Consider the following 110,492-nt stretch of genomic DNA (forward strand, 5'->3'; position numbering starts at 1 on the left):
TTTGGTGGCTGATAGACAGTAATTAGGCTGGCACAGACAGTGGCACAGTGGTTAGCACTGCTGCCCCACAGCAAGAAGGTCCTGGGTTCGAACCCCAGGCCATTCCGGGTCCTTTCTGCGTGGAGTTTGCATGTTCTCCCCGTGTCTGTGTGGGTTTCCTCCGGGTGCTCTGGTTTCCTCCCACCATCAAAAAGACATGCATGTTAGGGTTAATACTCCTGCCTGTGCCCCTGAGCAAGGCAATGGAAAGAAGAACTGGAGTTGGTCCCCGGGCGCTGCAGCTACCCACTGCTCCTATACAGTAGGATGATGGGTTAAACGCAGAGAACACATTTCATTGTAACCTACAATGGCAAAACAAAGCGGCCTTTTTCTTCCCTCCTATTAAAATCGTAGCATTACAACGTATAGAAACAGCAAGGCATTCAAAAGACGTGGATTCCCTGAGGGGGGGGGGGGGTTCCTCGCAGCTAGAGGTATCAGGGAAGACAAGACAGCAGCTGTTCCGTGGCCTCTAATAAGATCTGGTGGTATGGATGAATTTGAAGCCAGGAGGTGCCGTCTCAACGAGCGCGCCTGCGTCATTTCTGCCCAGTCGTGTCTCGGTCAAGTAGGGTGGAGTCCAGGTTATGGGTACTTATATGATCGTTAACTAAAAATGAGGTTTTCGTTAGCGACCTGACGTTTGCTAACGTCATTTTTTATTGTCCGAGGTGCACGGCTTTGCCTTTGTGGGGGCCTGATAATTGAAGTCGGAACTGGTAATAATTTAATTCCTGTATGTTACGGGGAGATTACGCGGTCTGTGTCTATGGTTCATCATTACAGTAATTAGTGTGGCAGAGTGACAGTCGTTAGTAGGATGGCTCGGACTCACCAAAGGACTTGGAATAGGTGTAGTTTACTGCGGAACCAAAACTGAAAGCACTCGGCCCCTGTGGACGTCAATTAGTGACGGAACTGTCCGCGCCTGTGTGCGCGTACCGGATGTTGTCAATAGCACAGACGCCAGAACTGGAGACCGTGGAATACCACATGTCTGCAGTCAGCGCTCGATCCGGACGGAGTCCACCATGCTCATGAAGAGAAGAGCGTTCCCACAACACACTGAAACTGTCGATAAAACCAAATTGTAAACGACAGCTCTGCGACTGAAGCCAGGTGTGAAGCTGCAAAGTCCGCTAAAACGACCAACACCACGGCCGGAAGTGGGGAGTGGGCCAGAGATGATAAAAAAACAACAACAAAAAACATCATTTTTACTAAGCTTTGACAGGTTAAAAGACGAATAAAACCAGATTTTAAAAGCCCTGGCTGCTGCCACAACTTTCTTAGCGGAGGAATAGAGATGGCAAACTAGGGCGTTTTACCAGAATGTCATTTACCTTGGCACCTGGAAAGCAGTGGGCATAGCAGCCCTGTTGGGCCTGACGTCCCTGATGACAGAATCACAACACGACAGAAGGTGGCTGTGGAATGGGTGCAGTAGAAGAGCGCACCTGACCACCATACACCGGTGGATGGGGTTTCCCAGCCAGTGCAGAGATCACAGCAACCGGGGGGGATGCCACCGGTGGCCAGTTCAGGAGCACTGCCACCTTCAACCACCTACATCAAACAGATGAGGTTTCCTCTCGGGATCCGGGGCAGTGAGCAGTAGCTCCTTGAAAGGGACCAACTGTGAAAACACCCTGAGACAACATGCATTTAACTTAATAATAGATTTTAATTTGATTTCATATCCGAGCCACTCTCATTCAAAAGGGATGAACATAGAAAAGGAGAGAGAAAATGGGCCATGGATAGAAATATACAAAGATAGGCAGAATCTTTACAATCAGTAACATTACATAAAGGCTTAGACTAACTGTATGGACATGGGATACCGCAAGTTTGGTTTATTACAGTAATTTCCCCACAAAAAGCAGAACTGCACAAAGCTTACGTAGTCTGAACATTTTGGTTAAACATTACATCCGTGTCCAGACCTCAAGCCAAGCCTTGCCTAATCATACCCCATACAAAACGTTAAGTCATGTGCATTAATCCCTACACCTGGGCAACACTGGACATGAGAGACCCTCAAACCCAAAGTGTGGAACCAAGAATCTGTGTGCATAATTTCTCCATTAGTGAATGTGGAAACTGGCAGAACAAAAAAAGATGGTGTAGCCCATGTCTATACAGTGAGTTGTCACGGTTAAATACAAGCTATCAACAAGTACCATGCCACAGATCGGGGAAGTCCGCTTGGTCCATTAAAAAGAGAAGCACAGTAGTACAGTCAAGTACAAGATTACAGAATAGGCCACATTGGTCAAAACTGAACCCAGTCTAGATGAGCTACATCAGGTATCCAATTAAAATCTCAAAACATACAATATGTGATGTCAACCCCTTCAAAAATGAATAAAACTGAGAATCCACATTCACAAACATTACAAATTTTTTAAAAATTGGCACAAACTTTAAGTATTAATTTACTGTACATGCAGTTTATCAAGAGTAAAGCGTTTCTTCACTCTAGGTGCACAGAAAGTCAAGATGCCAGTACAACAGCAGAATAATATTAACAATAATAATAATAACATTGATTGGAACATAAGATAAATAGCAAGAGAACAGATGACTGATATCAAATTAAATATGATTTGGGAGGAAAACAAGGTAAAAACCAACACAACCGTCAAGATTCAGCAATCAACAATACCCATAACAAAGAACTACAAACATTCTTCACTGTTGCATATTTACAACATACACATACACGCACACACCATGTACTCACAGACAAATATACTGAGGCACAGATGTTAGTATGGGATCTGGTTTTGGTAGTACTGGATCATGTCGTAGGTTTTACTCCTGTAAAACAAAGAATAAGCAATGATGATGAAGAAGACATAAGAAGACATACATAATATACTACGTATTTTCAAATACAAAGTAAAAAGAATATATTTAAGATAGTAGTTGAAGGGAGCCAAGTGACAGTTGACAACTGGGTGTGGTTCAACGGGTGAATTTACAGCCTGGCGGGTTCGCTGCCCTGTGTGTTGTACTGACCTGCTGCTGAGGAAGCAGTTCTGGATGACTTTGATGATGAAGGCAGCTGCCTCCTTCTCACTCACACTTGGGTTGAACCGCTGCCTGTGGCGGAAAGGAGACAATAAATGACAACAATGCGTTTCTTAAAAAAAAAAATTTTTTTTTAATCTTGGACAGCTGTTTTTTTTTTTCGCCCTTTTTTTCCCCAGTTGTACCTGGCCAATCATCCCACTCTTCTGAACCGTCCCGGTCGCTGCTCCACCCCCTCTGCCGATCTGGGGCAGACTACCACATGCCTCCTTTGATACATGTGGAGTCGCCAGCCACTTCTTTTCACCTGACAGTGAAGAGTTTCGCCAGGGGGACGTAGCACGTGGGAGGATCACGCTATTCCCCCCAGTCCCCGCCCCCCTGAACAGACACCCCGACTGACCAGAGGAGGCGCTAGTGCAGCAACCAGGACACATACCCACATCCGGCTTCCCACCCGCAGACACGGCCAATTGTGTCTGTAGGGACTCCCAACCAAGCTGGAGGTAACACAGGGATTTGAACCAGTGATCCCCATGTTGGTAGGCAACAGAATAGACTGCTATGCTATCTGGACGCCCATCTTGGACGTTTACACTGTACATATATGTACTCACATTTGTACAAAAACTTATAACGGCTCCACTCACTTGAGTAGTTTTATAGTCTGTCCTCTGAAGCAGGGAAGACCAGTATCCAACATCAGGGTGACCAATGAGACCACTGCATCCATGTAGGGCCTGAGTAAAGAAAGGAACTTTTCAAGTATATGTACTTCATGTACATGCTAGCTAGTTTTACTGTGCAATGGAAATAACTGAACTCTCACTGGAACAGTGCGTGGTTGCACGCTCACCTGACAGCGAGGTATCCTCTGACACACATCTCCATGAACCATTTGAACGGCGTGGCTTCCATCTTGCCACCCATGATCATCACCATCTCATCTGTCAGCTTGACGTCTGGCTCCCAGCCGAGGTTTCCACCAGGGGAACTTTCAAACATGAACCCAAAATCTGGTCTCATGCACATGCACACACACACACGCACGCACACGCACGCACGCACGCACGCACACACACACACACACACACTCAAGTTTCATAACTGAAAACGTATAGCCAACACAAACATACAAGCGTCCACACACTTAACTGAAAAGTCATCTATCACGACAACCAAAATAACACAATGTTGAGTTGCTAGGGTAACTTCAACGTCTATTCAGTTGTATATATTACAGAAATGAACCAAAATATTTTTGTTCCTATGTCTTACTAGACTGTGTATTACTAAAACTTTTCAGGAACTGGAGATTTTCGGATTCCTATCCCATACACCTCCTGACTTTCTACGTCCTGTATGGGAACCTTACACATTCACGCACCGATATGGATAAGGTGCCCTTGGCTGTCCAGCATGATGTTGCCGTTGTGTCTGTCCTTGATCTGCAGCAGAAACAGCAGCAGGCTGTAGGCGGCCATACTGCGGATGAAGTTGTATCGTGCCTAGGAGGAATGGAGGGAAATGGGCAGAGAGAGAAACAGTGTTGGAAGGGATGAGTTACTGAGTGAACTATAAGGAAGGTGAGTAAGGGCAAGCTTTGAGAAAACACAGTTTGCGACAATAGTGTGGATGACTGATGAAGAAGAAAGAAAGAAGAAAGCCACTTTATTTTGTCACTAGCAGAGGTACCCGGCGTTGCCCGGGGAAAATGTTCTCACCAAAACAACCAACATGATGTAATCTTTACGATATAATCGATGATGAAATATAGGATACTTTATGATATGATACATGTGATAAACGAATGTCGAATGAACGAATATTATTAATGAAAATTATCAAATGTCATGATTTTCAATCCATTCATCAAGCTTCTTTGCCAATGTGTGTATTAATCGCTCAGTGCTCAAGCACCTCAGGGTAAACCACGTTGCGTGACTTCAGGCTAGCACTGACAATGTTAGGTGTAGTGCCTCCCTTCACCACTGGAAGGATTTGCCAGAAGTCTCCACAAAGTATTGTTGGAATGCCTCTTTCGCAAATAAATCAAATTCTTTACTTGGTTTTTGAAGTATTTTTCGAACTGTGCAATCCTTGGAAAGTGCTGTTTCTGAAGATACCTTTCTTTTTGTTCTACAATGAGTGTTTCTGGAGTTTTAAGCGAACATACAAACATACACTCTTGCTTTATATATATAAGATTGTACAGTTACAATGAATTTGTTCTCTACATTTAACCCATTCTGTTTTATAGGAGCGGTGGGCAGCTGCAGCGCCCGAGGACCAACTCCAGTTCTTCTTTCCATTGCCTAATGACAGTTGAGTAAACACAAAGGAAGGTGGTGGGATGCTGTTTAATGGCTGTTTACCTTCTGAAATGCCAGTGTGGACTCATCTCCATACTGGTTGCGGAAGTAGTCATACATGCCAAAGTCTGTTTGTCGCCCCAGCTGGTCACGGGACTTGCAGTCTGGGATGCACTCAATCACACCGCACTGCAGCCAAATATGATCAGATAAGAAGAGGAAAAGGGTGCGTGAATATTGGGGAGGGAAGTGAGACGACACGTCATTTAAAAGGGCTCTTTGCAAAATAAGCTCTATTCTCTGTTTGGTTACCAGTTCTGTTAGTTTTCTTATACCCAGGGCACTCTACTGTGCAACAAGACCCAACATGACCAACTTTCAAAACCCTCTCAAAGAAGCCATGCTCTCCCTCTTTTCTAAAATGTCAGGTACAACACAAGCGGCAGTGGCACTTTGGTTCCCCCTGCAGGTGGTTTAGGTTAGAGATGAGGATTTACAGAGTTGATGGTTTGTTTTGGGTGCTGTGGTTTTGTGTGGACTCACTCCAGGGGCGGTGGCCACCACTCTGTAGGGGAACACGTAGAGGTCCAGGCCCACCAGCTGGAAGATGTTCTTAAATAGGCCAATGATCTGAAGAGCCAGCATGTCCTGGATACAAAGGTGGAGTAAAGGACAGAGGGAGAGAAAACAAGTTAATAAAAAAGGAGAAGCTAGGGGGAGATCTTTTAATGTTTTTGTGGGATGTGGGGAAGCCGAGAGCAAAGGAGTGAGAAAAAACAAGAGAAGTGAGAGAGACCTGTCTGCAGTCATCTCCAACTTTAAAGATGGCTGCCTGCCAGCAGATCCTCTTGGCCTCTTCTTCACTTTTGGCCTCATCCAGAGAATCTGAGCGACACTGCAGGCCTGACAATAAGACATCACAGCAAAATGTTTGTCTGCATATACATCTATGAAAAACAACATTACCATGCCCTCCTCAGAATAAGCAGTACCTTCCTTTTCCAGCTCGCTGACTCCACACCACCGAACTTTGAATTTGGCCAGGTAAGGAGCTTTAGCGGCACTGGATGGGTGTAAAAAGTGACAAGATATGGATTTTGAAATTTTTTTTCAGAGATGGTCGAAACGACGTCCAAGCTATTGGAATTGTATGCATTGTGGAGAGCCCTACCTCTGCATGGGGGTCCCAGACTTGTAGTCTATATCCAGGACAATGGCCTCTGGGTTACTGGGCAGATAACAGCCAGGCTGGACCTTGATCTCTGACATGGCTTTCAGGCAGGCCCTCTTCCTCTCGTCCCCTTTGGGAAAAGGCCTGACAAGGATAAACAAACACAGCCACACCATAATTTCCATGCCTCTCCTTGTCCCTTGTCTTTTGACTAGCATGCATTGGTATCTCATCTGACAGGAGGCCTCTGCTGTTGCACTCAGGAGGAGTCACTGGGGTAGAAAATCCTACAGAGGGGGAGACTCCAGGGGAGCGAGGAGACATTAGGCTTGCCGAAAAGACATTTCCCACCTGTACAGTTGCGGTTAGTCTCTCATTAGCACCCTAATGAGGTGAGGGGGGATATTTCCCTCTGAGGAGTGGGATGACTAAACACTCCCCATAGCACCCAGCACTAAGGGGCACTGTCACGGCAGTATTCATCAGCCTCAGAGCACACACGCACGCACACACACAAATGCGCAAACAGGTACTTGAGGGGTGGAGGATGACATGACACAGCATGCAAGGTCTTCTGGACCAAGAGATAATCGGAGAGACACTGAAAAAAACCCCACTGAACAACAAAAGGGATTTAGGGGTTGGGGGCATCGACAGAGGTGGAAGGCAGGGAAAGGCTGAAAATACCTAAACTCAGGGGTAATTGGTTATCATCCTCATCACCACTTGAACCTGTAGGGGTTATTCATGTGTTATTCATTATGTACAATACCAAATTACAAGGAATGTTTTGCTAAAATGCTACTTTGAGGACTTTGACAAGGGAACGGTGAGGTTCACAAAGATGGGGGGGGGGCACAGTGAAGATGTACATAAATAATTAGGAAAGAAAAAGGAAGGAAGAGACTGAGGGAGAAAAGTTGAGAAAACAAAGGCTTTCTTGACATTAAAAAAGGACCAGGCCACGTGAACTCATACTTGATGATTGCAGATACGTTGGTGATCTTGTTGAAGAAGTCAAACTCTCTCTGGTAGAAGTCCTTGGCCGGGCCGGACAGGGAGCCGGTGATCTCCTCTACCATCTGCTCCAACAGCTCGCCTATGTCCGCTACAGAGAGATGGACATTTGAGAGGAGAGATGGGACCGCTGTGTTGTCCGTGTGCATGCATTTGTAATTACTATAACAGCAGTAACTGGACATGCATTTTGAAAAACTAAGTTTGCCAAGTGCTTCATAAGCACAATTAATCGGGGCTCAAACTGAACTCTCGAGTTAAGGCCTTTGCACACCAGGTCTGAATTTTGAATGTTTTTTTTTTCTTTTCAAATCCGTCATCGTGGTCCAACAACTAGAAATCTCTGAGAGCTTGTTGACGGATGTGAAAAAACTCAGAAAATGGAAACGGCTCCAAAAAAATCTATGAAGGATGACTTTTTCGTTTTGTATATAAACTTGATGGACACGGGCATCCGGGTAGCGTAGCGGTCTCGTCCGTTTGCCTACCAACACGGGGCTCCCTGGTTCGAATCCCTGTTACCTCCGGCTTGGTCGGGCATCCCCTACAGACACAACTGGCCGTGTTTGTGGTGGGCACCTGTTCGGGGGGGCTGGAGGGAATAGCGTGATCGTCCCACACGCTACGTCCCCCTGGTGAGACTCCTCACTGTCAGGTGAAAAGAAGCGGCTGGTGACTCCACATGTATCAGAGGAGGCATGTGGTAGTCTGCAGCCCTCCCCGGATCGGCAGAGGGGGTGGAGAAGCGACCGGGATGGCTCAGAAGAGTGGAATAATTGGCTGGATACAACTGGGGAGAAAAACGGGGAATAATCCCAAAAAAAAAAACAACAAAAAAAACAACAACAAAAAAAAACAAAAAAAAAAAACTTGACAGACACAACATGAGGTCGTATTTATTTGGATAAAAAATTCAGACATGGTGTGCAAAGGCACGCCTCAGGAAGGGGAAGGAGACTGCAAAGAACAGCAGTTCTCATGGTGAAGGCTAAATCTCCAAACAACAACAGGAGAGGCCTCGAAAGTATTCAACAAGTTGTGTTTAGACTCGTAAGCAGCTAAAAGTTCAGATACAAAGTCAAATTTTGTGTTTGTGAGAGTGAGATAGGTGAGCGAGAGAGACAGACAAGTAGAGTGTGAGAAAGAGAGAGATTGACATCTCACGGTCTTTCTGGTGTCCCTCCTCATCCAGGTAAATGTTGGTCTTCATGTTCCAGATGAACTGATGGGCCAGCAACTGAGACTTCTGAGCTGCCCACAGGATGTACTCTCTCACATAGCCCATCTACAATAGTCCAGAGAGAGAGAGAGAGAGAGGAAAAGAAAAAAAGAAAGGAGACTCATCATAACTTCATAATTTGAGGGTATTTGTGCTCCTGGCAGAGTAAACTTAATCAGAGAACAAGAATATAACCATACCTTGTCATAACGGAGGGCCTGGACAATCTGCGGGATGTAGAACAAAATGGCGTCCTACAAACAGCGGAAGACATTACTTTGATTGGACAGAAAGAAACAAAAAAAAAGGTACCACCAGGAATCATCTGTCTGACAGAGGACTATGTCCCAACTTTACCCTTTACCCTGATCCTCAGACTACCAGCAAAAATATGGGCGAGGAAAGAGAATGAGAAATGCTCCCCCTTTCCTCGGCAAATTACTCAAAAGGTGCAAGGCAGACTGTGCTAGGCTGCGCTGAGAAACAATCGTTTTTCCATCATCGTGTGGAAAAACAGGTTGATTTTGTGTGTGTGGGGGGGCGGGGCGCCTTGTATATGTCTATACATACTGGTGGAAAGGAGCGCAGCACTTTGACCCCGTACTGGGCAGTGAGAGGATGAGGAGGGTACATGGAAGAGAAGTAGGAGAGTCCAGTCGGAGGATCAGCTGGGGCCCAACACAGGATATGACTAAGTTCTGGAGAGTCCGCATCAATGGTGTGCCATGTCACTAAGAACTGAAGAGAAAGCATAAAGAGAGGACGGACAATGAGAGATGTGTGTGTGTGTGTGTGTTTGGGGGGGGGGGGGTTAGATGATAGTTTATTTGTCCTCAAGCCTCAAGGAGGAAATTCTTTTCCACAGTATACATAGCACAAACAAGTAGGATATACAGAATTATATAAAATACAGGATTTACACTTAGTTACAGGGGTCACACAACAGAGACACAGACATGGACTGACTCTCTACACACAACAGACTGGGTTTCTTGTAACTGCAGAGGAGGTCACTTATTTAAAGGTCGTACAGCTGCAGGAACCAAGTTCTCGCTAAAACGGGCCTCCCTGCACATGGGTCGTCTATAGTTATGTCCAGAAGGAAGGGGGATAAAGTGCCAGTGGGGTGGGTGGTCTGGGTCATGTGTGATTATGAGTGCCTTGCGGATCAGGGATGAGGTGACACAATCTGATAAGTTTGGGGTGGGAATACCAATGAGTTGGCTGGCTAAATGAGCTGTCTTCAAGAGTTTATTCTTACTGGTGACTGTAAGCATATGGGAAAACAGATGGCGCCATACAGAAGAACTGGCTCAACACCCAATTAATTAATCAATTAATCCAACATTTGATTTGCATAGCACACAACAGAGATCCATACCGCCGCATCAAGTATGACACCAACCTGATGAAATAACACAAGGTTGTGACCCAAAGTTTTGCTCCGTGCTAACTAGTCCCTGGAGGACAGCCTTGTTCATTAGTTCCTAACGCGAGTGGAACAAACAACTATCAGATGTCAAGGTGGATCAGCATGAAAATCATGCTCCAGGGGGAGCACTGCACTTCCTCCCTCCCTCCCTTCACACAAAGGTGAACAGATATGAGGCTCATTAGGAGTCCAGCCACGCAGAACGAAATCAAAATGACTAAAGGAAGCCTGACGCGGAGAGAGATCCCTTCAAAAACAACATTGTCTGTCTCTCTCAAGAGACTGACAAAGTACAGCCACTAAATTACTTTTTTAAAGTTGGATATGATGGAGACTTTTTTTTCTTTCTCTAACTTTTGCTGCATCTTACAACCATTAGCTTAGAAACAGATTTCGGGCCAGTTCCAGGAAGTGCAGAAATGGGAACTTTAAACACCAGGTGCCAAACCAAACAACTTTGTCAGTTAATTCTCAGTTAATTCTGATGCTGAAATATTGAAAGTAAACATTGGCAACTGATGACATTTCTTTTAATGCTTATCTTGGTAAAAGAGAGAAGTCTGGGATATAATGTTACATATACGAGTTGTTAATATAAATCCAGATACAAACTGGAATCTACAACAAGCACTGGTATCATCCATCCATCCATTATCCAAGCCGCTTATCTGAATTCGGGTTGCAGGGATGCTGGAGCCTAACCCAGCAGTCACTGGGCGGCAGACGGGGAGGCACCCTGGACAGGCTGCCAGGCCATCACAGGGCCGACACATTCACACCTAGGGACAATTTAGCACGGCCGATTCACCTGACCTACATGTCTTTGGACTGTGGGAGGAAACTGGAGCACCAGGAGGAAACCCATGCAGACACGGGGAGAACATACAAACTCTACACAGAGGACGACCTGGGATGATCCCCAAGGTTGGACAACCCCAGGGTTCGAACCCAGGATCTTCTTGCTGTGAGGCGACCACGCTAACTACTGCGCCACCGAGTCTCCAAGCACAGGTATCAAAGTAATACAGTTTGAGGTGTCTCAGTATCAGTCTCTTATTTACACGATTTTATTGCATGCAAAATCCAAACCTGTGCAAACCCTTCACTAATAACTTGGTGATAATATATATCTTTAAATTAAATGTATGCCAGTGAAAGAAGTGTAAGTATGATGCATAGTCAGGGTCGGTGTATACTAAATCTGATGCAGGGGGATGAATGAGAGCAGGCCGGGGTTAAAGAGATTAACAGAACCAAGTAAGAAATGAGAGTCATGAGTAAGGTAAGAAGGCAGGCATATGTTATCTTATTCTGTGTGTATTACTCACAGTAGCAGTTGGTTAAAGATCTAAATTTAAAGATGTTTTGTCCAGCTTCAAGTGATTTCATATGGACGGCCACACAAGTACTTAGTGTTGTCCAAATAACAGCCCCCTCAACAAGGTGCAGACAAAAGGGCCCCTGCGCCTCAGTCATAATAGTTGTCCACCCCTTGTAAATCACACTGAAACCAGTTGAGTCGGTCAAGTTGGTTGTTCACAACAGTTATGAAATGTGGCTACCTTGAGGGACGAGTGGAGACCATAAAGGTGGAGGAGCTCACCTTGACTGCCTCAGGAACATCACACACAGCAGCTGGGTCCATACGAACCAGACGAGTCACTTCTGACACAATGGCCTCTGTGTTTTTAAACCTGAAAGACAAATCACAGCATCCATTCTGAATGAGTGACTGAGTGAAAGATGAGAAATCAACCAGTCTGAGTGCCAAACTACCCCACTGACAGACTGCGGGGGTACCTGGCAGGAAGCTGCAAGGCGAGATAAGGCGCTATGCTCCAGGCCAGGTTGACATTGTCCTTCCACTGCTTCTCAGTCAGGCTGATGTATTTGGACCTCCAGTTGGCGATACTGGTCTCCACTGACTGCTCAGTAGAGATGGCCAGCTCCTGGGTGGACAAGGGGTTGTACCAGGTGGTCAGCCGCTCAATCTCACTGGCCTGCGGAGGGAAAGTGTTGTTACCAGCAGTGACACAAAAATCCCAATCTTATCAGGTAATTTAATCTACTTTTGTGCCCTACTTTTTTTTAAAACTAATTAAAAACATAAAATGGTGTGAGATGATTTCACTTGGCTCCAGCGTGGTCTGAAATGTTTTCATGAATAGTGTGAAATCAAGAGGCGATGGCCCTCATGCAACTGCTGCACAGATTTGTTTTTCAGAATCGGAATCATGTTTATTGGCCATGTAGGTTTGCACTACATGGAATTTGACTCAGGTTTCATGGCTTTCTCAGTGCACTTAACACAGAATAACAACACTACAACACAACAATCTTCAGATATATACACAAGCAATAAGAGGTGATAAAGTGCAATGATGCAGAGAACATATCAGAGATGCTGAAATAGATGTTAGCAGGTTACTTACATACATGCCTGAGGTAGATGGACATGATAGAGCATACCAGTACAGTACAATGTACAGTACAGTATATACAAAATGGTTGGATTTATTTGACGTTTTAAGTGTTCATTTGAATGACAGCCCATGTAAAGAAACTGTTTTTATATCTGGTTGTTTTGGGGTACAGTGCTCCGTAGTGCCGTCCAGAGGGGAGGAGTTGGAACAGGTTGTGACCAGGGTGTGATGCGTGATTTTTTTCGTACTAGTACTTGTTGCCTCTGTTGATTAGGTAGGTTAAGGTTAGGGTGGGGTTAGGGATAGGGATAGGGTTAGCCAATCAGAGATAGAGTAGGGGCGGGTCTTCCCGGAATCCAGGTGAACGCTCTCTCAATGAGTACTAGCCAATCAGGGGCAGAGTTCCCGGAAAACGGGTACGAAAAAAAAAATCACGCGGGTGTGATGGGTCTGCAGTGATGTTGCCTGCCCATTTCCTGACTCTGGAAATTTATAATTTCTGAATGGAAGGCAGGCTGGCACCAATGATTTTTCTCTACAGACTTAACTGCCCATTGCAGTCTGTCCCTGTCCTGTTTGGTGGCCAATCCAAACCAGACAGTGATGGATGTGCAGAGGACAGACTGGATTATTGCAGTGTAGAACTGAATCAGCAGTTCCTGAGGCAGGTTGAACTTCTTGAGCTGGTGGAGAAAGCACATCCTCTACTGGGCCTTTTTGATGATTTTGTCTATTTTGGATGCCCACCTTAGGTTCTGGGAGATTGTGGAACCCAAAAATCTGTAGGTTTTCACTGCAGACACCGTGCTGTTGAGTATGGTGAGGGGGGGGGCAGTGTTGGGGGCTCCTCCTGAAGTCCACTGTCATCACCACAGTTTTGAGCATGCTCAGCTCCAGGTTGTTATGGCCACAGCAGAGGGCCACAGAGCAACATCCCATCTATATGCAGACTCGTCACCATCCTGGATAAGGCCAATGATGATTGTGTCATCCGCAAACTTCTGACAGGTCACCTGAGGTGCAGTCATTTGTGTAGAGGGAGAAGAGTAGAGGGAAGACCACACATCCCTGGGGGGCGCCAGTGCTGATTGTCCGGGTGCTGGATGTGATTTTCCCCAGCCTCACCAGCTGCCTCCGGTCTATCAGGAAGTTTTTAATCCACTGGCAGATGGGGGCTGGTACAGTGAGCTGGGTGAGTTTGGAGTGGAGGATATCTGGGACAATGGTGTTGAACGCTAAGCTGAAGTCCAGAAACAGGACCCTTGTGTATGTTCCTGGGGAGTCGAGGCATTGGAAGGTGTAGTGCAATCCCATGTTGACTGCATCCTCCACTGACCAGTTTTTTCAGTAGGCAAACTGCAGGGGGTTGAGCAGGGGGCCTGAGATTTCCTTCAGCTGGGCCAACACCAGTCTCTCGAAGGATTTCATGACCACAGACATTAGGGAGATGGGCCTGTAGTCATTTAATCCTGTGTTACGGGGTTTCTTGGGGACCAGGATGATAGTGGAGCTCTTGAAGCAGGAGGAGGGGACTTCACACAGCTCCACTCAACTGTTGAAGATCAATGTGAAAACTGGAGCCAGCTGGTCAGCACAGACTTTAAGACAGGAGGATGATAAGTCATCCGGGCCCGGTGCCTTCCTGGTCTTCTGTCTCTGGAAGAGCTGGCACACGTCCTCAACACAGATCCTGAATGCGGGTGGGGGTTCGGTGGGGAAGGGAGAGTGGCTGACAGGGGGTGGAGTTGGTTGTGTGTTGTGGCTGGAGAGGGTGAGGGGTGTGAAAGTTTGCTTTTCAAACCTGAGGTAAAAACCCATTTAGGTCGTCAGCCAGTTGATGGTTCCCTGCAGTGTGGGGGGATGGTCTCCTGTCGCTGGTAATGTCTTTCAAACCTCTCCTGACTGATGATGACTCGTTGGCAGAAAACCTTTTTTTTCAACTTTTCAGAGTTGCACCTTTTTGTCACTCTGATCTCCTTTGTGAGTGTATTTCTGGCTTTGCTGTATTGGAGCCCATCTCCACCCTTGTAGGGTTCCTCTTTGGCCTGATGAAGCTGCCTGAGTTTAGCTGAGAACCAGGACTTATTATTGTTAAAAGTACAAAAAGTTTTGATGGGCACACGTGTCCTCACAGAAGCTGATGTAAGATGTCACAGTGTCAGTAAGTTCATCCAGGTCTGTAGATGCAGCCTCAAAAACATTCCAGTCAGTGTAGTCGAGGCAGGCCTGGAGCTCCAGTTTTGACTCATTGGTCCATTTCCTCACAGTTTTAACCACAGGCCTTGCAGATTTTAGTTTCTGCCTGTAGGTTGGGATAAGATGAATCAGACAGTGATCAGAGAGGCCCAGGGCTGCACGGGGGACAGAACGATAGGCGTCCTTCAATACTGTGTAGCAATGATCCAGAGTGTATTTGAACATGTGTCCAACCAAGGCAGAAATCCCCCACCCCTTTTTCTCCCCAATTGTACTTGGCCAATTACTCCTCTCTTCCAAGCCGTCCTGGTCACTGCTCCACCACCTCTGCCGATCCGGGGAGGGCTGCAGACTACCACATGCCTCCTCCAATACATGTGGAGTCACCAGCCACTTCTTTTCACCTGACAGGGAGGAGTTTCACCAGGGGGGACATAGCGCGTGGGAGAATCATGCCATTCCCCCTAGTTCCCCCTCCCCCCCAAACAGGCATCCCAACCGACCAGAGGAGGCGCTAGTGCAGTGACCAGGACACATACCCACATTTGGCTTCCCACCCGTAGACACGACCAATTGTGTCTGTGGGGACGCCTGACCAAGCCGGAGTTAACACGGGGATTCGAACCGCTGATCCTCATGTTGGTAGGCAACGGAATAGACCGCCACACTACCTGGACACCCTATGGCAGAAAATACAATTTTCTTCTATTTTGGATTAATTCATTAGTACAACCAAAGCGGAACTGTGGTAGGAACATGTCATGCGCAACAATCCTGTTGGTCAACCACATCTATTGAAAATGGGATTAGTCCATAAACGATTAGTCTACCTAACGGAAAGACTAGGTTTAAAACTGGATAAAATAAAACCCTACATTTCGGACTAAATGAATATAAATATAATAGGCCTATAGATAAATAATCTAAATATATTTGGATTATTTTAGGATATACTGTATTTCGGGAAACATTTTGAAGAAAGAAAATTGGAGGAATAACTGAATTCTGCACTGTGCACTTGTACAACTGGATGTGGGGAGACTTAACATAAGACCTGACAGCAGCACTGATATCTGACTCATAACATTCTTCTCCGTTGTTAAGCGTCATATCTTGACATAAAGTTAACACCTGAGCAGCTCTTCAGATTCCTCAGAATTGTTTTCTTCCCCCTTTTTTTTAAAAAAAGAAGAAAAAAAACCCAACCCGAAACCAGCTGTCCTGACATGGTCTTTGAGGTGTTAATGAAGGTGCAAATATGTGGCCTTCAACACTCAAGGCGCTTGTGTACGAACAAATGTTTTATGAATCCGAAGTGGATTTCTTTTACACGCTCGTAGTAAGTACGAATTTAAGAGAGAGTTAAAAGTATTTTCTTGCATGAGGCCCGATGTCTTGAAATCAGACAAGAGCTCTCGTACCAAGATAACGTCCCTTGAGACAAGCCGATTTGTGCTGGAAACAAGTAGTCATCGCAAGCCATTAGTAGATTTGTTTTTCGTTTCAAGAAAAACAAGGTTTTTTTGACTTGACTCTACCTGTATCAATCAACCTTCATGAACTTGTTCAAAAAGAGGCGATACGCTAAGCAGTTTTTGGCCAGTGTAGACAGGCAACATTCATACACAATGAAGTGAGACAAAAAGCCCAGATCTGTCCAACCTGAATCTGACAACAGATGTCCCCACGTGAGAGACATCATCATGTATAAAGGGCTGTTGAGTGATGGGAGTTACCAGGAGGGCAAGCAGCAGAGTCCTGCGTTTCATGTAGTACTTGTGCAGTTGGGAGCCTCTGTTGCTTTTCTTTGACAGCCCTGAAACAGCAACAACACGTCATTAACCCACCGTGGCAGAGGAAACTACAGTCATATCATTACTCATTAATGTACACATGCCAAACAGGTAGCGCTTTGTTTCAGTGACAGTGGACTAATCTGAATCAGCGCTCTGTACTTCAATAATGATTTGTTTGTGTGGATTTTGTAGGAGTGTAAGAAGATATTGATAGAAGAGTATCTTTCCCAATATTGTACAAATTTTCAAAAAATATTACTTCAACTCTTAAAATGACACATGGAGATGTGGCAGCGGCATTATTTAATTGTGCTTTTTATATCTCTGACCACTAGGTGGCAGAGGTGGTATCGTAACAGGGCTTCATAGAGACCAGAGCATAAGTGTTGCTGTTGCAACACTAGCTATAGCTGTGATTACTCTTTAATCCATACTGAAGTGCTTTCTTTGACATTTTCCAAAAAGTTTGACAAAATATTGCAATTAGGGCTGTCGATCAATAAAAAAATATTAAACAATTAATCGCAAAATTAGCTGTAATTCTTCTTCTTCTCTCAGCTTGTTCCGTTTCCCAGGGGTCGCCACAGCGGATTTGACCATTTCCCCATGAGGGCACAGCACCAATGGCTGTCTTGTCAATCCACATAATGATTTGGCAAAATTTAGCACAATTATTTGTAATTACTTGCGACTAATTATTTTTTTTCTTCTTAAGACTGAAGTTTGTAATAATGAATAATTAAATGTAAAATCACAGAATTAATGTAGAATCAACACAAAGGAAATATATCTAAATTCAAATACTGTTATTTCATAGCATCATTTTAACTATGAACACAGATTCGCTCCAGTGAAGTACAGATTTGCAATAAAACCATCAAGGCCACCAACACTGACTGTCAGCTTGAAGGGCATATTTGTTATATGCACTAACAGAAATAATACCAAAACGAAGGCCTATGTGTTAAAGTGCCGGTTGAATATCAAAACCATCAAGGCCAATACAATCAGATATCAGCTTAGAAGGCGATCATTTCTTGTACGCACTAATATAAATGATAATTAACAACAAAAAAAGTGTTCCACATTCAAGTGCCAGTTGAATTTTAAGTGTCTTGGATTCAGGACATTCATTACGTGTTCATCACAGAACGCCATATGCGTCCCAATGGCACAACGTAGTATCTTGAATATCTAATATTCTCTATGAGGGGACGAGGGCTGGGAGAGCCTGCTGCTGCTCCAGCGAGGAGCAGAGTAGGAGGAAAAACACAACTCTCCATGCACCGACAAGCAGGAGGAGAGTACACAACCCCCGATATGCCTGTGAAACAGCCACCACAGGACGCAAACAAAACACAACTGCGTTAATTTTTTTAACACGTAAAATATTTCAAATTAATCGCAAAAACTAACGCCTTAATTTTGACAGCCCTAATCGCGATATATTACAGTATTTGTAGTAAAATAATATATCACAACCATGACACTTGTATTGCACTAAAAATCGTAGCAGCAAATTCTTTTCCGAACACACAGTGCTAGCTAGTATTTCGTATGTTTTTTTTACCTGATTTCTTGGATATAGTGGACATCCCAGAGGATAAAGGGTAGGTGTTGATCCACCCCTGAGCTGCCTGCTGCCTTTGGCCCACTGCTGCGTCCAGACTGCTGCGGCTGTCTGTTACTGTAACTACGGACAGGCTGTTCACAGACATGTCCTGGGGATCTGGACAGAGGCAATAGTTATTTACTCACCCAACCCACCAGTCCATCGCTGCATCGATATCTTACCAGTTACTGCAAACGAATCAGACAAACATGGCCGATATTGTGGTCATCTTTGTTGTACCTGGTGGTACCAGCTGGTTGGCGGCCAGATACTTCTTGTCAGACAGCAGGCTGGCGTAGAACTTGATCATTATGCTGATGTCTTCTCTCAGCCTCTTCTCCGTCTGCGTTGGAAACTTTGGTGCAACGCTACAGAAGAGATACAAGATCATGTTAACAGTAATGAGCAGAGGAATGAAGAGGGAATGAATTCTTTTTAGAGACGTTAAAGGTTATTCACACCTGAAGTAGTCAAAGGCTGTGGAGTAGATTTTCTCTCGCAGCACATTTCTGATGGTGGCGTTCGTCACAACATCGGCATGGAGAAGAGTCAGACCCAGGGTCAGCAGCCTGGATTTGATTGAGATGTTAAGACAAACGGCTTAGAGAGTTGAATGTATTTCACAGTTATATACACTCACCCATGTCAGTGGATACGGTTCTGTCAAGCTATTTTTGTGCAACGTCTGCAGTTGCAAGAAGAGATGCTGGATGGAAATGCCAAAATATATCAACTAAATAATAACAAAAAAAATTGTTTTAAACTCATTTAAGGTGGAAAAGTTGACTGTTTGGGGATGAAGCAATGCCATAAAGAGGGATGGAAATGTTAATGTGTTTTTTCATTTAAAAATTTTATGGCATAATCCTGTGCAGAGATTGTTTATTTACATTACATATACTTGCTAATGGAAACACCGCTAATGGGCATTAACAAGCTATCTACTTTCAAAATGAGCATTTGTAACTTACCTAACATTTAAAAATAAAAGTAACACTTTCTATGACGCCTGCATCTATAACGCCCTATAAGCATCTATAACATCCTATAAACATCTATTGCATCTATAACGCCCACACTTTCCTATAATGTGTATTACAATGACTAACGGCTATGGCTGAAGACTGTGAAATAGCACTTAAGTCTCATTATGCATCTCTACAAAACTTCAGCAAAACAAGTTGGCTAAGATGCATTATGACATTTGACAGATAAACAGGCTAATGATGACATTTATAATGTATGAATCCGTTTTAAATTGACATAATGTATCATAAAGGTGGTAATGAGGTGTTGCGAGGGCGTATACATGGTTATAATGAATTGTACAATGACTTATAGCTACACTTATAGGGCGTTATAGATGCTTATAGGGCATTATAGATGCAAGCTTCATAGAAAGTGTTACCAAAATAACATTTAATAGTTAGTTGAAGTAATGTACCTTATACTGTACCTCACAGTGGGGCTATCATTGTTTATTGTCTTTCAATGGTATTATATGGGGAAGAAATTTGGACACTTTCACATCGTGACACACAATTTTGTTGTCTAAATTAATGATAAGCAGAATTTAAGACCTAAAACTTAGCACAAATTGAGGCCTGTAATATTTGTGGGAGTATTATTTGAAAACTAGTTTTGGTTTGATATAATACTCTACATTACCACTGAACCTCAGTTGGGATTCTTAAACATGGACTTTTTTATACATGTAAGCAGATATCATCACATATCAATTTGTGTAAAATTCCCAATAATTGTTCCCTACATTTAGGCAAATCGATTATTGCAGATGCTTTATCTGTTTGGTAGGCTAGTATGTGAACTGCTGAAGGTGATTCTGTTTCTGTGTGTGTCGGCCCTGTGATGGACTGGTGGCCTGCCCAGGGTGTCTCCCCACCTGCCGCCCAATGACTGCCGGGATACGCTCCAGCTTCCCGCGACCCGGATTGGGATAAGCAGCTGGCTTGGTTAATGGATGGATGGATGATATTTTCCACATGCTCCAGCACAGCCTCACAGTACCTGTATCTTGGTCCTATGGCACCAACGTGTCTGTTCAGGCTGCTCTTGGCTCCTCCCACGCTGAGTGACAGTGACCTCTGAAGAATGGCTGTGAATATCTCCACCTGGTCAGCACTGCTGTACTTGGCTATCTCAAACCTCTGCACCAGGAACTAGGGATGGACATGGGGAGGATAGGGGATGAGTTTAGGCAAATGGGGGCAATGTTTTCCTATCCTCAGCTGCCTATGATAATTAGCTAATTTGATGTTATATCACTTTGATCTGAAGTGACTTATAAGGAACAAAGCCAATCATATCCCCTTCAATTAGGTATACTGGCAGAAAAAGAACTGAGCAAAGACCTGGCGGGACTCTTTGTGTCTTAACAGAGGCGAAGTATTCTACAGCAGTTGAGTAAGCACTATAGAAGGCCTAGACAGGCCAAATAACAACAGCACAGCACAATCACTGACCGCAGCTTGCTATCCAGTTCCACTGACCTCTGTCCAGAGGAAGTGAGGGGTGACATCAGGGGGACAGGGAGTGGGCTGGCTCTCCTCTGAGGCAGCCAGAGGGTCTGCCTCCACCTTGGCCTCCGAGAACAAACCCATCTTCAGCTCGACTGTCATCTGCCAAGCCCCTGCCATCTCACGCATGAACTGTGGAGCAGAAGACAGATTTATATTAAGGTATTAATGCCACTGCTCCACTTTATATGTCTTTAGGTTATATCAGACAAATGTGGGTCTGCATTAGCGGTGGATAAATGCACATACCGGCACCTCCACTCCATTGTGTGCAGCCAGGAGCCACTCCCAGCAGGCGATGGCAGTCTCCATACCATGTTCTGTAAACATCTTCAGAGGTGACCAGCACAGATGGTGCAGGAGTTGAGGATCACAATCTAAAGGACAAACATAGCAATAGGTAGATACAGAAAAGGAACGATTCACCCAGAGGAAGGGGTAGGAGAAGTAGTCACTGCACTACTTTGTTAAGAATAATACCCTTTTTTACACCAAAATTAGCGTGTATAAGCAGGTTTTTTTTAAACACGGGTAAATCCGCTAAAAATAGGCAATTGACTCCTTTCACAGTGCCAGCAGACCCAGGTCTGACTGTCAGCAGAAAACTTTGCCTTTCTTTCTTTTTTTTTCTGTAGCGTCATCTTTGAAGTCATGATGTTCGTGATGTCACGAATGTGCCAGAAAACAGGGAAGTAAACAGTAGAAAGCAGCACGGAAACCAGAGAGACGGTGGTTAACATTACTTTTTTATATCTTGTACTTCAGTCTCTCTTGCAAACCATACAAACTCAACGCAGACTGAACGATGTTCGAGCGCTGCGTGAACGAAGACGCTGTACCCACAAACAATAAATGTTTTTCCTCAGTTGCCGGCAAGATTTTATGACGCGCAGACAATGGCACTACGTTATTGCGCAAATTAGTGTGTAGACCCGGGTGTCGTGTTTACATCAATGCCGATTGGAGGTGGAGCCAATAAATACCCGCAACTACTGCAGAGTCATTTGACCCGGGAGTGAACGCCGATTGTACCCTTTACACTGACCACCAAAGGCGGATATTAGCGGGTTTTTTTGGCCAGCGTGAAAGGGGCTACAGAGACTCAATCCATTGTAAACAGTAGTGCTTTTTACCGGTTAACTTACCTTGGGTGGTGATAAGTAAGGCAGCCATCTTGAACATGGCCTGTGTGAATGCCTCTGGATCTTTCCTGTCCAGAGCACTAGACATCTGTTGGACCATCAGCTTGTTCAGGTCTGATTTGCTGTGCATCGCCTCTGAGAAGTGGATCATTCCAGCCACCTAAACATCACAAAAGTACACACACAACAATGGACACACACAACAATGGACCAAATTTAGTTAACGTTGCAACTTTATTTTTTCCCTGAGTAGAATCCATCGAAATTTTACAAAACTATGCAAAGTAAGATTTCTTTTGAAGGCTCTAATAGTAATGATATACGACTCACAATTTGAGACAGTTTAGACGGAAGCTGCCATATGCAGCCACAGCAAACTTTTTTTTGGGGGGGGGGTTCCCCTTTTTCTCCCCAATTGTATTCAGCCAATTACCCCACTCTTCCGAGCCGTCCCGGTCGCTGCTCCCACCCCCTGTGCCAATCCGCGGAGGGCTGCAGACTACCACATGCCTCCTCCGATACATGTGGAGTCACCAGCCGCTTCTTTTCACCTGACAGTGAGGAGTTTCACCGGTGGTCGTAGCACATGGGAGGATCACGCTATTCCCCCCAGCCCCCCCCGAATAGGTGCCCCGACCAACCAGAGGAGGCGCTAGTGCAGCGACCAGGACACATACCCACATCTGGCTTCCCACCCGCAGACACGGCCAATTGTGTCTGTACGGACGCCCGACCAAGCCGGAGGTAACACGGGGATTCGCACCGGCGAGCCCCGTGTTGGCAGGCTACGGAATAGACCGCTATGCTACCCGGACGCCCAGCCAACTATTTTTCTTTGACATATCCATACCTTTTTTTCCCAGCATGCTAAACACATCCATTACTACTTCTGCTGCAGAGGAAATATTCTGTCTCTGTTGCTTCAGATAAGCTGTCCGTGTATCGCCACCTTAACATTCAACAGCGAACATCACCTCTCCAGTGTAGCGGTTGCGTAAGTTGAGGGAGGCCATGAAGTTGGAGTAGTCTTTCTTCACACACGCCGGTCTCTCAGTCAGCTGGGTGGTCTGGTGGAGAGCACAGGTTAAAAGGCCACTTAGGACCAAGACACACCATCTTGGACTAGGGAAGTAAGGAAGTTGGGTGCTCTGATACTGTCGTGTGGTTTACTGTTCTGATACTGAGCCCTGTCTCATAATGTTCGGCGGTCAGACCAACCTGAGGGAAAGCAGCCTATAGTTGGCCATGGGGCAGAAGAGGCCACCAGCATAACCAGTTAGCCAAATGGGCAACCAGCCAATCAACCCATTCCCAGTCCATTGCAGGTAAGTAACCAGGTAACCAGCAAATCCGTAAACCAGCCAAGCAACCAGGTAGGTAGTTCGTTGCAGTTTAATAAAGACAAAACACAACAAATGAAGCAAATGAAAAGACAGATAGAGCAGGCTGCAGGCCCCAAAACACACAAGAAACGCATAGCAAGCGAAATAATGTCACACATACTAGTATGCATGCACACATAGGCAAACAGTAAACAACTAGAAGCCATCCTAGTGTTTACAGAGCTGTAGAACACATACGGTATGAAACACAATAAAAAAATAAAAAAAAACAACATGTGTGTAAGCACAAAGAATATGACACTCTTATGCTTAGTGTTAACAAAACTGTGGCTCAAACAAAGCAAATAAATGGCACGCTGTTATGTTGTAAAGCAGTCTCTGTCGGACAAACAGTAATGAGGTTCAAATCTCAATGCTGAAGGATCCTCATGCCTGTGAGATTTTTCCAAATTTATCATTTGACCAAATATTTAAGACGAGCGCTACATGACTAAACCAACAACTGTGACACTTGTCACTGCCAGAAAAATCTCCAAAATGTGTTCAATATTAATATCACGCATTATGTTTCAATGTGTGTGTGTGTGTGTGTGTATGTGTGTGTTGAGGAGGAGGGGCTGAAAACAACTTTGGTTTTGTGTGCATGAATTGGACTTGCATGGTTTTGTTGGTTGTCTAAATTCAGCCTCACACTCGTACCTGAATCTGTTGCTGGATAGGTTTGGTAATTCAAACAAGCCATAAAACAACATCATCATTTTGGTTAGTAGACGTGTTTGAGAGAGAATGTGCGTGTGTGTGTGTGTGTGTGTGTGTGTGTGTGTGTGTGTGTGTGTGTGTGTGTGTGTGTGTGAGAGACTCACGCCTAGCGTAGTACTCTGTCTGTTGTAGCCGGCGAAGTGCAGTATGCTCTCCGTGGCCATGGCCAGGCCTGTGTGCTGGGACAGCCCCGACACCCAGTTCTGATGCTTGTTCAAGTATTCCTGCACACAAAACACACACAAACACAGACCGACACAGTGAGATAAGGGCAGAGAAAGACAGCGAGAGATGGGAAATAAAGTGAAAAAGGTCAGGTTAGTTTCAGGGAAAACTTTACCTGTAGGTGAGATTTGGTGACGGAGGGGGCCCATTTCATTGCTTCCTTCAGGATCTCCCCGCAGCGGGCAGCAAAGTCTTTTACGATGCTCTAAGAATAAAGGAGGAAATGGAGTGTTAAGCACAAGGCTCTAGTGAGATATATAGCCAATTTTTGCTGCAGATACCATAAGAGTTTCTGTTTCCTATATGGCTTTCACTCTTAGCGTACTGATAGAAGGTGAGAACTTAAAAAAAAAGTTGTGTACACTTGTGTTTTTGTGTTTAATGACCCATGAAATTCATCATTGATGAACCATCACGAATCGCACAGGTTAATTTAATGGGTAATTTGCTTATTCTTCATCATGGCACTTGACTTAAGCATGGATGCTGATGTGAAAACTAATACATCGTCGCCCTCTGGTGCTCAAAAAAAAAAACTTACAAAAAGTAAAACTTTTATTCCAAAAGAAAATTGCCGATTTTAAAACTTACAAATCTGGTCTACCTAAAAGAAGTTCAGACTCACCTCTCTGGCCTCGTACGTGTCAGGGACAGTGATTCTGTGTGGGGTGTCAGGGATGTCGTAGTAAGGCTGGTCCTTGTGGATGTCCTGAACGAGGGGAAAAGGAATTCAGTGCAAGTTTATATTAATGTCCACAATATGGCATGCACTAATCTAACATCTGTTAAAAATTATCTGAAACAAAAATGATAGCACTCTGACTCGGACCAAGTTGCACTGACTCAACTACACAATTTTCTCAGCTTCTCCAGCAACTCATGTTTATCTATGGACTAGAATCGGATGACGGCATATATCTCATCTCATCTCATCAGCTGCTTCTCCAGGATCGGGTCACGCTGGCAGCAAGCTAAGTAGGGCACTCCAGATATCCCTCTCCCTGGCAGCGCCCTCCAGCTCCTCCTGGGGGATCCCAAGATGTTCCCAGGCCAGACTGGACATGTAGTCCCTCCAGCGAGTTCTGGGTCTACCCCGGGGTCTCCTCCCAGTTGGCCGTACCAGAAAAACTTCCAAAGGAAGGCACCCAGGAGACATCTTAATCAGGAGACATCTTAATCAAGACGCCCAAACCACCTCAACTGGCTCCTTTTGACGTGAAGGAGAAGCGGCTCTACTCCGAGCTCCCTCCAGATGTCCGAGCTCCTCACCCTATCTCTAAGGCTGAGCCCAGACACCCTACGGAGGAAACTAATTTCAGCCGCTTATATCTGCGATCTCACCCTTTTGGTCACTACCCAAAGCTCATGACCATAGGTGAGGGTTGCAAGTATCTTGGGGCATATGTTTTCTTTTAATACCACACTGATGTAGACTAGATCAGTAATTTTCCATGGCGGGGGAGCTGCCTAGTCCATTGAAGGCCACCGAGCAGCTTCACTGCAGCTGATGGGTTACTAGTGTCCCTCGTGGAAGGATCGTTGCCGTCTTCTAGGGGACGGTTTACCTGGAGAGCCTTTTTCTGACTTCTCTCATCCAGATTTTCACATCCACTCAAACCAACAGCCTGACACATATGCTCCGTTTTCTAGTTTTCATGGTGCGCTGTGTTTCTGTGCCGTTCTCTCAAGGCCATTTACGACACTCACAGCACTTAGAGACAGAGAGAGCGTCTGGAGGATGTCCAGCATGGTCTTCAACACCCGGCCGCTCCACAGCAGGTGGGGGAAACTGACAGAAGGGAGGTAAGAAAAATAAAAAAAACAGAACAGGGAGTAAAAGTGAAGTGTACCGAGAAGCAAGTAAAAAAAAAATCATGGGGGCTAACAGGGTTTCTGGTAGATCAATACTTACGTTTCAGCCAAACCAGAGAGGTACTTGTCTGCCACTCGGCGGATTCTCTTGTGGGTGTGGTTAAAGTTGACCAATAAAAACTGGGCGTGTCGCTCCAGTTCCTCCTCATGCTCTTTAGTCTTGGGCTACAGAGTTGTGAGAAATATGGTTGATTATTACACCACTTGTGCTTTTCCCTATTACGCCCACCTCTAGTGAAAACGCTCGTAAGTGTAAACCCCACGGCAAACATAAAGGCAGAAGTTTGCCGTCAAAAATGTATCTTACCCCGTAACGACACCTACCTTCTCAGCCATCATTTGAAGGAAGACGTCGAACACCTTGTCCCCAACACAAATAACACACTGCATCATTCCTTGAGAGGGAAACAATGAGTGAGATTTATAGTTGAACCCGCTTTAAGTGATCACACCCGCACAAGCCGAGACGACCGATATAAGCCGCCAACCACTTGACGCTAAGTCAGACTTTCTGGATGACAATCTAACTGACATGTGTACACTTATCAAATGAACTAAATAGTCAATATAATTGTTTAATAAACAATGTAATGAAATGGACAACTTCTCTATTTTACTAAACTTAATTGACTCAAAGATGTCGGTCAATGAAGTGCCTACTGTCAACTATTATATTATAGTAAAATATATTATTTATTTAGAATTTCATATTATTTATTTAAAATATTATATTATAACAAAACACCACCAGCTCAGACCTCAGCTTACAGTAACATCGCTCGGCGGTGCCTAAAGGTTTGTTTTTTTTTACCCCCCAGTAGTACTTGGCCAATTACCCCAGGCTTCCGAGCCATCCCAGTCGCTGCTCCATCCCCTCCACCCAACACCCAATTCAGGGAGGGCTGCAGACTACCACATGCCTCCTCCAATACATGTGGAGGAGGTATGACGCTAGCCGCTTCTTTTCACCTGGCAATGAGAAGTTTTGCCAGGAGGACGTAGCGCGTGAGAAGATCACGCTATTCCCCGCAGTTCTTCCTCCCCCCCGAACAGCCAGAGGAGGCGCTAGTGCAGAGACCAGGACACATACCCACACCTGGCTTCCCACCCCGCAGACACAGCCAATTGTGTCTGTAGGGACACCCGACCAAGCCGGAGGTTACACGGGAATTCGAACTGGCGATCCCCGTGTTGGTAGGCAACGGAATAGACCGCCACACCACCCAGACATCCTAAAGTAAATTTTTAATGACAGTACGCTAAGGCCCAAAAACTAAAACAAGCCTTTTTTACTTTAGGCTATGCACAAATCTGGAGGCAAATTTGTAGATTTTCTGAGCTGAGGTGGCACTGTTCAGTACCATGGGAGTAAGCAAAACAAACATTTTACACTTGGCTATCCTGAAATACCTTTTTTAAAATATATTTTTTTAAATTTCCCATGTATGAAAGACCCAGTGTGATCACTCGAAGCGGACAGACTGATCACAACAACCATATTATCCAAACAGTGTTGCTACAAGAATGATCACATCTCCAGACTTCTGCTCAGTATGAGCTGTTTATCAGTACAACTGTGATCACTATAGTTATTGTTATAACTATAGTTATAGTTATAGGGGGTGTTAGAGTTGTGTTAAAAACAAAACTCATTGGGAAATCAGAATTACAAAAGGGATGGTCAGATGTGTATCGTAAACAGTAAAGCCCTTACCAGATTTGTCTTTCTGGATGGCTTTGTCCTCAAAGTATCGAAACATCACCTGGAACCTGTCAGAGCCATTGGAATGTAGCATCCTAAAGGAGGGCAAGTAGAGACACAAGAGAGAGGGAGAACAGTCGTGCTACCTGGTGTCGATTTTCTTTTGTGAGAGATGTGCACAGAGATTGTAGAGCAACATTAAGTCATGTTGTCTGGCAAGGCAGGCTTTCGGTGCTCTACTAGAAGTTCATCACATTTGCCAAGAGCCATTAAGTGTAACAGATCTGCGTTATTCAAAACAATGCTGAAGGTTAACCTCATGTATTCTAATCTGTAGACTGAGAGCAGGTATGTGGACATGGCGAAGTCCAGCTTGTTGATCAGGGCCGAGCCTTCGGGGGATGGGTCAAGGAGATTGATGATGGTGGAGCGCAGCTCACTCAGCTCCGCCTTGAGGGGAGAAATCAAAACCTTAAAGGGTCAACACTGGTGTACTAGTGGTGTGTATGAGTGTGAGGTGGGTGAGAGAAAGAGAGAGAGAGAGAGAGAGAGAGAGAGAGAGAGAGAGAGAGAGAGAGAGAGAGAGAGAGAGAGAGAGAGAGAGAGAGATATCAGATTCCTCTAGGTATTGGCCAGGTACGCCACTATCTAGTGCAACTGCCATGCTACCCAATGCAATTATTTTGCATTTCAAACAAAATGCGGGATTTAATTATAAATGCAGTCATTTTGGATTTCAAACAAAAGCGTTTTGCTGAAGTATATGTTGTTATCGATGAAAAATTCGGTTTGATCACAAATGTGATTTCAAAGGGCCTTTCGTGACACCAGAAATACATGTGCGGGAGGTTCTGTATGCTCTGTACCGGCGTCACCGTGTCGTTTTTCAGAGCTGAGTTGTATTGCAGCTCTGAGCGAAGAGGTTCTCCACTGGGGAAGGTGAGAAGAGGAGACTTTGTGGCAATTTCACACACGCCCTCGTACCATTCCTCTGGCCAAAGTCCTGAGACAGACAGAGAGAGAAGGTTTTAGGGAGAAACTTCACCGAGTTTTATATGGCGGTTAAAACAGAATTCTACAGGATGCTGGGGGGGGGGGGGGCTGGACTGATATTAAATGTGACTTAATGAAAAGAACAATTGGGCTGCTATTCTGTCAGACTTACCTGATCCCTCTACAGCAAAGCCCATGACCACAGAATACAGCCAAAAGTCCCGAAACAACTTCTGAAGGCGAGGCTTGGCTTCTTTGATTGGTGGAAGCCTTCTTGTTAACTGTGGATTAGAGAAAGGATCAAAATCACAGTAGAGCCATCTGGGTAGCTTAGCGGTTTATTCCGTTGCCTACCAACACGGGGAACGCCAGTTCGAATCCCCATGTTACCTTCGGCTTGGTCAGGCGCCCGTACAGACACAATTGGTCATATTTGTGGGTGGGAAGCTGGATGTGGGTATGTGTCCTGGTCGCTGCACTAGCGCCTCCTCTGGTCGGTCGGGGCACCTGTTCAGGGTGGAGGGGGAACTGGGGGGAATAGCATGATCCTCCCACGCGCTACATCCCCCCTGGTGAAACTCCTCACTGTCAGGTGAAAAGAAGCGGCTGGCGACTCCACATGTATCGGAGGAAGCATGTGGTAGTCTGCAGCCCTCCCCGGATCGGCAAAGGGGGGTGGAGCAGCAACCGGGACAGCTTGGAAGAGTGGAGTGATTGGCCAAGTACAATTGGGGAGAAAAAAATATGAGAGAAAAAAATCGTGGTAGAGCCAACTAATGAGAATTATGCCAATTCACAAGGTAAAGTGCAATCCAAAAATGTGAGAAGAACCCTAATCTTTTATGAGCACACTTGACTATAAAAAAAAAGCCACGGAAAGCTCAAAAACCCTACACATGCCTCATCATTTTACCCGGTTTGATAAATCAAAAGCACATTTTCTAGAGTGATAAGGTGAATTGTGAACGGTTAAAGACTTCAGTCACAGCATTTTTTCGCCTGTTGTTTGAACTGGCGTATTTGTTCAGCAGGAGCCCACGCCAAAGTTCAGCTGGGATGTTCAACTTCTTGCTCATAGTCCTGTATAGATAACCAACACAGCACTCGTACCAGCACAGAGTAACGGGTAAGTAAGCTATTTTGCATATGTAGAATCCCATAAAAGAAATTGTAATGAAACCTATTTAGATAGAAAACACCTAAATGCATGGTTATTTTCATCCAAATATAGATTATATAATGCAACTCATTAATTCTGTTTCTCCAAAAGTTACTTGTAATGATTTTTTACCAGTTGTTCTACTGTATTTTGGTCAGAAACTTTCAGGAAAAAAAAAGAAACAAAGATTAAATCTGTTGATCCCTCTATCCACCCAAAGAGTCATTCAGTTTTCATGCTAATCTGTTTCTGTCTCCGTGTCTCCTTCTCATCTCCAGCCTCCCTTCAGGATGTGGGTCATCACAGTCATCTCAGCTATCTGTCTCTTGGTCACCCCATCCCTGGCTGGGATAAAAGACATAGCCTCTCATTTCACCGACACCACTTCCAAACCAAACCTCAGAGACTTTGGCCAGGGAGGGGAACTTGATATGGAGGCCATTCCTTTGGACTTCCACAAAGAGAACACTGTCACAAATGATCTTCCTTTCGATGGCTTTGAGGATGAAGACTACATTGATTTTGATAAGATCCTGGCAGAGGATGGCGACGATTACAGGTAAGTGATTGGACACATCCCACAGGACACCATATGCAGCATGTGACATCAGATTTTGAAACCAAATACTGCTTAAATTTAGAATCACCCTCCATTCATTGAAGATAAATGACAAACTTCCACCCATCCATTATCCAAGCCGCTTATCGCTTTATTTTATTTTCCCTTTAATTATCCCTTTATTTTTGCTTTTCCCTTTTCTTTATCTTGTGTTATTGTGCTTTGCGGGAATTTGGCTATTTGGATCAATACCGGCGCCCCGGTGGCTCACCTGGTAGAGTACGTACCACGTAAGGCTAAGTCCTTACCATAGCCGCCTGGGTTCGAATCTGGCTTGAGCCCTTTAGGGGCTGCACGGTGACGCAGTGGTTAGCGTGGTCGCCTCACAGCAAGAAGGTGCTGGGCTCAAACCCCGGGGTTGTCCAACCTTGGGGATCATCCCAGGTCATCCTCTGTGTTTGCATGTTCTCCCCGTGTCTGCTTGGGTTTCCTCTAGGTGCTCCGGTTTCCTCCCACAGTCCAAAGACATGTAGGTCAGGTGAACTGGCCATGCTAAATTGTCCCTAGGTGTGAATGTGTCAGCCTTGTGATGGACTGGCGGCCTGTCCAGGGTGTCTCCCTGCCAGCCGCCCAATGACTGCTGGGACAGGCTCCAGCATCCCACAACCCCGATTGGGATAAGCGGCTTGGATAATGGAATGACAAACATGTTATTTTTCTATTTTCCAGTGAAGGGGATGAGATTGATGAGATTGCCACCCCAGCCCCAGACATCGACATTTTTGCTGAGCCCTCTGACCCAAAGATTCGCCGTGCCAGACTGCTTCGGCTGTTCCATGGTCGATCGCGGCTCCAACGGCTCAACATCGTCAATGCCCGCTTTGGCTTCAACCTCTACCGGAGCCTCCGCAACCAAGTCAACCAGACTGAAAACATCCTTCTGGCGCCTGCTGGCATCTCTATTGCTATGGGGATGATGTCACTAGGGTCAGGACCCGAAACCCACCATCAGCTGTACAAAGCCCTGGGTTTCTACAGTTTCGTCAATGCTAGCCATCACTACGACAACTCCACTGTGCACAAGCTCTTCAGGAAGCTGACGCACCGGCTCTTTCGGAGGAACTTTGGCTACACGCTGCGCTCGGTAAACGACCTCTACGTGAAGAAGGAAGTCTCTGTGAAAGATGCTTTCCGTGCAGACACAAAAGCCTACTACTTTGCAGAGCCGCAGTCAGTGGACTTCCAGGACCCTGCCTTTCTGAAGAAGGCCAACCGGCGCATCCTAAAGCTGACAAAAGGACTGATCAGGGAACCTCTCAAGAGTGTGGACCCCAACATGGTACTGATGCTGCTCAACTACCTGTACTTCAAAGGTACAGTAACAGGAACGAAATAGAGAGGCCAAAACTCAACAAGATTTCCAAATAGGGTTGTCTGACTAACAGTAACATCAACAATGAAATTACAAAAGTGCTTTAAGTGGCCTTGTGGGTACAGTAAAACATATTTTGTAGATTACCTGGATCTTTAAACTTGTTTGTGTTAACAGGTACATGGGAGCAAAAGTTCCCGAAAGAGATGACTTACCACCGTAATTTCCGTGTGAACGAGAAGACAAATGTACGTGTGCCAATGATGACTAACAAGGGGAACTACCTGGCTGCTACTGACCACGAACTAGACTGTGACATCCTACAGGTGGGTGGTCTAAGATGGCGAATCAAATCCATTCAAAGTCGACGCAGCATAACTTCCCACAGGGCAACCATACATGTTGTGAATGTGTGATGGATGGAAAATCTTTCTGAGCTCGTGGAAAACATCCTGATCAATAAACAGGTCAATTGTACCAAATAACAATAAAGTAAACCATGTTGATTTCAGCTCCCATACGCTGGGAACATCAGCATGCTCATCGCCCTGCCTAGGAAGATCTCCGGCATGAGGAACTTGGAGCAGGAGATCTCCCCAACTGTAGTCAACAAGTGGCTCAACAACATGACCAACAGGTCAGCGGTGCACTCCTGAACACACCTACCAATGACTGAAGATGTTTTCACAACCAGACTGAATAAACAACTATGATTTTTTTTTTTGCAAACCCATCTTATCTCCTCTAGAACTCGTGAGGTGGTGTTTCCCAAGTTTAAACTGGAGCAGAACTATGACCTGATTGAGAATCTTAGAGAGATGGGTCTGACGGACTTGTTCCATGAGAATGGAGACTTCACTGGAATGACCTCAGAAAAGATTGCAATTAACTGGGTGAGTAAACTTAAATAACTCATGCTTTCACTTCAAAAGTCAGAGGGAAATGAAAGTTAGAGGGCCATCCTCTACTCACTTGGGGAGTTTTCCATCACACTGTGCTTTTCTGTTTAATGAATACTGTACGCACAAACAATGCCAATAAGGCCACTTTCTGCTCTCCTTTCAAGCTGAAGCACCAGGGGACCATCACAGTGAACGAGGAGGGGACGGAAGCAGCAGCTTTGACCCAGGTGGGCTTCATGCCCCTTTCCTCTCAGATTCGCTTTGTGGTGGACCACCCCTTCCTCTTCCTCATCTACGAGCACCGCACAGACTGCTTGGTCTTCATGGGCCGGGTTGCCAATCCTTCACAGAACTAAACTTGACTCGTAAATTCAGCCAACTGACCAACTTCTGAACCCAACAAAGTCCATGTCTGTGTAGACCTCTCAGCAGGGTTTATTAAATGGCCTTCATATTATTGCTAATTTTGAGAAAAAAAGGCTTTCAACAATGTTTGTTAGTACAATATATAAATGTAACTTCAACTTTTGTGCTTTTATATCCAGAATCTCTTACATTTGTTTTTCCTCAAATTGCACAAGCCTTTGAGAGTGTCTGCTGCGATGAGTCAATGAATACTTGTTATTTGCTGTCTGTTAATGTTTCATCTGTTACAATTAGGCCAGTTGATAAGAAATCGAAAATACTGATGTTTCATAACTGTCATAGAATTAATGACACACTATAATCATTAAAGGAAGATTAAGGAAATTAAAAAAACAGAAGGAAATGAAGGTACACTGAGATATGCCATTGTTTCTTCATACTAACGAGTAATACAGAAAAAAAGATTCATGTAACTTTACTTTCAAGATTACTTTAGATACTTTGCTTAAAATAGGTTCATTTTAAAAGATATATGAGTGTCTGACGCCAATGAAAAGCATCAAAAATCCTCACAGTCTTTGAAAGGCAAACAAACAGTGTAGGCATCAAATGTGTCTATAAAGTATACAAATATGCAGGAGCAACCCAATGACATGGCTGTGCTGCACTGCAGCAGGTAGGGTCAATATTTGTCTGTGGAGTTAAATACTAACTAACAGTGTAGATTCACTCCTGTACATTATTTAAAGGGGCAGTAAACCATCACTTTGATTTTGGTAAAACTGCGCCCTGATACATTCAAATAAAAAACGAGACCACATCGCACAGAAACTTTGAAAGGGAATATCTACGTATGTAGTCTCTTTTTTCCAGGGTAAAATGCACATTACAATCGGCCAACCCCACACACCCTGATTTGTTGACATGATGTGAGGGTATCACAGACACAGGCGGCATCGTAATATGGGGTATATTATGATGCCGTCACATGTAGGTCCAGCATGTTGGACCAATTAAACATGCGGCAAGCAGAAAGCCAACTAAACTCTCTGAGGAGACTTCTGAGAAACCGGGACGAGATGTTCTACTACAACACTGACACCTTCAGCCTAACCCACACCTCCATCACTGTCCTCTACATCTACATCCCTTTATACCCTTTATATATGGACACAACCATCACTGTCCTCTACTACTACTACTACTTTTGGCTGCTCCCATTAGGGGTCGCCACAGCGGATCATCCGTTTCCATCTCTTCCTGTCCTTGGCATTTTCTTCTGTCACACCAGCCACCTGCATGTCCTCCCTCACCACATCCATAAACCTCCTGTTTGGCTTCCTCTTTTCCTCTCCCCTGGCAGTTCCATATTCAGCATCCTTCTCTCAATATACCCAGCATCTCTCCTCCACACATGTCCAAACCATCTCGATCTAGCCTCTCTTGGTTTGTCTCCAAACCATCCAACCTGAGTTGTCCCTCTAATATACTCATACTAACCATGTCCTTCGTCACTCCAAATTAAAATCTTAGCATCTTCAACTCTGCCACCTCCAGCTCCGCCTCCTGTCTTTTCGTCAGTGCCACCGTCTCTAAACCATATAACATAGATAGTCTTACAACCATCTTGTAAACTTTCCCTTTAACTCTTGCTGGTACCCTTCTGTCGCAAATCACTCCTGACACTCTTCTCCACCCACTCCACCTTGCCTGCACTCTCTTCTTCACCTCTCTTCTGCACTCCCCGTTACTTTGGATTACTTTGGATTTGGACACCGTTACTTTACTTTCCATTACTAAAGGTTACTCACTACTGTTACTTTACACTGTCCTCTACATCAACACCCCTTTATATCCTTTACACATGGACACCTCCATCACTGTCCTCTACATCTACACCCCTTTATATCCTTTATACCTGGAGACCTCAATCACTGTCCTCTACATCTACACCCCTTTATATCCTTTATACATGGACACCTCAATCACTGTCCTCTACATCTACACCGCTTTTTTACCCTTTTTCAAAACGTGAAAGGGTAGAGATAAGGTAAAAATTAGTGTTTGTTTACTTTTTAAAGTGGCACCAGGTAACTTTTAAAATTTTGGCAACATCTTTTATGTCAACAGTTGCAAAGACAATTGGGATGCCTTATTTTTAATCAATAGTGTAGCCACAAAATACACGTATTTATTTACATACCTAAAATGACTATCAGGGAAGAAGAGGAGCTATGTTCACTGATGAGGTAAAGTAAAATTGCTATATTTTTTTGGTGTGCTGACAAGCAATCTCCATATTTCCAGGAAGTTTCATTGCTAGCGGCAGACAAAATGCACACCACAAACAAGGCTTCTCGGAAACTGATCTGAACGACGACTCTGTCATTCTCTCATAGCCATCATATCATGTGACCAAATAAATTTAATGATGATATGTAAAAAGAAAAAAGTTGCATGGTGCCACTTTAACAACATTGCAAATGTGTTTCTCAACACAAAGTTCTAGATTAAGATGAATGTGGTAGTGTGTTGGGGGGAGGTTAGCACACAGTGTACAAAGACAATACATACTTACCACAGCAATGACAGGAATGAGGACCCCAAGGTTGCCAGCACTACTTGATGCCTGGGGGGGTTGATAAGGACAGATGACTAACTTGAAATCATTATTTTTATGTTTGTATGTGTGTGCACAAATTCACATATGTACCTTAAGAGCAGGCCCCTTGTCTGAGGCCCTTTCGCTGGCTCTCTTGCCCTCCAAGCCCAGTTGGACAAACAGCTCCAGCAGATTGACCATCAACTCATCCACCAGCTGCTCCCCCTGTAGGTTGGCTGCAATGTTGGCCAAAGCGTTTATCACAGCCAGGGAGCAGTGCCTTTGACAGAAAAAGAAAAATGTATAGAGTAATAATTACAGCAGGAAAGTAACTGACACAGACATAAAATAAGCAAGAGACATATTCATAGTAATGACAACACTACTAGTGGCTATAGTGTCTCTGACATTACTCCCATTACTATTATTGGGGTAACATCAAATCCTGACCTGTAGCCATGGTCTCTGTAGTCTTTGGTAGCCGAGTAGACCACAGAGCTAGCCTTCACACTAATCTGCTGGAAAAGGTTCCACACCTCCTGGTAGATGTATTGCTAAGGTAGAGGAAGGAAAGGAAGGCAGAGTATGATTGTGTGTCTGTTATGGGGGTGTTTGTGTGTGTACATGCATGACTGAGTGTGTTAGACTAACGTTTCCTGTGATGACCATACAGCCTAGCTGGTCTATGATGAGTACATCCAGCTGAGAGGGAGGCTGGCAGAACTTCTGCTGGAGGATCTGCAGGATAGGCTCCATGACTTTAGGTGTGTCTCTCAGAGCCACAGCAATGTGGCCCAGTGCTCTGATGGTATGATCTGGGATTAAGTGAGCATCCCTGTAAGAGAAAGAAGAGGCTTCTCAGAACAGTAGCCGATCCAACTCATACCTCTGAATGTTCGAATAGGTGGGTATTTTGTCATTCCAAAAGAAGAATGTCTCTCACTTGTCATTCTCCTGGGAGATGTAAAGACGATTGGACAGGCTGGCCAGAAAGGCTTCTACTATCACAGGGTCCATAGTTAGACCTGCCTTTAGACATCTGAAATATGAGATAGAGAATGAAATCACTAGGGCTATCCAAATACCATTTTTTGGGCTCTGGAGCTTCGATAGTAGTCAACAGCAAATACTAGACGCTTCAGCAGGTGGGGAGGAGGGGGGTCATGACTCAGAAAGGACTCCGTCAGACATTTCTCAGTTCTCGGCTGAGATGGACGGTATAGCGCTGCAACATATGTAGTTCAGTTTAATTAAAGGCAATAATTTTTGAGGATTCTGTTATTCTACAGTATTGTTGTTTGTATTGTTACTACTACTACTTTCGGATGCTCCCGTTAGGAGTTGCCACAGCAGATCAGCTGTCCATCTCTTCCTGTCCTCTGCATCTTCCTCTATCACACCAGCCACCTTACATGTCCTCCCTCACCACATCCATAAACCTCCTGTTTGGCCTTCCTCTTTTCCTGTTCCCTGGCAGCTCCATATTCTGCATCCTTCTCCCAATATACCCAGCATCTCTCCTCCACATATGTCCAAGTCATCTCAATCTTGCCTCTCTTGCTTTGTCTCCAAACTGTCCAACCTGAGCTGTCCCTCTGATATAATCGTTCCTAATCCTGTCCATCTTCGTCACTCCCAATGAAAATCTTAGCATCTTCAACCCTGCCACCTCCAGCTCCTCCTCCTGTTTTTTGTCAGTGCCACTGTCTCCAAACCATATAACATAGCTGGTCTCACAACCATCTTGTAAACCTTCCCTTTAACTCTTGCTGGTACCCTACTGTCGCAAATCACTCCTGACATTCTTCTCCACCCACTCCACCCTGCCTGCACTCTCTTCTTCACCTCTCTTCTGCACTCCCTGTTACTTTGGACAGCTGACCCCAAGTATTTAAACTCATACACCATCTTCACCTCTACTCCTTGCACCCTCACCATTCCACTGTCCTCCCTCTCATTCACACATAGGTATTCCATCTTGGTCCTACTGACTTTCATTCCTCTTCTCTCCAGTGCATACCTCCACCTCTCCAGGCTCTCCTCAACCTGCACCCTACTCTTGCTACAGATCACAATGTCATCCACAAACATCATAGTCCACGGAGACTCCTGCCCGATCTCGTCCGTCAACCTGTCCATCACCATTACAAACAAGAAAGGGCTCAGAGCTGATCCTTGATGTAATCCCACCTCCACCTTCAACCCATCTGTCATTCCAACCGCACACCTCACCAGTCACACTTCCCTCATACATATCCTGCACCACTCCTACATACTTCTCTGCAACTCCTGACTTCCTCATACAATACCACACCTCCTCTCTCAGCACCTTGTGGTATGCTTTCTCTAAATCTACAAAGACACAATATAACTCCTTCTGGCCTTCTCTATACTTCTCCATCAACATTCTCAAAGCAAACGTCGCATCTGTGGTGTTCTTTCGTGGCATGAAACCATACTGCTGCTCACTAATCATCACCTCTTCTCTTAACCTAGCTTCTATTACTCTTTCCTATATCTTCATGCTGTGGCTGATCAACTTTATACCTCTGTAGCTGCTGCAGTTCTGCACATCACCCTTATTCTTGAAAATCGGTACCAGTATGCTTCTTCTCCACTCCTCAGGCATCCTCTCACTTTCCAAGATTGTGTTAAACAATTTAGTAAAAACCCCACTGCCATCTCTCCTAAACACCTCCATGCCTCCACAGGTATGTCATGGACCAACTGCCTTTCCACTCTTCATCCTCTTCATAGCTGCCCTCACTTCCTCCTTGCTAATCAACCACACTTCCTGATTCACTATTCCTACATCATCCAACCTTCTGTCTCTCTCATTTTCTTCATTCATCAGCCCCTCAAAGTACTCCTTCCATCTTCTCAGCACACTCTCCTCGCTTGTCAGCACATTTCCATCTCTATCCTTGATCACCCTTACTTGCTGCACATCCTTCCCAGCTCGGTCCCTTTGTCTAGCCAATTGGTCCAAGTCCTTTTCTCTTTCCTTAGTGTCTAACCTCTCATACAACTCACCATACGCCTTTTCTTTTGCCACCTCTCTCTTTGCTTTACGCTGCATCTCCTTGTACTCCTGTCTACTTTCCTCATCTCTCTGACTATCCCACTTCTTCTTTGTCAACCTCTTCCTCTCTATACTTTGCTGTACTTCCTCATTCCACCACCAAGTCTCCTTGTCTTTCTTCCTCTGTCCTGATGACACGCCAAGTACCTTCCTAGCTGTCTCCCTCACTATTTTTGCAGTAGTTGCCCAGCCCTTGTTGTTTGTATTGTTATTTGTTAATAAAAATATTTTCCAAAATGCTTGGTGTGTTTTATGCATGTTTGTAATCCTGAGGGGTGAGGGGTTTGATTTGCGACAGAAGGGTATCAGCAAGAGTTAAAGGGAAGGTTTACAAGATGGTTGTGAGACCAGCTATGTTGTATGGTTTAGAGACAGTGGTACTGACGAAAAGACAGGAGGTGGAGCTGGAGGTGGCAGAGTTGAAGATGCTAAGATTTTCATTGGGAGTGACGAAGAAGGACAGGGTCAGGAACGAGTATATTAGAGGGACAGCTCAGGTTGGACGGTTTGGAGACAAAGCAAGAGAAGCAAGATTGAGATGGTTTGGACATGTGTGGAGGAGAGATGCTGGGTATATTGGGAGAAGGATGCTGAATATGGAGCTGCCAGGGAAGAGGAAAAGAGGAAGCCAAACAGGTTTATGGATGTGGTGAGGGAGGACATGCAGGTGGCTGGTGTGATAGAGGAAGATGCAGAGGACAGGAAGATATGGACAGCTGATCTGCTGTGGTGACCCCTAACGGGAGCAGCCAAAAGTACTAGTACTAGTAGTAGTAGTAGTAGTAGTAGTAATCCTGAGGGGTTTGGTTGAACGAGGTCCTATTTATGCACTTTTTGTGTCATAATAACAGCTTGTGACAATTGTTCTTATCATGGATAAATTACAGACCTACATAAATGCTCATAATAATAGGCTCCGAATCCGAGACAGCGCCTGACAAAGCGCTGTGAAACAGAAGTGCAGAAACAGCATACTAGCTCCAACAAATTTAAGATTTGAGATTTATATTCATAAGAATTATATTTATTTATAATTCCATGACTGTCATTCTCAGTACTCGCATACGTTGAAATGAAGTTTGTCCTCTGCATTTAACCCATCATTACGCAAATGAGGTCTTCAGCATTTTGTCTTCCCTTTAACGGCCAAGGTGAACTAAAGCATGACGTCACTGCTGAGTCAGAGGGATGTCAGGCATCCAAGCTGAGATGGTATATAGTTCCGCATTTTAACAGTGCAACTAAAAAGTATCAATATACTACAAGAAATGTGCTGATAAAGTGTATTTTGCAGTTAGCCTTTATTTTTAGCCTACTACAATTAACAAAAAAAAAAAAATCCGAATCCCAAAATTGAAAACCAAATACCAATCCAACGAACCTATATCCGAAAAGTCGAATATTCGGGTCCAGCCCGAGAAATAACATTAAAAAAATTAAAACTAGAGTCTAAAGGTGCTACTCTCACTGAGAGCGAATTAAAGCAGTCTTGGAAAGCTTCGCCAGGTGTCTGTATCTGACCTGCAGATGTTGTCGATGGAAATATCCCGGAGTTGCTCGTACATGGAGGCTTGGTCCTTCCTGTTGGACAGCATGTTGAAGGTGGACTGGGAATGCTCATTTGTAACATTGATCCTGATCTCTCCTGTACCTTTAAAAGAATGGTAATTACAGAGAAACAAGAATCAGAACAGCATGAATTAAAAATGGGTCTCGTTTTGCTTGGTAAGTATTACTCATTTATTTTTCATTGTGCAAATTGGGATCATAGTGCGACGGAGAAGGCAGACGTGAAAGAGCATCTAAACATTTACAACACAGCAATGGACTGGTAACCAGTTTTGGGCAGAATACTTTGAAAAAGTATTAAGTGCCTGAGTACTGAATACTATGTCCTAAATGTTATCAGTAACATATTCAGTTACAATACTCAAAATGAGTAACTTATTCAGATTACATTTAGAGTACACCTTCAAAAGGTACAGGTGAAAACGTTGAGCTGTATCATGAATATCATTTATGTCACATTGTTGCTTATTTCCTTGCTGTTACTGGTATCTCTTTATCTCAGTATGTGTTGATCTGCCAATTATATATACCCCTCCCCCTTTTTCTCCCCAATTGTATTCGGCCAATTACCCCCCTCTGCTGATCCGGGGAGGGCTGCAGACAACCACATGCCTCCTCCGATACATGTGGAGTCACCAGCCGCTTCTTTTCACCTGACAGTGAGGAGTTTCACCAGGGGGATGCAGTGCGTGGGAGGATCACGCTATTCCTCCCAGTTTCCCCTCCCCCCCAAACAGGCGCCCCGACCGACCAGAGGAGGCACTAGTGCAGCTACCAGGACACATACCCACACCCGGCTTCCCACTCGCAGACACAGCCAATTGTGTCTGTAGGGACACCCGACTGAGCCGGAGGTAACACGGGGATTTGAACCCCCGATCCCTGTGTTGGTAGGCAACGGAATAGACCGCCACGCCACCCGGACACCCCTGGCTTTCCCCACCAACAGAATGACAACACTTCGTCCAAACCATGACGCCAATGCTGATTAGAAGGGAAGTATTCCAAGAGTATTTGCCTCAAAATGTATAAAGTAACTGTATTCTGACTACGGGTGTTTTGAAACACAACGTAGGCTGAATCATTTCTGTATTCTGAATACTTAATGCTGTAACTTGTTTTGCATTCACAACCCAACTGTGTCGGTGACAGGTTCATGAGAAACTGGCAAACAGTGGGACACCAAAGCAAAATCAATGTCCTGAATTGCATATGGATTTTTCTATGTGTTCGCACGCAGCCAATCAATGACCGCTCTGCACAGGTCAATGGTGGATGGAAGTCACTGTGACACAGACATGCTCTCTGTGAAATCGCTTTGTACGTGCATTGAACCGGCCTAACAGAGCGGCGCTGTGTCATTTCCATTTGTGAGTCGACCACCAAGCAAGTGAGCGATTCACCAGGGATGGGTGGCGGCGACTCTACCTGTGCTGTACTGGCTGTGGTACTTGTAGAGCTTTACAAGGACAGGGGAGGGGACCACCAGGAAATCTCTGAGAGAGGAAGTGGCTGAATGGGCCACCACCGGGAACCTTTCACAGAGGCGCCCAAGACCCTGACAGACATGGGAGAGAGAAAAGAAAATGCCAATATTAAAAAACGACTTTGCGATCACTAATTCAGCACATTTTTGAGGACAGTGAGACACACATAACAACGGAAACGAGAAGACAGGTGGACTAACAGGGAAGGAAGAAATGTGGCATAGAATTTTAAAAACTGTGCGCAGTTGTGTTGGAAGAGAAAAGAAATTGGTTGCTGTACCTTAGAATAGCTTTTAATTGGCTTTACTCATGCTTTTGCTTGAGAATCAGTTTTAGACATTGCAGCAGTGTGTGAAATGAGTATAAACACACACACACACACACACACACACACACACACACACACAAACACTGCCAAACCTCATCCAATATGATAATTTACAGTGGCAACAGTGACTAAGATGTTAATTTTAGATTAGGTTTAGGACGAACACTGAAAATCAATTACATATTAGCTAACAATACTAGAGTGTTGTTTCAGGGAGCAACACTTTTATTTAACTAATAAAAAAAATCATACTCTATGAAGTCTTTATGCATGCTCAATAATCCAGGTAAGAAAATCAGTTCATCTGGATACAACGTTCATTGACAGATAAGTTTCATCACTCATCTAAGTGACCTCTTCAGTCTCACCTGACTGCAGGTACCCCCACCCCTTATAAACAATACATCTGCATAATGACCGAAACAAACGATCAGCTACATATGCAAATATGGGGGCAACCATTAACTAGAATAACAATGGCCATGTGTACTATTCACAGAGGATTTGGGTATGTTGGCAATCATAGCATTGCTGGCCAAGGATGGCACAACACAGAAGCGCGAATGCTACAGGCCAGTACTCTGCAGTCTACATCCATCTGCAGGCCAGTGACCACTCTTTCAAGGACGAGGATGTGCACATCCTTGATAGGGAGGAACGCTGGTTTGAATGGGGAGTCAAAGAGGCCATCTATGTAAAGAAGAAACGACCATCCCTGAACCGAAGCGGGGGCCTAAGGGCCCTGACACACCAGGTCAATGGTCGGGCGTCGGTGAGTGTCTGTAACCCTAGTTTTTGCAGTGTGCCCCGCACCGCTGGCACTAGTCAGACCCCTGTTGGCAGCTTTTTGGCCGATTCAGCATGTTGAATCGGCAGAGCCCGTCGGTGAGAGCGATCACTCCGATTGCTGTTCAGCTTAGCGAATCAGTGCAGAACGTACATGCTAGTTGGCTGTCGGCTGTAGCCTTTGCGGTGTGCTACTTTTTGGCCCAGACAGCTGGCAACGTGAGGTGACGCAACAGTCGGCCTTCATCGCCACTAGTCAGTTTGGTGTGTCTGGGCCTTCAGAGTACATCTGTCACCATCTTACAATGCTGTGATTGCAACTATTCCCAAATCCTCTGTGAATAGTACACATGGCCATTGTAACTCTAGTTAATGGTCATGCCCATATTTGCATATGAAACTGATCGTTGGTTTTGGTCATTATGCAAATGTATTGTTTATAAGGGTGGGGATACCTGCAGTCAGTTGAGACTGAAGAGGTCACTTAGATGAGTGATGAAACGTATCTGTCAATAAACGTTGTATCCAGGTGAACTGATTCAACTTCCTTTGACATAATCTATGAATTTCAAACTTTAGCAGCAGCGCTCTTGCTTACAGTAAAATATTATAGTACTCTGTGCAACTCTTGGCATCATACCTGTAGGCAGCAGATGAGCAAGGGCATGTGAGCAATGATGACTTTACTCGAGGTTTTAGACTGCAGCTTTTCCGAGAGTTTGGTACACAAATTCTCAGCCCCTGCAAAATGCACAGGAAGGGGAAGTCATACAACAATGAGTGTAACTGCACAACCTAGCAACTATGTAATTGTGGTGTGAGAACATATCTCTCCCGTTCCCTCCCTGCTGCGATCGATTACCCTGCTCATCTTTGACGGCCCAAACCATGAGGTCCACGCAAGCAGCGTTGGCTTGGCAACGGAGCTTGAGGGGGTTGGGTTCCCCCGGCAACCCCCCAGCATCATGGAGAACTCGCTGCAACTCCGATTGACTGCTGCTAAACTGCTCCAAAACGAAGTCATGCACCTCCCGCACAAATGCCGACTGTAATGCTGAGGGACAGGAGAAGAATATCAATATCTTGCAGCACATTACACTATATATAGTTATATTTATCAATAGGTACACTACCGTTCAAAAGTTTGGGATCACCCAAACAATTTCGTGTTTTCCATGAAAAGTCACACTTATTCACCACCATATGTTGTGAAATGAATAGAAAATAGAGTCAAGACATTGACAAGGTTAGAAATAATGATTTGTATTTGAAATAAGATTTTTTTTACATCAAACTTTGCTTTCGTCAAAGAATCCTCCATTTGCAGCAATTACAGCATTGCAGACCTTTGGCATTCTAGCTGTTAATTTGTTGAGGTAATCTGGAGAAATTGCACGCCACGCTTCCAGAAGCAGCTCCCACAAGTTGGATTGGTTGGATGGGCACTTCTTTGAGCAGATTGAGTTTCTGGAGCATCACATTTGTGGGGTCAATTAAACGCTCAAAATGGCCAGAAAAAGAGAACTTTCATCTGAAACTCGACAGTCTATTCTTGTTCTTAGAAATGAAGGCTATTCCATGCGAGAAATTGCTAAGAAATTGAAGATTTCCTACACCGGTGTGTACTACTCCCTTCAGAGGACAGCACAAACAGGCTCTAACAGGTACTATTTAATGAAGATGCCAGTTGGGGACCTGTGAGGCGTCTGTTTCTCAAACTAGAGACTCTAATGTACTTATCTTCTTGCTCAGTTGTGTAACGCGGCCTCCCACTTCTTTTTCTACTCTGGTTAGAGCCTGTTTGTGCTGTCCTCTGAAGGGAGTAGCACACACCGGTGTAGGAAATCTTCAATTTCTTAGCAATTTCTCGCATGGAATAGCCTTCATTTCTAAGAACAAGAATAGACTGTCGAGTTTCAGATGAAAGTTCTCTTTTTCTGGCCATTTTGAGCGTTTAATTGACCCCACAAATGTGATGCTCCAGAAACTCAATCTGCTCAAAGAAGTGCCCATCCAACCAATCCAACTTGTGGGAGCTGCTTCTGGAAGCGTGGGGTGCAATTTCTCCAGATTACCTCAACAAATTAACAGCTAGAATGCCAAAGGTCTGCAATGCTGTAATTGCTGCAAATGGAGGATTTTTTGCCGAAAGCAAAGTTTGATGTAAAAAAAATCTTATTTCAAATACAAATCATTATTTCTAACCTTGTCAATGTCTTGACTCTATTTTCTATTCATTTCACAACATATGGTGGTGAATAAGTGTGACTTTTCATGGAAAACACAAAATTGTTTGGGTGATCCCAAACTTTTGAACGGTAGTGTATGTAAAACACAGTTAAAAGATGTCTTACCTTTCATGTGGTAAAGTGTGTCCCTTAGCAGTTTGAACACACAGACATAGAGGGGGTCGCTGAAGGTTTTGTAGTACAGGTTGATCCCAGGATGACACTAATCAGGAGATAGAGGAGAGAGATAGAAAGATTACTTGGCAAATAATAACAGCATTCTCACTTCGATTGCCATATAAATGCAAAATATTTCATAACAGTTTTCAGCTAATACATACCTCTATCACTTCCGACAAAGTCGTGTCCAGTGTTTTTAAGAAGGTCTCCAAAACAAACTTTTTCACCTGTACAACACATGAAAAACACATACACAACTGCTGATAAAGAGAGTGTTTCTATAACTATGCCACAATGGCCTGTGGCAGACAGTCATTTTGGCCTCATATATGATGAAAACACTGTACCAGGCTGAGCAGGTGTCTCAGCAGCTCCGCTGACACCTCCATCTCCCCTTCCCCTCCAGCCATGCAGAGAGGAGACATGGAGAAACTGGAGCTGACTGTGGAGAAGTAGTAGTCGGGGTCTACTGTGCTGCTATCAGGAACATAGGCACCTGAAAGGAAAAGACGTGGGGTACATGCAGAGATATAACAACACCGTGTGTTTGAGATGTGTTGGGGGAAAAAAAGTGGCAAACTTAGCCACTTTCTGGCCCTGTCTGAGCAACCCAAAAATCTCAGAAATAACTGAAAATGGAGAAGCTTGATTCACAGTAGGTGTGAAATGCATGAAAAAAAACTCACAATCTGTTATTTATCTGTTACCATTTAAAGTTATACCAGCACACATCCATCCATCTATCCATCATCCAAACCGCATCGCGGGGATGCTGGAGCCTAGCCCAGCAGTCATTGGGCAGCAGGCAGGGAGACACCCTGGACAGGCTGCCAGGCCATCACAGGGCCGGCTCTCTCTCTCACACACACACACACATACATACATACATACATACACACACACACACACACACACACACACACACACACACACACACACACACACACACATACATACACACCCAAACCTAGGGACAATTTAGTATGGCCGATTCACCTGACCTACATGTCTTTGGACTGTGGGAGGAAACTGGAGCACCCGGAGGAAACCCATGCAGACACGGGGCGAACATGCAAACTCCACACAGAGGACGACTCGGGATGACCCCCAAGGTTGGACCACCCCGGGGCTCGAACCCAGGACCTTCTTGCTGTGAGGTGACCACTGCGCCACCATGCCGCCCTACCAGCACACAAACATCCTCAAATACAAACAAACAAACAAAATACTCATGTAAGCTTTTACTTAACGCTGATATTTCACAACAACAACCTGGGCAAAGGAGGTCAAATCCAGTCTGGTATTAACACACACAGCAGAATCAGAGAAGTTTGTGTCTCAGTGTCTGAGAGAAGAATGGATGCTTCCTCTCACCTTCAAAGTAGTGAGGGCCAGGGGCCGTAGGAGAGCAGGGCGAATGACCTCCAGGGTCTAGACCAACCTGTACAGATGGAATATTTTATGAACCTCCATTTTATCCTTGCTTCATCATCAAAAGTGTGAAATTATCTCTCAGTAGACTGAAGTGACCCTGGATATGATGACTGTGGTGAACTGTTCATTATTAACCAAATCTAAGATCACATATTATGTTTCAGACATGGAAGCCAAAACTTTCACCCAAGCAGTTCCATCGAAATGCACACACACACGCATGCATGTGCCCCCCCCCCACACACACACACACACACACACACCTGTGCGGAAGCATCCAAGTTGGCTCCCGTTTGCCTCCGTAGAGTGTCACTCTGGCACACGGTCAGCAGCGAGGAGGGCAGGATGGAACGGAAGTCATTGAAGGACCTTCTCCGTATGCCCTCCGTCTCCTCAGTCACACAGCGCGCTTGGGGCGAATCTCTCGGGAACAACTTCGACAGCAGAGCCTCAGTGTTGTTGCTGTAGCGACCGAACGCCCGCGTCATGCCCAGCAGACAGGGGACGACATATCTGCAAAGGTAGACTGGAGGCAACAGAACAGCTGTAAAGTTTCACATCTGGATGACTGAATCTAGGCACAGCTTTGAAGCCATAACTCTGACTGTATGTGTGTGTGTGTGTGTACTTTTATCATGGTTGTCAGGTGTCTGGCACATTTCTTGCAGCCCCTGCATGACCTCCATAACCGTGTCCAGAATCTGCAAGGTAATGAAGCGGAATATAAACCAATCATAGCAACTAATAGCTGAGCAGCTAACTGCAGCGGACACGAAGCTATTGACTCTGGCTAAGAGTAGAAAATGAGGCCGCGGCACCCAGTTCTGACCTGCTGTCTGGAGTCCTGGTCCCTCTGAGCCACATCTGCTAACAGGGTCACTAAACAGTAGCTGAAGTTTTCTGCAACAGGGAGAAGCTCTGAAGAGAACACAAAAATAAAGTTTAAAGCTACGCAGAGTATCATATAGGTAGAACAAGAAAGGAACAAGCAGACAGGTATGGCAGAAAACAGACAAAACTTTACCAAATGTTGAAAAGACTGTGAGGGAAAAGCAGCTTAGTTAGACTATATTAACACTGAGAGCACATATTGGGCTGCAAGACTGTCAATATTTGCTCAGCGTAAAAAATGTTGATACAATTGACTAAATACGGCTTTAAAAATCAATCAGCATTTCAGTTTATCAGATACATAATAGCATATAATCAAGTTATTAATCGTCACTTAAGATGTGTGAGACAGTTTCTCAGGACACCAGATGTTGTGACATCTGAAAATGTGTTTTTAGTCTGTGTTAAGAATAAAAGGAGAAAAGGGAGTAAAGACATCTCAGTTAGGTTGGGATTAAAATAAGACATTCAGAGTTAAAAATAAACAAGAGCTTTTATGGAAAGACTTGGACTAAGGGTCCAGCATAAGAGGATTGTCCTTACCCTTCCCAGTCTTCCCTAAGCTCTCCTCAATCCACTGGACCCGAGGCAACCCTCTCAACAGGCTCAGCAAGTATGGAACAACTATGTCTTTGTGCTACCGAAGAAAAGCAAAACATTACACACACAAAACACTGCACTTGTCAACACAGAGCACTAGTCTTGTCCGGCTAACAAGATCTCAACGTTCACAAATCAGAAAACTAAATGTTTTCTTTTCTTTATTCCAACACTAGATCCAACGTGGACCAACAGAATTTCATTTAGGCCCTTTTCTGCGGTGAAAAGAGTGGATTTCTGAAACTATTAAAGGTCTACGTTATGTAATCAGATGACCGGGAGACTTTCAGTACCGTGTCTCAGTGTGACGGGGTTAGAAGCTTACGCGGCCAGCGGCATGTCTAATCGCTGGTTTAATCAGATTAAGGCAATGATCTTATCATGCTGATATATATGTGGATTGTTGCAGAGGACTGCAAGGTCCAATATACTTAGAATACAGTAAAGGAATGAGAACATGCAAGTCCTTACATCTAAACATATGGAGCAACTGCTTCCTTATGTCATAAATACTGAACGTTGTGGTTTTAATGGTTGCATTTTAAAATGTGAGAGTTTGAATTCATCTTGATACCCATTAAAGTGGGGGTAAGCAATCCTGGGTGGAAATGAGCTGCTAGCTATATTTTGAAAACATACTGCAAAAGAATCCACCACTCACTTCTGCCTGGGAGCCTCGTGGATGTACAAACTGATTGACAGCAAGTAGGGACTAATGGAGAAGCTACTGGATGACTTACAAAGAACTCTCGTGATTGGCTGATAAGGAGCGGGTACAGAGAACACTTCCTCTCTGTTTACAGCACCTATGGAGGCCACAGAGACTGGGGTTTTTTTTAATTTTTTTTATAGCTGTCAGGATGTAGAAAGAATTTGACCAAATATAAAAAGTGCTCTAAATTAAAATGGCTGATAGCCACTTTAACTGAAATAAACTCAGTATGTGGAAAATGCTTGACCCCTTGGAGAGGCTCATAATTATGGCTCAGGCTACGGTTCCCAACTCTCAAGGATCGGCCAGGAGAATCCTGGATTTGACCGAACTTCTACAGGAATTCCAAAAATTCAGTCCAGGAGATTTTTTTTGACAATGCAAGAGTAAATGGAAAATACTGCAGAGTACTGAAGTCATGCTGCTCTCTCGCAGTGTGTTTTATGCAGTCATGACATGGTCGAGTGGTTTCCATACAGCTGTCTGCCCAAGTACAGGTAGCCATCCCTCTCTCTCTCATTATGGTATGCACTGTTTACTCTGGGTGTCAGTAATGTGTTTGGCAGTGGTTGAAGTAGTGTGATGAACTTGTGGCCTTGTGTTCTGTTATTCCATGTGGCATTGTGCTGGCCCACTCCACCCCAAAAAGTAAAAATAAAAAAATTCCCCCAGATTCGGGGTGTCCGGGTAGCATAGCGGTCTATTCTGTTGCCTACCAACATGAGGATCCTGGTTCAAATCCCCTTGTTGCCTCTGGCTTGGTCAGGCGTCCCTACAGACACAATTGTCCATATCTGCGGGTGGGAAGCCGGATGTGGGTATGTGTCCTGGTCACTGCACTAGTGCCTCCTCTGCTCGGTCACGGCACCTATTCAGGGGGAGGAACTGGGGGGAATAGCGTGATCCCCCCATGCTACGTCCCCCTGGTGAAACTACTCAGTCAGGTGAAAAGAAGCAGCTGGCGACTCCACATGTATTGGAGGAGGCATGCGGTAGTCTGCAGCCCTCCCCGGATCGGCAGAGGGGTTGGAGCAGCGACCAAGACGCTCGGGAGTGGGGTAATTGGCCAAGTACAATTGAGGAGAAAAAGGGGGAAAAGTAAAAAAAAAATCTCCCAGATTGAGTTGGCAGCCCTAGTTTAGGCTGTTGCGGCATGCAGCACCCACCTGTAAATCAGATTCCACCAGGAACACAGCAAGAGCTATTACAGCATCTCTCCTACGCACATCCAGAGTGAACACACCCCGTATCTCTACTGGACACATGCATTGTAACTTCTGAACCTGAAAAAAATCCAAGTGAAATGCTGTTGAAACACTGGCAGAGAATTCAGAGAAATTGACTGGCATGGTCAACCGAATCGAGGGTCTAAGGATAGGGAGCGCCGTACATTTTATGTAATGTAATTGTGATGGTAAGGCCCTCTGGGACTACATTTTGAATTGGGGCTATACAAATAAACAGACGGACAAGTCTGCTGAGTCTATAGTGTTTAGAGTATGACAAACTCATCAGAACTCTTCTGTTCCTCTCTGGGCAGGCCAGTGAGTATTAAAAATACCAGACAGTTTAAATGATAGTATATATACTATGACCCACAGCCGCCTTATTAGTTTATCAGCTATCACAAAGGGGGGGGGGGGGTCTGTTTGCCTCACAGCTCCTATCCAATTCAATTATCTCAGCACTGTCCCCCACAAATGTAACAGCGTAACGGGACGTGGTATCTTTTGCCGCAGGTTATCTTTTATTAACGAGCCCATCAAAGTGAAAAGAGGAAACCTAATCCGATGTGCTGTCGGTGTCCGGTCGGCGTTCAGCCGGACTGACTGACTGACTGCACTGCGCCATGCTAACGCACCGTTCAATCACCACATTCAGGCGGACCGGCACAAACTACACCGCGCCGCTTTTCCCGTGTTCGGCTCCAGAAACGCCGCAGACTGAGAGGTCACAATCACTCCGCGGGCAACAGACACGGACACACTTGTCAAACGCAGCCTAACGTACAGTGACACGGATGGGGAGAAGCCACCGCCTGTGCGGAAGCGAGGAAAGGTTAAACAATCCCGTTGCTAAACCCGTAAGACATGCTTGGGCTTATTTTTAAAACTAGGCGCTCTCCTTTCTCACCTTTTCGACTGGCGCTGGACGGTGTGCGGCTAGAGAGCGGGCTAGCGACAGGACTGTGTTGAAATAAAAACCTCTCTTTCCGCCTCCCATTACAGACATGTTTACCACAACATGAAAACGAGCAGTCTGAAGATAGAAAAGAGGCAGGCAGCGTCGGCTGATGTGAGCAGATCCGCAGTACGGCAACGCGGTGGGGTCAATCTTAGTTCACGCTTACACTATGAACTAAGATTGAGCGGTGTTTCCAACATTATTTAAGTAAGATGATATGTAAACGATGAAATAAGTAAAAAATAAACCTTTTGACAATTCACTAATCACATCGGCGAAAAACGTCTTTAATCAGTGCATATGCGTTTATGCTGCGCAGTTATATCTTTCGACAACAAAATGAACCGTCACCAAACGTGACAGGAAGTAACGTGTCACTACGACCGTCAGCTGATTGAACAACAACATCTAGAAGCTCCGGTCAAAGGTTTGTGTCTTTGCTGCGCCTCTGTTCTCCATATTTTCATTTTACATATAATTTTTCGAGGAAGGAGGTCTGTGTTACCAGTGTCACCCTGCCACAGTCGATAATTTGTAAGGTGTCTTGTGTTATGGGTGTGGCTGGTTTGTTGTTAGCTCGATCGCCCTCACGGGAAACCCTGTTACGTTAGCTTCAAACTAGCTCCTATCTAACCATGTAATTATAGCTAGCTGCGCTATGGTACCCTATAAAGTTACATTCAATACAATGAACTATGTAATTCGTTTTAGTTTTATTAAATAACTAGCTAGCATTGGCGGAGTATGGCTTTCCTTTAGATTATAAAGAATAATAAGCCGACTTGTTTTTGTGGATGAAATTAGATATCGTTTGTGAGATCGCAATATTTTTTACATCTTATTGCACATCAATGTGAAAAGCAGCCGTAGATCAAGTGAGCTCTTTAATTACAAATCGCCGTGGTTAAATTCGTCTCAAGTGGTTTCTGTCAAAAAGCTACTCTTGTTTTTCAGCTGACCAATGCAGCATAGACTGCTTTGATTTAAAACTATATCTACTTGTTCCTCAGATGGCCTACCCCAAATCCCACAACCCATTTGCCGATGATGACGAGGAGGAGGAGTGTGGGTCAAACATTAGGGGGTATAATGATGACCCCTTGGAGAGAGGGATGAGTGAGGCTGAGAGAAGACAGAGATACCTCCAGCAGGAAGTGATGCGGAAAGCCCAGTCTGCTGTAGACAGCAGCCACCGTTCCCTTTCCTACATCTATGAATCAGAGAAGATTGGTGTTGAAACTGCAGAGGTACATAAAACTAACCAATCAATATCTTGGTGAACACCACATTATTTGATATTAACGATTCCCTTATAGATGATGCAAGTAAGCACTAAATTCTCCCAGTTCTATTTTTCTTTTTGCTCTATTTGTCTCTCAGTCAGTCACAAAATCATTTTTTATCATTTTTTCTCACTCTTTCCAATACAGGAGTTGATGCGTCAGGGGGAGGCTCTAAAGAGGACAGAAAAAATGGTGGACAATATGGAACAAGACTTGAAGACCAGCCAGAGGCATATCAATAGTATCAAGAGTGTGTGGGGAGGCCTTGTCAACTACTTCAAGGCCAAGCCAGAGACCAAGCCACCACCAGAGCAGCCTAGTGCCTACCAGTCCAGCAACAAGTAAGACTCATTCCAGTCCTCTTACTCAGTTTCAATTAGGAGCGATAATATCAGTGTCGTTTCTAAGATTTTAAAGGATATAATGTATTGAGTGATGCAAGGGAGGATAGCATGTCACACCACAATGAGAAACCAGAAATGAACTCACAATGTTTCTTCTGTTTCAACATTATGTTGCTGAGCGTAGCCTTCATGGCATCTTAACTTCGTTTAGCACCCAACAGTCTCTCAGTTTTATCCAGCAGGCCCAAGAGACTCAGTTTAAATGCTCCCCTCCTAGGGCGTCTGGGTAGTGTAGCAGTCTATTCCATTGCCTACCACCACGGGAATCGCCGGGTCGAATCCCTGTGTTACCTCCGGCTTGGTTGGGCGTCCCTACAGACACAGTTGGCTGTGTCTGCAGGTGGGAAGCCGGATGTGGCTATGTGTCCTGGTTGCTGCACTAGTGCCTCTTCTGGTCGGTCGGGATGCCTGTTCAGGGGGGAGGGGGAACTGGGGAGAATAGCGTGATCCTCCTATGCACTATGCCCCCTTGGTGAAACTCCTCACTGTCAGGTGAAAAGAAGTGGCTGGCGACTCCACATATATCGGAGGAGGCGTGTGGTAGTCGGCAGCCTTCCCCAGATCGGGGAAGCAGCAACCGGGGCGGCTCAGAAGAGTGGAGTAATTGGTCGGATACAATCGGGGAGAAATAGGGGGGGAAATCCAAAAAAAAAAAAGAAGATCCTCTTTTTAGGAGTTAGACATTTTTGAGCCCCTACTCCCTAACCATTACTCCTACCAGGGATATGTCAAACATCAGATATTCCAAAAATGTAACACAATATTTTCTGGAATCTCTCTCTGCTTCTTTGTCAAGCGTATGCAATTATGTTCAACTCCTTCTCATATGGGCAGAAGCAGAGTGAACAGGGAGGGGATGGGAAGAAGGGAATTGACCGTAGATGTAAATTGTTATTGGTTCTATTATCCGTAACTAACATTTTGTAGCACTGTGTCCTCATGGGCCAGGACCAAGGCCATTCAATTAATCAATCAATCAATCAAGTTGCATTTTATATAGTGCTTTTCTAACTTCAACAGCCACTCAAAGCACTTTACAGTTAATTAATTCACACACACGCACACGTAATCTTCTGCTTTTCTCAGAAGCTCCTGAAGCCGTCTTAAGTATTCACATATACATCCATGTAATAGATGTATTTCCATATGATAATGCCTCTGAGCATTCACCTTCAGGATGTTTTTTTTTTCATTACTAAAGCGTTATGAGCCCTTTAGTAATGAAAGAGCCAAAACTAATGAAATTTTAATATAGATGCACGGTGTAATGGAAAAATACAAGCTTATACAGGTTCTGCTGTAACCTTGGTACTGAGACACACAGAGCCACTTGTTTCTAGTTAGATGTCACGTACTGCTCACATGTTTTTGCATACGACTTGTGTTTTGCCTACAACTGACCCTTCCGCTGCTGTCGCCGCATCCTTGGTGCTGAGACGGTGGCTGCTTTCTCTGTGTTTACCTTAGTCTAGACGCACCCTTCCCCACAACAAAAATGGCCGGTACGTGGCCTTCCCATGGAAGAAGGGGAAATAGCTTGCACCTGCAGATGGGGGCGGGGGGCTGCTCTCTTTGTCTGGTGTCAGCAGAAAACCACATTCCATCCTGATATGCAAATTGTTTCTCTGACCCTATAAAAAAATCATGTACAGTGCATCCGGAAAGTATTCACACCCTTTCACTTTCCCCACATTTTGTTATGTTACAGCCTTATTCCAAAATGGATTAAATTCCTTTTTTTTCTCATCAATCTACATATAATACCCCATAACGACAAAGTGAAAAAGGTTTTGTAGAAATTTTTGCAAATTTATTAAAAATAAAAAACTGAAATATTGCATGTACATAAGTATTCACACCCTTTACTCAGTACTTGGTTAAGGCACCCTTGGCAGCGATTACAGCCTCAAGTCTTCTTGGGTATGAAGCTACAAGCTTGGCACACCTATATTTGGGTATTTCTCCCATTCTTCTCTGCAGATCCTCTCGAGCTCTGTAAGGTTAGATGGGGAGCGTCGCTGCACAGCTATTTTCAGGTCTTTCCAGAGATGTTCAATGGGGTTCAAGTCTGGGCTCTGGCTGGGCCATTCAAGGACATTCACAGACTTGTCCCTAAGCCACTCCTTCGTTGTCTTGGCTGTGTGCTTAGGGTCGTTGTCGTGTTGACGGGTAAACCTTCACCCCAGTCTGAGGTCCTGAGTGCTCTGGAGCAGGTTTTCATCACGGATCTCTCTGTACTTTGCTCCATTCATCTTTCCCTCGATCCTGACTAGTCTCCCAGTTCCTGCCACTGAAAAACATCCCCACAGCATGATGCTGCCACCACCATGCTTCACTGTAGGGATGGTATTAGCAAGGTGATGAGAGATGCCTGGTTTCCTCCAGACGTGACGTTTGGGATTCAGGCCAATAAGTTCAACCTTGGTTTGATCAGACCAAAGAATCTTGTTTCTCATGGTCTGAGAGTCCTTTAGGTGCTTTCTGGCAAACTCCAAGCGGGCTATCATGTGCCTTTTACTGAGCAGAGGCTGCCGTCTGGCCACTCTACCATAAAGGCCCGATTGGTGGAGTGCTGCAGAGATGGTTGTCCTTCTGGAAGGTTCTCCCATCTCCACAGAAGAACGCTGGAGCTCTGTCAGAGTGACCATCGGGTTCTTGGTCACCTCCCTGACCAATGCCCTTCTCCCCCGATTGCTCAGTTTGGCTGGGCGGCCAGCTCTAGGAAGAGTCCTGGTGGATTCAAACTTCTTCCATTTATGAATGATGGAGACCACTGTGCTCTTCGGGACCTTCAAAGCTGTAGACCTTTTTTTGTACCCTTCCCCAGATCTGTGCCTCGATACAATCCTGTCTCGGAGGTCCACAGACAATTCCTTTGACTTCATGGCTTGGTTTCTGCTCTGACATGCACTGTCAACAGTGGGACCTTATATAGACAGGTGTGTGCCTTTCCAAATCATGTCCAATCCATTGAATTTACTACAGGTGGACTCCAATCAAGATGTAGAAACATCTCAAGGATGGTCAATGGAAACAGGATGAACCTGAGCTCAATTTTGAGTGTCATAGCAAAGGGTGTGAATACTTATGTACATGCAATATTTCAGTTTTTTATTTTGAATAAATTTGCAAAAATTTCTACAAAACCTTTTTCGCTTTGTCATTATGGGGTATTGTGTGTAGATTGATGAGAGAAAAAAGGAATTTAATCCATTTTGGAATAAGGCTGTAACATAACAAAATGTGGGAAAAGTGAAGGGGTGTGAATACTTTCCGGATGCACTGTATCTAATGCTCTGGGCTCTTTGTGGCCCTGGCGAGACTGAGACCACGTACGTGTGATTTTCTGTGAATTAAATTTACTCAGAGAGACAAGGCTGACTATTTTCTTTTTTATCACAAAGTTTGCTACAAAGTTTGGAAAAAGCATTAAAGAGCTGGTCACTTAAAGAATGAATAAGTATTCATTTTTAGCATGTCTCCATCTATTGACATTTTGAAAAAGGATAAAACGGGATGTAGATGTAGAGGACAGTGATAGTGGTGTTTATGTATAAAGGATATAAATGGTACAAACCCCAATTCCAATGAAGTTGGGATGTTGTGTAAAACGTAAATAAAAACAGAATACAATGATTTGCAAATCTTTTTCGACCTATATTCAATTGAATACACTACAAAGACAATATATTTTATGTTCAAACTGATAAACTTTATAGTTCTTTTGCAAATATTCACTCATTTTGAATTTGATGCCTGCAACATGTTCCAAAGAAGCTGGGACAGGGGCATGTTCACCACTGTGTTACATCACCTTTCCTTTTAACAACACTCAATAAGCATTTGGGAACTGAGGACACTAATTGTTGAAGCTTTGTAGGTGGAATTCTTTCCCATTCTTGCTTGATGTACGACTTCAGTTGCTCAAGAGTCCGGGGTCTCCGTTGTCGTATTTTGCGCTTCGTAATGCGCCACACATTTTCAATGGGAGACTGGTCTGGACTGCAGGCAGGCCAGTCTAGTACCCGCACTCTTTTACTATGAAGCCACGTTGTTGTAACATGTGCAGAACGTGGCTTGGCATTGTCTTGCTGAAATAAGCAGGGACGTCCCTGAAAAAGACGTCGCTTGGATGGCAGCATATGTTGCTCCAAAACCTATATGTACCTTTCAGCGTTAATGGTGCCTTCACAGATGTGCAAGTTACCCATGATGCCATGGGCACTAACACACCCCCATACCATCACAGATGCTGGCTTTTGAACTTTGCGCTGATAACAATCTGGATGGTCCTTTTCCTCTTTTGCCCGGAGGACCCAACGTCCATGATTTCCAAAAACAATTTGAAATGTGGACTCGTCAGACCACAGCACACTTTTCCACTTTGCATCAGTCCATCTCAGATGAGCTCGGGCCCAGAGAAGCCAGCGACGTTTCTGGGTGTTGTTGATATATGGCTTTCGGTTTGCACGGTAGAGTTTTAACTTGCACTTGTAGATGTAGCGACGAACTGTGTTAACTGATGATGGTTTTCCCAAGTGCTCCTGAGCCCACATGGTAATATCCTTTACAAAATGATGTTGGTTTTTAATGCAGTGCAGCCTGAGGGGTCGAAGGTCATTCAATGTTGGTAAACGGCCTTGCCGTTTACGTGCAGAGATTTCTCCGGATTCTCTGAATCTTTTGATGATATTATGGACTGTAGATGATGAAATCCCTAAATTCCTTGCAATTGTACGTTGAGAAACGTTGTTCTTGGGGTCCGCAGTGGTGTAGCGGTCTAAGCATCGGCTTTGTGTCGATGCAGTTGCCAGGGGTTCGCGCCCCGGTCTCGTCAGATCCGACTATAGCCGGACTCGATGAAGCAGCAATAATTGGCAGCGCTGTCTTCGGGAGAGGTGCGGAGTCGGCTTGTGTTCGTCACATGAATGTGTGTGTGGGGAAAAGCAGTGGTTTGGCCTGGATTCGCCTTGTCACGAAAGTGGCGAGGCGTCTCCTTCCAGACTGCCGGCCGGAGAGATGCAGCTGGCGAACGCATGCAGTATGAGGGTGGGTGTTTGAACTAGAATAGGGATCGATTGGCCACTAAATTTGGAGAAAAGGGGGAAAAAAATCAGAAATAAATTTAGAGAAACATTGTTCTTAAACTGTTGGACTATTTGCTCACACAGTTGTTCACAAAGTGATGAACCTCGCCTCATCCTTGCTTGTGAATGACTGAGCCTTTCGGGGATGCTACTTTTATACCCAATCATGACACTCACCTGTTTCCAATTAACCTGTTCACCTGTGGAATGTTCCATACAGGTGTTTTTTGAGCATTCCTCAACTTTCACAGTCTTTTGTTGCCCCTGTCCCAGCTTCTTTGGAACGTGTTGCAGGCATCAAATTCAAAATGAGTGAAAATTTGCAAAAAACAATAAAGTTTATCAGTTTGAACATTAAATATCTTGTCTTTGTAGTGTATTCAATTGAATATAGGTCAAAAAGGATTTGCAAATCATTGTATTCTGTTTTATTCACGTTTTACACAAGTCCCAACTTCATTGGAATTGGGGTTTGTAAATGGACTGCATTTATATAGCACTTTTCTAGTCTACCGACCACTCAAAGTGCTTTATAATGTATGCTTCACATTGACCCATTAACACACGCATTCATACACCACTGCCGGTGGCTACCATGTAAGGCACCAACCTGCTCATCAGGAACAATTAGGCGTTCAGTGTCTTGCTCAGGGACACTCGAGAGGAATTGGGGACACCTCCTGAGCCATACCATGTAGATGTAGAGGACAGTGATGGTGGTGTCCATATATAAATGGGTGTAGATGTAGATGACAGTGATGGAGGTGTCCATGTATATAAAGGATATAAAGGGGTGTAGATGTAGGAGACAGTGATGGAGGTGTGGATTAGACTGAAGGTGTCAGTGTTGTAATAGAACATCTCACCTCAGCTTCTCATAAGTCCATTCAGAGAGTTTAGTTGGCTTTCTACTTGCCTCATATTTAATTGGTCTAATGTGCTGGACCCCACATTTGTCACCTACATTACATGGGTCTTGGTGTTGTTAATGCCCTCATATTTAATGGGCCATTCAGAGGTGGTTGATTGTAATGACAGGGTGTAAGAAAAAGCATAGATTTTTTTTCCCTCAAAGCAGCTGTGTGATGTGTCTCATGTTTTGTTGAATTTATCATGAGGACAATCATTTCTACCATCCCAGGCCCATACCAACATGTTTTCAGCTCAACTATGTATAAAAAAAAAGAAAAGTTTACTACCTCATTAAACTACCTATGATGGCATTCAGAGAATCATATCTCCCAAAGATGTTTGTAAGCACTGTATATCCAGTTCACTAGGGATGGGTACCGAAACCCGGTATTAAATGGGCACCAATGCCAAATTATTAAAGACCGTAGTATTGGGGCATCCAGGTGGCGTGGCGGTCTATTCCATTGCCAGCCAACACGGGGATCACCAGTTCAAATCCCTGTGTTACCTCCAGCTTGGTCGAGCATCCCTACAGGCACAACTGGCCGTGTCTACGGGTGGGAAGCCAGATGTGGGTATGTGTCCTGGTCGCTGCACTAGCGCCTCCTCTGGTGGGTCAGGGTGCCTGTTCGAGGGGGAGGGAGAACTGGGAGGAATAGCGTGATCCTGCCATGCGCTATGTCCCCCTGACGAAACTTCTCACTGTCAGGTAAGAAGAAGTGGCTGGCGACTCCACGTGTATCGGAGGCAGGCATGTGGTAGTCTGCAGCCCTCCCTGGGGTGGAGCAGTGACCGGGACTGCTCAGAAAAGTGGAGGAGTTGGCCAAGTACAATTGGGGAGAAAAAAAAAAAAAAAAAAACGTAGTATTGACAAACTCTGATGTTAACAGTTCTGCTGTCGGTACTGGAAAAATTAAGAAAATAAATGTCCTATTTATTTAGGCTACATAAACATCATCTTGTAGCTTTTATCTCACCAACTCCTTTTCTAATTTGCAGTTTAAGACAGTCATCCATGAAGCCTTTTCGCTATTCCCAATCCAGAAGAGAGATCTCTCTCTCTCTGACCCTGTCATATGTGTGAGCTGAGAGGCAGGGTCACCTCTCTCCCCTCTCTCTCTGACATGCGTGCAGTGACAGTGGCGGAGAGAGAACTAAACGGTCAAAAGTGTGGTTATACTTCTCTAGAGTCGATGCTGACAACGCTCATTGCCACAACTGCAACAAGTCTTTTGCATGTAAGGGTAGAAACACAAGACATCTTGTGAAAGTGCATCAAATACAGGCAGAGAAATGCAGTTTTCAACTACCTAGCTCGTAGTTCATCTCTCATTGCCCCATCCACCTCAGGTATGTTATGTATGCTAGCAAGATGCATATGAGATGCTTATTACTGCTGGGTGTCAGGATGCCCATGTGAGAGTCATGAACTAGGTCAAGTCTTTGATGAATTCTTGCAATACCAATAGAAAGATAACCCAGAATCATAGTTTTAGTGCTTGAAATAGGTCTCGCTCCTTAAGATATGATTAAGCCAACAGCATACTAGAAAAGGCGCAGTTTTTCATGAATAATCTTTGTTCCATTTTTTTTTCTACCTTCACTGATCAGCCAAAACATTAAAACCACCTGCCCGATATTGTTTAGGTCTCCCTCGTGCCATGAAAACAGCTGCGACCCGTCGAGGCGTGGACTCCACAAGACCTCTGAAGGTGTCCTCTGGTATCTGGCACCATGATGTTAGCAGCAGGTCCTTAAAGTCCTGTAAGTTGTGAGGTGCAGCCTCCATGGATCAGACTTGTTTTTTCAGCACATCCCAAAGATGCTCAGTCAGACTGAGATCTGGGGAATTTGGAACCCAAGGCAACACCTTGAACACTTGGTCATCAGAATCAGGATCAACTTTATTGTCCAACTGTGCATGCACATGAGGAATTTGACTCTGGTGCACAGCAGCTTCAAGCACTTACAGACATCACTCACACGAGGGGGGTCCTCAAACCTTTCCTGAACAATTTTTGCAGTGTGGCAGGGTGCGTTATCTTGCTGAAAGAGGCCACTGCCATCAGGTAATACCGTTGCCATGAAGAGGTGTACCTGGTCTGCAACGATGTTAAGGTAGGTGACACGTGCCAAAATAACAGTACCCAAGGTTTCCCAGCAGAACGTTGCCCAGAGCAACACACTGCCTCTGCCTGCTTGCCTTCTTCCCATTGTGCATGCTGGTGCCATTTCTTCCCCAGGTAAACAGCGTACACGCACCCAGCCATCCACATGATGTGAAAGAAAATATGATTCATCAGACCAGGCCACCTTCTTCCATTGCTCCATGGTCCAGTTCTGACGCTCACGTGTCCACTGCAGGCGCTTTCGACGGTGAACAGGGGTCATCATGGGCACTCTGACCAGTCTTAAGCTACACAGCCCCATACGCAGCAAGTTGTGACGCACTGTGTTCCGACACCTGTCTGTCATAGCCACCATTACCTTTTTCAGCCATTTAAGCTACAGTAGCTCTTCTGTGGTATTGGACCAGATGGGCTAGCTTTCGCTCTCCACGTGCATCAGTGAGCCTTGGGCGCCCGTGACCCTGCCGCCAGTTCACCAGTTCTCCTTCTGTGGACCACTTTTGGTCAGTACTGAACACTGCATACTGGGAACACCCCACAAGACCTGCTGTTTTGGAGATGCTCTGACCAAGTCGTCTAGCCGTTACAATTTGGCCCTTGTCACCCAGTCACTCAGATCCTTATGATTGCCCATTTTTCCTACTTCCAACACATCAACTTCAAGAACTGACTGTTCACTTGCTGCCTGATATATCCCACCCCTTGACAGGTGCCATTGTGACAATATAATCAATGTTATTCACTTACCTGTCAGTGGTTTTAATGTTTTGGCTGATCGGTTTATGGTAACGACATGGCATGTTGCCCGCATTTACTGTTGAAAGACCCCTTCACCATAACTTAAATAAACTTTTTCCTCTTGCTGTGGGTCTTATCATTCCCTGTCCTTCACTACTTTGGAAAACAATGCTTATCTTGTGACAACTTGGTTTTTTTTTTCTTCTTCTTCTTCTTCTTCTTCTTCAGATTGCAGAATGCTCTGACAAACAGTAGAGAACATGAAGATAAGTACCAAGCCAGCCACCCCAACCTTAGGAAGTTGGAAACAGGAGGTAAGAGTTTGCACAGCAACCACAGTTCATCAGCTTTATCGTGCCAGACCCGTTGACAAACATGGTTTGGAATTTTTTTTTTTTTTTGTGGTTGTTTTGTATGTTGCAGGATTTGGAGCTGGTGCATCCATCGACGACAACCCATCCAAACACAATGGCCAGCCACAACACAAACAGCTTAGGGCAACTCATCAGGTCCTGGATGACAACTTAGGTAGGAATGCTTTTTCATTTTCTGTTTACTACTATTTGTTGTTTGGGGGACTCGGTGAATAAAAAAAAAAAAGTCCAACTGGACAGCTGGGGTTCAAGCTTACGTAACAGCAGGCGCCCAAATGGAAAGAGAAGGAGAGCGAAGGAGTGTGCAGCAAAGGTCATGAGCTAGATCTGCTGCTATGGTATTACAAGAATAATGCAACATGTCCTTAGGACATTTGGGCTACTCAGTTATTGCAAAGAGAAATTATGAGATGGTGGTCATGACTGTTAATGATGATTATTAGCCCAATTTTTAACTGCAGTTTTGACATTTTATATATACATTTCTTGACTATTTTCAGTTAAAACCAGTATTCTAAATAAATGAAATATTTCAGTGTTTCCAGTATTCAACAGTTATGAACTGTGAAGACTCAAGTTCTCGTAAACAATTACACTGTCCACTAGTTAATTATGCAGCCCTACCCCGACCTACCCACTAGCTCACCCAACCAGCGAAGCCTGTTAAGTGTTCACCAGCACCTACCAGTCATGTCAGACAGACTAGGCAGGTTAGAGAGATGCTGAGGATGATGCCAAGTGTCTCACATAGTAGGAGAAAATGCTAAGAAAATAATCTCTATAGGGAATTATGTCTACTTGAGTGGTGACCTCTGTAGTTCAGCAACATGAGTAATGACTGCAAGTAAAAACAAAAAAGACAAGCAAAATTAAAAAAAAGGTGTTGGAGAACTTGAGGTTAATAATTACCGCCCATCAACCCCTACTGATACCTACCTGTCATACTTCAGGAAAGCCAATATATTACACATAGCCTGTTTAAGTGAATCATTTCCTTGTTGTAATTTGAATTTGTAGCTGAGTTCTCCTCTCTGACCTGTTCAGATGAGATGTGTGTGGGCCTGGGTAGACTAAAGAACCTGGGACTGGGTCTCCAGTCCGAGATCGACAATCAGGACGCCTCCCTAGATTCTCTATTGAACAAAGTTGACAAGATGGACCTCAAGATCCACAACACCGACCAGCAGATAAAAAATCTCAAATAAGATGATGACTCTACAAACGCTTAGACTCGCTCAACGAGGCAGGTGAAGGAAAGTAACACTGGTCAGCTTGTCCTCACGTGGTGTGTCAAGCTGTCCTCTTGTGGAATTAACTGCAGATTCCTCTTTTGTACATAAACATGTGATTCTGACAGACAGGTAAAAACGTTTTTTGTTCGGTTATTTTCTTGGCGTGTGCCCCGGTGATTATTTCCCTGCTTTTATTTGTTCTGCTTGTCTTATGAACTCAACATTTTCTAAATTCCAATGCCTTTATCAACAAGTTTTGTACTGCTGCTTTTGATATACTGAATTATGCCACACCCTCACTTTCACACATGTTCTTGAGATGTCCAGCATCGTCATGATGGTCATTTTGTTATCTTGTATGCTTTTGAAGGGAAAGGTCTACACTGTCTGTGTGTGTATGTGCAATGGATTTAAGGGATCATTCCTATGAAGTTTGAATCTGAGTCTACACTCTATTCAGCCGGATTCAGTTCTGTTTCAGTGCAGTTGGTTCAGTCCGCTTTGGTATTACCAAAGTATTGTTTATGTGTAAGCTTTTGTTCATTAACTCCATCAAAACTGCAAATTGAATGGCCCGTCTGTTTGCTCATGGTCTAAGCATCACAGAGGAATTCATGGGGGACATGCAGAATGACTGGATGAATGACGAAATGGCAAAAGAAATCTATGCTCTTAGCTGGAACATGGTCGTGATTGTACAAGTTTCTGTATGCGTTAGTGTCTTGGCTAACTCAGAGTCCTGGAACCACTTCGATGTGCGTATGAACCCACACTCACTGAATCTGTTGTGTTATGAAATGTTACACCCCCGCGTGCTGGCCCTTCAGGATGAAGCTCTTCTCACTTGTGCCTTGCTTAGCACTTAGCATGTAGCATGGAAGCTACCTTTTAGCTCCGCTGCAAACGTCACTCTACCCCCCAAGGACTCGTCATTATTCTTCGTTATGATTTTTTGTGTGTCGTTCTTTTGAATTTTCTTTTTGACACATCTTTCTACACTATATTCATGAATTTCTGCATTCTTTCTCTTGCTTTTTGAATATCGCCTGTCTCGACAAATATCCTTTTGATTCATGTGTGACGTGAATGAAGGGATGTTTGCAAGAAAACAATGTGAATGTGCTCTCTGAATATAACAAACAAATATAACAAACCATACTGGGAACATCTTAATCACATATCCATCCACGGGGGTGCAAGACCTGAATAGCTGAACCACTGTCGGGTCTTGTGTACTTTAATTGGAATACAAGCCTTTCCCGGAGAAATAAAGGAAGATTATGATCTGCATCGTGGTGGTGGGTTTTTCTTCTGCATCTGAGTCCTGTCTCCAGCTCTCTAGCGAATGCCTTACTCAAACCATATTTACCAGGGGGCGTTATCTGAGCGTGTCTGTCTCTGGTGTCTGTTGTTTTGGACATGAGGTAGGAAGGCGAAATAACCACAAGGTAGCGCCACAATTTCTTCAAACGGCCAGCGGTGTAAAAAAAACCTTGGAACTAATATAGAATGTGGTTATTTAGGTAGGATTTTTTTAAGATGTAGTTAATGGGAATGAGTTTGGGTCTTAGACCCTGGGCTCAGTGCAGGAAAAATCTAAGAGGTTTGCATTTTCTTTTTCTTTTTTCTTGTTTTAGCTACAAAGGAAAGGGATGAATCTTAATTGTCTTTACATTTTTGTAGGGGCAGATTTACAGTTGCAAGGAGCCACCACAGTTAAATGAATATCAAGATACTGTTTAGATATCAGTAAAGCCATTACTACCAAACTGTAGTAACATCCTGTTACTAAATAGCCGATGTTATCATATGGTACCTATTTTTATACACACTCATGTGCATGGTTCTATTTTTATTTTACTAGAATAACACATCGCAGATCCTTTTTCACTGTAAAATATTTTTAGACCCAAGGAAAAACATGGTTTTACTTGTTTCTATCTGCCTTTGTAGCTCTCCTGCGTCAGTTTTCTGTTGTTGTGATACAGCAGCGGTGCTGAAATATTTTACACGGAGCATTTATAGCTTTTTATCGTTATTAGCCCTGCAGTCAGAAGTCGCACCGGTGCTGTTGTGTACCAGCTGTGTTGCTGTGCGTGGCTCGGGTCCACACGCCGAGGTGTCTATTCATTATCATTCCTCACCATGAGGCCAGCTGCTCCAATGGAGGCCGCAAGCCCTCATTAGGGAGGCCTGCTAATTACAGTACAGTCCACTGTACACACACACACAAATACATACACACACACACACACAACATGCTTAAGAAGTTACTCTCCCACCCAACGACTGAAGCATATATATTTATGTACACACACACATGCAAAACACAGAGTGTACATACACAAAAGATAAACGCAAACATGCATATCAGCTGAACACAGCTCTTGATAGGGAACGAGGGCAGAGGAGCAGGAGGCGGAGGGTATCCTACTAGAAAACCCTGGGTGCAGTAAACCTATATGTGAGCTGCATAAATACACATATGTGGTGCTGAGGTAAGCACAGGTAAGAGGTACTACTGCACATCAACAGCCTCCGTCCACAAACGGAAGTCCCCCTTGGGTTCTCTCCCTTCACGCCATCCGTGGGGCAGCGAGGGCTTTGAACAGCTGTCTTGTCGAAAGCAAACAGTGGCCACGCAGCGACAAAGGCCGCCACTGATGGAATGCCCCTCTTTTCAGCGGGCGTAATCCCAGAACACACTCCTGTCGGACCCCATCAGGCACTGGGCCAGAGATCGGCCTTCCTGCCCTTTGGAAAACGGGTTTGCAGTCGAGTCAGGGCCGCCAGGGGGTAAAGCCTGCTTCAGAGGGGATGGACTGACAGGCTGACAACACTCTATTGCCACTGTTGTAGTAAGAGAAAATAAAGAGTTGTGCTGACGGAGTGGAGTTTGGGAGGGAGCTGGAGAGAGGGGTGAGAGGAGGGGGGAGTGGGGTGATGGCAAAACGGGGAGGGACTGGAGAGAGTGCAGGAGGAGTTGAAGTTCAAGTGGCCCTTAAAATGAAACAAACACACACACATACTGGGTAGCAAAGCAGCCACAAATGTTGCGTAATCAATAAAGCGGTCACATCACCGGTGATTTCAACCACACAGCGAAGGCGATACAGGAACCCTTAAAATGGCCCGGTCTCTGTTCAGGTGTTGATTATCTATCTGCCGGTACTAAGGAGGTCTTGACATCGTGGTGTAATATTTGTTGAGTATGCGGTGGGAAAAGGTGAAATTTTAGCCATGGCTGAAAGGAACGAGGTCTTGATGGAAGACAGCATGGCGGGGTGTAACTTGTTAGGCCAGCGTCAAGGTGAGAGGCCTGCGGTCTGCAGGCCCAACCTGTGTGGATTTGCGCAATGCTCCTTCAACCAAGCCATAGATCTTAAGAAAGAGGACTCAAGCTGTCTTTTCAAAGGAGGAATGTCTGTCTTCTCTATCAAGTTCATAAAATAAATGAAACATATCAATCAATGAAATAATCTATCCGCTAGTTGTGTACAATGTCACAGGTGAGCATTGCAAGGATTAATACGAGGCGCAACTCTTTTGCCGTTTCGTAAACACACAAATAAACCACTTTGTCCATAGCGGAGTGAGTAGAACCGGAGTGGAGTGCCATCTAACTATGTGTAACTTCACCTCCGGTCTGTCAACACGTCTCCTCAGTCCTGTACTTATATTATATAACACCGCCCAACCAAAACCATTATTAAACACAGTGCCGGGTCATTTTGACAGGTGTCAGTCCAGTTGCGCCACAAGAAGAAATGCCAAGAATGCAACAAAAATATGATGGTTCCACGATGCGGGCCCCAGACCGGGCTCTCCTTTTAACTGTAATTGCTGCATGTAAACGTGGATCGGACGGTACTTAGCACTGCTGCGCTCACGGCCGTAATTGGTAGTGGGGGAAAGCCAGCAATGTTAATACCGGTCTTTGATGACTTTTTGATCCTGTAATATATACAAGGCTCAGCGTTTTCGGTTTTTATTTTTCAAAGCCATCCAGCATGCCGAATTTCGCCACAAGGGGGCACTGTTACATAACCTCACACGAACAGGAACAACTTTTGGATCCACGGAAACATAAAATCCGGGTGAAAATCTGGGTATTTTTCGGTGAAAATCGGTAAAAACCGAAAACGCTGAGCCTTGGATATATACTACGTTCCGACGACAAACACTTTCAAAAGAAGTTTCGCTGTTGACAACTGTTGCGCAGGATAAGGGGGGGGGGAACGACGAGAGAAAAAGTGACAATACGTTTGTTTATTTTCACTAATGGACAGTGTACAAGAGTATGCTGTGCTGCGCTAATATTCTCACTTGCTTTGAAATAAATAAACACACAAACACATGACATGATGGGAAGGTAACAGGCTTCCAAAAGTGAGAAGGCCTCCTCCTGGACTGAACTTCTCCTCGGTTCCTGCAAGCGCTTGTGTGGATGTGGGAGAGTCCATGAGGCCGGCCGACTTGACTCCTGCTGTCTGGCTGGGGAGTGCAGCAGAGACGCTCATCTGCCGGAGGAACTTCCCGGTCCCAGTGGAGATGGCGGGGGGCAGAGTTAATGAGAGAAGAGGAGCATAGAGGGAGGAGAAAGACAAGTGCGGATCGGGAGGCACACGCAGCTTTCTGTCCAAGAGACTCCAGAGAGAGCAGGGAGGAGGTTTTCCTAACCAGAAATGGGAGTGAGATTACTGTTTGCTCTGGCTTACACTGCAGATTATGCTTTTTAATAAACGCTCCCTCATGAAGCGAATCAAATCTCCAAAGGGGAGGAAGAGAAAACAGAGCACGGATGCATTCAGTCGTGGATCTGCAGGACAGAGAGAACCACATTGAAATTCTCTTACATGGCTCTTTTTTCCTCTCCTACAATATGATAAGCCTAACAAGACTGGACAGGTTTCAACTATTTGTCATCTTCTATGTTACCATACAAATTGGTATAGGACCACCAGAGGAGGCAGACATGGAACAGAAAGCTCGATCGGAGACAAAGACACCTTTCTAAACACCTGAGAATTTAATAAATGACACCTGATGTTTCATTTAACTTGAAGATTTTGATAAAAAATAAATCTCTATGATATTCAATGATGATAAAACTAAAAGAAACAAAAGGATGAATCAAGGAGTCCAGTTGGCGATGCAACTCCATTGGGACTTTCGGCTCACAGGCGAGTTAAAAAATCCTTTGGATTGTGGGACTGAGACAGGGCACAGCCAGTTCTTCCTGGTGGGTACACATAAATTTAGCTAGATAGACACATAAACATTACACAAAAACATGAAAAAAGTAGAAAATGTATAAAGCAAAATAATATATTTATATATTTATACATTATGCATAATCAAATGCAGTTGCATTCATGGAGGTAGATAGCAAAGATTCAGAGGTAAAAAGGCGTATAGACGTTGCTGTGCTTTGGAGGAGAAAAAAGTACATAGTGTGGCTGTAAAATATAGGCATACATGCAAGAATTTCCGCGTGCTTATAAGTGATAGTGTATACAGTACAGAGTATGAGGTGAGACTGAAAAGTGGCAGGACACTGCTGATCTCCTTGAGTCACCCATCCAGTAACCTGGATTAGAGGGGTCTGGGATGGCTGGCGGGGCTCCCTTCTGTATAGCAGGAGCTGCTGGGGCCACCATGCCCCTGCATAAGCTTGTGAGGGTTTTGCAATGGCAGCTCAAACAAATAGCACAGAGTACGGGGGACATCGGCAGCCCTCTGAAGAGGACTCCCGCACCCAGGAACCATGACATCCAGGGACCGACGCTGCCGCCCAGAAGGTTCTAGAAAATAACCACCAGAAAATGCTTGTATCAAACACATCAAAATCACAGCACGGGACAAAGATACAGTTTCATACTTAAAGGGAAATTGTCTCAATTTTCAACATTGTCTACATGCAATACTGTAGGGATGACTCTCCATTAGCAGTCATAAGCAGTCAGTCTGCTTTGTGTCTCTGTACTGTCACTGACGCACAATCTTATTTCCTGGCTTGCCGATAGGCTGAATTGTATAAAAGAAGATGTAAATAACAACGCTACATTATACAGCTCTATGCATTGTTGTTATTCATATTCTAGAACACGGCTGTATGAAGAAGTTAACCACATTTTCTTATACAATACAGCCTCACGGCAAGCCAGGAAACAAGTTTCCACATTCACAGATAGTCCACCAGTGACCTCACTGGCAGACACAACTTCAGCGGCATTTCAGAGACACAAAGAAGCTTAGGCTGCTAATGGAGGGCTAGCCCTATGACTTACATACAGAGATCATGTTCAAAATCACACTTGCTTCCCTTCGAAGGAAGACACGGTAGACACGAAGAAACAGCAGCTTCTCGACAAAATGGGCCCCCCTTGGTTGTTTTTCTTTGCTTATATTTTTCCATTTGGATCTGTTGTGTGTTTGAGTTGAATGGGAATACGGGAGGGATTACGGCAGTGTGAGAGGACACTTTTCACAGCCGGGGGAAAGCGTCCATGCTTGGAAAGCATATGTGCTCACAACCACTCTCTCCATCGTGTGAATATTGGATATGCTTTCCTCAAACAGAAATATACTAAAACCAAAAGAGGATTCACAAGAGAGGCTGCTTTTGCAGCATTTTTACTGTGCAAGCAAGGGATTTGATATTTTCACGAGGGTTCCCCCGATGTCTTGGTCAAACATGAAGATGTGTGGCTGTGGAAATTGCAGGTTTCTAAGCATAAAGGGAGGTGTTGAAGGGGAGCTCCACCCAGTGGTCCCACCCATCAAAACTAACAATGTTTTTGCAGTCATCATAAAATGCTTTAGAGGCCGCTGTTTCGCACCATTACAGATCCTGCCTTTAAAAACAGTCGACTGAGAGAGGATAGTCGTTTTTTTCAGGCACTGTCTTGTGTCACGTCCACGTAGGTGAGCACATGCACACCTGAGAGCCGCCCTGTACAACAACCACAGTGTTGTTCTGCTGGCTACTCGCCAGCTTACATGGAGCAGTGTGTGCGGTTACTTTAAATGCTTGCTCAAGGGAATCTCAACAAAAGTTGTTGAATGAAAGGAAATCCCTGTACCCGACCCATTTATCCTATCCAGTCTGAAGGTTCAGACTAGCCGCCAACCGCAAATCTGCGTCTCTCGAACATCGATGCTGCTACCGCCCACACAAACATTACCAATGTAGGCAAGCAATGACAATATCATGGATGGGGTTTTCTGGTGGCTTAGCCTTAACCCTTGTATTATAACAGTTATTAGCCTTAAATATTGTTATGAATAATAACTGAGCTGAAAATAAGATATATTAGGCATTTCTAAAGGGGGGGGGTATTTTCCTACTTTTTAACAAATTGGTCTAACTACTGTACATGTCATCTGGTTGCCAGTGCTCTACACCCACCCTAATGAAACAGGCTATTTGGGGGGTCATCAGCATAATAAAAGCATTATTCATGAGCCACTACTCTGATTGGCTGGTAGTATTGCTAGCCCCACCTCCTCCCCTGACAGAAACGATGGCAGCTGGATCAGAGGCTACTTTGCTTTCAGCATGGGTGGCCTTATGCAACATGTGCGTGAAACATTTCCGGTGTGACGTTACCGTGTGGGCAAATTCTGAATAGCTTATTCGCCTGCCTTGCCTTGCCCTTCTCTTTTCATCCGGTATTTGTCATCTCTCTTCACTATCCTAACTAAAATGCCCCCCAAAATAATATTTGCAAAAAAAACATCATTTCTGTTGTGTGACTTACCTGGTGCTCTCCAGGCCATCACCACCACAGAGGTCTGTCTTAGACATGGCGTCGCTCTGGCATTCTGCACACACCAGCCTCTCTCTGACCAGCTGAGCACTCCACAGCTTGAGTTTACACGCCGCGCTGGCCTGCTTGATTCGCAGGTACACACAATAGCTGCAAGTACATAGGGACAAACAAGCCAGATTGTCACATACACAGCCGATGGGTACTGTCGATAGAAGTTCATAGTGTTTCAATGATGACTTGTTTGGCTGATCTATTTTGGTTTCATCAACGTTTGATTCTTAAGGCTAGACAGATGGACTGAAGGGTGAAGCGAAGCCAGATCACACAGCTGGTTTCTGAGATTGCAGTCCGCCAGCCAGACGCTACGCTGTCAGCCCGAAGAAGAAGAAGAAAGCAGGCTGCTGCTCCTGCACGCGGCAGCTGAAAGCGCCCCGTCTAGTAACATCAAGTCCAGGGCTGTTATCACCCGCTCACATATGCCGTCACAAACAACGGCAACCAGAAACCGTTCGCTTTACAACGCTTCACACAAGACTTTCCTATGCCGCGCCTCTTTGAAGTGAAAACTCGTGGCGTTATAGGATCGCATAAAACAGTTCAAAAGGCTCTCTCGTTCTTTCTCAGGAGTCGGTGCTCGTTCTAAACTGGGTCGATGAACGCCAAACCCAAAGCGTTATGCTTGTGACGCTAACTGTACAAAGCGGCTTCAGGATTGTTCCATTTCAAGGGTGCACGGGAAGTGTGAGGGTCACCGAAAGTATCCCAATGTCACCTTAGTTCAAACTGTGCAACAATAAAGTCTTGTTTTAAACTTTATCTTGTGTTGAGGCGGACACTATCAACTTGTGCAGGGTTTGTTTTGTCTTTCATTCAGTCAGTTATGAGCAAATGTCATCCCCACAGGGAGGTCTTATGAAAGACATTTGGACCGTACTCCTAAAACTGTTCTGTCAGATTGATTTTGTGCAGCCCTGATCTCTTCCTAACAAGTTGTGATCGTGGGATCCAGCCAGAACCCATTAATTGACGGTTAGCATGTCATCTACTGGGCCTGATTTGGTTTCAGTATTTACAGTATGTTTCAAATCCTGTACAGCCTGCACACAGTCCAGCCACAAAGTGTATGCAAGTACACACACATACATGCGCAACACACACATTCATTATATATCGCAACCCTGAGAGCAGGATAAGCGATTTGGATAATGGATGGATGGATGTATGTGTGTGTGTGTGTGTGTGTGTGTGTGTGTGTGTGTGCGCGCGCGCGTGTGTGTATAGTTATATATATATATATGTATAAAACATCATGAAACAGACTTGTACTGTCTCGTAAAGAATTTACTTGACTCTCTGGATTATATATAGACTTTTCCTGTCGTTGAGTGTTTCTTTTAAACACTCAATGATAGGAAAAGTGCTCAACAAATAAGGAGCAAAATAATCCAGTGATCCAAGTAAATTCTTCATAAGACAGTACAAGCCTGTTTCATGCCATAAGCAATCATCAGCTTGCTTACTTGAATCACTGGATTTTATATATATATATATAGTTCTATAACAGAAAATATGCCATAGGTTTTGCCTTTTTCTGTGTTAAACTTCTACATAAAACTTTATAAAAATGTAACTGAATCATCTAACCTATGATCTGAAATAACAGGAAAAGTTGGGAAGTAAAAATTTCATAAAAAAACAATTTTAAATTAAGTTAATTTTTTTTTTACCATTTTGTGTCAGGACCTCAGTCTTTATGACTACATGTCAGCAGGCCAGTTGTCTCTGTGAAATCAGCCTATCACCATGTCATCCATTTATGTCTCACATTTATCTGTAATGCACATCCAGTCCTCCGACGCTTTGTGCTTCAGTCAAAACAAAGATATCTGATGTCCACTTTAATTTGGGCGGACGGCTCCGAGGACGTCAGAAAACCTTGATTTTGGTCTCTGGTGTCTGATTGTTCCAGCACTGTGGGCATATCTCAGATCTAAGCCCTTTTACATGGATTACTACCTCCACCGCCATAACGGTCAGGTCATCGGGGGAATATTTGATGACAGTGTTCATCTCCCACAGTCAAAGCAATTTCAAGCTTATGCGTTAAGCCAACCTTGGCCTGGATCTCCCTTCTTTAATCTTTTGCAGTCCCAAGCATGAGCTCAATGTGACTCTTGTAAGGAAGTTAAAACCTGAGAAGCCAAATTGATACCAGCCAAAAAACCTGGAGTGAATTCCATTTCTATCAGAGCGTAAAACAGAGCTTTAGAGCTGGTACAGCAGGTGGGGAACACAGTATGTTTTTTTGGTGACTATAAAAATTACTGGAATGAAAAACATATTGCAGGCTATTATTTTCATAGTTATAGGTACTTTTATGATTAGAAAAGTTTCTGTTTCTGAGAATGCACACACACAATGAATTACAAAATTAATTGTGTGTGCTTTTAAAATATGAGCTGATGAATTTCAGGCAGTATTATTTATTACTAAATAGACATACAGATATGACTCTAGGTATATCTGTATGTCTAAACAGATAAACAGATATATAATTTACAGATATAACAGTGTGTGTATAGTCTGCATCTTTCTTTTTCCCAATGCAGTAAATCTCTAACCTCACCCTAACCCTAACCTTGACCAATCAGAGGCAAAATTAACCTCAACCTTAACCAATCAGAGGCAGCATTAAGCCTAACCTTAACCAATCAGAGGCAAAATTAACCCTAACCTTACCCAATCAGAGGCAGAGTTAACCCTAACCTTACCCAATCAGAGGCAGAGTTAATCCTAACCTTGACCAGTCAGAGGCAGAGTTAACCCTAACCTTGACCAGTCAGAGGCAGAGTTAACCCTAACCTTACCCAATCAGAGGCAGAGTTCCCGGAGTTTCAGCCTAACAGTGTTGGGTTAAAGAAAGTAGTTTATAGTCTGGAATGAGACTGGCCAACCTGTCAATTTATGGGAGTAAAACTTTAATCTAAGTATAAATTTGAAATGGAAAACCATAAAAGAATTAAAACTTAGGTGGAAAGTGATAAAGTAAGTCACTGCCCTACGAAGGTGAAAAAAAGCAGAATAACAGTTTGTGCTTTAAAGGTTGTGACCGTGGTTTAGATTTTAATATCGAGAAAATTAGTACCCATGAATGATATTGACAATACACTGTCCACATCTGTAATGGCGATGCTTTTATCGAGGCAAGAGATAAACCTTGAGCATTTCCTAGCTATGTGCTCTTGCTACCCTTCAGCTACATATCACAGCGCACTTTGCTCCTCTTCATACACGATGAAGCACGTGTTAGCGAGGGAAGCAGGAGGCTGTCTGGATCAGAAATCAAAGACTTGTGTTTGTGTATGTTGAGTCCTAATAGAGGCCCTACCTGGCCTTTTCCTCCATCATCAGCATGTGTGGTCGCCTCCAAGGGTCCTTGAAGTTCCTTTTGAAGGAATCGGGCAGGATCTTGGCCACCTCTGGAGGGAGGAGGAGGTGTGTGTGTGTGGGGGGGGGGGGTGAAGTCAACAACAACAACAAAAAACAATACTTTAGACACCCATTCATGTAATTTGACCTCATACTCAAAGACAAACATCCTTTGAATTTACAGATGAGCGTAAGCAGGTGGGAGAAGACAGAAATTCAAAGTTTTAGCCATAAGATCTTAAACCAGTTTATATGACCCATTTTTCCAGGGTTACTATACTGGTCAGTCTTACGTGAAATGCAGTTTTACATGGAAATCTGACAAATCGAAACTGTGACTTTCTTGGAAGTTTATCTGGAGTCTAGTGAGTCAGGATAAGTGAGTCACCAGCAGAGTTTGACAGTAAAGTAAGACCTCTGACCAGATGTGTGCGAATGCTAACAGACTAAATGTCAACAAGAGTTGCCTCAAAGAGCAGCGAAATGCCAAATGTAGATATAGTTGGCCCCACAGATTTTTAAACATGTCTGCAGAGGTGCATGAATACACAAATTTGGTCCCATGCAGAGGAGGCTGTGATTCACTTCACCTTTAGCTGTGTTGCATATGGCATTGTTTCCAAAGCATCCTCGTCGCTGTTTGAGGTCCGGGCACGGTGTGCCTCCGTTTCGAGGGGGAACAGATACTTGACGACTCCTCTCTGTGCTGCCAACCCCACATGGAGACGTGCACGATGACCAGGGCCCCCATGATCCCACCACACAGTCAATGGCTGCTGGGGAGGCAGGGAGAGACAGAGATAAGCTGAGGGGTTAGAGATAAACTGCAAATGAAAGAAAATAATGGGTTGCAAATGCGGCTTTTCTCTGAAGAAACAGCAAAACAAAGCCTCTTGTACTGTACAGGTCCACTTTAGATGTGTTTTGACTTTAGAGGATTTACAGAGGAGAGATGATCTTAATTACAGAGAGGGACCACATTTCTGAATGATTTAAAGATGTTAAAGGATTATTCTCTTTCTTTCCAACCTGGGTTTTGTTTTCATAGTTTTGGCCATCATGAATATTGATTATCATATTGTTTTACTCACTGGCTTTATTGTAGAGATCTAGGATACGGGACCACCTCTGGACCCAGCTTTACAGCAGCATCTTATGGGACAGCTGATCACAAGTGTCAGATATGTTTCTACAAGTCCAATTTAAACCAATTACATGAGCCACGCGCAATTAAGGAGTCATAGATAATGTGAAATCATGCACACAGACTAACTGAGAGGCTAGGTGTTTTTTGTTTTGTTTTTTTTTGGGGGGGGGGGACATTATTGTTGAAAGAACAGGTTTAAGGCTTGTGTTCAGTTGCCCCGTAAGACATCATTGTGTAACTGTCTAGTGGTCCTGTGTCCAAAATCTCCAAAATGAAGCCGATGAGTTAAATGATATAACTGAATATAAATATAAATGAATATAAATATGAATATATAAATGAAGCGGGGCAGGCTAAGCTAACTGCTAGCCCATGCAGACCAACAGTTCCAATAACACCGAGGGCGGTCTGGCGGCGGCCTCGCCTGGCGTTGACCGTGTTTTAAGTGTCATCGTGTGGAGTGCGGGGAGGTGTGTCGAAGGTGTCTGGCTGAAGAGCTGCCGTTGGATCGGCGGAGGTGGCCTTGTCTGCTGCGTCCTGTGGGCCCAGGGACCACGGCCCTGCCTGAGGCTGTGCCTGAAGAGGAAACATCGAGGGCGGTCTGACAGGATGCGGAAGCGGGGCAGGCTAAGCTAACTGCTAGCACATGCAGACCGGCAGTTCCGACAGTCATCCTGTGTTCGTCCTCTTGGACAGTGTTTTTTTTTGTTTTTGTTTTTTTTGTAGTTTGATATTTAAATGACGAAGTGTTCCTGATTCCTGACATGGTAACCGATATGCACAATGGCATGTACTGTGAAAATAAGACCCAGGTTGCAAAACAATTTAAATGATCCTCTTATCCTTTAGAGGAATGACAAAGGGGGAAAGATATGCAGCAAAAATTAGCTGTTTCCAGCTGTGCTACCATGACAGACGGTCTGATCCTGCACTCTGAACCGATTTAGACTTTCATCTAATCTGTGCATCAGTATTGGAAGAATGACAAGAGCCACAACTGAATATGTGCTTGTATAGGTCAGTGCAATCGGAGAAACAAAGACACCGCGCTACAGACGTGATGCGCTACACATTTACTTTGATGAGCTAGATAGGTGGCACACACGAAACTGGCTCATTACCATAAGCCAGTTATATTTTGGCCGACCCAGACTCAGGAAGTCTGCAGCCAAGGTCATAAGAGCAGGGGCCATTGAAATAGGAGTATAATTCTAGGTTCTGTTCATGTCTACTCCCCCCGGGAGCCGCCACGCCATAAGACACAGGTTAAACAAAAATACTTACATAAACACACACAGGCATACACCCAAATCACAGGAGAGGCAATTAACTTTCCCATTCAATTGGCGGTTTTAACCAATTACTGTGCGAAGGAAGCTCTATTAGTCTGATGTCTGCTCTGATCAAAGCCAAAAGTCCCCAGCGGTAATCAGGCCCGGTCGCACACACAGGGTTTAATATTCGTAAACTGACATTTAACAGCCCCGTCCCTACAGGGGAAAGGCACACTCCATAAAGAGACGTACGCAGACACGGAAAGACGGACTGACGACATGGTCCAGTACAAACAGACACGCGTGTGCACACACACACACCCCTGTCCCCAACACACACACACACATAGACTACACATACACACACACAAATGCATACACATACACAGATTTCAATTCTGCATGAAGCAAAAAGTTGTATCTTGAAAAACAATTAGCAGAACAAGCCCACACCAAACATGTGACCTCCCCCTTTAACCTCACCGTGAAAATTCCTGTTGCGTGTTAGTGAAGGTCTTCAGCTACAGGAAACCTAACAGCAGCGTTGGGTCTTAATAAGTGCATATGTCCAAAGCTTTATTTGAGCAAGGCCAGAAGCTCTGTACACTACTTGGTTTTTGCACCACCACCCAACCGTACACACAACGCGCACACAAACACACACATTTGCACAAGAGCAACCTGAAATGCAAACTCGCCCCACGCTGAGAGCACTGGAGTGGGGTTTTTTTCAAGCCACCAAGTCTGAAAATAAGACGCCAGTGGCGGGAAGCTCTTGGATTGTTCACTGTAGACAATAAAGGTTCAGCACAATGGAGGCAGGTGCAGACGGCGCGAACGTCTTGGCCGTTTTGTGGTGACATTTTGGTGGCGGGAGCGACTAAATATACCATAACTGAATCTAACCCCCCCCCCCCCCTCACCACCTCTAATCTTCCTCACTGTCTTCATGATTTCGGACTCACCTCACATGCCTCTGACGGAACAATGCCGCAAGTGGGTAAGCATGTGAATGTGTATGATGGACGCAGAGGGGAGTGGGAGAGAGAGAGAGAGAGAGAGAGAGAAGGAACGAAAGGAAAGAAAGGGAGCGGGTGAGTGAAAGCTTTCAAGGTGCCGCCCTGCCTTGTTCATTCCCATGGTCCCGTTTGGGGGGTGGGGGGGGGGCTGTCTCAGTGACAGGGGCAATCCGCAAAGCCACTGTGGAATCTCTGCATTCCTGCACATTAGTGCTGCCCACCTGACACTCGCCTTTCCCAGATAACACACACACACACACACACACACACACACAAACCAATAATTTTCGTCCGTTAAACCCACCCTCTTGGGTTAGCTCCAACCTCAATCAGCACTCTCAAAGAGGCACAGAGAGACAGAAATTCTGCCTTACACTTGTGCCAGGGGTATCATGCTCTGCTAACGGCTAATAGTGAAACACGCAATCCCACCACAAACCACCGTCCTATCAACTTCCCACGTTTGTCCCCCTCCTCTTCTTATTATCCTTATCCCTGCCTCCCCCACCTTTCCTTCCCGCTTCCCCGTCCTCCGGAGGAGCCCGTCGGCCGGCTCGGGCTTCACGTCTCTTCCTCGTGGAATGAAAAAGCCACGCAGGCAGAGCAGTTGGCAGCAATTGAAGTCTTTACTGAGGGTGAGGCCGCAAGGGTCGAGTAGTTCTCGCACCCAAGGGAAACGGGGGTATTACCCCTCCGAGTGACGCACACACACTCACACACACACACACATACACACACACACACACACACACACACAAAACAACAACAAGTCTGCTAAATCTGTCTGGAAGTCTGGCGGTCTACTAAATCCACTGCCCCCGAGCCGCCAGAGGTCAGGAGGTAATTAGCAAACCGTGGTGGTCCCTCGCTAGGTTTCTGGTACACCCAGCGTGACTATCCCCCCCACCCACCCACATGGCAGCCCGGCCCGGCCCGGCCCACTGCTGACAAGAAAGTCTCCACTGGAAACATAAACCCCCCCCCACCTCTGACCTCTGACCCCAGCATGGAAAGCAAATGTCACTTGTTTGCTGTCAGCAGGTTTAGGTTCTGTAAACTGGAGCAACTGGGGATGTCTCATAAAACGTCTTGAAGAACTTTTTTTGGGGGGGGGGGGGGGGGCAGAAGTGGAAAGACGACAACATTTTTCCACGTCAGTCCTTCTGGCGTCCCCGCGGGTGTTTGCTGAGTTGTGCTAATTTAGCGCCGGTTGTTGGGATTGTATTTAGCTGCTATAACTACCGTAACTCAAATGTGATAAAAAAGGAGGGGAAGGCTTTAAACAAGGCATGAAGAGAGGCCGCGCAAACCCCGTGGACGTCTGAAGAAAGGTCTTTTTCTCTGCAGCTGGCACGGCTTCACACAAACCTCATTACGGCCCGGAGTTAGGGAACTGGATTCATAAGGTCCTGGGTTTTATCTCCAAACTTGGCAGCCGGGCTCAAGCCACACTTGTTACACAGATAAATGGCTGCCTATCTCAGGGGTGAAATGGGCCTACACATCCTTGCCCGAGTGGCATCCGCTGCGCTGCGTCTTTCTCGGCTCTCTTTCCATTTAAGGGGGTTTCATAACAAAAGAGCCAAGGACCCCCGCTATCTGGCCTGCCCTCCCAATTTGCTTTATCTTCCTCTCCCTTTATCACTCTGTCACGCATTTTCCCCTCGTTCTCTCTGCCCATCTGTCTCCTTTTCTCTATCCTACATTTCGGACAACCCCCCCCCCCCGCTCCTTCCTCCCACTCCTCCCTCGCTCGCCCGCATCCCTTCTTTGATGAGACCCAGATGTCCAGATGTTGCAGAGGACCGGCTGCAGCACCCTTTCCCTCCCTCCCTTCCTCTCTCCCTCCCTTTACGCCCTGTGTGCCGGGTCCAGGTCTGCGCTCATTAAACGGTGTTAACAACGTTCTGTAATGCAGCGCCGAGCCACAACACAGGCCGCAACCACAAATAAGCCAGTTAAGAGCGGTTGAAGGACACGGGCCCAAGCCGTAATAGCAGGTTACCGCCTAAGTGTTTCCTGCACACACCTCAACCAGAGGAGCCAAAACAAGCCATGCAATTAAAAGGGATCGTAGTCAACACAGATGAGACGGATTTTTTTAGGTGGAAAAAAATATATAAGTGGTATTTTAAATGCACGGTTAACTCAAATAACAGGCATTTGTGGTCATAAATGTAGCGTATCGAGCCTGTTTTTCACTCCGAACATATTGAACATGACACAAGCGCCCCTGCACAACGCTGCTGTCAGAACAAGTGTGGCGCATGTGTTTACAATTCATCACACTCTCGGCTCTCATTGCACCGCAATGAGGCTGCAGGCTGTTGGTGCACCTGAGCATGGGTGTCTGCGTGTGTCTGTGTGCAAGCGAGAGGTTCGCGCACATGATGTGTTATACGCAAACGTCAAACCCGTTTGATTTTTTTGAGCAAATCGAGAGTGAGTCCTCTCCGTGGTGACGGGGGTGATGAAGGTATTAAGGATCTGTACCACGCTGCACAAGTCAGATGCTGTGGGTCCGGGCTATGACTGCTGCCATCCTCTGTGATTGCCAAACAAGTTGAAAGTCATCACAACATGTGGTGTGTGGACAAGCCCAGCAGAGCCCGCACCCAAACGAGAGACGAGCTTTCAGTCACATGTGCTGAGCGATACGATAACCTGCAAGGACTGTGACCGGAAACAAAAAAGAGAGAACGCACAGGAAGAGTCGGTGTTACTGTTAGAGCTGCACATCCCACCTATTTCAGCCAGGTGTTGGATGAAGTGTGTGTGTGTGATATGTAATATTTTCAATGCACCATAACCTCCCCTCCCTACATCACAACTTAGTAAAACCCCTAGAGGAGTCATACCATAACCACAACCAGCTCGATGGGTTTCACATTTTCATTTGTATAAATCAGCTGTTGTTCACCTTAGAATGGGATACTACTCCCGTTCTTTTTTCTTTTTCTTTTTAAATCTGTTTTCATGTGAATGATCCATAAAGAGGTGAGGGGGAGGAAGGACAGGTTAGGAGTGTTGCGCAGAGCGTCCACATATAAGAGAATATGTGGGGAGAGAGAGAGCGAGAGAGAGAGAGGAGAAGGTCAAAGAGGTAGACAACACAATGTGAAAACGTGCTGTGCTGGCGGGGGGGGCTGGATGGGGGGGTGTCTGGAGGAGAGGAGTGCGGGCCCATGAATGATGGGCAAACCTCTTGTGTATCTGAGGGGAGAGGCTGTGTCCTCCTGTTGAAGTGAGAAGTACCAGACACCGGAGAGAAGAAGGAGAGGGAGCCCCCCCCCACCTCCACCCCAATCCCCGTGGACCAGCCTGAAGAGGAGTGAGCGGCTACTATCTCAACTGAAGATGTGTTGTAAAGTAGGGAAATCACAGAGAGAGAGAGGAGAGAGAGAGAGAGAGAGAGAGAGAGAGAGAGAGAGAGAGAGAGAGAGAGAGAGAGAGAGAGAGAGAGAGAGGGAGGGAGAGAGAGGGAGCGAGAGAGAGATCATAACAAACACACTCCTACGACAGATGATCCAGGAGGAAACGCTGAACCAGCAGGGCCGATGGCGTTGAACTGAGCTCTTGCAGCCTTTAGAGAGCGGTAAAGGCTGACCTCGGGATCGCTTGGGATATTTTACCCAGGAGTTGAACGCACGACGCCCACTCCAACCAGAAGGCTGTTAACACACGGTGCGTGCAAGTACACAGGCGTCCCGCTAAAGAGCTGTGCATGTTCGTGTCTACAGGGTGTAAACAGGCGGTCGGTCTCTCTGTCTCTCCTCTAATGTCACCCACTCCACAGGCTCCCTGCTCACCTGCAGATGACAGGGGTTAATTACAGACTGTGACAGACAGTACACAGACCGACTCCTTAGTGCTTTACAAAGCTGCAGGGTCTGGTCCAGATAAAGATGGTGTCTAATGTTAGGCAGGGCACCACAGAGGCCCTTCAGCAGAGGCAGCCACATACTTTGTCTACACTACAAAAGTGAAGATGCCCCGATTGCAGAGACAGGAGAGAGACAGAGACAGAGAGAGACAGAGAGAGAGAGAGAGAGAGAGAGAGAGAGAGAGAGAGAGAGAGAGAGAGAGAGAGAGAGAGAGAGAGAGAGAGAGCGAGAGAGAGAGAGAGAGAGAGAGAGAGAGAGAGAGAGAGAGAGAGAGAGAGAGAGAGAGAGAGAGAGAGAGATGAGAGAGAGAGAGAGAGAGAGAGAGAGAGAGAGAGAGAGAGACAGAGACAGAGACAGAGACAGAGACAGAGAGAGACAGCCAGCCAGCCAGCCAGCAATAAACAGCTGACATGTAAGTGAGGGCTACATGAATCTTGTTTCTTTGGGTTTGGCTCCTCTCAGGGCTCATACATCACCGCAAAGTTTACAGAATTTGAGCAACTCAGCCATCTCTCTCTCTCTTATTCATAGTACCTGCTCTATTACTCTACTTAAACACCTCTGAAACGATAAAAAAGACACGCCGTACCTCCATAATTGACGAAGAAAGGCTTTTTATAAAGGTGAATACTCTGAAGAATGCTCTCTTAAACTCTGAGGGATTTCCTCCAGGAAACAGTTTGTCATGCAGACTTTATTGCGCCCCACAAGACTCATGGTAAGCTCTCATCCCAGAGAGAGAGAGGCCTGCCTGTCCTGCTCTTTCCTATACAAGGTCTGGACCTGTCAGCAAGACACTCGAGGTCCACCATGTTAATCACCTCAGTTCAGCTGCTCTGACACGCGAGTCAAGGAACGCAGATGGAAGCTGTTAGCCGGCCTCGTGTGGGACCAGCTGGTGTCAGACAGTACCCACTGATGACTCAATACTGGGCTTATTCATCAAATGATTCATGTAAAGACGCATGGAGAAAGGGATGAGGAGGTGGTTTGGGGGGGGGGTTGTTCAGTTCTGGATCAAGTGAGACCTGGAATTGACTCTGCGGCCTTTATGATGACCACGATTTGTTGGCATGTCTGTTTGGCTAATGGGATTTGACAGAGAATAAAAAGAAACGGTTTCTTTTTTTTAACTACTTTCTTAGCCAAGTATTGAACATAGAGGGAGTCTGACTTGCTGGGATGCTAATGAAGGCATTCAGAACACAATGTGGCATTAAAGTGGAATATCTAAACTCAAGAGGCACAATGGTTGCCTTCTATGCAAAGTAACAAAAGAAAAATATGCTTTCAAAAATAAGGAAAAGAGAGAAAAATCTGCGGACACTGGGTCTCTGCTATACAGTAAGCTATTCACACATATTGACTGGTGCACTGGTGAAAAACATGTAAAAACAGCAAAACAATTTAAAAAAAAAAATTTAAGGAACTGGAACTGCAACAGAGCAAAGCCAGATCTGATGATCTTACTTTATCCAGCCTGCCCAGGTCCTGCTGGAGCATTTTTGGATGGACCCGGACCAGCGGCCAGCACTAGCGAATGTGATCGTGCTTAGAGCGACTGAGTGAACAAGTTACATGATTGGGCCGCTGAATCAGGTGACCAATGACGTCACTGAAGTTTATACGATTGGTCAGCTGACTAACGACGTCCTGGTAAACACGGAAGTGGGAGTGTTCCTATCGGCCGTTGCTGTTTCAAAATGAATCGGCGCAGCGGTTCCAGCTTATTCCACGTCGATTGGACGCTAACGAGCAGGTTATATCGCTGCTCGTGGATGCTGCTGAAAAGCTAAGACCGTAATACTGTATGTTGCTGCTCTCTCCACCTCTGGTTACGCACTGCAACAGCCCAGCATAGAGCAGAGTAGGAGACAAAACGGCTCTCCATGCACCGAGAGGCACAAGGGAGAGCGCACACAGTTAAAACACCCCAAACAGCAAGGTCACATCCACAACACCCCAAACAACAAGATCACATCCACAACACCCCAAACAACAAGATCACATCCACAACACCCCAAAAAGCAAGATCACATCCACAAACACCCCAAACAACAAGATCACATCAACATCCTCAAACAACAAGATCACATCCACAACACCCAAAAACAACAAGATCACATCCACAACACCCCAAACAACAAGATCACATCTACAACACCCCAAACAACAAGGTCACATCCAAAACACCCCCAAACAACAAGGTCACATCCAAAACACCCCAAACAACAAGGTCACATCCAAAACACCCCAAACAACAAGGTCACATCCAAAACACCCCAAACAACAAGATCACATCCAAAGCACCCCAAACAACAAGATCACATCCACAACACCCCAAACAAGATCACACCCACAACACCCCAAACAACAAGATCACATCCAAAACATCCCAAACAACAAGATCAAATCCAAAACACCCCAAACAGCAAGATCACATCCAAAACACCCCAAACAACAAGGTCACATCCAAAACACCCCCAAACAACAAGGTCACATCCACAACACCCCAAACAACAAGGTCACATCCACAACACCCCAAACAACAAGATCACATCCAAAACACCCCAAACAACAAGATCACATCCACAACACCCGAAAAAACAAGATCAAATCCAAAACACCCCAAACAACAAGATCACATCCACAACACCCCAAACAACAAGATCAAATCCAAAACACCCCAAACAACAAGATCAAATCCAAAACACCCCAAACAACAAGGTCACATCCAAAACACCCCAAACAACAAGTTCACATCCAAAACACCCCAAACAACAAGATCACATCCAAAACACCCCAAACAACAAAATCACATCCACAACACCCCAAACAAAAAGATCACACCCAAAACACCCCAAACAACAAGATCACACCCAAAACACCCCAAACAACAAGATCACATCCACAACACCCCAAACAACAAGGTCACATCCACAGCACCCCAAACAACAAGATCGCAACCAAAACACCCCCAAACAACAAGATCACATCCACAACACCCCAAACAAGATCACATCCACAACACCCCAAACAACAAGATCACACCCAAAACACCCCAAACAACAAGGTCACATCCACAACACCCCAAACAACAAGATCACAACCAAAACACCCCCAAACAACAAGATCGCATCCACAACACCCCAAACAACAATGTCACACCCACAACACCCCAAACAAGAAGATCACATCCACAACACCCCAAATAACAAGATCACATCCACAACACCCAAACAGCAAGGTCACATCCACAACATCCCCAAACAACAAGATCACATCCACAACACCCCAAACAAGATCACACCCACAACACCCCAAACAACAAGATCAAATCCAAAACACCCCAAACAACAAGATCACATCCAAAACGCCCCAAACAACAAGATCACATCCAAAACACCCCAAACAACAAGGTCACATCCAAAACACCCCAAACAACAAGATCAAATCCAAAACACCCCAAACAACAAGATCACATCCAAAACACCCAAAAAAACAAGGTCACATCCAAAACATCCCAAACAACAAGATCACATCCACAACACCCGAAACAACAAGATCAAATCCAAAACACCCCAAACAACAAGATAACATCCACAACACCCCAAACAACAAGATCAAATCCAAAACACCCCAAACAACAAGATCAAATCCAAAACACCCCAAACAACAAGGTCACATCCAAAACACCCCAAACAACAAGTTCACATCCAAAACACCCCAAACAACAAGATCACATCCAAAACACCCCAAACAACAAAATCACATCCACAACACCCCAAACAAAAAGATCACACCCAAAACACCCCAAACAACAAGATCACACCCAAAACACCCCAAACAACAAGATCACATCCACAACACCCCAAACAACAAGGTCACATCCACAACACCCCAAACAACAAGATCGCAACCAAAACACCCCCAAACAACAAGATCACATCCACAACACCCCAAACAAGATCACATCCACAACACCCCAAACAACAAGATCACACCCAAAACACCCCAAACAACAAGGTCACATCCACAACACCCCAAACAACAAGATCACAACCAAAACACCCCCAAACAACAAGATCGCATCCACAACACCCCAAACAACAAGATCACATCCACAACACCCCAAACAACAATGTCACACCCACAACACCCCAAACAAGAAGATCACATCCACAACACCCCAAATAACAAGATCACATCCACAACACCCCAAACAGCAAGGTCACATCCACAACATCCCCAAACAACAAGATCACATCCACAACACCCCAAACAAGATCACACCCACAACACCCCAAACAACAAGATCAAATCCAAAACACCCCAAACAACAAGATCACATCCAAAACGCCCCAAACAACAAGATCACATCCAAAACACCCCAAACAACAAGGTCACATCCAAAACACCCCAAACAACAAGATCAAATCCAAAACACCCCAAACAACAAGATCACATCCAAAACACCCAAAAAAACAAGGTCACATCCAAAACATCCCAAACAACAAGATCACATCCACAACACCCGAAACAACAAGATCAAATCCAAAACACCCCAAACAACAAGATAACATCCACAACACCCCAAACAACAAGATCAAATCCAAAACACCCCAAACAACAAGATCAAATCCAAAACACCCCAAACAACAAGGTCACATCCAAAACACCCCAAACAACAAGTTCACATCCAAAACACCCCAAACAACAAGATCACATCCAAAAAAACCTCAAACAACAAAATCACATCCACAACACCCCAAACAAAAAGATCACACCCAAAACACCCCAAACAACAAGATCACACCCAAAACACCCCAAACAACAAGATCACATCCACAACACCCCAAACAACAAGGTCACATCCACAACACCCCAAACAACAAGATCGCAACCAAAACACCCCCAAACAACAAGATCACATCCACAACACCCCAAACAAGATCACATCCACAACACCCCAAACAACAAGATCACACCCAAAACACCCCAAACAACAAGGTCACATCCACAACACCCCAAACAACAAGATCACAACCAAAACACCCCCAAACAACAAGATCGCATCCACAACACCCCAAACAACAAGATCACATCCACAACACCCCAAAAAACAATGTCACACCCACAACACCCCAAACAAGAAGATCACATCCACAACACCCCAAATAACAAGATCACATCCACAACACCCCAAACAGCAAGGTCACATCCACAACATCCCCAAACAACAAGATCACATCCACAACACCCCAAACAAGATCACACCCACAACACCCCAAACAACAAGATCAAATCCAAAACACCCCAAACAACAAGATCACATCCAAAACGCCCCAAACAACAAGATCACATCCAAAACACCCCAAACAACAAGGTCACATCCAAAACACCCCAAACAACAAGATCAAATCCAAAACACCCCAAACAACAAGATCACATCCAAAACACCCAAAAAAACAAGGTCACATCCAAAACATCCCAAACAACAAAATCACATCCACAACATCCCAAACAACAAGATCACACCCACAACACCCTAAACAACAAGATCACACCCAAAACGCCCCAAACAACAAGGTCACATCCAAAACACCCCAAACAACAAGATCACATCCAAAACATCCCAAACAACAAAATCACATCCACAACACCCCCAACAACAAGATCACATCCAAAACACCCCAAACAACAAGATCACACCCACAACACCCTAAACAACAAGATCACACCCAAGACGCCCCAAACAACAAGGTCACATCCACAACACCCCAAACAACAAGATCACACCCAAAACACCCCCAAACAACAAGATCACATCCACAACACCCCAAACAACAAGATCACATCCAAAACACCCCAAACAACAAGATCACATCCAAAACACCCCAAACATCAAGGTCACATCTACAACACCCCAAACAACAAGATCACATCCACAACACCCCAAACAAGATCACATCCACAACACCCCAAACAACAAGATCACATCCACAACACCCAAAAACAACAAGATCACACCCACAACACCCCAAACGACAAGATCACATCCAAAACATCCCAAACAACAAGATCAAATCCAAAACACCCCAAACAACAAGATCACATCCAAAACACCCCAAACAACAAGGTCACATCCAAAACACCCCAAACAATAAGATCGCATCCAAAACACCCCAAACAACAAGATCACATCCAAAACACCCCAAACAACAAGATCACATCCACAACACCCCAAACAACAAGATCAAATCCAAAACACCCCAAACAACAAGATCAAATCCAAAACACCCCAAACAACAAGGTCACATCCAAAACACCCCAAACAACAAGATCACATCCAAAACACCCCAAACAACAAGATCACATCCAAAACACCCCAAACAACAAGGTCACATCCAAAACACCCCAAACAACAAGATCACATCCAAAAAAAACCAAACAACAAAATCACATCCACAACACCCCAAACAACAAGATCACATCCACAACACCCCAAACAACAAGGTCACATCCACAACACCCCAAACAACAAGATCACAACCAAAACACCCCCAAACAATAAGATCACATCCACAACACCCCAAAAAAGATCACATCCACAACACCCGAAACAACAAGAGCACACCCAAAACACCCCAAACAACAAGGTCACATCCACAACACCCCAAACAACAAGATCACAACCAAAACACCCCCAAACAACAAGATCGCACCCACAACACCCCAAACAACAAGATCACATCCACAACACCCCAAACAACAATGTCACACCCACAACACCCCAAACAAGAAGATCACATCCACAACACCCCAAATAACAAGATCACATCCACAACACCCCAAACAGCAAGGTCACATCCACAACATCCCCAAACAACAAGATCACATCCACAACACCCCAAACAAGATCACACCCACAACACCCCAAACAACAAGATCACATCCAAAACACCACAAACAACAAGATCACATCCAAAACGATCCCAAACAACAAGATCACATCCAAAACAGCCCAAACAACAAGGTCACATCCAAAACACCCCAAACAACAAGATCACATCCAAAACACCCCAAACAACAAGATCACATCCAAAACACCCAAAAAAACAAGGTCACATCCAAAACACCCCAAACAACAAAATCACATCCACAACATCCCAAACAACAAGATCACACCCACAACACCCTAAACAACAAGATCACACCCAAAACGCCCCAAACAACAAGGTCACATCCACAACACCCCAAACAACAAGATCCCATCCAAAACACCCCAAACAACAAGGTCACATCCACAACACCCCAAACATCAAGGTCACATCCAAAACACCCCAAACAACAAGGTCACATTCAAAACACCCCAAACAACAAGATCAAATCCAAAACACCCCAAACAACAAGATCACATCCAAAACACCCGAAAAAAACAAGGTCACATCTAAAACACCCCAAACAACAAGATCACATCCAAAACATCCCAAACAACAAAATCACATCCACAACACCCCAAACAACAAGATCACATCCAAAACACCCCAAACAACAAGATCACACCCTAAACAACAAGATCACACCCAAAACGCCCCAAACAACAAGGTCACATCCACAACACCCCAAACAACAAGATCACACCCAAAACACCCCCAAACAACAAGATCACATCCACAACACCCCAAACAACAAGATCACATCCAAAACACCCCAAACATCAAGGTCACATCTACAACACCCCAAACAACAAGATCACATCCACAACACCCCAAACAAGATCACATCCACAACACCCCAAACAACAAGATCACATCCACAACACCCAAAAACAACAAGATCACATCCACAACACCCCAAACAACAAGATCACATCCAAAACACCCCAAACAACCAGATCGCATCCACAACACCCCAAACAACAATGTCTCACCCACAACACCCCAAACAAGATCACATCCACAATTCCCCAAACAACAAGATCACATCCACAACACCCATAACAACAAGGTCACATCCACAACACCCCAAACATCAAGGTCACATCTACAACACCCCAAACAACAAGGTCACATCCACAACACCCCAAACAAGATCACACCCACAACACCCCAAACAATAAGGTCACATCCACAACACCCCCAAACAACAAGATCACATCCACAACACCCCAAACAACAAGATCACATCCAAAACACCTCAAACAACAGGATCACATCCACAACACCCCAAACAACATGATCACATCCACAACACCCCAAACAACAACGTCACATCTACAACACCCCAAATAACAAGATCACATCCACAACACCCCAAACAAGATCACACCCACAACACCCCAAACAACAAGATCACATCCACAATTCCCAAACAACAAGATCACATCCACAACACCCCAAACAACATCACACCCACAACACCCCAAACAACAAGATCAAATCCAAAACACCCCAAACAACAAGATCACATCCAAAACGCCCCAAACAACAAGATCACCTCCAAAACACCCCCAAACAACAAGGTCACATCCAAAACACCCCAAACAACAAGATCAAATCCAAAACACCCCAAACAACAAGATCACATCAAAAACACCTCAAACAACAGGATCACGTCCAAAACACCCCAAACAACATGATCACATCCACAACACCCCAAACAACAACGTCACATCTACAACACCCCAAATAACAAGATCACATCCACAACACCCCAAACAAGATCACACCCACAACACCCCAAACAACAAGATCACATCCACAATTCCCAAACAACAAGATCACATCCACAACACCCCAAACAACATCACACCCACAACACCCCAAACAACAAGATCAAATCCAAAACACCCCAAACAACAAGATCACATCCAAAACGCCCCAAACAACAAGATCACCTCCAAAACACCCCAAACAACAAGGTCACATCCAAAACACCCCAAACAACAAGATCACATCCAAAACACCCCAAACAACAAGATCACATCAAAAACACCTCAAACAACTGGATCACATCCAAAACACCCCAAACAACATGATCACATCCAACACACCCCAAACAACAACGTCACATCTACAACACCCCAAATAACAAGATCAAATCCAAAACATCCCAAACAAGATCACACCCACAACACCCCAAACAACAAGGTCACATCCAAAACACCCCAAACAACAAGATCACATCCACAACATCCCAAACAACAAGATCACACCCACAACACCCTAAACAACAAGATCACACCCAAAACGCCCCAAACAACAAGGTCACATCCACAACACCCCAAACAACAAGATCACACCCAAAACACCCCCAAACAACAAGATCACATACACAACACCCCAAACAACAAGATCCCATCCAAAACACCCCAAACAACAAGGTCACATCCACAACACCCCAAACATCAAGGTCACATCCAAAACACCCCAAACAACCAGGTCACATTCAAAACACCCCAAACAACAAGGTCACATTCAAAACACCCAAAAAACACGGTCACATCCAAAACATCCCAAACAACAAAATCACATCCACAACATCCCAAACAACAAGATCACACCCACATCACCCCAAACAACAAGATCACATCCAAAACATCCCAAACAACAAAATCACATCCACAACACCCCAAACAACAAGATCACATCCAAAACACCCCAAACAACCAGATCACACCCACAACACCCTAAACAACAAGATCACACCCAAAACGCCCCAAACAACAAGGTCACATCCACAACACCCCAAACAACAAGATCACACCCAAAACACCCCCAAACAACAAGATCACATCCAAAACACCCCAAACAACAAGATCACATCCAGAACACCCCAAACATCAAGGTCACATCTACAACACCCCAAACAACAAGATCACATCCACAACACCCCAAACAAGATCACATCCACAACACCCCAAACAACAAGATCACATCCAAAACACCCCAAACAACCAGATCACACCCACAACACCCTAAACAACAAGATCACACCCAAAACGCCCCAAACAACAAGGTCACATCCACAACACCCCAAACAACAAGATCACACCCAAAACACCCCCAAACAACAAGATCACATCCAAAACACCCCAAACAACAAGATCACATCCAGAACACCCCAAACATCAAGGTCACATCTACAACACCCCAAACAACAAGATCACATCCACAACACCCCAAACAAGATCACATCCACAACACCCCAAACAACAAGATCACATCCACAACACCCAAAAACAACAAGATCACATCCACAACACCCCAAACAACAATGTCTCACCCACAACACCCCAAACAAGATCACATCCACAATTCCCCAAACAACAAGATCACATCCACAACACCCCAAACAACAAGGTCACATCCACAACACCCAAAAACAACAAGATCACATCCACAACACCCCAAACAACAAGATCACATCCACAACACCCCAAACAAGATCACACCCACAACACCCCAAACAATAAGGTCACATCCACAACACCCCCAAACTACAAGATCACATCCACAACACCCCAAACAACAAGATCACATCCAAAACACCTCAAACAACAGGATCACATCCAAAACACCCCAAACAACATGATCACATCCACAACACCCCAAACAACAACGTCACATCTACAACACCCCAAATAACAAGATCACATCCACAACACCCCAAACAAGATCACACCCACACCACCCCAAACAACAAGATCACATCCACAACACCCCAAACAACAGGGTCACATCCAAAACACCCCAAACAACAAGGTCACATCCAAAACACCCCCAAACAACAAGATCACATCCACAACACCCGAAACAACAAGATCAAATCCAAAACACCCCAAACAACAAGATCACATCCACAACACCCCAAACAACAAGATCAAATCCAAAACACCCCAAACAACAAGCTCAAATCCAAAACACCCCAAACAACAAGGTCACATCCAAAACACCCCAAACAACAAGATCAAATCCAAAACACCCCAAACAACAAGATCACATCCAAAACACCCCAAACAACAAGGTCACATCCAAAACACCCCAAACAACAAGATCACATCCAAAAAACCCCAAACAACAAAATCACATCCACAACACCCCAAACAACAAGATCACATCCACAACACCCCAAACAACAAGATCACACCCAAAACACCCCAAACAACAAGGTCACATCCACAACACCCCAAACAACAAGGTCACATCCACAACACCCCAAACAACAAGATCACAACCAAAACACCCCCAAACAACAAGATCACATCCACAACACCCCAAACAAGATCACATCCACAACACCCCAAACAACAAGATCACACCCAAAACACCCCAAACAACAAGATCACATGCACAACACCCCAAACAACAAGATCACATCCAAAGCGCCCCAAACAACAAGATCACATCCAAAACACCCCAAACAACAAGGTCACATCCAAAACACCCCAAACAACAAGATCAAATCCAAAACATCCCAAACAACAAGATCACATCCACAACACCCCAAACAACAAGGTCACATCCAAAACACCCCAAACAACAAGGTCACATCCAAAACACCCCAAACAACAAGATCACATCCAAAACACCCCAAACAACAAGGTCACATCCAAAACACCCCAAACAACAAGATCACATCCAAAACACCCCAAACAACAAGATCACATCCGCAGATAGAAACAGTTGAAAGAGGAGGAGCCGTTAACAGATTATTAAAACAGCTATAGTCACAATTAAATTAAGTTACCTTTCAAATCGAACATCCCAAGATATGAGTGGAAAATACTGTAACGACTACGCATGTGTATACTCGCTAGCCCTGGGTGAACGACTTGGACATTTTAGTCGACTGGTTAGCGCAGTCGCCCGTGGTGCGGAAGACCCGGGTTTGAGTCCCGGTTGCCTCCCCCCGAATTCGCTACAGTATTGTTATGGTAACTGCATGTATTACCTTTTTTTACTCATACGTAGCTTAACCATGTCATGTGATATGCTACTTCAGTACACTTTAACAACAACTATTACTGGAATCACTACAGAGAATTGCAGATGAACGTATAATATCGAGGAAGTCGCATTATACACACTACCACTGACTAGCCCTGTAACAAACTGACCACAGTTTCCAACATTGTCCGTACATGGTCCAGCCATATACTAGGTTTTGACCTGGTCTTGTTAAAGGGAACTACGGACAGCATATCAGCAACAACAGGTGGCTGAGTGGTCTTCTCATAAAAGCTTGGGTTTATTGAGTGATACCATCACAGCGCACTTGTCCCTGTTTTCAGCATGGGACTGTGGCCTTGCTGACGGCTGGAGTCAGTCTGTTCTTATCAAAGACAGAACAAACAAACAAAAAGTCCTCTATGTACACTGGAGATGTGCCTAGATAGAGGGGTTAGAGTGTTTTTAAGTGCACTGCTCATTAGTGTGCACTCAAACCAAAGCTTTTGCTCTGAGTGTCTCTACACACACATAATTACTCGACGTGAACTTGGGATTGAGCATCGGGCCTGCCTTCTAGTTACAGGTCGTAGTGCTCTCTCTCTCTCTCTCTCTCTCTCTCTCTTGCTCTCTCTCTCACACACACACACACACACACACACACACACACACACACACACACACACACACACACACACACACACACACACACACACACACACACACACACACAGCTCCACAGTAGTCCTGACCATCTTGGGCAGTTTGTTCCCATGTATCCAGTTCCTCTGCTTGCCCATATATAGCGTCAACCATTAGGTGCTGGAGAGCTTTCAAAGGAAGGAAACCCTTTTTCTGACCTGTGTTTCGAGGATCACTCGCTGGATACTGAGAGCAGATGAGATGAGATGAGATGAGATGAGATGAGATGAGATGAGATGAGATGAGATGAGATGAAAATGATACCCGGGTTATAACCACAGCAGATCATTATGATAACCACGAGAGTGAAGGCAGATGGAGAGTTGAGCGTGTTACAACTTTTTTGTGCCATCCATTTAAAGGAAATCTCTGGGGGGGGGGGGGTTTAAGCTGAGCTCTATTTTCCCATTGTTACTGTCAAACCAAGCAACTGGTGGGAGAATTTTTAGTATTGATTCAGTATTGAGCAAGCAAGAGTCAGCTGACTGCAGCACACCAAATTGCGTCCACTATAAGAGATTTTATTGGCAATAACGGACTCGCAATGCTTTTAGTCCATGGGCCAGACGATATTTCGGTACACTCAAGGTGGCAAAACTTACTTATAATTTTTGAAAGGATCCATGTCTGTAGATGATATTTTGGTATGATAACCATTCCTGAGTGGCAGCTGTATCACAGTTATCAGCTCATGAAGTTAACCACCCGCTAAACTAAATTGCATTTTAGACGCTGGTGCATATCCTGGTTTAGCCTCATGGTCAGGACATTTTTCAATGTTCTATAATATTGTCTTTGGTATCATTTTAAAGGGGACCTTCTTAGCTTTCATTCAAGCCCTGTTGTGGATATTTCTCACAAATATAGAGGTCACTTGAGCTCTTCAACCCGTCAATAACACACATCTTTCTGCAATTTTCGCCTAAACTATATACTTTCTTTTAGCCCTGTGGCATCTAGGAATATCAGGGACACAAAACACAAAAACTGGAATACTCACAGGACTGTAAAGATTCAGAAAATGTATAATATACCCATACTATTTCATTGTGTGAGGTGATTGTGAGCCTTAAATGAGAACTAGACCAAAGCCAGTTAGGTCACAAAGTGGTCTCTATACATTTGTTTAAATACACAATCAAAATACGTGATAAAAAGGAATACCATAGTGAGGTAATGAACTATTTTAATATTTTAAACAACATTGACATTTACATATACTTAGTCAATGATACATGTAATCCCATATCATTAGTGGGTATATGTAATGGTAATGGGTAGGGTAATGGGTATATGTGAATATGGTTACACTATTGTTATCAAGCTCTGGGTAACCAAGTCCAGAATCAACATCCTGTGCATCAATAGACTACTACCACAGTAATACCATCAGAATCATCACACTGTCATTCATCAAACTGCTCGTTTCTCTCATCATCTGACTCCCCAAGTTCAAAGTCCAGTTCTGGACCATCCTGCTGTTTTTGGTTACTGCAGGTCTGTAACCTGCACATGTCTGTGCATGGAAGTCCATTTGACAGGCACATGCAGCTTGGCATTTTGCATGAATGCACACACTTGCATGTTAGCATTTCCAAGACCACATCTGGTGCAGGTGGGGAGCGCATCCAGTAAATGGCCAGCTTGCCTTCATCGTCTGTCCATCCATACTCAGTAGGGCTTGGCACCACAGGGTTAGCCTGCAGACAGCACTTCCATATTGCTGCCTGATAGTTGGCTCGTTGAACATGCATAAAGAGACAGTCTCTACATGGTGGCAGCTGGCTGGACTCAACCTCTCCCCTTTTGGTGCAGAAGAGCTGGTAACGCAGTTTCTTCACCTCAGCAGTGCTGCTATTAGCAACATACATCCGACAGGTGAACTGCTCAATTTTCTGGAATAGCTCATCACTCACATTCCATGTCTGTCCCAGTTGACTAAAAGTCTCTTGGCAGGAAGTGTGCTTTCTCACTATCTTCAGGGCATTCAGCTTCCCTCGACCAGCGAATGCACTGACAGTGTCGCAGCCTGTGAAGGCATGTAAGCCAATTAGGCTGTCACAGATGCTGTCTCCAAGTGAACTTGCCAGTTTGGTGATGTCGACAAACCGTGTGCGGTTCTGAGTCCCACACTTCTGGTAGATGGGACAGGTGATGTCCTTCTGGAAGCCAAGACAAAGCACCATGACATCAGTGTCCTCAGCTGTGATGATAACTGACTTTGAGCCCGCATTTGCTGCATGCAATGCATGCAGGAGCAGACGGGTGTCAGCTTCTTCATGTGTGGAGTGCAGTTCTGCTGCTTCCTCACACCCATCTTCTGTCAACTTGTAGCAGGTTTCCTCACAGGTCATGTACAACACCTTGCCATGCAGCATAGCTCTGTATCGTGGGAGTTTCCACTCTTCCACCAGAAACTTGATGAGACTGGTCTTGTTGGAGGAACTGCACAGAAATTTTCTCCACTGCTGGACGTGGTGTCCCCCTGCAAGATTCCTGTACTGGAGAGTGATGTCTCCACCCCGGTTCAGTCGTTCAGCATCTTTGATCGAAGTCTGGTGATAGACATCAAAAACAACATCAATCCTCCCACTCTGTGCTCCCTCATGGAGGACCTGGGTCAAGGCTGACTCTGCCACCTGTGCAAAGGTTTTGTTGTTGCCATTCATTTTTTGGACCAGGCTCATCCCATCAATGATGGAAGTAGATGGGATTGGGATGTCTTCTGCAGGAGATACATTCTTTTCAAGCTCTCTGGCAAGTGCAGCCTTGTTTGTTTTTCGTAAGGACCCATCAGCATTTGCCAGTGCCCATGGTAGTGGGCCCAATGGGTTGGCAAGGACATCCTTCAGATTCACCTTCCTGCTTTCAGCCACCAGGATCATGTGACTGAAAAGGTTTCTATCTGCCTTCAGAACCACATCCTGTGCTTTCTTTCCATGAGCTTGTTTTGTGCTGACATTGGCGAATGTTTTCAGACTTTGCTTGGTCATCTTGTTGTGGAATTTCACAGGTGGTGGGTCTGCATCTAACCTTGTTTGCTGGAATGCTTGGTAGGCCTCTTCTCCTTTCTCAAGAGCTCTCAAGAGATCTATGGTCACATCAGGTGGAGCCATGTTGCCAGTGGAGAGGCTAACCAAATCAATCTCATCAGGGGACATAGGATTGAGCCAGTTATTCTCCATAAGGTCCATGAGAGACTGGACATCTGCTTCATCTCTCTTGATCCTTGGACTCTGTAGATCTGGATGAGACCATTTGCACCTACCTTGACCTGTCAGGTCTCTCAGCTGTCTGAGGTACATGCTTCTATACTCAGCTGTGAGATAATATTTGGTCACAGCTCCTGGCGTCAAGCTGAATCCCTTTGTCCCTCCAGCTGTTTGGGTGTCTTTGTTCACCGTTTCTTCTATAGCTTGGTCAACAGGGATTCGGCCAAAGGGATTGGTGGAGCCCAGTTGGACTGAGAAGCCTCCTTCCATGAATTCTGTGTACACATCTGGGTGTGTGATGGGCAGCTCAGACATCTGGGCGTAGTAGTAGGGGAGGTAGCGTGCATAATTCACCCTGTCATAAGCAAAGCACCATGGGATCATTGCTCGAATGCTAGCCAAGTGTAGCATCCAGTCTCCCTCTCTGGATGCTCGGATGAGCCCCAACAAGATTTCAACCATGTCCAAATAGGACATCCAGAAGTTCGAGAGGCTGCCGTTTCCACCTCTAAGGAACTCACGGTAGACTTCAAATAGATCCATGATGCGTGTACAAGAGCTGTTCTCGAGGACCTCCTTCAAAGCATGTTGTGAGACTTCTTTCCCAAGGCTGTCAATGGTCTTCAGTGTCTCATTCAGGTGAACCATGTCATTCCTGTGAGTTTCTTCCAACCAGGACAGGAAACCATTCAAGGTCAGTCGCATGAGAGCCTCATACAGGAGCTTGTGTAGTCGCACTGCCCTGTTGTACTTGCGGCCATCCATAACACCAGCAATTGAGCCTTCTGCAATCATGCCAGACTCAATGCAGAGGTCTTTGAGTCCAGCATCTTGGAAACGCTTTCCTATTATTGCCAGCAGTGTGCAGATGGTGTGGAATACCCCAAGCCTAACGATGATATCATGGAACTTGTCATGGTGTTTCCATGTGATCTCGACAGCCTTCGCATACAGGGCTTGGTCAAAGACACAGACAATCTTCCTCAGGCCTAAGCACTGCATGATGCTCAGTGACTGGTTAAGCACCTCGTTGACAGTAGACATTTGTGTCGCTGGAGCATTGATGGTAGGCAGATAGCCTATATTGTCGGGGATGACCGTCATCTCTCCTCGAGTCAGGATGTTGAAGCCTGTCCAGCTGCTGACTGACTGTTCTTCTTGTTGTGACATGCGTGCTAGGACCCAAAGAAGGTTTTTCTCTCTGGCAAGCTTAGTATTGGCTGCAGTATCGGCATCTGACTTTTTGCTTTGTGGTGGCCCTACCCGTTGTCCAGCATTGTAAGTTGGTAACATTGGTGGGGGTCCATCAATGCTTCTCTTCTTTGTTTTGGGAACAGTGGGCATGGGTTGGACAGGAAGTGGGTTGACTGGCTTTGCTTGCACAGCAATCCCATTGACTCTGTGAGATGTTCCCTCACCACTGACAGTTTCTTCAAGACGGTCGATATTGTCCCAGGCTAAAGTTGTGAATATGCCAGGATGGATGTTAGCTGGAAGGGCAATGCCACTCCCTGATGATGAGAGTTTCTGGAGACACAGGGCAGTGTTGATCTCTTCCATCTGTGAATAGGACACACTGTGACCAAGTCGGTTGAGGATGTTTATCAACTCTACATTTCTTGTCAACGATTTGACACTGAATGGCAGAACAATGTGCTTGGAAGGCTTGGTATTTCCACATGTCACTGCATATACTATGTCATGGCCAAATGACTGCAGAAGGCACTGCACTCTCTGGGATGCATGATCAGGATCATTTGAGCCTGTGAGTAGAGAGTACAGGAAGATAATGAGCGACTCTGGAATGGTAGGACATTCTGCTTCTGGTTTGACTTCAGGCGGCCAGGTTTGAGGAACATCTTGACTTTTAATGTCTGCTCTCAATTTGATGGCTGCTTTGGCTATAACATCTTGTGCACTGACTTTTCAGGGTCTGCAGCTCCCTTTTGAGAGACTGATTTTCTTTGGCAAGTTCCCTCATGGACAAGTTATCGGGATAGAGGAGGAATTTTCCTTTCTCATCAGGGAATATCTGCAAGGCTCCAGCAAACTCACTCTCCAGGTTTCGCCTTATGTGCTTCTTGGTTGATTCCTTGACTTGGGCAATGCCTTGGGAGTTCATTGAAGCTACCAGTCTAGAAGAGAGATCAGTCATTGTCATCACTTGAGGATTGCCAAAAAGCTCCATCCTGATGAAGAGGAACAGCTCATTGTATGCCTTATTCACAGCAGCTTCATACTGGGCTGCAGCATCATCATCTTCATTGCTGGCAACCTCTCCTTTGGAAACCTCTTCTTTGGTGTAAAGTCTATAGCATGACCTGTGGTAGTGCCCTTCAGCTGCTATAAGGTCTCTACTCACAATGGCAAGGATTCTGCTGTCCCTTTTCTTTGTGGCTGCACTCCTGATCTTTGCATCAGCTCGCAGTTCTCGACACTGCACCAGTACTTCTCTCGTATTCTATCTCTTGGAATATTTGCTGTTTTTCTGACAAAATATGCACTCTGCATCATAAGTCCTAGATGTACTTGGAGCATGTCGAGCTACTCTCTTAGATTGTTTCTCTTCAGCAGAGACACAACTTTTCTTTTCTTTTGCAAGGAGGCCATCAAGAATTTGCTTCATAGTGAAGATACTGCGACACTTTCTGTTGTAGTAGATTGCTGGAATCTGTCCCTCAGGAATGTCTTTTGCCAGTTTCAAAACTGGTGCATGATTTCGTATCTGAGCTGCCCTGAGCAGAGTTCTCCATGAGTCGACACTTTGTAGTGAAACCAGCTTATCTGTATCATCAGAACAGTGGATAATGCACTCCACCCGTGGGCGCTTTGGTATTGGGTAAAAACTTGCTTGTTCACCAGTGGCCATATTCAGTCAGTTTTCACCTGCCACATACAAACAAATACATGTAACTTAGGTGTATGAACACTACTAAAACAAAGTTTACTTTGCTTCACCAGCGTCATATTACCATTATTTATCTTACATAGCCACAAATAGATACATTACCTAGTTGCTATGCAACAGCTGTATTTTGTCCACATGAGGCCGCTAAAATCAACACAAGATGAAAGTTCCTCGTAGCCACTTTAACTAATCATATTAACATATACATTAAAAGAACATGCTAACATTATGGGAAATTAGCTTACAATCTTCTCCAGAGTGAGACAAGAAGATAGATACCAGTTTCCTCTATATGTGTTTAGTAGAAAGCTATCTGGCTGCACCTTAGCCTAGCTTAGCACAATGAATGGAAGTACACAGTACTGGTTATCCTTGGTTGTTGGCCAACTAAGAACTGTCCCAGAGTTTAAGCTAGGCTAATCAGTACCAGGGGTGTTGAAATGCTATATTTGTAAAAATCTGGGCAAATACACAATCGTGAGAGGCACAGAAACAGGTTTCCTGAAAGAAAAATGAAATAGCTGCTCATTTGGAAAGGTTATCATGTATTATTTTACTTCTGTTAGTGTACCAAATAAAATGGCACCAGTGAAGTTGTGTCACCTTGGGTGATATCGATATCTGGTCTGACCCATGGACTAACTGGCTTTGTTCTAGTTAGTTTCTTAGTAATAATGCCCTTCTAATTTAAGGTTCACAATCACCTCATACAATGAAATAGTATGGGTATATTATACATTTCCTGAATCTTTACAGTCCTGTGAGTATTCCAGTTTTTGTGTTTTGTGTCCCTGATATTCCTAGATGCCACAGGGCTAAAAGAAAGTATATAGTTTAGGCGAACATTGCAGAAAGATGTGTGTTATTGACGGGTTGAAGAGCTCAAGTGACCTCTATATTTGTGAGGAATATCCACAACAGGGCTTGAATGAAAGCTAAGAAGGTCCCCTTTAAAATGATACCAAAGACAATATTATAGAACATTGAAAAATGTCCTGACCATGAGGCTAAACCAGGATATGCACCAGCGTCTAAAATGCAATTTACTTTAGGGGGTGGTTAACTTCATGAGCTGATAACTGTGATACAGCTGCCACTCAGGAATGGTTATCATACCAAAATATCATCTACAGACATGGATCCTTTCAAAAATTTTAAGTAAGTTTTGCCACCTTGAATGTACCGAAATAGGAAATTTTGGGCTCTGGCCCATGGACTATTTGAGATGAGCCTCAGGAGTCTTAACCATGATCTCGATCATTAAAATATTACATATCTATCTATATACACAGCTATCAGTCCATGTCTGCCCTGGAGCAGAAGTCTCGCTCTGTAATGAGGAGTGGGTTGCTGAAGGAAGACAACAGTGGGAGTGGGGGAGAATTGGAGAGATGTGGAAAAAGGAAAATGCGGGGGGGGGGGATCTATCACTTGACTGACTGACTTTATTGCCTTTTCATAATGGAGGGGCTTTTCAGACACCTCTTACATCACCACTTGGTGCGCAGCAGTCGGCTGACCCTATGCTGCTCCCCATCACTCAGTTTGAAAATAGGACTTAGGTTATAAAAAAAATACCGGAGTTTTCCTTTAATGTGATCTGTGGGATCTAGTGGACATGAACACATCCATACAACCTGGCAGCACGGGGCTACAAATACACTGTAGGCAAATAAGCAATACCTATCCACAGATACATGCAAACACCCCCGGCAGCGCAGCAGAGGCTGCTGCGGTGGAGTTTGTCATCTCCAGCCGGCCACTGAGAGTAAACAGCACCTTATGAGCCTCGAAGAGACAGCTATGTGCAGTATGTCTCACTGTCTCTGTGTCACCTCCATGCCAACCATCTCTGGCTCACACCGAGAGACGACGGACGGCAGGTAGCCTACCACCCGTCAGCGCAAAAACCTACTGAAGAAATCAGACCGGCGCCCTTTTTGCGCCTTTACAACCCCCCCAAACTATGGAAACAAGAGCATCAGAAGGTGAGCTGATGACAAAGCAACATCACTGAACGAGAGCAAGCACACTCACCAGATATCTGACACACGCTCTGGTAGTCCTCGCAGCAGTCCCCGGTTTTCTGACAGTATGTGTCACAGTAGCAGACTGTTTTACGCTTGCTGTATTCAAAACACTCGTTATTTCGCCCGGTGCAGCAGTTCGGGCTTTCTCTCTCCCGACAGCCCGCCTCGGCTTGACCAACTAGTATTCCGGAGAAAAAGACCCAGTATCCACACAGGATGAACCCCAAGCGCGCTGAAATCCATCCATGCACTCCCATGACTGCAACTTGACTGGGCGCACGCTGGCTCACGCTCTTTCCCCCGCGGTGGTACCTTGTTCTGTGAGTATAGCGCGTTAAAGTGCGGATCAGCTGCAAAGTTAGACAGGCACTAACGGTACTCGTCTATATAACGTCCAAAAGCAACATGGTCTCGGAAAAGTCACAACTTCAGAAATACTTCTTCTTTTTTTTTAGGGGGGGGAGTTAGAGAATCACCTCTTATCACCAATAACACCTACTACATCAACCACTGATGCGTAAAAGTGCAATCTCAGTCTGAGCAGAGTGCGCACATACTGCTCACTCGCTGGCTGGCTGGCGGACACCGCCCCTCAGAGCGCACGCCGGCATTGGGAAAGACCACAGCTACAGTACAAGCCATCTGCTCTGCACCCCTCCCCCGCCCCAGCCCCGTGCACGCACGCGCGCGCACACACAACTCTCTCTCTCTCTCTCTCTCTCTCTCTCTCTCTCTCTCTCGTCTCTCTCTCTCTCTCTCTCTCTCTCTCTCTCTCTCTCTCTCTCTCTCTCTCTCTCTCTCTCTCTCTCTCTCGCTCTCTCTCTCTCTCTCTCTCTCTCTCTCTCCTCTCTCTCTCTCTCTCTCTCTCTCTCTCTCTCTCTCTCTCTCGCTTGCGCACTATGTCAAGTATAATAACCGCCAACAGCTGTGAAGTGAGTGACATCGTCTCTCTTATTCGGTAAGCAGGTGTGTGGGCCGCGACCAGGGTACTATCACCGTAGAGGAGATGAGAACATTGCAGCTTGAAAATACACATCAAACTTGATCTGAATCCTCGCCCCACCCACCCCCTCACCTCACCATACCCCAAAAGAAAAGAAAAGAAAAGGAGAAAAAGTCAAACAGGGTGTGAATGACTTCAGATCGGTTTCACCATGCACCGTGCACCAAAACTGTGACCAAGAAAGGAGCCAAGCGAAACCCAGAACATTACCCGAAACACTCGCGGGAATACTGGTAAAGGGAGTTGTGTTGTTGTTGTTGTTGATGATGATGATGATGATGATGATGATGATGATGATGATGATGATGTTGTTTTCCAATGCAAGGTGCACCTCTAGGTATCAGTTTCAGGCCAAAACTGTCCTGACCGATTTATTTCCGAATCGGAACATCCAATTCAGCACCACGGACAGCGGCGCGACCCGCTGACGTTAGACATGCGTTAAAAAGCCGGCTAGTGGACATTATTAGTCACCATTCTCGCTCACTGAGCAGCCATGCTGGGGAGGGGGGATGTGTGCAGGCAGGGGTCTCAATGGGCTGCAGCCTCTCCGCTCTCCAGCGATGTATAGGAGAAAGGGTACGCACCGTACCGAGGGGGATACAAGCTGGAGGACAATGACATTACTTCCCCTTCACTGACCCTGGGTGAATGGTGGCTCCCGGGGGAGCAGAGGAGCAACGGAAGGATACTGTAAAAGTGCACCCAGGAGGAGGAGGAGGAGGAGAAGGACGCAGAACAACCTCTGTTATTTGTGCGTGATGGGGGGGGGGTAGCTGGCGTGGTCTACTCAGAGAGGGAGAGACAGACAGTCAGACAGAGAGAGACAGAACCAGACAGAGAGAGAGAGAGAGAGAGAGATAGAGAGAGAGAGAGAGAGAGAGAGAGAGAGAGAGAGAGAGAGAGAGAGAGAGAGAGAGAGAGAGAGAGAGAGAGGGAGGGGGGAAAGGGGGCAACATGTCTTTTCATCTCTGAGTTCAAAGATAATGTGGATGTGTGGACGCCTGCAAGAGCGAGATGAGAGATATGTACAGTTCTTTTTTACATCGCTCTCTGGGGGCTGTTTTGCACCAATCCACCCCTTCTCTCTGTGTGTGGACAGACAGGAGGAGGGAGTGATGATGGTAGGATGAAGGGGAATTAATGAAGGGAAGACAGGGCCGACCGACGGCTCAGCTTTGACCCGCCACATAAAGGCCTATTATGCATGCGTGAAGCGAGGAGAGACCTTTCTCACCGTCAAATAAGTGTGTGTGCGTGCGTGCGTGCGCGTGCGTGCGTGCGTGCAATGGATTTAAGGGATCATTCCTATGAAGTTTGAAGCTGAGTCTACACTCCATTCAGCCAGATTCAGCTGTTTCAGCGCAGAAAGAAAGAAAGAAAGCTATGATCAAGGCAAAATACTGGGTGCGCTTACAAATCTTCACTCTTTTTAACATAGGGGCAGCGCCCTCTGCTGTTCAAGACCGGTGTTACCGCGGCCTCTCCTCTCACTGTGTGCTATGGACTGTTAGTACCGGTAGGCGCGTGAAGCCTTGCTGCTGACCGTTATTCTTATTTTATTTTATTTATTTTTTTACTCTAGCCTTCATTGCGTTATGCTGGTTACCGTAACTTCCTCTTTTCAGTATGTTCTGTTCAACTTCTCCTTCCCCTGCTTGTTCATATCGTCCAGGCTTTATCGCAACCCATCCTCAGCAAACAGCGCTGATCGTTTGGACTGGAGAGAGAGAGAGAGAGAGAGAGAGAGAGAGAGAGAGAGAGAGAGAGAGAGAGAGAGAGAGAGAGAGAGAGAGAGAGATTTGAAGCATCCTACATGGGCATTGGCCAAGAATGGAACAAAGGCCTCCCTGTTCGATTCCTCCTCTACCTGCCCCTCGCGGTTTGTCCCACTGTGGTCTGTTGTACCCAGGGGGTCAGCGCAACAGAGAAGAGAGGAAGGGTAAAAACCACTAGACCTCATCACTCAAGCTTTCAGATGCTTATTTCGACGAGTTCTGAAATACCCCGTCTGACACCATGACATGAAAACTGGGAACAGAGCAGAGATCAGAGCTCACAGGGTTTTCTCTCAGGACGGGGATAACAACTTTTTGTCTCGACAAACTATCCAGGTGTACAAAGTTCCAGTTCTTTCTGCTGTCATCTTTGTTCTGCCAGTCATACGATTCCCTGGTGATCTTGATTCGGGGAACTAGTGAGATACAAACGCTTAAAGTCGAGTCGCTTAACCCTTGTGTCGTCCACACATTCTGCACACCGCCCTTGTCTTAAGGGTCATTTATGACCCGCCCTCATTAAACCTCAGAATTAAAGCAACTTGATTTAATTTGAGACCCCCAGATCTATTTTCCACCGAGAAACAACCTGTCAATCATCACAAACTGTGTGGCTATCTGGGTTTTCCCTCTTCACAGTGCAGAAAGACTGCATTTAATCAGTGGACACTGTTATGTCTATGTTTTGTAACATGTTTGGTAATGTTTCTGGTGTTAGTTTTAATGTTTATTCTGGTCACAAGGAGTCGCTCTAGGGGCTCTCTAGGTTAAGTGTTAAGCCCGGACGCCCCTGGGAGAGAGAGGAGTGTTAGTAGCCATGGCTAGCAGATACACTAGACTAGCAGAGGTACCGTTGTCGTTATGCAAATGTTTCACTGAAGATTCCAAAACGCAGCTTCGTGGTATTTGAGTTATTATTTCAAAACTTTACAGACACCACTCATTTTTATAGGGTCAAACATGACCCAAACATGTCTTAGGGTCCGAAAAATTTCTCACTCATTTTGTAAACAAGGTGGAGAATATTAGGTCCCAAATCCAGCCAGGATCTTTTCGTTCCATTCCCCATGTTAATTCTGTCTCTTTCACCCAATTTCAACCAATTACAATTTCAGTGTTGGAGACTACAGTCTCCAGTATGAGCTCCTCCTCCTGCATCCTAGACATCATTCCCACTAAAATACTCAAGGAGATATTTTCCACTGTCAGCCCCGTTATTCTTCAAATTCTTAATAATTCTCTGGCCTCCGGTTCTTTTCCAGACAGTTTTAAGCATGCCATCATTCACCCATTGCTAAAGAAACCTAATTTAGACCCCATGTCCCTAAGTAACTACAGGCCAATCTCCAAATTGTCTTTTGTATCTAAGGTTCTGGAGAGAGTAATTTCTTCTCAGTTGATTTCTTTTATGAACACAAATACTGTTTTTAATAGATTCCAGTCTGGTTTTAGAGCACTTCATAGCACTGAGACAGCTCTAGTTATGGTCACTAATGATCTACTGCTAAATGCAGACAGAGGTGACTGCTCAATTTTGGTTCTTTTGGACTTAAGTGCTGCCTTTGACACGGTTGATCACAACATCCTCCTACATCGCTTAGAGACTTGGGTTGGCATCAAGGGCTCGGCTCTTAACTTATTACACTCTTACCTCACCAACAGAACTTTTTCTGTTGTTCTGGGTAACTCTACCTCCTCAGTAGCTCAGTTGAGTTGTGGTGTCCCTCAAGGCTCAGTTCTTGGCCCCCTTCTCTTCTCTATATACATGCTGCCCCTTTGCCAGGTCATTCAAAATCACCATATGTTCTACCATTTTTATGCTGACGACACTCAGTTATAGATGCCACTAAAACCCACTGATCCTAGCGCCCTATTAAATCTCACAGCTTGCCTCACCGACATTAAATCCTGGATATCCAAAAATGTTCTTAAATTTAATGATGATAAGTCTGAGGTCATTCTGTTCGGTCCTGAAAATTCTATCAGTCTGTTTGCTACTAATCTGGTAGTCTGTCAGATCATCTTAAACAGGCTGCTAGGAATCTTGGGGTAATATTTGATGCTAATCTCAGTTTTGACAATCAAATTAAACATGTTGTTCAGTCATGCTTTTTCCAACTCAAGCTAATCTCCAAAATTAGGTCATTTTTATCAATTGCTGATTTGTAAGAAGTTGTACACGCTTTTATCTTTTCTCGACTTGACTACTGTAATGCACTTTATTCTGTTATCAGCAAGGGCTCACTCCACCGTCTGCAGCTGGTGCAAAATGCTGCTGCTCGGCTCATTTCAGGAACAAGGAGGCATGACCATATCACTCCTGCACTTGCCTCCCTACACTGGCTCCCTGTTATATTTCGAATCGATTTTAAAAATTTACTGCTCACTTTTAAGGCTTTAAATGGTATTGCTCCTTTATACATTTGTGATTCATTGACTTGGTATGTCCCCCCTTGACCATTAAGGTCTGCAGATGGAGCCCTGCTTGTTATTCCCAGGTCTCCATTGGTTACAAAGGGTGATCGGGCTTTTGCTGTTAGAGCCCCACACTATGGACCCCACTTCCTGCTGAGCTAAGATGAACTAAGTCTTTAGCTTCTTTTAAATATCGTCTTAAAACTTTTCTTTTTATGAAAGCTTTTACAAATGTTTGATATTTGTTTTTATTTCTACTGTTTTTATTTTTACTCTTATTTGATCTTGTAGAGCCGAAGGAACGGAGAAGACCGTAGGTTCACACTTTAGCCGTGTAGGCAACTTTCTTTAATTCACGGTAAATCAGCGAGACAAACAAAACCCACAGCTCGACTGAGCGGAGGTGGCAAGAATAATCAGAATACTGGCTGGACAACCATAACTTAACCCTGCGTTAACCTGCCAGGGCAACCATGACTTAACCCTTAGTTCCTGGGTTGAATTCTGTCCCCAATACGTGTCCACCACATGAGCCCCCCCAGAATTCGCCCTAGTAATCGAAGTCAGGCAGGTGCGGGTGGACGACAGGCCGTCCGCGGCGGCTCCGGATAACAGGGGCCGGAGTGTCTGTGGGAGGCATTGACGCGGGCCTGTGGAGGTCGGCCTGAGGAGCAGAAGAGGCAGCTCGGGCCTCCACGGGGGGAGGAGGCGGAGCCGGGGGACGACCGCGACGAGGAGGTTGGGCTAACTCCAACGGCTGCGTCAAGTCCAGGTGTGCGGGTTTAACTCGGTCCACTGAAACATGCTCGGCCGTGCCCCCAAAATCCACCACCAGGTGCTTAGTTCCCCGTTCCAGGACGCGGAAGGGGCCGTCATAAGGGGGTTGCAGAGGGGGGCGGTGTGCGTCGTGACGGATGAACACGTAGTCCGCTGACTGCAGACCTGGGGGCACCTGGGACACCGGAGCGCCGTGTTGGGCGGTAGGGACGGGTGTGAAAGCTCTGACCCCGTCCAGCAAGGAGGCTCGTTGGTCCACAGCTGACCAGGGACGCGTTGCATTGGGCATGAAATCGCCTGGGACTCGCAGCGGCGTGCCGTACACCAGCTCCGCAGAGGAGGCTTGTAGGTCTTCCTTCGGGGCGGTCCGCAGGCCCAGCATGACCCATGGGAGCTTGTCAACCCAGTTGCAGTCCTTGAGAGTAGCCCGAAGCGCAGCCTTCATGGACCGGTGGAAGCGCTCACATAGGCCGTTCGCCTGAGGGTGGTAGGCGGTAGTGCGGTGAAGCTTGACGCCCAGAGCCTCACCCACAGCATTCCATAGCTCTGAGGTAAACTGTGGCCCACGGTCAGATGAAAGGTCGGAAGGCGTACCGAAACGTGAGACCCACGACCCAATAAAAGCCCGGGCCACATCAGCAGACGTCGTGGATGCCAGGGGAACAGCTTCAGGCCAGCGCGTAGTCCTGTCCACCACAGTGAAGAGGTAGGTGAACCCATGGGAGGGGGGTAGGGGACCAACCAGGTCGACGTGGACATGGTCAAATCGTCTCTCCGGCACTGGGAAGCGTTCCAGGGGCGCCTTAATGTGGCGGTGTATCTTAGCCCGCTGACAGGCAACACACGAGTCGGCCCACGCTTTCACGTCTCTCTTAAGTCCCTCCCACACAAACTTAGCAGAGGTCAGGCGCACGGATGGCTTACCGCCTGGATGAGAGAGGCCGTGCACAGCTTCAAATACAGGGCGTCTCCAGCTGTGCGGGACGATGGGCCTGGGCTGTCCTGTGGAGACGTCACACAGGAGGGTGACACCTGTGTCGCTGAAAGGAACGTCCTGCAGGCGGAGCTCCGTGTCGGAGGCCCGGAGACGGAGGATGCTCGGGTCCGTGGCCTGGTCAGCAGCCATCTGTGCATAGTCAAGGCCTAGGTGGACCGCTCCAATCACTGCCCTAGACAGGCAGTCAGCTACCTGGTTAGACTTACCAGCGACGTGCTGGATGTCGGTAGTGAATTCCGAAATGTAGGAGAGTTGTCGCTGCTGGCGAGCGGACCATGGCTCGGCCGTCTTGGACATGGCAAACGTGAGGGGCTTGTGGTCCACGTACGCAGTAAACTCGCGGCCCTCTAGCAGGAAACGGAAATGCCGGACGGCGAGCCAGAGACCGAGGAGTTCCCTGTCAAAAGTACTATACTTGCGCTCTCGGGGTGTAAGCTGGCGACTGAAAAAGGCCAAAGGCTGCCAAGCCCCCCCCCACCCACTGTTCGTGAACCGCACCAACAGCATAGTCCGATGCATCCGTGGTTATGGAAATAGGCGCTGTAGGTGAAGGATGCGCTAGCAGGGTAGCCTGAGAGAGCGCAGCTTTAGTCTCGGTGAACGCACGGTCCCGCTCTGCTGTCCAGTCGACCGCCTGGTTGGGGAACATGCCTTTCAGCGCCTCGTACAGTGGCCGGATGATAAAGGCGGCTCGAGGAATGAAGCGGTGGTAGAATGTCACCATCCCGATGAACTCCCTGAGCGCACGAGCTGTTTGGGGGC

At 45.2% G+C, this 110,492-nt stretch overlaps 4 protein-coding genes across 5 annotated transcripts; 2 read left to right on the plus strand and 2 right to left on the minus strand.

Annotated features, from left to right (window-relative positions):
- Positions 1 to 1,560: 1,560 nt before the first annotated feature.
- On the minus strand, positions 1,561 to 51,318 carry pi4kab (phosphatidylinositol 4-kinase, catalytic, alpha b). The gene is made up of 55 exons (XM_056272728.1): positions 51,220 to 51,318; positions 50,253 to 50,369; positions 48,318 to 48,411; positions 47,713 to 47,801; positions 47,512 to 47,584; positions 47,147 to 47,409; positions 46,824 to 46,890; positions 45,797 to 45,945; positions 45,611 to 45,676; positions 45,396 to 45,492; positions 43,904 to 44,095; positions 43,682 to 43,782; positions 41,869 to 41,998; positions 40,393 to 40,522; positions 36,733 to 36,828; positions 36,441 to 36,624; positions 36,240 to 36,343; positions 35,901 to 36,069; positions 35,766 to 35,816; positions 29,002 to 29,110; positions 28,703 to 28,839; positions 28,153 to 28,286; positions 27,849 to 27,931; positions 26,459 to 26,529; positions 26,175 to 26,299; positions 25,970 to 26,051; positions 24,888 to 24,971; positions 24,378 to 24,467; positions 24,142 to 24,261; positions 22,910 to 23,002; positions 21,939 to 22,095; positions 21,043 to 21,170; positions 20,767 to 20,925; positions 20,285 to 20,436; positions 18,718 to 18,825; positions 18,497 to 18,624; positions 18,215 to 18,373; positions 16,585 to 16,664; positions 12,030 to 12,229; positions 11,833 to 11,923; positions 9,368 to 9,535; positions 8,998 to 9,051; positions 8,743 to 8,863; positions 7,540 to 7,669; positions 6,562 to 6,705; positions 6,383 to 6,453; positions 6,187 to 6,293; positions 5,934 to 6,038; positions 5,454 to 5,579; positions 4,466 to 4,586; positions 3,935 to 4,094; positions 3,729 to 3,818; positions 3,067 to 3,150; positions 2,789 to 2,865; positions 1,561 to 1,691 (listed from the first exon to the last, which is right to left on the minus strand). Exons 1-54 carry the CDS (start codon positions 51,316 to 51,318, stop codon positions 2,814 to 2,816), a joined length of 6,294 nt encoding a protein of 2,097 aa, XP_056128703.1. The 3' UTR covers positions 1,561 to 1,691; positions 2,789 to 2,813.
- Positions 29,933 to 34,007, plus strand: serpind1 (serpin peptidase inhibitor, clade D (heparin cofactor), member 1). Its single transcript, XM_056302243.1, has 7 exons — positions 29,933 to 29,955; positions 30,267 to 30,547; positions 31,277 to 31,920; positions 32,097 to 32,245; positions 32,432 to 32,556; positions 32,668 to 32,812; positions 32,986 to 34,007. The coding sequence occupies exons 2-7, from the start codon at positions 30,279 to 30,281 to the stop codon at positions 33,175 to 33,177; spliced, it is 1,524 nt and encodes a 507-aa protein (XP_056158218.1). The 5' UTR covers positions 29,933 to 29,955; positions 30,267 to 30,278; the 3' UTR covers positions 33,178 to 34,007.
- A 341-nt stretch (positions 51,319 to 51,659) lies between the features above and the next one.
- On the plus strand, positions 51,660 to 64,717 carry snap29 (synaptosome associated protein 29). Of its 2 annotated transcripts, none has more exons than XM_056286220.1 (6): positions 51,660 to 51,697; positions 52,281 to 52,517; positions 52,701 to 52,894; positions 62,052 to 62,137; positions 62,247 to 62,351; positions 63,215 to 64,717. In XM_056286220.1, the coding sequence occupies exons 2-6, from the start codon at positions 52,281 to 52,283 to the stop codon at positions 63,400 to 63,402; spliced, it is 810 nt and encodes a 269-aa protein (XP_056142195.1). In that variant the 5' UTR covers positions 51,660 to 51,697; the 3' UTR covers positions 63,403 to 64,717. The 2 variants fall into 2 exon arrangements, with proteins under 2 accessions (XP_056142195.1, XP_056142202.1); XM_056286227.1 differs by having other exon boundaries at positions 63,242 to 64,717.
- A 4,410-nt stretch (positions 64,718 to 69,127) lies between these two features.
- si:dkey-178e17.3 (somatomedin-B and thrombospondin type-1 domain-containing protein) lies at positions 69,128 to 103,017 on the minus strand. The gene is made up of 5 exons (XM_056295678.1): positions 102,768 to 103,017; positions 75,224 to 75,409; positions 74,593 to 74,683; positions 71,193 to 71,351; positions 69,128 to 69,233 (listed from the first exon to the last, which is right to left on the minus strand). The coding sequence occupies exons 1-5, from the start codon at positions 103,015 to 103,017 to the stop codon at positions 69,128 to 69,130; spliced, it is 792 nt and encodes a 263-aa protein (XP_056151653.1).
- Between the last annotated feature and the right edge of the window lie 7,475 nt (positions 103,018 to 110,492).

The sequence above is a fragment of the Lampris incognitus genome, chromosome 1, assembly GCF_029633865.1.
Source record: "Lampris incognitus isolate fLamInc1 chromosome 1, fLamInc1.hap2, whole genome shotgun sequence".
Lineage (NCBI taxonomy): Eukaryota > Metazoa > Chordata > Actinopteri > Lampriformes > Lampridae > Lampris > Lampris incognitus.

Bases quoted from the DNA above. Each gene is read 5' to 3' on its own strand.
- serpind1 (XM_056302243.1), top strand. From the start codon at position 30,279: ATGTGGGTCATCACAGTCATCTCAGCTATCTGTCTCTTGGTCACCCCA. The intron at 32,246-32,431 runs GTGGGTGGTCTA...TGTTGATTTCAG, and splicing joins TAGACTGTGACATCCTACAG to CTCCCATACGCTGGGAACAT. The intron at 32,557-32,667 runs GTCAGCGGTGCA...TATCTCCTCTAG, and splicing joins CTCAACAACATGACCAACAG to AACTCGTGAGGTGGTGTTTC.
- pi4kab (XM_056272728.1), bottom strand. From the start codon at position 51,318: ATGTCTGTAATGGGAGGCGGAAAGAGAGGTTTTTATTTCAACACAGTC. The intron at 48,412-50,252 runs GTGGGTGCTGCA...TTTCTTCGGTAG, and splicing joins TGGTGGAATCTGATTTACAG to CACAAAGACATAGTTGTTCC. The intron at 47,802-48,317 runs GTAAGGACAATC...TGTTCTCTTCAG, and splicing joins CTTAGGGAAGACTGGGAAGG to AGCTTCTCCCTGTTGCAGAA.
- snap29 (XM_056286220.1), top strand. From the start codon at position 52,281: ATGGCCTACCCCAAATCCCACAACCCATTTGCCGATGATGACGAGGAG. The intron at 52,895-62,051 runs GTAAGACTCATT...CTTCTTCTTCAG, and splicing joins GCCTACCAGTCCAGCAACAA to ATTGCAGAATGCTCTGACAA. The intron at 62,138-62,246 runs GTAAGAGTTTGC...TGTATGTTGCAG, and splicing joins TAGGAAGTTGGAAACAGGAG to GATTTGGAGCTGGTGCATCC.
- si:dkey-178e17.3 (XM_056295678.1), bottom strand. From the start codon at position 103,017: ATGGGAGTGCATGGATGGATTTCAGCGCGCTTGGGGTTCATCCTGTGT. The intron at 74,684-75,223 runs GTGAAGTGAATC...TCCTCCCTCCAG, and splicing joins CATATGCAACACAGCTAAAG to AGGTGGCCAAGATCCTGCCC. The intron at 69,234-71,192 runs GTAAGTCACACA...GTTATTTTCTAG, and splicing joins GATGGCCTGGAGAGCACCAG to AACCTTCTGGGCGGCAGCGT.